The sequence below is a fragment of the Silene latifolia genome, chromosome 2 (assembly GCF_048544455.1).
Source record: "Silene latifolia isolate original U9 population chromosome 2, ASM4854445v1, whole genome shotgun sequence".
NCBI classification, from domain to species: Eukaryota; Viridiplantae; Streptophyta; class Magnoliopsida; order Caryophyllales; family Caryophyllaceae; genus Silene; species Silene latifolia.
This window is the reverse complement of record NC_133527.1, coordinates 186,542,093-186,659,339: the sequence shown is the minus strand read 5'-3', so window position 1 is coordinate 186,659,339 and position 117,247 is coordinate 186,542,093. Positions and strand designations below refer to the sequence as shown.

General features: G+C 41.1%; 7 protein-coding genes, 1 long non-coding RNA gene and 1 other non-coding gene across 12 annotated transcripts; 5 read left to right on the top strand and 4 right to left on the bottom strand.

Annotated features, from left to right (window-relative positions):
- The first annotated feature begins 4,174 nt into the window (after positions 1-4,174).
- Positions 4,175-4,261, top strand: LOC141645462 (small nucleolar RNA SNORD24). The gene has a single exon (XR_012544944.1). It is a non-coding gene; the product is annotated as a small nucleolar RNA SNORD24 (small nucleolar RNA).
- A 3,806-nt stretch (positions 4,262-8,067) lies between these two features.
- LOC141643800 (uncharacterized) lies at positions 8,068-14,556 on the bottom strand. The gene is made up of 15 exons (XM_074453110.1): positions 14,139-14,556; positions 13,333-13,427; positions 13,111-13,224; positions 12,511-12,615; positions 11,883-11,954; positions 11,348-11,460; positions 11,100-11,258; positions 10,904-10,972; positions 10,458-10,542; positions 10,120-10,191; positions 9,937-10,037; positions 9,374-9,491; positions 8,988-9,047; positions 8,770-8,880; positions 8,068-8,534 (listed from the first exon to the last, which is right to left on the bottom strand). The coding sequence occupies exons 1-15, from the start codon at positions 14,233-14,235 to the stop codon at positions 8,430-8,432; spliced, it is 1,476 nt and encodes a 491-aa protein (XP_074309211.1). The 5' UTR covers positions 14,236-14,556; the 3' UTR covers positions 8,068-8,429.
- Positions 14,557-18,135: 3,579 nt separating this feature from the next.
- LOC141643799 (uncharacterized) lies at positions 18,136-27,002 on the bottom strand. Of its 2 annotated transcripts, none has more exons than XM_074453108.1 (15): positions 26,567-27,002; positions 22,606-22,700; positions 22,393-22,506; positions 21,925-22,029; positions 21,533-21,604; positions 20,641-20,753; positions 20,391-20,549; positions 20,194-20,262; positions 19,949-20,033; positions 19,585-19,656; positions 19,402-19,502; positions 19,047-19,164; positions 18,903-18,962; positions 18,662-18,772; positions 18,136-18,518 (listed from the first exon to the last, which is right to left on the bottom strand). In XM_074453108.1, the coding sequence occupies exons 1-15, from the start codon at positions 26,661-26,663 to the stop codon at positions 18,414-18,416; spliced, it is 1,476 nt and encodes a 491-aa protein (XP_074309209.1). In that variant the 5' UTR covers positions 26,664-27,002; the 3' UTR covers positions 18,136-18,413. The 2 variants fall into 2 exon arrangements, with proteins under 2 accessions (XP_074309209.1, XP_074309208.1); XM_074453107.1 differs by lacking the exon at positions 26,567-27,002 and adding an exon at positions 23,806-24,088.
- Positions 27,003-27,723: 721 nt separating this feature from the next.
- On the top strand, positions 27,724-29,334 carry LOC141643797 (protein COFACTOR ASSEMBLY OF COMPLEX C SUBUNIT B CCB1, chloroplastic). The gene is made up of 4 exons (XM_074453105.1): positions 27,724-28,192; positions 28,285-28,409; positions 28,702-28,854; positions 28,953-29,334. Exons 1-4 carry the CDS (start codon positions 27,866-27,868, stop codon positions 29,140-29,142), a joined length of 795 nt encoding a protein of 264 aa, XP_074309206.1. The 5' UTR covers positions 27,724-27,865; the 3' UTR covers positions 29,143-29,334.
- A 317-nt stretch (positions 29,335-29,651) lies between these two features.
- LOC141643798 (cytochrome b-c1 complex subunit Rieske-4, mitochondrial-like) lies at positions 29,652-33,021 on the bottom strand. The gene is made up of 2 exons (XM_074453106.1): positions 32,615-33,021; positions 29,652-30,559 (listed from the first exon to the last, which is right to left on the bottom strand). The coding sequence occupies exons 1-2, from the start codon at positions 32,763-32,765 to the stop codon at positions 29,916-29,918; spliced, it is 795 nt and encodes a 264-aa protein (XP_074309207.1). The 5' UTR covers positions 32,766-33,021; the 3' UTR covers positions 29,652-29,915.
- A 993-nt stretch (positions 33,022-34,014) lies between these two features.
- On the top strand, positions 34,015-35,375 carry LOC141641796 (protein FAR1-RELATED SEQUENCE 4-like). Its single transcript, XM_074450444.1, has 2 exons — positions 34,015-34,088; positions 34,553-35,375. Exons 1-2 carry the CDS (start codon positions 34,015-34,017, stop codon positions 35,373-35,375), a joined length of 897 nt encoding a protein of 298 aa, XP_074306545.1.
- Positions 35,376-35,539: 164 nt separating this feature from the next.
- Positions 35,540-37,195, top strand: LOC141641795 (uncharacterized). The gene has a single exon (XM_074450443.1). The coding sequence runs from the start codon at positions 35,540-35,542 to the stop codon at positions 37,193-37,195; it is 1,656 nt and encodes a 551-aa protein (XP_074306544.1).
- A 4,921-nt stretch (positions 37,196-42,116) lies between these two features.
- On the top strand, positions 42,117-56,394 carry LOC141643796 (uncharacterized). Of its 3 annotated transcripts, none has more exons than XR_012543777.1 (9): positions 42,117-42,432; positions 42,516-42,562; positions 43,812-44,999; positions 45,455-45,543; positions 48,607-48,709; positions 48,788-48,892; positions 49,700-49,881; positions 50,178-50,345; positions 50,822-51,172. XR_012543777.1 is itself a non-coding variant. In XM_074453104.1 (9 exons), exons 1-9 carry the CDS (start codon positions 42,243-42,245, stop codon positions 56,184-56,186), a joined length of 2,172 nt encoding a protein of 723 aa, XP_074309205.1. In that variant the 5' UTR covers positions 42,117-42,242; the 3' UTR covers positions 56,187-56,394. The 3 variants fall into 3 exon arrangements, 2 of the variants coding, with proteins under 2 accessions (XP_074309205.1, XP_074309204.1); XM_074453104.1 differs by lacking the exons at positions 49,700-49,881; positions 50,178-50,345; positions 50,822-51,172 and adding exons at positions 53,541-53,658; positions 53,954-54,121; positions 56,023-56,394; XM_074453103.1 differs by having other exon boundaries at positions 49,764-49,881.
- A 763-nt stretch (positions 56,395-57,157) lies between these two features.
- Positions 57,158-58,577, bottom strand: LOC141631731 (uncharacterized). The gene is made up of 2 exons (XR_012537701.1): positions 58,412-58,577; positions 57,158-57,433 (listed from the first exon to the last, which is right to left on the bottom strand). It is a non-coding gene; the product is annotated as an uncharacterized LOC141631731 (long non-coding RNA).
- Between the last annotated feature and the right edge of the window lie 58,670 nt (positions 58,578-117,247).

Sequence of the window (117,247 nt, the reverse complement as noted above, 5' to 3'; positions counted from 1 at the left end):
TTGCCCAGTGGTATATTTTCATTATCATTGAGCTACATCTGGATTCTACATCTCCATTAAAGGAAAGCAGAACCAATTCTTACGCCTGTTCTCATTTTCTTGTTTTTTTGAAGATGATGTCTCTGATCCGTTTCCTTCTCTGTTTATTCTGAAAGTTGCTTTCTTTAGTTAGAGAATTGGTGGTAGTGTTGAGTTCTGTAACTCTGTTGAACTGTTGTTACATGAACCCTCTTTTTTATAAGAAAGGGATGCACTTGTCTTTGTGGAATTGTGGATTGTATGCAGTTCTAGAGGTGTTCTATGTCGGTTTCACATCCTGCAATTCTTTATAGGGCCTCATTGAGATTATTAGTGACACTGTTTTGCACAAATAAACTTTTTCTGCAGCGCAGCCTGAAGCCTTGATTTAACGTTTCATCAAACTTTTACTCTTTTTTGCCACAGACAGTCACAAGCCAAGCCAGACACCATGAAGAACACTATTGTAGTAACTCCTATATAGTAACAGCTAGTGTTACTGATGTGTTCCTATTTTTTGTTGTTCTTCTTCTTCTTCTTCTTCAATGTTTGACGCCCATCGTTAGCAAATTGAATGTCACCTTTTAATGACTTGTATTTGTGTGATTTTATGTCATAACCGTTTTATTAGCCGAAAATCAGTTGTATCAGTCAAATACCCGGCCAATTATTGGCCGCGATGGCCAATTTTGTGACGATTTCTAAAAGGTCCGTCTTTGAACATATCAGCCTAGAAAGCCGGAATGCCTTTGATCTGAGACATTACAGTATTGGAAATTTTCAGTTTTGGTTGGTTGTGGTTAGCGTCAACCTTAAGTACTTTCTATTAGTCATCGTGTAATTTAGGTGTTGAACCAATGAATTCTGGATTATATATCATGCCTTGTCTCTGTAATCGACATACTGATTTCTGAGACGTGTTTGCTTTGTAGGATTCTGATTTCTGTCTTGTAAAGTGAAGGGAAAAAAGCTGGTCCATGAATTTATGTATGGTGTAAAATTACATACAAATTTTATTCACTGCTAGTTTATTTCATTCTCTATATGTAGAAGCAGCTTACACCCAAGATGAAATAAGTACATAGGAATGCTAAAGTTACATGGTGATTGCTTGATAATTATTAAGCTATGGTACATTCAATGACTATGACGAATACAGTGGTGTGGGAGTGCTTGTGAGGGTGCCTATATTTAGGACTAGGAGGAGGGAGGTTTAGGTTTAAGGCATAAGGGGAGGTTTGGGCGTAGGACTCGGTGGAGGGGTGGGTTTAGGTTTAGGACCTGGTGGAGGGGTAGGTTTAGGACTTGGTGGAGGGGTAGGGGTAGGTTTAGGACTTGGGGGAGGGGTAGGTTTAGGACTCGGGGGAGGGGTAGGTTTAGGTTTAGGACTCGGCGGAGGGGTAGGTTTTGGGGAAGGGGAAGGGGTACGTTTAGGTTTAGGACTTGGGGGAGGCGGAGGTTTAGGTTTAGGACTTGGGGGAGGGGTAGGTTTAGGTTTAGGTTTAGGACTCGGGGGAGGTGGAGGATTAGGTTTAGGACTTGGGGGTGGGGTAGGTTTAGGACTCGGGGAAGGGCTAGGTTTAGGACTAGGGCATTTGCAAGTCTGAGTGAATGTCTGCTTTAGGACAAGGGGGTTTAGGCTTAGGACTTGGGGGTTTAGGCTTAGGCTTAGGCTTAGGACTAGGGGGTTTAGGCTTAGGACTTGGGGGTTTAGGCTTAGGCTTAGGCTTAGGACTAGGGGGTTTAGGCTTAGGACTGGGGGGTTTAGGCTTAGGCTTAGGCTTAGGACTAGGCGGTTTGGGCTTAGGACTAGGTGGTTTCGGTTTGGGAGTAGGGCTAGGCGGTTTAGGACTGGGATCAGGAGAGGGCTTAGGATCAGGATCATCAGGAGGACTTGGTGGCATGTCTAACTCAATGCATTTGCCGAGACATCCAACGGGAGGTTTAGGTTTAGGACAAGGGGGACCTTTAGGACTTGGCGGACCTTTAGGACTAGGTGGAGGTGGAGGCTTAGGCATTGTCGTCATCAAGCCTCGGTGAATGCACTTGCCAAGACTTCCAACGGGAGGTTTAGGTTTAGGACAAGGGGGACCTTTAGGACTAGGGGGGCCTTTAGGACTTGGCGGACCTTTAGGACTAGGTGGAGGTGGAGGTGGAGGCTTAGGCATTGTTGTCATCAAGCCTGGGTGAATGCACTTGCCAAGACATCCAAGGACTGTAGTGCCACAGCCGTTGACACATTGTAGCGCTACACCAGCAGTATCATTGACGCATGCTTGTGCACAAGCAACTACTTTGGTTCCACAATCTATAAAACATCGCTGCATCGACTCGTCAAGGCTACTCTCAGCTGCAGCCCCCATGACGATCACCATAGCAGTCACTGCTAGTGCAGTGACGGCTAGTTTTGGTAACTTCATATTTTCCGACTTTATTTATTTATTTTGTAGTTTATATTTTTCTGGTTCCAGTTGCTGGTTCCAGTTGCAAGTTACTGGGCTATGCGGTGTGTATAAATAGTGTCCTAGCAGATGGGAGGATGTTGCCTGATGGACTCTTGCTCATTAAGGTTGTGTGACTTCTGGGATAGCTATTTGTTTCAGTTATCCTCACTATCATGATGTTGGCTTCTTAGTTTGTTTTGTTTTTGTGTCGTCTTACTTTTTGGAAAAGTTATGGATCCATTTTACTTAAATGTACAGGTCAATTCTGCAAAACCGTCATTATCATTCGGCTCGTATGCCTTCTCAAAGGTAGATCGTAGAAAGACCGCACATCATCTCAGTTCTCGGATTATATAAGGATAAATTATATTACGGGGTATAATTTATTTCGTTCGACTTATATGTAAAAAGGTAAATGTAGTTTGCTGGTTTGTATGGCAAAATTGTGAAGCTTCCTGCAAGGAGGAAATTAACTCTGTTGGACTGTAACCTTGCTGCACGTGTCCTGTATTTTCGGATTGCCAAAACTGTGTTGTTAATGTGATTGCTTGCTTTTGAACTTTTAGGTTTTTGTTTTTTACATCTCCCGTGGAAGGTGATTTCTGAAATATGGTTCTATTTTTACTATTTTCATTGACTAACCCAGACACTTAGTCAAGTGTCTACTCTTTTCTATAGTTGACACTGTTACTTGTCTGGGAAATCAAATATGGAGAAATAAGTTGGTTGATGGGGTTTCCCATTTACTTCCATTGTTTCTCTTGTAAGTGTTCATCGTTGCCCAGTGGTATGTTTTCATTGTCATTGAGCTACATCTGGATTCTACATCTCCGTTAAAGGAAAGCAGAACCAATTCTTACGCCTGTTCTCACATTCTTGTTTTTTCTGAAATTGATGTCTCTGATCCGTATCCTTTCTTTTCTGTTTATTCTGAAAGCTGTTTGCTTTAGTTAGAGAATTGGTGGTAGACTTGATTTCTGTTGCACTCTTGGTACATGACCCTCTTTTTTTATAATAAAGGGATGCACTTGTCTTTGTGGATTGTACTGTATGCAGTTATAGAGGCGTTCTACGACATTGGTTTTACATCCAGCAATTCTTTCTAGGGACTCATTGAGATTATTAGTGACACTGCTTTGCACAAACAACTTTTTCTTCGACACAGTCTGAACTCTGACGCCTTGATTTAACGTTTGTCCCGTCTTTTCTGCCACAGACAGTAAGAACTAAGAACTCAGACACCATGGAGAACACTGATGTAATAATTCCTAGTATAGTAACTGATAGTTTTACTGATGTGTTCCTATTTTTTGATCTTACTCTTCAATGTTTGACGTGCATCGTTAGCAAATTGAATGGCACTTTCAAACGACTTGTATTTGTGTGATTGACCTCATGGTCATACCAGTTATATTAGCCGAAAGCTGATTGTATAAGTCAAACACCGGCCAGTTATTGACCGTGATGGCACAATTTGTTGTATATAAAGTGCTATTATCTCAAATGATACTAAGATTTATCCCATGATTCATTCCCTTATTTTTCCATTAGTTTTTGTTTGGCTCTTTGTATCAAGCAGCTTACTCTATGTTCTGTCAATTTTTTTTTGCGACTGTTAATCATCCTAGAACTACATAACTACATATTGTTAGCTTGATAGCCTTTATGTTTGCTCAGCGTCCTTTTTTTGTCCGTTTGTTTTATAATGTGATGGCCAGTGATGCAGATAAAATATTTGTTACTCTTGATGGAATATAATTTCATTTGATGATTACATAACCACCAAGATCTCTGAGGCCAAATGTTTTGCTACCTGCGTCAAATTCAAGTTATTTTAAAGTGTTTTAAAGTTGAATATAATGTTATGTGAAGCTTCCTGCAAGGAGGAAATTAACTCTGTTGGTCTGTAACCTCGCTGCACATGTCTTGAATTTTCGGATTGCCAAAACGGTGTTGTTAATGTGACTGCTTGCTTTTTAACTTTTAGGTTTTTGTTTTTTTACATCTCTCGTGGGCCGTGGAAGGCGATTTCTGAAATATGGTTCTATTTCTACTACTAGTCATTCATTAACCCAGACATATAGTCAGGTGTCTGCTCTTTTCTATGGTTGACACCGTTACTTGCCTGGGAAATCAACTATGGAGAAATAAGTTGGTTGATGGGGTTTCCCATTTACTTCCATTGTTTCTCTTGTAAGTGTTCATCGTTGCCCAGTGGTATATTTTCATTATCATTGAGCTACATCTGGATTCTACATCTCCGTTAAAGGAAAGCAGAACCAATATTACGCCTGTTCTCATTTTCTTATTTTTTTGAAGTTGATGTCTCTGATCCGTTGCCTTCTCTGTTTATTCTGAAAGTTGCTTGCTTTAGTTAGAGAATTGGTCGTAGAGTTCTGTTGAACTGTTGGTACATGAACCCTCTTTTTTATAAGAAAAGGGATGCACTTATCTTTGTGGGTTGTATGCAGTTCTAGAGGCGTTCTATGTCGTTGGTTTCACATCCAGCAATTCTTTACAGGGCCTCATTGAGATTATTAGTGACACTGTTTTGCACAAACAACTTTTTCTGCAGCACAGCCTGAAGCCTTGTTTTAACGTTTCATCAGTCTTTTACTCTTTTTTGCCACAGAGAGTCAGAAGCCAGACACCATGAAGAACACTATTGTAGCAACTCCTATATACTAACTGCTAGTGTTACTGATGTCTTCCTATTTTTTGTTCTTATTCTTCTTCTTCTTCTTCTTCTTCAATGTTTGACGCCCATCGTTAGCAAATTGAATGTCACCTTTTAGCGACTTGTATTTGTGTGATTTTATGTCGTAACCTTTATATTAGCCGAAAACCAGTTGTATCAGTCAAATACCGGCCAATTATTGGCCGTGATGGCCAATTTTGTGACGATTTCTAAAAGGTCCGTCTTTGAACATATTAATGTAGAAAGCTGGAAAGCCTTTGATCTTATGAGCTAATGCTTGGTATTACCATAGTTGTATTTTTTTAGCCATACATGTTGGTGTGTTCATAATACCATTTCCCCAAGTACAATTGTTATATAGTCTGGAACGAATTTTCCCATACGTTACCCTATCTATTTCTTTAATACTTCTTATGCTTCACAAGTTGATTTCTTAATCATGCCGACGATTATGTATGTAGCAATAACATTGGTTGGGGTATTTGCTTATTATTGTCTCAACCAACGTTGTACTGTCGATTTTCTTTAACTCGTGAAACATTACAGTATTGGAAATTTTCAGTTTTGGTTGGTTGTGGTTAGCGTCCACCTTAAGTACTTTCTATTAGTCATCGAGTAATTTAGGTGTTGAACCAATGAATTCTGGATTATATATCATCTCTGTAATCGACATACTGATTTCTGAGACGTGTTTGCTTTGTAGGATTCTGATTTCTATAATGTAAAGTTAAGAGAAAAAAGCTGGACCATGAATTTATGTATGCTGTAAATTACATACAAATTTTATTCATTGCTAGTTTATTTTGTTCTCTATATGTAGAAGCAGCTTACACCCAAGATGAAAGAAGTACATGGGAATGCTAAAGTTACATGGTGATAGCTTGATAATTATTAAGGTATGGTACATTCAATGACTATGATGAATACAGTGGTGTGGGAGTGCTTGTGAGGGTGGCTATATTTAGGACTTTGAGGAGGGAGGTTTAGGTTTAAGACATAAGGGGAGGTTTGGGTGTAGGACTCGGGGGAGGACAAACTGAAGGACTCGGGGGAGGGGTGGGTTTAGGTGTAGGACTTGGGGGAGGGGTAGGTTTAGGTGTAGGACTTGGGGGAGGGGTAGGTTTAGGTGTAGGACTTGGGGGAGGGATAGGTTTAGGTGTAGGACTTGGGGGAGGCGTAGGTTTAGGTTTAGGACTCGGGGGAGGGGTAGGTTTAGGTTTAGGACTCGGGGGTGGGGTAGGTTTAGGTTTAGGACGAGTAGGCATTTGCAAGTCTGAGTGAATGTCTGCTTTAGGACCTGGGGGCTTAGGACAAGGGGTAGGACAAGGTGGTTTAGGCTTAGGACAAGGCTTAGGACAAGGGGTAGGACAAGGGGTAGGACAAGGGGGAGGTGGAGGTGGAGGTGGAGGTGGAGGTGGTGGTGGAGGCTTAGGCTTAGGGATTGTTGTCATCAAGCCTGGGTGAATGCACTTGCCAAGACATCCAAGGACTGTAGTGCCGCAGCCGTTGACACATTGTAGCGCTACACCAGCAGTATCATTGACGCATGTTTGTGCACAAGCAACTACTTTGGTTCCACAGTCTATAAAACATCGCTGCTTCGACTCATCCAGGCTACTCTCAGCTGCAGCCCCCATGAAGATCATCATAGCAGTCACTGCTAGTGCAGTGACGGCTAGTTTTGGTAACTTCATATTTTCCGACTTTCTTATTTTTATTTATTTTGTAGTTTATATTTTTCTGGTTTCTGTTGCAAGGTACTGGGGCATGGAGTGTGTTTAAATAGTGTCCTAGCAGATGGGAGGATGTTGCCTGATGGACTCTTGCTCATTAAGGTTGTGTGACTTGTGGGATAGCTATTTCTTTCAGTTATCCTCACTATCATGATGTTGGCTTCTTAGTTTGTTTTGTTTTCGTGTCGTCTTACTTTTTGGAAAAGTTGTGGATTTATATTACTTAAATGTACAGGTCAATTCTGCAAAACCGTCATTATCATTCGGATCGTATGCCTGCTCAAAGGTAGATCGTAGAAGGACTGCGCAGCATCTCGGTTCTCAGATTATTACAAGGGTAAAATTATATTACCGAGTATAATTTATTTTGTTCGATTTATATGTAAAAAGGTAAATGTAGTTTGCTGGTTTGTTTGGCAAAAATGTAATCTTAAGTTACAGATTCAAACATCCTTCGTCATATGCGAAACTCATACGTTTCTGCTGAAAGCTTCATTCCGACAAGTTAGATGCCAGAGTAGTGAATTTTGAATCCGATCCGACCAAAAAACGTGCCTTTTCCCAATCTGTGATCAATTTGGATCAGTGTCAACATCTCTCTAGTTTATATTATGGAACTGTTGTGTTTGAATCTGGTAATTTGTTAGATATATTGTCATGTCATGTGAGCAAGAACTTAAGTATTAACTCTGTTGTTACGTGCAGTTGCAGCAATACTATTCTGGCAACGTGATGCAACTGTTCGGACACCTGTTACCCGATGAAAAACTTCCATCTGTTAAAAACTTACCCTGTGGATGAATCGAGTGGATCGCATTATACACGTGTTGCCAAATTAGGTTAAGTGACGATTGTTATTACGTACAAATATTAATGTAAAATTTAACCAAGTGGTGTTAGTCCGGCTACAGTGGTAGTCGGGTTAAACCTTGAAGCTTGCAGAAATGCAGGAGTTGAGAGGTCCCAGGTTCGACTCCCAGCTGGGGCGATGATCACTTGGCCACTGCAGCTCCCGAAGGGGGTGGCTTACATGGTCCATGTGGTAGTGCGGGAATGCATGGGCCCGGGGAGATTCAACCCCTCGTCATCAAAAAAAAAAAAATGTAAAATTTCTCGTATAAACTTTTATTTTGATCATTTTCATGTTATATTATATGAAACCGTTGTACTTGTATTTGTGAGAAAAAAATTTGTCAAGATAATTTGATTACTAAGGTTACAATAATTCTTCTATAAAACGGTTTTACACAAGTTACTAACTATATCATAATTGGCCAACAACGGCATCAAGATACTTTATTAATGATTTTATACAATGTTTTATCGTAAACCTGTTTTATAAGAGACAATTCCGACAATAGTAACAGGATAGTGGAGTATTTACATTGATGAAGACTTAAAAATTTCATGATTCAAATGATTGCAGTACAGTTTACATTAACTATTCTATATGTTAGAAACTCCGCTATCGGGTATTAGTGGCTGTCAGCGCGGAAATTTTCCGGAAGGATGTTCAGATAGACCATAGGGTAATCTTCAATGAAAACCTTGATTAGCATTACGCACAACTTCCTCCGTGGTGGTGCCAATTATATGATTAGCCTTCATGAGATCCACACATTTGTATCTTTGTTCTTCATCCTATGTTCAACAATTAAGTAAATTACAAACCTTCAGACGAATTTTCACCTTCTTAAATTACACTAAATTTCTCGATTCTTTTATAAAGTTTTACGTAAAAGAGGCCACAAGTGCAGCTTTTTTTTCACGTTAATGGGTTGTGAACACGGTACCCAAATCATGACCACCACCACTGAAAAAGCGACTTGCTAAACCATTTTACAACATTAGGTAACAATTGGAGAAGTAAATTTACCTTAGAAACAAGCCGTAACTTCTCTAGTTTGGTCACGGCATCATCTACGTCAAAATTACAGTTCTCCTTGAACTCCTCAAGGATTAACTCCTCACATTTTCTGTCAAGATCCTGTTTCAAAATCCAATATTTGCAGATCAAGCCAGAGTAAGTAAACTTTTGACGCCTTGGTCTTCTTAACTGAGTTAGTGCAACGACGTAAACAAAGACGGTGTTACCTGGCTTGTGAAGTCACCATATTTCATCAGCACAAAGAAAGAAATGATGACTTCTTTCACCTGCAAGAAACAACCACTTCCCCTGTCTATCAATTCTGTTCAATTGTATTGAGTTGCGAGCAATGTACTCGGAATTCACTGCTGTTGTTTAATGTCACTGTGTCAGTTAATACAGTTATCGACGTGAGGCTCATAGTGAGTCATTTGGAATAGCCTCTCCACATGAATACAGTTTCGTAATTGTGATTTGCGATCCCTTACCCTACTACTACTATGGGTGGGATACTGGGATCCTTATCGAGGCATTGAACTAATGGTGGTAATGTAACAAAAGAAAATATTGACCTCACCAGAATCGACGTAAAACCAAGAGAAAGACAACTTACTTCCTGCTGAATCACATCATCACACAAGTGTAGCAGGGTGCCTCTTCCACTGTCTAGTTGTTTTTCATACATTGTCTTTGTGATTACATTCTGATAATCTTTCAGATTCTTGTCAAACCTGAGTCCGTGAATAAGAACTGTCAGGTGACCTTCCAATATAGACGAATAATATAAAAACTGTTTATTACGAGTATCACATTTTACATGACCAGGGCCTTAAATCTAGGTTGTGACCACAACCAATTCATCCAAGCTTTTTTACAGCCGTATTTTGACGTTGTATCAATCGCACATGCCACATAGTGGCAAATCTTGGAGCAAAAATTAACGGGGTCAAGGTTTGGAACCTTGATTGCAAATTAAAATGGCTAACCAGCCAAAATAATAGCCCCATTTAACAAAGTTATGATCCCCTAATCGATTTTAGCACAACGATTGAGATCAGGCCGCGACAAATTATTCCGCGATCAATACAGTAACCGATTTCCAATATCATGGATTTGACATTCAAGACATTGTATATTGAGTTGTACGGATAAGTTCCAGAGGAAGAAGTACTTAACGTGAAATATGTTTTGGCACAATAGGCAACTACGGCGAAACCAATAGTTGCTAAAACTTTAATATTAGCTTTGGCGTTGGCAAGCTGAGTTATGACAGTCAACTGTAACAAAAGCAGAATGTATTCATATGAGCAGGATTAAAGACACGACAACGGTAATTTATAGGACTAAAATGAGGCTTACCAGTCCAATGGCAGCTGAAGCTAGAAACTTAACCCAGTCTAGTGAAGTCAGTCCAGGATTTTTCTTTTCAGGCTACAAGAGAAAGGATAATCCTCATCAGTCGGCTGACGAGAAAGACAATCTTCCTATTTAGCATGCAAGAGAATGTTGTTTGATTACATCAAGCAAGAGATACACCAACACGACCTTAGTCTCTAAACTGATTCCATACTCATATCCTTCCAGTGTTTTGTCAGCTACGTGTGTGGTCCGAGAAGGGACGATTAAACTTAACATAGACGAAATGAGCAAGAAATGGCCAACAATAATGGAAATTAGAGAGGAAGAGATAAACGCACAAGAATTATCTCCATATCAGCCATGGGAATGTTCTTGAAGTGTTTCACGTAAATTGCCCTGCTGTCTCCCTCACTCGGCCGTAACCTGCAGAGGCTCTATTTGTAAGAAGTTGAAAGAAACCGGTTTTGAAAAATTTGCGGTATGAGCAAACACTGTCAAAACAATATGCATTCTATCTAGCAGTATATACTCTTGAATATTATTATTAACATGTTTAGCATTCCCCATTAGCGATGCACTGAATCAATCAAGATCTTTTGGCCTTTATCAAATCACAAGAACAACAACAAAAAACATTACCCAATGCTTCAAACGATTCGGTCTATGAAGAGGTCAGATGAACAAATGATTTCAATATTAGGAACGTTTATGACTCATAATTATCAATCTAGGGCTAAAAAAAGGTTAATAACGACAAGAACATCGAGAAAAAAAAAGGAATTACCGGTATAAAATGATGATCCTTTCAAAGGTAGGCTCTTGAATTGTTGTTTTGCTGAACAACTGGCCAAAACTGAGTAAAAACAGAGATTCAAAAACTCAAATCACAAGTTCAAACAAGCTCATCTGCTAAGAAAGAAAACGAACAAAACAATGTCTCTGAGTCTGAACAGGATTAAGATAAAGAGCTCTATTTTAACCTCAGCTTCATATTTTGTATTCGAATCCTTTCGATGTACAAGTCCTGCTCATCCCCATCATCATTTCCCTCCTCTTCATCAATGAAGGCTGATGCTGCAGGCTGCTCCCCGTTTATCACATACTTTGATCTTCTCCTTCTTGCAAATAATCTTCTAAGGCTGCATCAAAACATACAGGAAACACAATTTTGGATTAATACACAATAACGTAAGTCATAAAGTAAACTTACGGCAGTAACTTAACTTACCCGGTCAATCTCAAGAAGCCTTGCCAAATACGTGAAATAATAGCATCAATTTTCCAGGTGATAAAGTACTCTGTCATTTGATCCATTCCAAAACCCCGACGAAAGATTATGTACTGCAATAGTGCAATTAACAGAATGCGCAAATGAAATTCAACAGAAATAAAGGAAGAGTGCTGTACAAAGCACGATTCCAACATCAAGTCTCGAACCAAGATTTAACACCAAGGTTGGGTGTACACAACCTCGCCGCTGTGCTGAAACAAAATGGATGGTTTCTATGACAAATGATGATATTTGCATCCAGAAGTGATGATAGAATAATTGGTGATAAACAATGACAATCCGCTGGCATGTGAATAATTAACTAACTACTCCATACTTATTACCTAATTTGCATTTCAGGGATGGAAGGGATATAAATGATGATAGAATAATTGTAGATGGTGATTATGACGATGAAAGTATATTAAAGCTTATGAAGCAAGTATTTGAAGCAATGGACCCTGGCTCACAACAAAGTGGCTCATAAGTTTACCTGATCAGCAAAGTCCGGAAGGTCATCGCGAGGATTCTTAGCGAAATATCGTCTAAGAAGCAGTGAGTCAAGCTGCAATGAAGTAAAAGGAACGAAGATGACATTAGAAAGCGTGAAGGGTACAAAACAGCGAATTAAGAATTTCTTCAGTCATGCAGAGTAATCCGAAGAAAGAAATGCAATCTTTCAGGTTTTTTCAATCCTACTGTTAAGTGTTAAATAACATCATACGGGAAAGTGGCATGGAGTCAATCGGGCTTAGTTGCACACAAACATTGAAGTCAATTTGCACATATTGAAAAGTTTGGGTCAAATTGCAAATAGTTGCCACTTTCGCCCTGGCGGGCGATTGGGATTTTCAGCTATACATAAAACTGACGTAAACAAGTAAAAGCCTCACTAAAATGGCTTAGTAAAGTGGTTGCGCTTCTTGCCCTTGTGAAGTAGCGTCCCTTCAATGGAGCTCGCGACACAATTTTCATTTCATCTGGGGTCATTTGGAAACAACCTCTTTGTGTTGCTACACAAGGGTAAGGTAGTGTACATCTAACCCCCTTACCCCACATTTTGCAGGGTCCATTGAGGCAGTAGGGTAATGATGTTGTTGTAAACATGTAACATGACAAACCTTAGCTTCATCAACTATGATAGGAAGATTTACACAATATGTCCCAGATATTGCTATGTCCATCTCCTGATCAGACACTAACTTGAAATTGCTCTTCTCCATCATCTATAAAGACAAAAAGGGGAAAATGGTGCTATCAGGAAACGAACATGATTCTTAGGTATCTTAGATTCTTAGCACAACAATCAAGCACGACATGGTATACACGATGGTACGACTAAGGTATCCATGATGGTAACACTATAAGTCTATAAGAGCTTCTAATCAACTCCGAAGTTCTAGCATTGCTGCATCATCAACAAAAATCATAGTACAAAACACTTACTGATCAACGGAAAAAAAAAAACCTCTCAGTTTTTTAAATGGATCCCTTTTCTCTCAACTTTTTCTTTGAAGGATCAAAGAAGAAACTCCTATAAAGGGACTACTTCTATTTAAGGAGTCGACAACAATAATGATTAGTGAGCAACGGAACTCTTAAAGAACTAACTGAGCTAAAAAAGCAACAATAGCAGATTTCCTAAACTATTGTGTTGGCCAATAAGCATGATTGCACAAGTAAAAGCACTTCCTCCAAGACATAGGGCCATAGACGGATACCTGAAAAAGATAACCAAGGAACTTCAGCTCAAGTTCATCGATTTCTTCCTCAGTCAGGCCCCGTTCTTCCAGCTTACGAGCCCCCCTTGCAGGTTCAAAAAGGCTGTACAAATGCTAATACAAAAAAAAAAAGGCACATATAACCACATTTCTGTCAAACAAAGAGCTAAACAGTCTGATGTAAATTTTGTACAAAAACGCGATATTAATTCATGACATTACCATCATCTCTTCGAATTTTACAAGATACCAAGCTCGAATAGTGTACTCGACTCTCTTACAGAATGTATAAAACTCCTGCTTGTCTGAACTATTATCTGCAATACAATGACATTCCAAAATCATGCACATACCAATCAAAATGATCAAATCATGAACTAATCAACTCACTAACTGTAATTCTCTTCCAGGTGCTTTAACAAATACACAAACTACCAAAATTAAATCTAATTTGACATTGTTAAGGGATAGGGACCCTCCAAAGACGAGAGTCGATCCATGTCCATAAGCCCCAACAGGGTACTGGCTAATGACGTTCTATCCTAAAACCAATTGTCAATAGGATCAGACAAACGAGTCAACAACCCACACATTCATCTAATAGACATACCCATTTACAATTAATGAAATCTATATTCATTACCTCCTCTATTTCATTTATCTTGGAATGTTTTAAGGAAACGCGGTAAAATAACAATTTTACCCCGTTTATTGTGAACAATGTAATTGTGATTGACGTAGTACTCCCTCCTATTCTCTGTGTTCTTCCCTTTAAACGGAAATAGGGTATTGAAAAGTCAACAAATTTAACACTAAAAGAGGAAACTGAGTAGAACACAATGAAAATTCCCTTTTAAGGAAAGCGGGGGAAATTCAGTTAATAATAGTTTACACTTGCTTTATAAACTATTCACTGTGAGTCTGTGACAGAGGGGTAGTCGATAAATGGAACAGTAACACGGGAATTATACAAAAATGGTGTATTAAAAAATGGGATGACAGTATTTATAAGAATTCAAATATTATACCAATGAGCTTTGCTAAGCCATGAATTAGCTTAAGCTTGAAAATGGGAATGACCGATTCGCGTTCCAATCGAATAATATCTTTCTTCTCGTTGCCCATTTCTTCAAAAACACTCAATTCAACAAAAGTCAAACCCAAAATGCAGCAAAAGTCAGCAATAATGTGAATAATCTGCTTCAAAAGACGAGAAATCAAAAAGGGAGGAGCAAATGGATTGATAAAACAGGAATAAGAAAGGAAGAAAATGTGAGTGAGTGAATGAATGAACGAACTGTGATAAGAGAATTAAATGGAAGGCAAAGAGAGAGGGATAATGGCAAGTAGTGTTCAATAAAAGACAACTTCATTAAAGGGTAGTGTCCTAATACTACCCTGGCTAGAGAACAACAGATTATGACGGCACTAAATATCAAGAAGAATAGAGGCATTGGGAAATATCTTGGAATCTCGGCAGAGTTTCAGGAGTTAAAGCAAGGCATTTTTAACGCGCTTATAGAGCATGTTACAAAACGAATCTCTTTGTGAAATGGGATTTTTCTATCACTAGCGGGACGACTTACTCTAATTTCATCGGTTCTATCCAATCTCTCAAATTACTTTCTATCGGTTTTCAAAATTCCGGTAAGTGTGGCAAAAAAAGATAAACTCTCTTTTGGCACAATTTTGGTGGACGGGATGTTGATTAGGGAAAAACGTTCACTACTGTAGTAAAAATTTCTTGAGCTTACCAAAGAGTGCGGGAGGATTAGGAATTCGAAACGTTGAATGTCTAAACCAGGCTCTGCTGGCCAAACATGGGTGGAGATTAGTATCTGGGGAGGCATCACTGTTTTGTAGGATTTTCCGAGCAAAATTGTTTGGCAGGAACGCCTTTAGGCATGGGATGAGTCCAATCAAGGGCTCCGGGTCCTCGTGAGGTGTACGCAGCATCCTTCATGGGTTTGAACGTTTGGATCTCAAGATGGGTAGGGGGAAGATGTCCGGAGCCAAAGGATTGTTGGTTGGACCTTGGCAATGTTCAGATGGCAAATTTGCAAGTATTACCGATTGGATTACCGGATCTGGGTAGAGTCCGATAGGATCCAGATCCATATCCGCCACACCAACGTTGGATCCATATCCGACCCATATCCGGCGGATTCAAATTTTCCAGATCCATATCCAGATCCATTTTCAAATAAGTGGATCCATATCCAACCCATATCCACGGGGTCCGAAAACTTAGGATCCATATCCTACTCATTGGGGTCCGAATCCGCCGATCTGGATAAGGTTCAGGATCCGTTTCCATCTCTAACTTACAACTTATGTACTGTGTTTGTGTAGTGTTAGTAGGAATGACAATGGACCGGATCTGGGTAGGGTCCGATAAGATCCAGATCCATATCCGTCATACCAACGTTGGATCCATATCCGACCCATATTCGGCGGATCCAAATTTTCCAGATCTATTTTCAAATAAGTGGATCCATATCCAACCCATATCCGCGGGGTCCGAAAAATTAGGATCCATATCCTACCCATCAAGGTCCGGATCCGCGGATCTGGATAGGGTCCATGATCTGTTGCCATCTATAGGTGGAACAAAAAAGAGTTGAAACCGCAGAACACCTGTTCAGGGACTGCGGGGTATCAAGCATGATTTGGGCAGGATCGGACTTAGGAATCAGGGTTGAAAATACAGGGTCAATAAGTATTACCGATTGGATTATTGATTGGATTCGCTATTTGTCCAGTAGGGCGAAAGGGGAGTGAAGATTGGAGAGTGATAAATTTTGTGGCAATACTGTGGGGTTTGTGGAACATGAGAAACAATTTCATTTTTCAAGGCATGGTTCCGAACTCACGGATGATCTCTAGCTACCTATATAAATCTGTTAGCGAAAATGTACGAGTTCTATATAATCATTTGGGAGGAAAAAAATCTGTAGAAGACCATGGGGAAAGGGTATGAGAACTGTATGAAACTAAAAAATCGGAAATACGAGACGGGTACCCTGTTAAAATGATAGGTAATCAAGGACAATGCGAAGTGATGCGTGTTAAAGTGGATGCTAGTTGGGTACGGAATTATGAGGCGGCTTTCGGATGGGTAGCATACGATAATACGAGTAAAGAGCTTGTGCGAAGACAGGTGCGAACCAGAGCCGAATCGGCGCTGCAAGCAGAAGCGCTGGGCGTCCGAGATATACTACTATGGGCTTCTAATGGGGGTATCCTCCATCTTGATATCTCGTCTGACTGCTTGCAACTTATCAATCAAATTGCGGGAGTTGAAAAGGAAGTTCATCTGATCGCAGGTTTACTGGAAGACTTGCGTAGGTGCTTAACTGTTTTTCATTGTTTGTGTTTTAATTTTATTCCGAGACACCTTAATGGCATAGCACATGGCATGGCCTGACAGGTCAGGAGACTGTAGATCCTTTATTTACAGCGGTAAAAAAAAAAAAAAAAAAAAAACTAAAGAGTTTTATATCCGTCTTAATCTTAAAAGCGGTTAATAAATATGACCATGTGAGAAAAATAAGACAAAAATAGGATTAAATCATGTTCTTTTGGACCGAAATTGTCTGATCTGAACTAAACTGAAATAATAACAGTAATAATGTTGAACTAAACTAAATTGAACTCAAGTGAACTTAGTGCACTTGAAATGAAATGAATTGAACTGAACTTATAAGAACTAAAATTAAGTCCAAAATAAACAATAATAATGTTGAAGTATGTATGTTACTTAAAGAATACATCTCTTTCCGCTCGGTCAAATTGACAAATTGGTAAGAAAATTAGAAGGTTATGAACAAGCTAGTAAAAAATTTTCTTAGAAAATATTGGTAAAGAAAAATGAATAGTTGGACAAATACACCAAAAAAATTGACCATTTAAGGCCTTGTTTGGTTCATGCGAGTATTGAATTCCTGTGTTAATTTGCAACTCACTGGAATCCAACTCCCGTATGAAATTCACATGAATTGACAAAAACATGTTGGAGTTTGTTTTTCCCATGTTTGGTTGAAATGTGTCAATTCACCTGATTTTAATCTCTAATTACCAATATATCCCTTCGTAATATTAGTAACACATAATCTCTCTTTTTAAAAGGGCAAATCAGTAAATTTAATTAACAAATGATGTAGGAGTTTACAATGACCAAGGAAGGGGTGAGTAATTAAACTCCTCCATTATGTTGGAATTGGAAACTCCAAGGGAGTTCTAAACTCCACCATTTTACAAGAAAATGGGCAACCAAACAAGCTTTACAAAAAACAATTCATGGGATTATCCAAAAGCGTGGGTTTTCTGTTTTAATTTTGCCCAAGACATTTTTTCATTAGTTTTTGCAATAATTTAGTCTATAGGTGTAAGAATCATGGAGACTAGCATATTAAATGTGTATGACCGTCTATGTGTCGGATTTGAGTTGGATCAATAGAAATCAGTTAAAATATGGCCGGTAAATACGAGCAACAAAATAAATATCGGGTTTATAAAACGGAATGGAGTCAAATGAACATGTTTGGCCTCAATTCTCAAAAATGAGTTTTTGTTTTTCAAGTTTAATTTTTCAAAAAGTGTTTTTCAAAAGCAGAAACAACAAATAGTTGCAACTATTTCTATGGGCAAAAATATGGATTTTTAGCTTTTGAGAAATTTTGTTTAACTTTTAGAAAACTATGTGTTTGGCCAAAAAATGTTTTTGAGTCCAAAAACACTTTTACAAACTAGGCCAAACACAGCAAAAAAAATTCAGAAAACAGTTGCTAATATTTTTAATCTCTTCATCCCAATACTTGTGCAGTTGTACTCTACTGAATACTGATAAAGGGCATCTTGAATATAAGCAGGTTTCTCAACTGATGATTTGTAGTGCTAAGTACCAGGCCGGCCTGGATATCGGATCAGCGTGGTTTTGGACCGACGACACAGAGCTAATTATCGTTGTTCTGCTAATATCCTGTTACTATATGTAAACCTTGAAAATTTGAAAGACATGCTGTGTTTTTCTGAACAGCAGAACAACTGCAACATTGATTTAGATTTCGTTACACTATTCTTATTTACATTCAACTATTCTATAATCACACCGAGTTGATACAATCATAATGCTATACGAGCATGTCATATAAGGCTAGCTGATGTCCTCAAGATCCACTGGTGACTATTAAACTCTTAGTCGTCTGTGGAAATTTTCCGAGAAGGTGTTCCAATAATCACTTGCTTGAAGATGAAACAACTTCCTCAAACCAAATGCCCTCTGAATAAAAGAAGCATGATCTTCACTGAGAACCTTGATTTGCTTTAGTCACAACTTCCTCCGTGGTGGTGCCGATTATATCATTAGCCTTCGTCACATCCACACATTTGTATCTTTGATTTTCATCCTATGTTCAACAATAAAGTAAGTTATAAACCCGCAGACTAATTTTCACTTTCTCAAAAGTTACAGTAAATTTCTCGATTCTTTCATAAAATTTCATGTAAAACTTTTTACATCATTAGGGAATAGTTGGAGAAGTAAATTTACCTTAGAAACAAGGCCTAGCTTCTCTAGTTTAGCAACGGCATCGTCTACATCAAAATTACAGTTCTCCTTGAACTCCTCAAGGATTAACTCCTCACATTTTCTGTCAAGATCCTGTTTCAAAATCCAATATTTGCAGATCAAGCCAGAATAAGTAAATTTTGACGCCTTGGTCTTCTTAACCGAGTTAGTGCAATGACGTAAACATACTAGGTACGCAGAGCAACAAAGATGGCGGTGTTACCTGGCTGGTGAAGCTACCATATATCATCAGCACAAAGAAAGAAATAATTACTTCTTTCACCTGCAAAAAACAACCCCTTCCAATGTCGATCAATTCTGTTCATTTGTATTGAGATGCGAGCAGTTGATACAGTTACCGACTTACTTCCTGCTGAATCACATCATCACACAAGTGTAGCAGTGTGCCTCTTCCACTGTCGAGTTGTTTATCATACATTGACCTTGTGATTAAGTTCTGATAATCTTTCAAATTTTTGTCAAACCTGAGTAATTACGAAATGTCAGATGACAGTCCACGTAAAAGACCTAGAAACTCTCGGAGTCACCTTCCAAGGTAAAAGAATAACGTAAAAACTTCGTCTGTTATCACATTTACATGACAGAACCATTAAATCTAGGTTCTGACACCACAACCAGTTTATACAAGTTTTTGAAATTTTTCATAGCTCTAAAATGAGGGTTCTGATACCACAATCATTACAGAGGAAGAAGTACTTAACGTGAAATATGTCTTGGCACAATATCCAACAACGCCAGAACCGATAGTTGCTAAAACTTTTATATTAGCTTTGGCCTTGGCAAGCTGAGTTATGATAGTCAACTGTAACAAAAGCAGAATGTATTCATATGAGCAGGATTAAAGACACGACGGCGGTAATTTATAGAACTAAAATGAGGCTTACCAGTCCAATGGCAGCTGAAGCTAGAAACTTAACCCAGTCTAGTGGAGTCAGTCCAGGATTTTTCTTTTCAGGCTACACGAAAAAGGTTAATCCATCAGTCGGCTAACGAGAAAAACAATCTTCCTGTTCAGCAAAAGCATGCAAGAGAATGTTGTTTGATTACATCAAGCAACACCACCTTAGTCTCTAAAATGATTTGAGCCACGAAAGGATTGGATGCGGATTTCATACCCATATGCCATATCCTTCAGTGTTTTTCAGTTACGTGTGTGGCCCCAGAAGTGACGACTAAAATTATACCATAGACGAAATGAACGAGGAATGACCACAAAGAAAGAAACTAGAGAGTAATATATAAACGCACAAGAACTATCTCCATATCAGCCATTGGAATGTTCTTGAAGTGTTTCACATAAATTGCCCTGCCGTCTCCCTCACTCGCCTGTAACCTGCAGAGGTTCTATTTGTAAGAAGTTAAAAGAAACCGGTTTTGAAAATTTTGCTGAAGTATGTGCAAAAACTGTCAAAACAATATGCATACTATCTAGTAGGATATGACTCGTAATTATCAACGTGAGGCTAAAAAGGGAAATAACGACAAGGAATTACCGGTACACAATGATGATCCTCTCGAAGGTTGGCTCTTGAATTGTTGTTTTGCTGATCAACTGGCCTAAACTGAATAAAAACAGTATTTCAGAAACTCAAATCACAAGTTATAATAAGTTAATCTGCAATGAAAGAAAACGGAGAAAACAATGTCTATGAGCCTGAAAAGGATTCAGATCAAGAGCTCCATTTTTAACCTTAGCTTCATGTTTTGTATTCGAATCCTTTCAATGAACAAGTCCTGCTCATCCCCATCATCATCTTCCTCCTCTTCATAAGCGAAGGCTGATCCTGTAGGCTGCTCCCCGTCTATCACATACTTTGCTCTTCTCTTTCTTGCAAAGAATCTTCGTAGGCTGCATCACAAACATCCAGGCAAAGCAATTTTGAAGGAATACACAATAATATAAGTCATAAAGTAAACTTACGACAGTTAACTTAACTTACCCGGTTAATCTCAACAAGCCTTGCCAAATACGTGAAATAATAGCATCAATTTTCCAGGTGATAAAGTATTCTGTCATTTGATCCAGTCCAAAACCCCGACGAAAGATTATGTACTGCAATTATCAGAATGCACAAATGAAATTTACTGGAAATAAAGGAAGGGTGTTGTATACTGCACAATTCCACCATCAAGTCTCGAACCAAGATTTAACACCACTGTTGGATGTATGCAGCCTCACCTATGTGCTGAAAGTCTGAAACAAAATGGGTAGTTGTTTCCAGAATCCCGATGACACATGATGATATTTGCGACAAGAATTGCAAATATATTCTGTTGAATGTTTAGTCAAGTCCAATCATATTTACCTTTATGACTTAATGCCTTGCTAAGATCTTCCCTACAAGTAGCACAGGACGCAGCAGTGCAGGAATGCATTAGGTGGCGGATGTTCAGGTATCTATGACACGTTTAATGCTATTGCGATGGTCTCTTTCACCCTTAAAACTTTTGGGCTCATTTTTTTCCGTGAAGTAACAAGACTGATTTAACCCCTTGGAATGACTTGTGTTCAAGACACATTTGAAACGACTAACTCCAGCGTTTGTCATTCAGAAGCTAAACAGTGAGATTCGAGAGAAAAACCGTTTACAGCACAAATAAGATGAATTCCAGAAGGTTAAAGCTGTGATAACGAATCAGCTGGCATGTAATCAGTTAACTAACTACTTACAGAGTATTACCTAATTTGCATTTTCAGGGTTAAAAAGGGATATAAATGATGATAGAACAATTGTCGATGATGATTATGACGATGAAAGTATATCAAAGCTTATGAAGCAAGTATTTGGAGCCTTGGACACTAGATCGCAACAAAGGGGATCATAAGTTTACCTGATCAGCAAAATACGGAAGATGATCGCGAGGATTCTTAGCAAAATATCGTCTTAGAAGCACTGAGTCAAGCTGCAACGAGTAAAAGGAAAGAACACGGCAATTAGAAAGCGTGAAGGGTACAAAACAGCGGATGAAGTATTTCTTCAGTCATGCAGAGGAATCCCAAGAATGAAATGCAGTCTTTACTTAAATAGTAACTAATCACAACAGGACTCTGTTGATTATTTCGACATTCAGGGTTTTTGCACATTTTGAAATGCTTGGGGTTAACATGCAAATACTTGCAAACGTTTGGGGTGTATTTGCCACTTTCGCACTGGCAAGAATTGGGATTTTCAGCTATTCGCACATATGAAACTGACGCAAATGTAAGTTTTAACATCACAAACCTTAGCTTCATCAACTTTGATAGGAAGATTTACACAATACGTGCCAGAAAGCGCTACTTCAATCTCCTGATTCGACACTATCTTGAAATTGCTCTTCTCCATCATCTACGAGTACAAAAATGGAAAAGTCGTACTGTCAGGAAACAAACACGATTCTTAGTATCTTGGATTCTTGGCACAACAATCAAGCACGACATGGTATCCACTATGGTATAACTACGGTATTCTTAATGGTATGACTATAAGAGCTCCTTGCAACATAGGATCAAAGAAGAAACTCCTATAAAGAAACTACTTTTATTTAAGGAGTCGATAACAATGGCGACCCAAGGAACTCTAATGAGAACTAACTGAACTAGAAAGCAACAAAGCGGATTCCCTAAACTATTGTGTTTGGCTGTTCGCCAATAAGCGTAACTGCACAAGTAAAAGCACTTCCTCCCAGAGATATAGGGCCATATACTGTACCTGAAAAAGATACCCAACGAACTTCTGCTCAAGTTCATTGATTTCTTCCTCTGACAGATCCCGTTCTTCCAGCTTACGAGCCCCCATAACAGGTTCGAAAAGGTTGTACAAATGCTGTACCAAAATAAGGCACATATAAACACATTTCTGTCAAACAAGGAGCTAAACAGTCTGATAAGTGTTGTAAAAAGAACGCGATATTCATGCCATTACCATCATCTCTTCGAATTGTACAAGATACCAAGCTCGAATAGTGTACTCGACTCTCTTGCAGAATGTATAAAATTCCTGCTTGTCTGAACTATTATCTGCAATACAGTGACATTACAAAATCATGCACATACCAATCAAAATGATTAAATCATGAACTAATTAAGTTACTAATTGTAATTTCTTCAAGGTGTTTCAACAAATACACAAACTAACAAAATTCGAACTAATTTGACTTTGTTAACGGACCCTCCAAGAAAGAGAGTTGACTCATGTCCATAAGCCCCGATGGGGAACTAACGTACTATCCTAAAACTAATTGTCAATAGGAGTCGACAACCTCACCTCCTCTATTTCATTTATCTTGGAATGTTTTAAGGAAACATGGTAAAATAACAATTTTACGCGTTTATTGTGAACAATGTAATTGTGATGGACAACGTACTCCCTCCTATTCTTAGCGTTCTTCCCATATTATTTGGGCACAACTCTTCGGAAAAAAAAAAAAAGAAGAGGGTGTTGAAAAGTCAACTCTTCTGAAAATGAGAAGAACACGATGAAAATTCCCTTTTAAGGAAAGCGGGAAGAACACTATGAAGGGGAGAGAGTAATAGCTAAGGGGCGATATTGAATGTTCACTATTTTTCTTTACTAGTCGATCAGGGTTACCTAATTCGCTCGTCCCCCCTCCGAATTGTGAATTAATTCGAACGAATTAATTCGCAATTCATTTTCATCTTAATTCGTCCCAATTCGCGAATTATTCATTTGGTATTTATAAGCGAATTATATGATTATGTCTTTAAAAACCAAAAAAATCGGAAAAATTGAAGTATGACAAATACCCTTATTTTGAAGTTTGAACTTTGAAGCCAAGACAACGATTTGATTTGATTATCAGATTTAGCTTTAATTTGATTTTGATTTACATTTGGAAGATGATTTTTTTAGCTTTGTTGATATAAAAGGATAATCCTTTTGCGAATTGGATTCGACGAATTACCGAATTTTAAAATAATGTAATTCGCCAGCGAATTGAATTCGCTAAATTGAGCGAATCGCGAATTAGAATTAAGAAAGCGAATCGAACGAATTGCGAATCCGGTAACCCTGTAGTCGATAAATGGAGCAGTATCACGGAAATTATACCAAAATGGTGTATTCAAAAATGGGATGACAATATTTCTAAAAATTCAAATATACCAATGAGCTTTGCTAATCCATGAATTAATGTAAACTTCTCTATGGAAATGACTGATTCGCGATGCAATCGAATTATCTCGTTCTTCTTGTTACCCATTTCCTCAGTACACTCAATATCCTCTCCATTTGTTTCACTTTCTAAGAAATGAACGTCCATTACCTTTTCAATGGTCCGGACTAAGTCTGGACCCGATTGAGTGGTTATAAATTTACTTAAGAATAAAAAAGGTTAATAAGCGGAAATGAACAAAAAAGGAAACGAAGAGGATCCTTTCCCCCACGAAATGCAACAAAAGTCACAATAATGTAAGATGGAACTAATCTGCTTCAAAAGGAGGAAAAAACAAAAAGGGAAGAGCAAACAAATTGATAAAACAAGAACAAGAAAGAAAGAAAATGTGATTGACAAAATGAACCGTGGAATTCAAATAGAACTAGGAGGAGGAATAATGGATGCAGACTACGGAGTGGTATACAATAAAATATTAAAATGGGTATTGACTTGCTGTAAACAAAGTAAATACGAGTGATTTTTTATTTGTCTAATGTCAGCTTATAATTTTTTTTTTTTTTTTTTTTTTTTTTTTATAATTTATAAAAGACTTGAGTTATAAATGACTCAGTTATAATAAATGACTCAGTTATAATTCGTACCTACTAAGACCGTTTAATTTACGGAAAATTCACGTGGTACCCTCAAACTTCGCCATTTTGTACATGGTACCCAACTTTTTAAGTTTGTGCACATGTTATCCTTGAGATTTGATTTTGAAGCACAACGTACCCTTTTTATCGTTTTTAAAATTTTCAATTGAGCATAAATCATAGACCAGACATCGGAATTGACTAATTTTTTTTTTCAAATTAATTATCTCTCCGCGATCTATAGATTGATCAAACGAAAATGGTCATTCGAAAATTTAAGATCGAAAATATGGTTGATTTGAGATTTTCGTTTAAAAAAAACCCTATAAAATGTCAGTCGTCAATTTTTTTTTCTCAAATCGTAGATTATGAGGAGATAATCATTTCAGGAAAAAAAATTGTCCGATTCTGAATTCCGGTCTAGGAGTTATGCGCAATTGAGTTTTTTTATAGCGACAAAAATGGCATGTTGTACATGAAAACCAAACATGGAGGGTATCATGTACATAAACTTAAAAAGTTGGGTACCACGTGCAAAATGGCAAAATTCGAGGGTACCACGTGAATTTTCCGTTTAATTTATAGTGTTTTAAATAACTGATTAAAACAGAAGTGAAAATGAAAGAAAGTTATGATTAAGTTTAGACTTAGATTGTCTAAGCCACCTTTAAGTTTATAATAACCTTCGTCCCGAATTCCGATTAATAGTTATCTAGTATTGTTTTGGTACAAGGACCAACAAAACAAAGGGTGATTTTGGACCAAAAAAAATACACAACTCACTTGAATAGTTGCATATAAGAGATAACATATACAAACAACTACGGAGTATCAAAATGAAAATAGATAAGTATTGACAATATACTTACAAGTGAAAATAGTTAAATAGATAACTTTACACCCGGATGAAGGGAGTAACTGATTTTCTTACAAAACACTCCCCGAGTCCCGGTCATTTGTTTGCCTATTTTATTTTGGGTGTCTCAATCATTTGTTTGCCTTTCTATTTTTAGAGTGTTTTTAATGGATAATTGAATCCTCCACACTCAAATAAGCCACTTGTTGTCTAATAATTAACCTCCTCCTCTTTTCTTGGTCTTTGTGTTAAACCAAAGACGAACAAATGATTCCGATGGAGGAAGTAAGTGTTAATAGTAGGTAGTAAGGGTGGACATTTGTTCGATAGGAGACCTAGACAAAAGTGCGGGTTGACACGACCCACACTAGCCTGGCTCGGGCTCACTCATTCCCAGCCTACAGGGGCCGGTCTGTGAGGCTCATCACCCTATTTGCCGAACTAGGCTGCCACCACATCTCTAGTCCGGTCCGACTCAACCTGCCCACCATCAACCCGTGGTGTGGGCTCAAGTCTTCTCCACCCCAGCCCTACCCAACCCAGTCAACCCGGTCCACTGTCCAGGTCTAGTGAGAGGGGATAGTGGTGCTCGAAATTTAGATGAGGTTGGGTCATTTTTTTTCGAGTAAGTGTTATGTATAACCGTTGTAAATTACTCCCTCCTATTCTAGATAAACCTCCCTATTCATGGGGGGCACTAGAATTAAGGAGAGGGAATAATATAAGGTAAAGTATTGTAGTGGTGATTAAAATAAGTATTGTTGTGGGGTAAGTTGATTAAAATAAGTATTGTTGTGGGGGTGGGGTGGGTATTGTTGTGGGGTAAGGTGATTAAAATAAGTATAAAACTTTACTAAATAAGGAAATAGGGAAGGTATTGTGAATAGATGAAAAAAGAAATAGGGAAGTTTATGTAGAATAGGAGGGAGTACAATAGATGAGTGAAGGTGGTTTAAATGGTTTTACAATTACAATCGTTAACCCACAACTAGATCAATTTGCAAAGGTTTGTTTTAGCTTAACTAAAGGTTTCGTGTTTGAGCCTTGGGAAAGTGAGAATATAGCAGGTTAAAACTCATGAGGGAGAGCTTTATGGTCCTACCCGACTAGAATCCGGACTAAACCGGATGGTTACAACAGTTATAAATGAAACATTTGCTGATGTTCACTATTAATCGTTACTAGTGGATAAATGGAGAGTATCGCGAAAATTATACAAAATTGGGATGAAAATATTTATGTTGTAAGAATTAAACATACCAATGAGGTTTGCTAATCCATGAATCAACTTAGGCTTGATAATGGGAATGACAGATTCGCGATCCAATTGAATGATTTCTTTCTTCTTCTTACCCATTTCTTCAAATCACCCAATTCAACAATCTTCACACCCAAAATGCAACAAAAATCATAGCCCTGAAACACAATAATTTGACTCAAATTGGGAAAAACAAAAAACAAGAAAGAAAGAAAAGGTGAAAGAATGAACGAACCATGATAAAAGATGGAAAATGGAAGGCAAAGAGAGAGAGTAGGAGGGATAATGGACGGTATTCAATAAAAACCATTGTTGTTTAGAACTGAGCAAACTGTGAATTTTTTTGGGGGAGGGCTTTTTGCACTTGAGGCTATTTATAGGTTTTGGAGGTCTTTTGGTCAAAGAGAGTCCTAATTGTTTCGCAAATTCTTATTTGTGACGGTTGTTGTGTGTTTTCTATTTTGTGTTTTCAATTATACATTGTGTTTTGATTACGTTATTTCTTTTTTTGGTGTAGACCATCCGGTTTAATCCGGATTCGAGTCGGGTAGGACCACTAAGATGGTAAAGCTCGAACACGAGACCTCTGGTTAAGCTAGAACAACTCATTGCCAGTTGATCTAAGTGCTCATGGGTAATACATCATCTCTCTGAAATGGGTGGTTATAAACTTATAATTTTATATCTAGATATTTCATCATACCATTGTTGGTTTATAATACTCGAATTGTTTCTTTTTTTGTTCTAAAAAGAACTTTATATGGCCGGTTTTTTATGCTGACATGATTTGAAAATCATAAGTAACATCTTGTATGTCTTTAACAATTAAGCTAGTTGACATTTGTCAGTTTTATTTTATCTATGATAACCGAGTTTATTTTATTAAAAGGGGGGTTATGAAGATTTTTTATTTATGAATTTTTTTTTTCCTTAAGAAATAGGTGGTGATTAGGATTTAAGAGTATGGGTGAGCATTTATTGCGCGAGGGGATAACGGTGATCAGAACGGTGGATGAAATTCAATTAGTTATTTTACCCGAGAGAGCGAAATTGATTTGAATAAAGTTAAATTGAACCGAGTCAAAACTGAACTTAAGTTTGAAAAAAAGGCACCAAAATGTTCTAGTATAATTTACTCGAGGATGATACACCTCGTTCCGCTCCAATAACATCCCTTGGTAAAAGTTGTCTACTTGTCTTATCCCTTACCTCCCACAATCCCCCACACAAACAACTCCACATTACACCATAACTATTCACTCACTCACCTTCACCTCTTTCCTTCACTTCAATCTCCAACAATGGCAGCCAACCTTCTCTCCCCTCCAAATCCACTCTCTTCATTTTCTTCCATTTCCATCTTAAACCCCAGAAAACTCCATCTCCATCAACTTCATACTACAATTAAACCCAAAAACATACCAATTTCAGCTTCACTCCAACAAATTGATATAACAACACAATTAGCATCTAATTTATCAGATAATCTTCACCAAAATGCTAATTCATTACTGTTAATGACTGAAAGTGTTGGATATTCACCTGCTAGTTATTATACTTCTTTGGGTCTCTTTGTTATCTCTGTTCCTGGCCTTTGGTCTCTCATTAAACGCTCCGTTAAATCTAAGGTATCCGTTTTCGTTGTTATTCTCTGTGAAGAGTATTTTAATCAAAGTTTAAACAGACGGTCTTATACGAGAATTTTGTAAATGAAATGCAGGTGGTGAAAAAAACATTTGTGGAAGGAGAAGAGAAGATGAAGACACCAAATCAAGTAGCAGGGGAAATTCTATCCTTTTTTACTCGAAACAATTTTGTGGTGTCTGATAGAGGAGAGACTATCACGTATGTTGCCTTCTTTTTGTGGACTATGTTTTCTCACATATTATGTTGATAATGTCTTATTATTAAAGACTCGAAGAGGTCTTAGCCTAGCGGTCAAAACTGACCTAACCTGACAATAGGTCACAAATTCGTATCCCATGAGCTAATAAAGAGAGTATGAGAATCTCCTGCAAACACAAATGAGACGGTTTTATATGTAAGATTAACCCATTATTAGTGAGGAACCCGGGGTATGAAATATATGTATAAATTAGGAGACGGTATTGAGTTGAGACCTCGTGGGAATGTGCAGATTTGAAGGAATCATGATACCAAGCAGAGGGCAAGCAGCATTACTGACATTCTGTACTTGTATAAGCTTAGCAAGTGTGGGTCTAGTGCTTACCATCACTTTCCCAGATGTCGGCAACAATTGGTTTTGGATCACTGCTCTCAGTCCTCTCGCGTAAGTCTCGTCTCACCCTTTCATGGCTACACTCACTTGACCTATGTCTGCCACTAACATTTTCCGCTTCCATTTCCTCGCCTACTCTTGGGACACAGTGGAGCGTATTACTGGAAGCGCGCCTCAAGAAAGGAACAGATCAAGGTGAAAATGATTGTCGGAGAAGATGGGAAACTGTCTGAGATCGTAGTTCAGGGAGACGATGTGCAAGTAGAGCAATTAAGGAAAGAACTCCAGCTTAATGAGAAGGGCATGGTTTATGTTAAAGGACTCTTTGAAAGATCATAAAGTACTACAGATAGAGAGACCTTTACCTCTTGCAAATTTTGTACTACTCTTCAGGAATTATCGCTGTAAAAAGAGACTTACAATACTGCATTTCGGAAACTTTTCATGTGGCTGTAGAGTTTCTGTAGTTCTGTAAGTAGTAAGTACATCAACAATGTCAGCACACAATTTTGGCGTGTGGAAACGCAAAAATACTAGAATCATTCCATAACTGTATATTGCTCGCAAATGAACAGCAAATGTCAGCTAGATTTGCGGTAAAATACCAGGGGTCTTAAAACAACCTTGTCGAAAATCTGTCATCGTCAAAACCATCGTCTCCTTTTACACCTTGGAAAGAAGAGATCCGTGGAACCAGAGAAAAAAGTCATACAACATTATGTGGTTCAGAGGAGCCGACCCCTTACGAATTTTGACAGGGAAGTTTACTAGAAAATAGAAATAACTAATAAGGTGTCAAATGACCCTTGTTCACAATTAAAAAAAAAAGCAATACAACTTGGTGCAGATAAAAAAATGCATGCTGCAATAAAATTACCGGCAAATTATTCTGAGTCAAGATAGCAGTATAGCACTGCGAGTTAAAAAGTTACAAACTCAAAATTACCCAAGCATTTTCTTTGGCATGCTAAAAGGTAAAAACAAAATATATTTGAAGATGTTGCAGAAAATGTGACTGAACCCTTTCAAGAACCAAGAAGAACAAAAAATAAGAGAAAAAAAAATTCTAGATATCGCCATTGTCATTTTGAGTATAATCCCCAAATCACTCATTAACCAATGAGCAACTTGTTGTCCTCTAAAAATTTGTATGTAGGTACCTCAAGGTTGAGAGGAGCCGGCCCCTTACGAATTCTACCGGATATATCATAATGAGAACCATGACAAGGACAAAACCATCCCTGAAAGTCCCCAGCATTTGGGAGAGGAATGCAACCTAAGTGAGTGCAGACACCAATCACAATTAGCCACTCAGGGTCCTGAACCCTATCGGCATCTGGCTGTGGGTCCCGGAGGGAAGAAATGTCAACGCTGTTTGCCAGCTTAATGTCATCTTCAGTTCTGCGCCGTATGAACACAGGCTTTCCACGCCACTTGACTGTCACGGTACTGCCAGGCTCGATGCTAGACAAATCAACCTCAAGTGATGCAAGTGCGAGGACATCTTTGCTGGCAGACATGCTCAGCACAAACTTGAGGACAAGCAACCGGACAAGGGAAGCATAAACAAATCTCCCACCAGTGAGAACAAAGTAAGCAAAGGCTCTCTTGCTGGGATCACCAGGAGGGTATCGCTCATGGTTGTATTCATCATAAGTTATTTTTGCGGAGGGGTTCTTGATGGCCGCTATAGTAGCTGGGACATCTGAAGTCCAGCCGTGTTCATCTTTAGGGATAAGATGCTCAGTAGCAAAGCCTGCAATGGAGGTCCAGTCCAAGAGATTTAAGCACCGAGTATTAGTTTCCCTATCATTTATACTTCCAATTATTCACATGTGTGTTGCTCATCGTAAGATGAAAACATTGAATAAATTACACTACACAAACATTTCTAAAAATACATCAGAATGCCCTAAAGAAGACAATAATTTATTAGAACCATGAGATGAAGGCTTCAATTCGCTAGGTAAATCCCCCTGTTTTTAGCTACAGAAGCACACCTATCCAATGAACTATGATTGGCAGAACAGTATCAAAACCAAAGCTTTCTGATAACAAATCTTTTTATTTTCTATATGTAGTATATCAGTACGGTGGTACTAAAGGTACTAAAGGTACAGCAATCAGGAACGGCAACCTGCTTTAAATCTGGTAAAAACTTCCAGTCAAGGCTCACATCGTGTTTGAATACGAAAATAGTAAGGAAAGGGAGGAAAGAGGGAACGACCGAAGGAGAGAGGGGAAATGATGTAGGCTTGTTTTAATACAATTTCCCTCAAAATTTTCCTGTGTTGGAGGCATTTTGATGTGCCTAGGGGAGAGAACATGGATATATCTTGATAACTAACTTCTACAAACCACAAAAGATCGCAGCTGTGCATACCACTTAAAATTGCCATACAGAGACATAGGTGTTGTTTGGCCTAGTTTATGTGAAATAGCTTTTACTTTCTAGAATGAGTTTTTTCATAAACTACTTTTTGAAAAAGTTGTGGTTGTTTGGCTTAACTTTTGTAAAAGTAGTTTATTAACAAATTGATGTGTTTGGCCTGCTACTGCTTTTTAGTTTCCATAATCCTAAGAGTTTTTGGGAGGAGTAGAAGCAGAAGCATCAATTTGGTGCTTCTGTTTCTAGTAGCTTTTTATTAACTTCTGACTTTTCAAAAGTAGTTTTTTATCTCCCTAAATTATAGTGTTTGGCTCAGCTTCTACTTTTACAATTAGAAAAGCACTTAGAAAGCTTGGCCAAACACCCCCATAATCCGTGGTCTCAAAAGCCAACAAAAAACGCATCTTTGACAATAAATTAAAAGTATGGGGGCATGTAAATCAATCAAGACAAACCACAACATCATAGCTTCCGAGTCCAGTCATCAACTAATGGCCAATAAAACAAGTGTGCACATTATAGACTCAACAATGCAAGCAAATTTTGCAGTGACATTATAATAAGCAAATTCATAGCTTTTACAATGACATCATGAACATCATGTTAATTAAGTTCATTCATCCATAGCCTTTGCAATGACATTATAAGCGATTGAAATGAACCGCACATGAACAATCATCTCAACTACAAACGTCGCAAGATTGAATATTTATATTATTCTATCTTATGACATCCCCATCCTAAATATCAAGTTCAAACAAAAAGAAAATGTATTTCCAAAACTCATGTTACTCTTAAAACTCTAAAAGGGCTCAAGCGTATAGTGAGGTTAGGGGTTGGATTATGATAAAAGTGTCGAGAATTTCTTCATGGCATGTTCGGGAAACTAAAATTGCTATTAATTCTAAAAATTAAGACATTTCAAGTGTTTGGAAAACCTCATAATTTGGAATTAAAATCAAACACAATCCATTTTATACCTCAGAGTAGTGATTTCAATTTCAATGGACCATTAGTATCTCCTATTTTAGATTTGCGACCCGCCCACCTAATTCCAATTCCCTGAGTTTCCCAACAACATTGAGGAATTGAAATTCGAAATTGAATTTCACATTATCTCCAAACAGGTTTATGAAATTGGATTTAAAATTGAACCAGAACACTTTAATTTCTACGATTGAATCATGCAAAATGAAATCAATTCCCCATTTCCAATCACTACCTCAAACGATTCCTAATTCACAATGAAAAAGCGCGCAGATTCAGCAAAATCAAGACGGAAACTTTCTAAAGATCTCATAACAAACAATATCAGCGCAATCAACAAACCAAGTCATCAACTTTAAACAAAACAAACCAAATCAAAACCAACAAAATTAACAAACCAATTAATAAACTTAATCGAACAAAATGAACCCTAACCTCGGCGAGAGAGATAAAAAGGGGTAAATTTGGGCTCATCATCGCTGCGGTCGGAAAAGGGAGGCTTTGAAACGACGGTGGATGTAGTGGCGGCGGAAAGCCGTGATGGTGAGGAGAGAGAAGAGAGCCGCCGTGCTGCCACCCTCAGCATTGTAGATGATTTGATAGGTACGGCGATATTACGGTGGTTGTTCTCTTGTTACGGTGGTTGTGGCGGCGGAGATGAGAGACGTATTAGATTGTTTTAAGTCTGGCTTTAATAAGGTGGGAAATGCGTTAATGGGGGAGTTTGGGTTGATTTGAGAGTTTTGTGAGGGTCTCCATGTAATTATAGATCCGTCAAACTAATCCGACTCCGTAAGAGAGTTGAGGCTAGAATCGATAAGGTTGATCCGAATCCTAAATATGACGTAATATTGAAATAGCCCAAGCTTTTCTATGTTGTCTAAAAAAGCCCAAGCTTTTCTAGACAATCAAACTCAAAACTCTCTCTCCTATATTTCCATCATCTTAGGGAGCGTTTGATTGGAGTTTGGGGGTCTATGAGAAAGGAAATGGGAAAAGAAAATAAAGTTATTGATGTTCTTTGTTGATTTTTGTTTGACACAAACAAAATGAATGAAATTCTATTCCTTGTCCCTCAATCTATCTAATTTCTTACCCCTCACCTCCTCAAGGTATGAGATTTCATTACCCTTGTTACCCTTCAACCACTTTATTCACCTATCACCACACCAGCCACCACCAAAGCACCACCATGACGCCATCGCCAGTCAGCCACCCCACCTAAACCACCACTTGCACACCAAAATAAACCACAACCCACTCCCTAAGTACCTCCAGACCGCCGGCAGCCCACTGTCCACCCCACTGCCCCAGCCCGCAGGAACACCACAAGATCCTAGTGTTTTTGGGGGTAGAGCGACTACGGCAAGTGGACGACAGTGTTAGGTGGGGCGACACGATGAGGTCTCAACAGTGGGTGGAGAGACGGTGGTTGCAGTCATTTTTTAGTAGATAAGTAGTTGTTTGTGGTGGTGTGTGTTAGTGGTAGAAGTGAGAGCAGGTGGACCATTGTTTTTGGGGGCTGATTTATATCGACGACGTTTTAGTAAATATCGACGACGTTTTTCATAAAAAAGACGATGAATGCCCTTTTGACTTTATCTCTCTAAAAAAAATTCTCTCAAATTCAACTAAATAAAAAACAAAAAACAACAACAACAACAACAACAATTAACAATATGTCGGATCTCGATTCAACGGTATGTAAACAACTTAATCATTTGCTTAATTTTTCAATTTTTTTTTGCGCATCGTTCATTCTATTCGATAGTTGAATTAATTGACGTATTAACTTAATAGTAGCGAATGTTAGAATTTGTTGCGTAATCTGAAAAATGTCCCCGAAAGATGAACCATGGCCAAAGTTGGAAACCAACGTTGGACCACGGTCCAAACGTTGGAAACCAACGTTTGCCACGGACCAAACATTGATTTCCAACGTTTGGCCATGGTCCAACATTGGATTTCAACGTTTGGCCATGGTCCAACGTTGGATTTCAATGTTTGGCGTGGGTCAAACGTTGGAATTCAATGTTTGGCCGTGGTCAAACGTTGGATTTCGTTGTTTGGGCGTGGTCAAATGTTGATTTTCATTGTTTGGCCGCGGATTAAAGTTGGTTTTCGTTGTTCGTCCGCGGTTGATCGATGGAAAGTAATGTTTTGCCGCGGTCGTTTATTGAGTCTCGTTGGAATTCAATGTTTTAGGCATGAATTACTCGTTTTTACATGTTTTTCTTTCGTTTTACGCAACTTATGTTGTTTATTAATCCTTTTTATTGTCTTACTATAGTCCTTATTGCTTGTAACAAGAATCGTGGGAGGATTTTGGCGAGAATCCAATTGATTACAACCCGTTGTTCGAGACTACTATAGATTTCAAACGCGTGACGATGCTTTCAATTGGGCTCGAAAAATCGCATTCGAGAATGGGTTTGCTTTGGTTAAAGCAAATAACGGAGCTAAAAATAGGAAAAAGAACGGGTTGTTGGCAAGTTATTTTCGGTGTAAAAGACATGGTAAACCAAAAGAAACGGACGATCTTGAAAAGCCAAGGAGGTCGCAGAAGTGTTCATGCAAGTTTCGTATTCGTGCCGTTCAAAATTTCGTGTCTAAAAATGATAAAGAGGCGGTGGTGTGGAACATTCTAACCTCCGAGGGTGGTGGACTACACAACCACAACGTAGCCGTTTATAAGGACGGGGATCGGCACTTTGCGGGATTGGACGCGGAAGAGAAGGCATATGTTAGGCAACAAACATTGGCCGGGGTTCAACCGAGGGATATTAAAAATGGTCTTCATTTGAGATCCCCCGATAAACCTCAACCGTCAAGCACTCAACTGTATAATGAAACAAGGAAAATTAAGAAAGAAGAAATGGGTGAAAGAAACACCGCTCGAAATGTTGGCTCTAGCGGTGGCGTGAAATACGTCCACTTCTACGAGATTGATTCCGAGGAGTCAAAAGCGTTGACTCACATTTTCATGGCTCATCCTGAAGCGATTAAGTTGTCCCGGGCTTATCCTTATGTGGTCCTCATGGATTCGACTTATAAAACCAACATTTACCAGAATCCACTCATTGAGATGGTTGGTGTGACACCCACGGGATCGTCCTTCTTAATTGCATGTGCGATGATTCCTTCCGAGTCCGACGTGAATTACAAGTGGTCATTGAGAAAGTTAGTGCGATTTTAGATGCCACCGGAGTTGCGTCCCTGTTTGTATTTGTCACCGACCGGGAATTGGGTTTAATCGGCGCTCTTGAGCAAGTATTTCCCAGGCCGAGCATTTCTTTGTGTAGATGGCATGTGAACAAAGCCGTCAATGCAAGAGCCTTGACAACATTCAAAACTGAAAGTATGAGGAAATTTGTCATCTCAAATGATGAAGATGGTTGGTTTAGGGTGATCAATTCAACCACCGAGGAATCGTTTCAGCGTGCGTGGCAGTGTTTCCAACGTAAGTGGCCACAAATGGAGGATTATGTACGGACAACTTGGGGTCAACACGCAGGGAAGTTCGTTTTATGCTATACAAACGAGGTCTTACATTTTGGTAACACGGCAACTTCCCGTGTTGAGTCAGCACATTCTCTATTGAAGGCTTGGTTGAAGTCAAAGCATCTCACACTTGACTCCATGTGGTCCCGTATCCACGGCATGCTTGAAAGTCAACACTCGAAGATTAAGAAAGAACTCGAAGATGAAATGAGCAAACCTAGGAGAACATCTCGTACTTTCTCCTTATTGCAAGGAAACGTGTCTACTAAGGCCATAGAGTTAATGGAGAAAGAACTTACTAGAGGCCTTGGTTTGGGTATCGGATTGAATGATCGATGCCGACACGTGATGCGAACGACTCATGGATTACCTTGTGCATGCAATTTGGTATCTTTGCACGGAAAAGGTAGGAGGGTCCATCTCGAGGATATTCATGTGTTTTGGAAGACATTGGTGTATGATATTCCTCAACAAATGTCGAAAAATGACGGTGATTTATGGGATGAATTAGCGAATGATATGAGGCACAGTGACCCGGTTAAACTAAGGGCGGCCGTAGACTTGTTGCGTGATTTCCAGCACCCGGAGGACCAAGAGATTTTGCCACCCCCTATTAATGAGCACCCGAAAGGTCGTCCAAGAGGTTCAACCACTAGAAACAGGTCGGGTTTTGAGCATGCAGAAAGGAAGTTCGGGACACCAAGTACTCACTGTTCAACAAATGCAGAGGTTCAACAAAGAATTGGTGATTTCGAATCAGGAACTCCCGGTGCTCCTTTGGGAAGGAACTTTACCATTGGCTTTATATCAACATGGGTCAAACGGTGGGGTATACCTGAGGTTTTGTGGGGCCACTTCGATGGTTGGGTGGATGTTGGAGATGACGGTCATTGTGGATTCCGGGTAATATCGCACGCCCAGCGAGGCCGAGAGACAGATTATATAGTTATGCGGGAATGGTGTTCGAGGGAGATGAGGACCGACTCTATCTACGCAGAGTTATATGGAGGTTTTCTATCACCACTCAGCGGTATGTCAGGGTTAGATTTAGCACTTCGACGAGTTGAGTTTTTTCAGCAGATTTGGTGTGGGCAGGACCATTGGATGTGTAGCGACGATTTGCTAGTTTTTGCAACGATGTTCAACTGGACGATATGTGTGATTGGTCATACACTGCGAGACGGGAAGAATGTTTGGGAAGGAAGTTGCAAAACTATCATGCCATTGAAGACCCGAGTTGAAGGCCGAGTACCGTGTGGTATTTTGTGGTTTGTCCTACATCATAGCCATTGGATGCGGTTGCATTCTAGCAGCCCCCTTGAGAGTCTCCCTATGCCGCCACTTGATCCCGCTTGGTTGACCTTCCGAGATCCCAGTGTCGTTCACCTAGAGACTTTGTACCAACATAACATTGAGATTTGGCAAGCGTTCATGTTAGAAACTCCGAGAACACGTCGTAGAAGTCAGGTCTCTGATAGTGCGACAGTTATCTCAGTTAGTAGTTGTTCGCATTGAAAAAACTATTAAGTTCACTTGTGTAATGTAATATATTAATGAAACTCGAAATTTCCTCTTTCAAACATATCACTTGCTCTTTCATGGCTTTTCCACTTGATGAGTATTCAAAAATAACCGTTATAATTCAAATGTTACCGTTATAATTCAAAATCACCGTTATAATTCAAATGTTACCGTTATAATTCAAAATCACCGTTATAATTCAAATGTTACCGTTATAATTCAAAATCACCGTTATAATTCAAATGTTACCGTTATAATTCAAAATCACCGTTATAATTCAAATGTTATCGTTATAATTCAAATGTTACCGTTATAATTCAAAATCACCGTTATAATTTATGTTTTAAGTGGTTTATGTTTTAATCATATTTTAAGTGCTTTATGTAATGTCGTTGTATTTCAATTAATGAATGTTTTAATTAAATTATGTTTAAAGTCATTTAATTAAATATCGATGCATTTACTTAAATACCGTCTCCAAACAATAATAAAAATAAAACATAAAAATTATCCATACAAAGATACTAAAAAAACCATACAAACATCATCCAAACATACATAATCCAACGAAATAGAAAAACATAAGAATATAAAAAGAAACTAGTCATCATACACGTCTGCATAGTAAGGACGCATCCCCGCAAACAAATCCTCTAGAGTCTCTCTCTCGGTCTCCTCATCATCTTGCTGGAAGACATTCTTCAACTTACGACTAACAGCTAGGGCGACTTCCGGCTCCTCATGAAACTCGACAGACCGAAAATGGACGCGGTGTGAGGGGGGATAAAGGTAGGGGTGTGAATGCTCTGCATACCAAGACATGTATCCCTTAGTACACTAGAAAGGCAAATATGCTTTCTTTGACAGGTTTCGGAGGTGTATGATGGATATCTCGGACATCCATGTCCTATCGGGCTCTTGCCCGAAGTCCAACCTGTAAGGCGCGTTCGCGGGCCGATACTCATTCACCGCAATAGGCATCGAGACCGGACATCCCGACGGTACCCAAATCGACGCGCATGCACCGATCCGGCTGGTACGGCTCTACTATATCAAGATGTCTGATAAAACCCGAGTAAAGCGATACTCTGCAAGCTCCCTGAGGACGGTTCCCGTAAGGCAACCATCGGACATGCTCTGCCCTAAGATCGTCCAAAGTATGACGATACAACTGAAAAGTACGAGACTCGCCCTTACTCCGAGGCAAGTTGGCCCAAGCCTCAACAAGAGGACGGTCCTCAAAAAGAATCCAAAGACCGGGTCGGAACCTGGGAAAGTACTCGTATATCCACGCCGGAGTAACGGTAGACACCCACTAACACCAAAGATTATCTCGGCGCGATGCTATCCCTAGTTGTCGGTACAAGTAAGCCAAACAAGCCGCACCCCAAGCATATGAACCAACCTGCTCAAGACTATCAAACAAGGGCAACAACTGAGCGGACACCCTATCACCACTCTTATCCATGAAAAGAGTCTGACCCAGTAACATCAAGAGGTAAGCCCGTAACGAGTCATGCTCGTTCCCTAGGTAAACAACCTGCCTCAACTCCGATGTTAGTATACCGCCATTCTTGTAGAGCGGTGGTACAACATCGGACTCAGGAAATCCATAAAACCTCGCAATCTTGCCCCGCAAACCACTGTCATCATCCTCGCCCGAACCGCCACAAGAACCCGATCACCACTAACAGTATCCCAAGAATATCTTTGGACATCATGGAGCATGATACTAATCTCTCCAAAAGGCATATGGAAAGTGTTAGTATCCGGGTGCCACCTCTCGATAAAAGCACTAAGGAGGTTATCATCTAGACCGGTGGTAAAACACTCCTTCAAAACCCCAAGCCCGCTCGCCTGTACCCTAGCTGCAACACCCTCAGTGAGAACCATGTTCCTAATCTCCCTCGCAGCTTTCGGCCTCTCGTAGAGCTTGATCCACGACCTCATATTCTCCAGGTTAGGGTCCGACCAACTACTGAACGCAACGTGACCACCAAAACTCCGTAGGGTGCTAATGTTCCTAGGACCACCAGGAACGGGCTCTCTCAAGATCCAAGAACTATCCTTCCTCGGCCTCCTCGACCTATCGGTGCTAGAGGACTCTCTAACACTCGAATAACGTCCACTCCTATCCCGACCCAACTTCGGACTCAACACTCTCGGCGGTGCGGGGTTCGGTTGGACCACATACTCTCCAAAGATCCTCATCCTCCTCCCGGAACCGTCATCCGACGGCTCATCATCTCTATCATCATCGGTAACTACCAAAGAACCTCCCGAGACCTCGCCTCCTCCGACTCGCTAACGACGTGACCGGGAGTAGGCATCATAACCATACCGGCGTCTCTCGAAGTGGGGGTGGCTGCTTGTGGGCACAGCAACTCGCAAACGACGCTGAGCCCGTAACATAACGCCCAGCGGTACGGTCGTGTATGTTAGGCGGAGGCGGAGCGTTCATGATTGCCTTTCCTCTCTCATTTCGATCTGCCATCTGCATTAGGAAATTGGAAGTTGTTAGAAAACACGTTAATCGACTAAATATCATATAAAGTAACAAAAATCGGCAAATAATAGCATAAAACACGGTTTTTTTAAAAAAAAATTAATTTACCGCGGACTAACAAAACAAACCCCTTCTTTGACCGCGGTTGAACAAAAAAATCCCTTAGTTGACGGTGGCTAAACATTTTTTTTTTTTTTTTACCGCGGGCAAACATTTTTTTTTTTTTTAACCGCGGCCAAACAACGAAAATGGATGTTTGACCACGGCCAAACAATTTTTTCCAACGTTTGACCACGGTCAAACGTGAGAATTAAACGTTTGACCGCGGCCAAACCTCCAAATCCCACGTTCAGCCCACAGTGAACGTTGCTTTCCAACGTTCAACCCACGGCCAACAACCATTTCCAACGTTTGGCCGTGGTTTCGCCCTTAAAACCGTTCAAATTCACTCACAATCCGATTAACAACAACAAATTTCGACTCAAAAATCAATCCCAATCAACTATATTTCGCAAACAACATATAACAATACCAAAATTTACATAATAACAACTAATTAACATGAATTTTAATAGAAAAACTAACAAATTCTAAACTAATTCAATTAATTTTAATAAAAAGCTAACACATTGCCTAATTTACTAACTAATTCAATTCTAAAACAAAATCCAATCAATTTAATCGATTAACAATAACAATAAAGGAAAGAAAACTATTTAATTTCATAGTTTAATTCAATTACTTTCAATTTTCTAAACTAATTTAACCAAAAAAAAAAAAAAACGCCACTTACCTTTTTGTATGTAGCAAACCGGCGGCGCGGGGTGTGGTGTCGGCGGGCGTAGGGCCGTGGTGGTAGCAAAGTAGGTGGGTGGTTGGTGGTTGCATGGGGGGTGTGGTAGTGGTGTTGGTGGAAGGTTGATTTTTAGTTGTTTTGAGTTAGAGAGAATAAAGAGAGAATTGGTGAAAGGTTAGTGAGATAGTAGGGGCATTGTCGTCTTTTTTTTAAAAAACGTCGTCGACGTTTACTAAAACGTCGTCGATATTAACGAATCCGGTTGTTTTTTTTTCTTAATGTAACCAAACAACTACTTAGGCTCTGTTTGGCATGGCATTTCAGGTACCTGATTTGATCAAAGTAGCTTATTTGACCAAAATTTCAGGTACCTTATTTTTTTGTGAGCGTTTGGCAAGTAGCTTATTTAACCAAATAAGCTACCTGAAATGAAATGCTACTTAGAGTAGCATTTGAGATTTCAGGTACTTGATTTGGTTTGATTTTCCGTTTTTACCCTTTAAATCTTTACTATTAAATAATTATCATATCTTTTTACGTCATTTCATCAAAATCAGTTACCTTTTCAGTTAATTTGCCAATTTTTTTTTTTTATATAATCAGCTACTTATCAGTTCCTGATTTTCAGCTACCTCATCAGTTACCTTTTCAGGTTCCAGTTAGCTTTTCAGTTTTCAGCTACCTTTTCAGGTTTCAGCTACCTTTTCAGTTAGTTTTACCAAACAGAGTTAAGTTTTAGGTAATCTCTTACCTTTTCCCCTCTTACCCTTTCTGATTTCATTTCCCTTTCTCTAACCAAACCCCCCTTATTATTTTGAAGGAAAAAAAATCGTCAAAACCATTTTTTTCGATGTTTCATTTGTGAATTTCAACTTTTTTTTAATAGACAAAAAATGACTATTTTACACTTGGACTAAAGAGAAGTGCGTGACAACAATAACATTGACTTTATCCTAGACACATATCGAGTATAACATCTATATTTTCACTCATGTTTAATATCTAGTTATGAAATAAACAAGTTTTTATTGGGATGTACTCCGTACGACTTAATTTGAGATCTGTTAATTAATTACTGTATAAAATATGAGTGGGAAAGTAGCTCTCATATATAGTTGTATAAATTTATTGTGAGTCTATAAATAATAAATTACGAATAAAAAGTTCAAATTCTAAATGGAATTTTAAAAACGAGATTTAAACTCATTCTAGATTTCTAGGTATGAGGATAAAGATAGGCTAAAATAGAACACACTAGAATACCGGTCAATATAAATTCGATTAGTTGGTCTATTTTATGAGGGAGTGAAAAAACAGCTATCTTAAATAAGTGAAATAATAACTACTTCTTTTGCTGGTTCTCCGAGATTTTGTGTATTTTATCACATAAATTATCTATTTTAAACTTCAATCGATATATATCCATTTTAAATAAAAATTTGCGAAACTTAATACCGAGGGAACTTGATTGCTGTGAAGTAGATCCAAGATCCGTTTCTTCGCTAAAGAGAGATCCGCGTTCCAAAGATGTGGCAAATGCGTAAAAAAGCGACATGGACCAACTGACGGACAGCACAACATTACAATTACGTGCTACCATATAAAATCCATTTAGATTCTAATATTCCCGGAAAATAAATGCCCCTTTTAAACAAATTAAATTAAATTAAATCATCTTCACTTGGCTACGACGAACCCTAGAAATCAATTTTCCCCCAAATTCACCGCTTCAAAATTTCATGTCCATCTTGCCTTCCAACAATCAAGGTTCAACATCATCATCTTCGTCGTCTTCTTCTTTTCAAAACCCTAATTTCAATCATGGCAACTTACACCACCATGAACAACCACAGCAACTCTCAAACCACCTCGATTTATTGCGGATTTCCGAACCTCAATCCTCATCTTCAATGCCTGATGTTGTTTCAGGTTATTTATTTTATTGTTGTTAATTGTGTTAATTTGGGGGAAATTGGACTATATTGATTTTGTTGATTGTTTTAATTTGGTAGATTCAGTTGCTGAAACAAAGGCAGAATCTAGTGGATCTTCCGGAAAGGTATTGTATTAGTGTTACTGCATTTTACTTTATTTTGAATTGTTCGTCGATTAATTGGTTTGAATTTAGTCATGTTTGTGAGAATAGTTGTAAATGTTGTAAAATGCGTTCCGGTGTGAGTTGATGTTGTATTTTGGTGAATGTTGATTACTTGATTGGTAGTGTAATGGCTCGATGACTGCACTCTATTGGATTTCGGTTTAGTTTTAAGTTAAGGTCAGCCTTGTGTTTCCGGAATTGCTCAACTCATAGCAAATCGCGCGCCGAATCAGTTTAATGAACGTATTCAACCAAGATGCTTGCTTAAAATGTATACTCTGTATAGGACAGGCTGTTAGAGTGTATCATGATCTCAAAATCTTTAGAAAGTTGTTCAAGATTGTTTGTATATTTAACACTTTTTTTTTGGGAATCAGCTTACTAAGAACACTACTGAGCACCATTAGAAGGCACTCATCTTGCAAAGAGCTCTTTAGGCACTTGGGAAATGATGATGCTGTTTATAAACATACTTCCTACAACTCTACTAAGAGTACTAACCTTTTATTAGAAGCCTGAATGGTAAGCCCAATGTATGTGTTATGGTGTTGGAGTTGAGATGGTGGTGTATCTATTCCTCCCCTGTGATTCCGCCTATGATTTCTGACTAAGGTTGATTAATATTCGTGAAGAGTAGTGGGCATGTTATTCCGTGGTTAAATTGATTTGTATTAAGTATCGAGGCGTGGGTAGTCATAAGGATTCTATGATTTTTTTTTATCATCTTTGACTCGATTAAGACTTATGTATGCATACAAAGACCTCATTCCATGTTATGCACCTCATTTAGTAATAGATATAAATGTATAATAACTATGTTCTTTGCATACAACAATCTTACACAAAACCCAGTGTCCTAGCTTCGTTGTATAATGGAATTGAGTGTCTTTGTGATGTTAGCGTATGCGGACTCCTTGTGTTTTTTTTGCTCTTTTTTAGTGCTAATATTTTTCTTTTCTATTAAAGAGAAATTCTGAATGTAGCTCCACGGTTAACCCACATAGGGCTTGCGAAGTTATTGGTGATAGTAAGGAACTAAGTATGCATTTTGTACTTTCTACTATGCATTCAACCTATCTAATGTCAACATGTTGGTGGCAGAATAAGTTCCTTACTATATGTAGAGCAATTTAGCAGCCTTATGAATTTCTCTATGTTAGATTTTTAAGCATATTCAAATTTGTTTTTGTAATTTTGGCATTGTTGGTAGGTAACTGGATATAGGAGTTCAAATGGTCGTAAAAAGTCATCAAATCAGAATGACAGAGTTCAATCTAACTCAGTCGCTGAAGGAGGAGTCGGATCTCCTGAATCTGGTGGGGAAGTTTCTAATTCTCCACCAAATGGTAGAACAAGTGGTTCAGCGAGGAAAAGATCTCAAGTACTGAGTGGAAATCACTTGCTCAATTTTCAGTATAATCCAATTTCTCGCTCTCAGCCAAGGGCTCCTCCACCTCGGAGGCCTCAGAAGATTAAGCCTTATAATAAAGATCTTTTTCTTCAGGCAAACTACAAATTTGTTGTTTTAAATTCTGGTAACTATACTGTTGAATCAATGGATCCAGATAAGATGCTGCTGTGGGAGGATATAATATGTGTGAGGTACTCCACTCCACACCCTGTTCAGTGCCCAATTTGCTTGGATGAACCTCTGTGCCCACAGATCACCTCTTGTGGGCACATATTTTGTTTCCCATGTATCTTGCAATATTTACTTATGGGTGAGGATAACCATAAAGCTGAATGCTGGAGAAAATGCCCACTGTGCTTTATGATGATATCCTCAAAAGACTTGTACACTATTGAAATTGAAAATGTTGGGGAACACAATGTTGGTGATACGTTAGACTTCATGCTTTTGACTCGGAAAAAAGACTCTTTTTCATTACATGAGCAATTTAAGGGAGAAAGTGCCAAGACACCTGATTCCTTTTCAAAGTTCATACTCACATTGGATGTGGATCTCTCAGTCAGGGAAGCCATATCAGCTTTGGATACTTGGCTAGTACGTGCAGATTCTGGGCATGTTGAAGATTTGGAAAAGCTTCCATATGTTTGTGCGGCAATGGAGCATTTGGAGCAGAGAAAAAAATATTGGACCACACGGAATGCTACTGTCATCTCATCCTGTAAAATTGTTGATTGCAAGGCTGTTAGTGACGAGCATCCTAATAATGAAGATTTAATATTGTGTCCCGTTGATGACTCTCTTAAGATGATTGACAACTTAACGGCACATGTGCGTAAAGATGGTAGCTTAGTTCAGTCTTCTGATACGACCGAATCACAGAAATGTCTGGAAAACATGTCCTCTTCGTATGATCAAAGCAAAGGCTTGCAAATGCAGGCGGACACCTCTAGAGAACCCAAGGATAGGGATGTTTACAATTTCTATCAGGTAATTCATCTGTTTTCTGGATGAATGAATATTTACTACTCAGTTTCTCTGTAAATGAACTACAACCTTTAATTATGAAGTACTACCTTTACATGGAGGTGAAGGGGTGTCAGTGGGTTGATGGGTAGTGCTTGAAGATGTTAAGTTATTACTGGCATGAATTTTGTAAGGTGTTTACTCGCATGGATTTTGATGTCTATTTTTTGCGTGGGCATCGAGTTAGTATGAGTCGAGACCTCACGTCAAGGGTCGGAAGTCGTATGCATGATAATTTTTTTCGAAGGCTTTACAAATTTTGTTTTAGTTTTTGAATGGAGACCTCACTTTTTTGTTGGTTGCCATTATACTCCCGTCAGCCATCATAGGATGTGCCTTTATAATCATATGAATATCGCTTTCTTTCTCATGCACATATGATTTTTATGATATAAACATGTCTCTTCCGTTCGTTTCAGGCAGTTGATGGTCAACCTATTATCCTTCATCCACTCAATATGAAGTGTCTTTTGTACCATTTTGGTAGCTATGAACAACTTCCTTCAAGGTTTGATCCTTTGTCTAATTTTGTTTTGGAGTTAATGATTTGTTTGCTATGAAATGTTTGGTAATGGTGTTTATCTTTGGCTATAAATTCGGTGGTGCTTTAGTGTGGCATAGTTTGATCTGGAAGACATCTTTTGCTATTGACTCTATGTAGTAGTCCCTCACATCCGCTTTTGGGTGCTCTTGGAAACGATACTTTGACCTTATTTTTCTTTCCTTTTTTTTTACAAAAAACAAAATTTTATCAAAGATTTTTTCATGACAAATCTATATAAATAAGTTTCGTCTTTTGAAGTATCATACTTTTTAACGATATTCATGGTCATAGTTTCTAAAGTTTGACTACCCTGAATGTTACCTTTGGTGTGGATAGGAGGAAATATAGTTTAATATGTAAAGAAATTAAGCCATTGCGGTCACCACTGTGTACTTCTCCAGGCTCATCTAAGAATGGTATCTGAGGATTGAGGTTACGAATTCAGACAAGAAAATAATTTTTTTTGATTCTGCAGCATATGTACAACCCTATTTTGGCCTTTTGGGTAGCATTGGATAGGGCACATAACCTAGTAGCCAATAGCGCACTTTTGCTTTCTGTTTGAATTGAGATGTATATAAAGTGTCCCTGATTTGGAATGGAGGGATCCATCTTACTTCATTTAGGCCTTGTTTGGATAGAAAGATTTGGAAGGAAAGGGAGGGGAAGGATTTGGAGGGAGGCAATATCCATTGCTTGGATAGCAAAATGGGGATGGGGGGATTCAAAGGGGACGGAAAATGGATCCCTCCATTTCCCTCCAAGGCAAAATGTTTTCCCTCCAACAAAGGAAAGATTTGGAGGGAAAACTCTCACCCCCCATTCCCCATTCCCCGTCCCCGTCCCCTTCCCCTCCCTCTCTTTTTCTTCCCTCTTTTTCCCCCTTCCCTCCCTTTCCCTCCATTTTTGGTATCCAAACAAGGTGTTAAGCTGCTATCGTTTTCTCAGTTGTTGGTCATTGGTTTGTATTTTACAAGTTCCAAATCCATACTAGATAGTTGATAGCAGAATTAACGCACCAAAGCAATACTGCAAACCTTCCACATACTCCAGGTTTATGAATTAACCCTTTAACCTGCTCTTAATGATTTTACCCTCATGAACTAATTCATAATAAAGCAAATTTCATAGTATTGTTGCACAAAATTTATTTGCAAAAACAGTGCGCCTCGTATCAAAGAGGTGCGCGCCTTTCTCCTTAAACAAGTATTGGCTTTATGAATGTATTATTTTCTTTGGTTTGTTGAGACTATAGCATATTATGATATTAATATATATGAAGTACGGTTTTTTCTCTTGTTGAAAAGGAAAACTATGAGCTTCTTCAGTGCAACTTTATGCTAGATTAGGGGAGTCCATGTAAAAGTTTAATTTCGGAAGTAAAAACAAAGTTTGATTGGAAAAAATAGCCTCACTTGTTATTCTCACCAGTTTCTTCTTTCCACTTTTAGCGGTTTTTATTTTCATTTATGTATAGGCACTATTGAGTCTTATCTAGGATTCTAAGACCCGACTTCTTTGAACTATGGTTTGAAGCTCCGCATTGTCTTCATTCGAAGGGAATAATATGTTTTAGCCATTTAAAATGCATCATTGTCGGAAACTTTTGGGTGCAATATTCTACTCATATAATATTTATTAGAGCAAGTGCAAATACGATTGTTATTGTATTAAGGTTCTCCGCAAATAAGATATTAAAAGTAGTATAGGTAAGGGTTGCACACTTGCAGATGCGGTAACTGTTGCAAAACTACGGACTAACTGACATAAGCTGTAAGAGATCCAGTTGCCTCTTCGTAACTAAAAATCGTGTTTCGTAAATGTTATCGAGTAATATTTTTTGCTTTGTGCAATTCTGATTTTTGAGTAGATCTTTCATGTTATCGTGACAGCGTTTTTTACAAATACACGCACCATCCCCTATTTACTAAATGAATAGGCGAAACTTCAAATTTTCCCGCCTAAATATGTTTCCTAAAATAAAATTTAGTTATTTTTAGCATATTCTATAAGTATGGTAGGTTATAATACACATAATCTTTCAGATTTATAAACCTATTTGTGATAGTCATGTCATTTAGTATTTTATATTCCACACAAAATTATCTTCAATCATTTTATAATATAAAAAGGATTTTTTTTTTGTTTAAAGAATCATACGAAAAAAATCATTGATTTTCTACGATAAAAAGTTGCGACTAAAAATATTATCAGTAAAATTTTACAAAATAACACCATTAATCTCTTACTAATAGAAAAAACTTTCATTGAAATACTCATATCATGATTAATACGATTTTGACTGTAATTTTTCAAATCAAAATATAACAATGAGAAACATTTAAAAAACAAAAAATGATTAGTTAGTTTAAATTTCATAAATATAATACACTAAAAAAAAGTAAAACTATATATATACCGTGCATACATTGCACGAGAGCTAAACTAGTTTGCAAATAAAGGTAAATGGGAATGTATCAGCAATATTGTCAAGTATCCGTCATTGCAGTTGAGATATCGGTGTTATTTTGACAAGGCGTTATACACGAAAAATGAAACAATGTGACAGCATCCCAAAAATCCTACATAATTGTCATATATAGATGTAATGTAATTTACAAATTTGATACCATGGATGTTACAATCTGTCTGGTTTCATTAAAGATCGCGAATAATCGGGAACTTGCGGATGTAATGTATTATGAATATATTGCAGCCAATTTTTCGTAGTTTGATAATTGTTTACTGAAATGTTATTTTTTCATTGCTTGCAATCTTAATTTTGGGTAGATTTTTCATGTTCATAGTTTTGTTTCTTCTATTATAGCCTCCGCTTTCATGATTACACGCACCATTTGCAAGCAAGTCATTCAATGAAATATTGGTCTTTTTTTACGGATCATCATATTTGACACCTTTTTTTTACGGAGTATATTGTTTCATGTTTGATGTGCCCACTTAATTTTAACATGTTTTTCCAAGCCTTAATATTCATACTTACCTATAGTTAGGTTGCATGAATCTCAGGGTAACCGGAAAAATTTTACAGTTGGAGTCAGTGACTCAGTCTGAAGCCATGCGAAGGCGTTATCGTTATTTGAGCCATTTTCCTTTGACAACAACATTTCAGGTAAAATAGATTCTTAGGTTTGGTAATCTAAATGGTCAGTGTATGTCATGATCTAAATTTGAAACTCATGTATAACAGCTATGTGAAATTGACATACGGGAGACATTACCCCTCGAAGCTCTGTCACCTTTCATGGATGAAATAAAAAAACGTGAAAAGCAGAGGAAGTGGATTGAGAAGAAGGTATTATCATCTTTATCATGTTCTTTTTGAGTTTTAAGTGTATGCTTTCTGATTGATCATGCTGGGAAAGATGCTGCTTTATAAAAGAAATTTATAAATGGGTTGCCGGCAAAATCACAGTTAGTTGGCTTGTGATTTACATAATGGTGTGGCCTATGACTCAAGTGAAGCTCATGATTTGATGCGTTTTCTTTATGAATGGACATTAAATTATTAATGTTGAAAGGATTTAAACAATTATATCATGTATAATTTTTTTGTATTTTACGGAAGTTGCCCTAAAAAGTGTTTGAGCAAATGAAAAATTATGAATTCTATTCAAAAAATGACCTGTAGGTCACCTGGTCGTAATTTTGCAAAATCTCACGCCACCTTGGTGCAGTTTTCATTGCACTTTTTTTTTTTTTTTTTTTTTTTTTTTTTTTTTGACAGTTGTTTTCATTGCACTTAAATCTACCAAGTCACTTAAAAATCTGTTGCTGCGGGTTATTGTTCCCTGAGCTGGATAAATCACATGCGCACCGTTTACGCTTGGGACTGTATGGGCGCTCATGCAGGCACAGATTTACTCAATTTAATTTTGTGTATTACTTAATGTGAACTTCTGTGTAGATATAGAGTGGTTTGATTGTATATATTCGTCCGAGAGTTTGGTTTTGTTTAACTGTGTATGTACTTTGATTAGTAAATTGGTTTAGTCTCCGAAATTCAACTGCCTTGTATTCTCTGCTCTTCCTTTGTTTGGTTTGCTGTAGTTCTCTTCCTCTGGAGCATATGTAGTTTTATTTTGTACTCCGTATTTGGCAGTCTTCCCATGGGTATTTTTGTAATATTGGAATTCTCTGGATGAGTGACCTGTCTACCTGAGCAGGAGCGTGAGGATAGAAGTAAGGCTGAAGCTGTTGCTGCATATTCTCTACCCATCCCGTATAATACCATACAATCTTCCTATGAAGGTTCTTCAACTTTCTCCATGGATGACTTTGAAGGTAATTTTATTGGCCAAAAATTTCCTAAATTTCTTGTATTTGTGAGGTAGATCTGCTATTGATTTATGTTCACCAAATTGACTGGCCAATCAAGATAGCTACCTTATTTCTGTCAGTTGATATTTTTCATCATTGTCATGCGATATTTTTTTTTAACAGCCATGGACCCTTTCATAAAGAGTAATTAAAATAGAAGTATCTTTGAGAATGCCTTGTCCTCTTTTGCTCCTTTTAACTCATAATGATATTCAAAGAATGGCAAGTGACCGGCGGCATTGATTATTTCTTGTCTTTAGCTCTTGGAAGTAGTACCGCCACTGTGGCATCGAGTCCTCCTGTCAATGGTGGAAGGCAGTTATTTGCAAATGTAGCACGACTGGGTTTTGCTGCTGGTGGTGATTCCCCTTCCTTAAACAGGCAGGAAACTTCATTTCAGTCTACTGTGGAAAGTTCAAGCAGTGCTGGTAAATTATCTACTTGAGCAACTTTAGGTCTTTAATAATTTGCATTTCCTGTCATTTTTTGTTTGGATGGAGGGATTTGGAGAGAAAGAGAAGGGTGGGAAAGGAGCGGTACAATTTATGTGGTTTGGTTAACTAGTTGGGCTTGAGAAAATGGAAGAGGAAGTATTTGGATATCCCATCTATACAAGGCCTCAATAATGAAATACACGGTACATATTGCTGTTTAAAACAGGCATATCCGTTGAAAACTTGAAATGGTTCAAATATGATAGATGAGACAAATAGAATTCTAGGAACTAGTAAAAAGTTTGCCTCATCTATCCAAATGTGGTGCTAGTAAACCCGTTTTAATCCTAAGATAGATTGTATCGTATTTTTTAAGTGATACCAACTGATTTTCTTATTGTTAGCATGCTTCTCTGGGCGTCTCTTAAAAATGGACGTACTAGTGCTCTGATAGAGACATCACTGTGCAGGTTCAAGCCAGCGTCAAGGTCAAGGTCAAGGTCTGCGGTCATTTGCAAATGTCATATCTCGAGATGTGCCTAAAGAAACCCCAGATAGTCGGACGTTGAATGAGTCAGGAAAGAAAGGGAAGAAGCAAAGTCGAGTGCTTTTATCTACTGCTGGTGGTCGTCGTTACTAGTGGCTTGGTTTATCTAATGCTCTTTCTATGCTCCTATGGGATAAATGGTTGATGCTGTTACTGTAGCAGTGTGTTGTAATTTGCAAAATATGGAATATTGGAATGTATTGATAATTCGATATTATTTTACGGTACCGCTTTTAATAAATGAGATTTCTAAGAACATGTACAAGCAACAAAATTTCTTGTTTGTCAGTTGTCAATAGTGGCTAACCGGGAAAGTTGATGTAGCTGTTAATTACTTCTCGTCAAACACCTGTGGATAACCGGAATTTCAATCTGCGGTACTCAAGCAAAGTTGCAGGGTTCAACTTAAATTTTTTCTAACATGAATTAAAGAGTATACATAGTAGTGTTATATTCCCATTTAAGACACGTGTTTCACAATATTGTATCAAACAGATTCACTTATACATCATTACACCAGTTTCAGTAGGAAGTTGGTTACTGAAAAAAATATCTGTATAAAGTGAATAACAACACAATAATACTACAACAACAACAACAACATCAGAGCCTTAATCCCAAAATGATTTGGGGTCGGCTGACATGAATCATCCTTTCGAACCGTCAATGGGTGAACGCACGCCTCAAAATGCGAATAAAAAGGGAAGATGAAAAAAAAAAAAAAAAAAAAAAAAAAAAAAAAAAAAAAAAAAAAAAACAACGAAAATGTAATGGAAAGTCAAGGTAAACTTAGGAGTTTTAAAATCGAATTCCGTCTTTCTTTTATAAAAACTTAAAATTTAAATCGAGAGAAAAGATTAAAACGATTTTTAAAAACCGAAAATAGAGTTAAGGATCCTGAATGAACAGGGTAAAATCTATAAGAAAGGTAAGATCTATAAGAAAGTGGTTTGTAAAAAAGTGTAATAAAGGAGAGAAGAATAAAATATGTCAAAAAACATCAAATACTAAAAATCCACGCGTATCCCGTCCCTCCATTGTGCCCTCTCCGTCACCATACTCTCCTCAAGCCCCAAAACTCTCATATCGTCTTTCTTCTATCACTCGAACCATGTCTGCTCGGTCTTCCTCCTCCTCTAGGGACCTTTTCTGCTTCTCCAAGTCTCCAACCTCCTAACCTGTGCGCCCATGTGTCTCCTTCTCACATGGCCAAACCATCTTAGTCGGTTTTCCATCATCTTGTCCTCTATTGGCGCCACTTTTACCTTTTCCCTAATCACCTCATTCCTTAACCGATCTTTCCTCGTATGTCCGCACATCCACCTCAACATGCGCATCTCCGCCACACTCATCTTTTGAATGTGACAATGCTTCACGCCCAACACTCGAGTCGTAAAGTAGGGCAGGCCTAATTGCCGTGCGATAAAATTTTCCCTTTAATCTTTGGGGCATGTCTTTATCGCATAAAACCCCAAGACTCTTCCATTTCAACCATCCCGCTTTAATTCTGTGAGCCACATCTCCGTCTAACTCCCCGTCTTTTTGAATAATAGATCCTAGATATCCAAGAAATCCGAACCTCAACAACATTCCCATCGAAAATAATACTCCCCGCCTCTGTCGATCTCAATCCCGCCACCTTAGTGAACCGACACCTCAAATACTCGGTCTTACTCCTGCTCGCCCAACCCACGAGTCTCTAAAGTCTGCCTCCACAATTCCAACTTTCTCTCCACCCCCTCTTTTGTCTCATCAATCAACACAATATCATCAGCAAACATCATACACCAAGGGATGTCGTCCTGAATGTCCCTTGTCAACTCATCCATAACTATAGCAAAGATAAAAGGACTAAGTGCGGAACCTTGATGCACCCCGATGGTAATAGGAAATTCTTCCGTTCGCCCAACATTAGTGCGAACACTTGCACTAGCCCCCTCATACATGTCCTTTATGAGGTCAATATATTTTCGCGACACACCCTTTCTCGCCAAAGCCCACCAAAGTACTTCCCTTGGTACCCTATCATATACCTTTTCCAAGTCAATAAAAACCATATGTAAGTCCTTCTTGTCCCGATGGTATTTTACGGAAGTTGCCCTAAAAAGTGTTTGAGCGAATGAAAAAATTATAATTATATTCAAAAAATGACCTGTAGGTCACCTGGTCATAATTTTGCAAAATCTCACGCCACCTTGGTGCAGTTTTCATTGCACTTAAATCTACCAAGTCACTTAAATATCTGTTGCTGCGGGTTATCGTTCCCTGAGCTGGATAAATCACATGCGCACCGTTTACGCTTGGGACTGTATGGGCGCTCGTGCAGGCACAGATTTACTCAATTTAATTTTGTGTATTACTTAATGTGAACTTCTGTGTAGATATAGAGAGTGGTTTGTTTGTATATATTCGTCTGAGAGTTTGGTTTTGTTTAACTGTGTATGTACTTTGATTAGTAAATTGGTTTAGTCTCCGAAATTCAACTGCCTCGTATTCGCTGCTCTTCTTTTCTTTGGTTTGCTGTAGTTCTCTTCCTCTGGAGCATATGTAGTTTGTTTATGTACTCCGTATTTGGCAGTCTTCCCATGGGTATTTTTGTAATATTGGAATTCTCTGGATGAGTGATCTGTCTACCTGAGCAGGAGCGTGAGGATAGAAGTAAGGCTGAAGCTGTTGCTGCATATTCTCTACCCATCACGTATAATACCATACAATCTTCCTATGAAGGTTCTTCAACTTTCTCCATGGATGACTTTGAAGGTAATTTTATTGGCCAAAAATTTCCTAAATTTCTTGTATTTGTGAGGTAGATCTGCTATTGATTTATGTTCACCAAATTGACTGGCCAATCAAGATAGCTACCTTATTTCTGTCAGTTGATGTTTTTCATCATTGTCTTGCGATATTTTTTTTTTTAACAGCCATGGACCCTTTCATAAAGAGTAATTAAAATAGAAGTACCTTTGAGAATGCCTTGTCCTCTTTTGCTTCTTTTAATTCATAATGATATTCAAAGAATGGCAAGTGACCGGCATTGATTATTTCTTGTCTTCAGCTCTTGGAAGTAGTACCGCCACTGTGGCATTGAGTCCTCCGGTCAATGGTGGAAGGCAGTTGTTTGCAAATGTAGCACGACTGGGTTTTGCTGCTGGTGGTGATTCCCCTTCCTTAAATAGGCAGGAAGCTTCATTTCAGTCTACTATGGAAAGTTCAAGCAGTGCTGGTAAACTATCTACTTGAGCAACTTTAGGTCTTTCATAATTTGCATTTCCTGTCATTTTTCGTTTGGATGGAGGGATTTGGAGAGAAAGAGAGGGGTTGGAAAGGAGCGGTACAATTTATGTGGTTTGGTTAACTAGTTGGGCTTGAGAAAATGGAAGAGGATGTATTTGGATATCCCATCTATACAAGGCCTCAATAATGAAATATCTTCTCGCGTCGTAGACACGGTACATATTGCTGTCTAAAACAGGCATATCCGTTGAAAACTTTAAATGGTTCAAATATGATAGATGAGACGAATAGAATTCTAGGAACTAGCAACTGGTAAAAAGTTTGCCTCATCTATCCAAATGTGGTGCTAGTAAACCCGTTTTAATCCTAAGATAGATTGTATTGTATTCCCTCCATTATTTTATATATGTCGTTTTAGACAAGTGAAAAATTTACCTTTTATATGTCGTTTTGCATTTTCCTATGCACTATTAATTATGGTTATTTAATATCATCCTTTCTAAACCTCCTTTCATTGGTTGATTTATACTATTTTACAATTTTTAAAGCTTAAATTAAAGGGCTATTTAATATGAATAATCCATACTATTGCTCATCTTCTCAAAATAACCCGAACTATATTTTAACCGAGAATAAACCCAACAACTGATACTCTCTTCCCAAAATACACCAGCATAATTTTGACCTACTACTTTAGGTTAAGATGATCTACTAGGTAAAAAACAACTTTCTCCTCCCCCCAAAACCACAACCACCACCCTACTCCCTCATTACAACCATCTATTATCACCGCCCTGACATAACCACCACCACTACCACTCAAATATGCCTCCACCACCATCGAACCACCACCCTCAGGCCTATTCCGCGTCGTCATCATCGAGTGACCACGCTCTGCCTAACCCTTCTCTCCAATTTGGCGGAAAATTAGAGTTTGAGAGTTGCACACCAGACACCACACCTGGATAGATTGCAACATATGAACAGTTAAATACCATGGATAGATTGCATCTTGGAAGTTTTACATTAGATCGATTGGTCTCATTTGTTAGAGAAGAGCTATGACTAATTATATAGCAAATGAAATGGGTCATATTTTTAGAGAAATCTGATTCATGTAAGATTCGCGATCCTTCTGTCATTGTCATTGAGTACACTCTACACGTAAACTTGACATGCTACTATGCAGCATTTGTTAGCATATCATTTCTTTTCTTGGTACCGAAGATACGTGTCGAACAACCATTTTGTCTGCATTGGCTTAATTCTCGATTTTTTGTTGTTAAGAAAGATGGAGAGTTTTTGGATTGGTATGTGAGTCTTCACCATCTCTGCCTTCTTTGTTCATCAGCAACCATGGAAGACCAGTTATACGCGTGAATGGCTTGGATGGTGGTGGGATGGGTAGCTGATAGTGGTGGCGGTGGGTCGATTGATTGTGGTCGATAGCAGCTGTGGTGGTGGTAAATCTGGTGAGGGAGGAGGGTTTGAGTTAATGGTATTGGGAGGGGAAATAATTAAAAACGGAAGGGGAGGGGTTAGTTAACTGAAAAAACAAAACAAAAGGAAGCCTGTTAACCTGTTAAACAGATAGCCGGTTGCTTAGTTTGTTATGAGAAGAGGGGGGCGATAGTTCGGTTTATTGTGAGTTAAAATAAAGTTTAGATTATTATAAGAAGACGGTCAATAGTTTGGATTATTTTTATTAAATAACCCTAAATTAAATGCTTACTTAAGGTTATAATTGCTTATTAAAAAGTGTGAAATAAAGAAAAATTGAGGGAGTATGTTTTAAGTGATACCAACTGATTTTCTTATTGTTAGCATGCTTCTCTGGGCGTCTCTTAAAAATGGACGTACTAGTGCTCTGATAGAGACATCACTGTGCAGGTTCAAGCCAACGTCAAGGTCAAGGTCTACGCTCATTTGCAAATGTCATATCTCGAGATGTGCCTAAAGAAACTCCAGATAGTCGGACGTTGAATGAGTCAGGAAAGAAAGGGAAGAAGCAAACTCGAGTGCTTTTATCTACTGCTGGTGGTCGTCGTTACTAGTGGCTTGGTTTGTCTATTGCTCTTTCTATGCTCCTATGGGATAAATGGTTGATGTTACTACTGTAGCAGTGTGTTGTAATTTGCAAAATATGGAATGTATTTATATTAATATTTTACGGTACCGCTTTAAATAAATGAGATTTCTAAGACCATGTACAAGCAACAAAATTTCTTGTTTCTTAGTTGTCAATAGTGGTTAACCCGGAAATGTAATCTAGCTGTTAATTACTACTCGTCAAACACCTGTGGATAACCGGAACCTCAATCTGCGGTACTCGAGCAAAGTTGCAGTGTTCAACTTTAAATATTTTCGAACATGAATTAAAGAGTATACATAGTAGTCGTTTTTTGAAAAAAAAGACATGATTCTTGAATTTTCAAGAGTTATGCAAAACAACACATTTAATTTAAAAACATGATTTATGGTAAAGTTGGTACTCGAATACTTGAAGATTTGAAGTAGTACATTTACCTGAACGTGATAAAAAAGAAACCGATCCTATGTGAATTCATTTATACGGAGTAGTAAGTAGTTTACAATGAGCAAGGATCCTCTCCATTTTCTCAAAAGAAATGAAAAATTCATTATCTTTCAATGATCCGGACCCTAATTCTGAATATCGGGTGGTTGATAGAGGCTAATTCGATCCAAATATCGGCTTTTCTCCTTTATTTCAATTTGGGTGTTCTTTTTTTTTTGAAGCAATAATTTGTGTTCTTGAATCAATTGAATGTAAATATCATTGTATATTTTTGCTCTTGTGGGTGTAAAATAAGCATATAAAATGATTGATCGATTATTTAATTAAAAATGTATTTCAAACAAAAATTTGATGCTTATAAGTAAAAAGTTGTAATGTCCTAATCACATATTTTTTTAGTAGTGTTTGCATGAGGAGCCAAAAAAATGTCACAATCGGCCCCTTAAATTTTTTCTGAAGACCCGACGTAGACGACATACACAAAATATCAAACCAGAACTGGCCTCTAGATTTTATTCAAGATCTTGATGATGATAACGTACATAAAACTGGAAAAAAAAAACCACATTATTTACAGACATGATCAACATAATTGAAGATCAACCCATAACGATAAAGTAACAAGACACGTAACTGCACGTAGCATCAAGATCTTTATCTACACAACGATATGATTTTCCTTAATCTAAAGGCCATAGAGTACGAGTGAAAGCACTTGGATGCATGCTACACAGGGACAGAAGCATCAACCCCATCCATCGGCTCCTGAAAACAGACCACCCGATATACTGATGTTAGCTTGAATTTAATAATTGTATTTCCCGTCTCAGTCATTTCCTTTTCTTTATACATGCACAAAGACCAAGGTATAAAGAGTGGGAAATTCGTTTTAATATTAATAAAAGATAAAGTTGTGTTGGAGTATGGTGTTGCTCTAAACTAAAATTGTCTCATATATGAAGAATAGTGGAGAAGTCTTATCTTTATATATGGATTTGCTTTATCTATCTAGTGTTAACTAGTTTCTGGATGAGAGCCGCCATTTGGCTCGCCTCGTGGCACATGCGCGTTGGGGTTGGGCTACGTTTTTGCTCCGAATATTTACACCTACTTTACGATTTTATTAATTAATATTGATTACTGGTTTTATGACCAATAATCTAATTTTTTTGGCATCTCTACGTGACCGTTGGTGAAGCCCTTTCTTCACTATAGAAGTCGTTAAGACACACAAAAATTACAAAACATCTTCTGTATATCTTCTACCTTCTATATTAAGAGAATAGTTCCACTTCCGTTTTTTGTGTGCAAAATTGTTCGGAAGGAGACGTTAACCCTGGAATCGGTGATTACGAAACCCAAGTCGCCACATGTGGGTGTCTAACTGATTTAGGACAGGCAATGTGTAAGTTTACACGACGTCTCGATTAAGGTTATATCGGTCAGATAAGCCAGGTGACTGACTACGGTCAGATAAGCCAGGTGACTACGAAACCTAAGTAGCCCATTTGTGGGTGTCTAACTGATTTAGACACTGATTTAGGACAGGCAATGTTTACCCGGCGTCTCGATTAAAGTTATATCAATAAGTTCAAATTTCCTACAAGTAAAGAGTAAAATATATCCAAAATAAAAATATAAATTATTGATTAAAACACCAAAAAAAAGAAAAATGTAAATTATTAACCGGGACAATGAAGTAATAATTGAGGGAGTGATCTGGAATATAGAATGCTACCATACCTGACTAGGTCTTTGGGGGTCAGGAGGATAAATTCTTATCCATCTTGGCTTGTAAAGTGTTGAAATAGCAGCCATTTTTCTTAACGATATATTGAACGGATTACTTTATTTCTTTATTTATTATCAAATCAAAGGCTATAATAAGACTTTACTTTTGTGACATTTACTAATTGTTCTCCATTTATAGAGGTGTTTTAGCAGCCATTGTTCTCTTGCATTAAGACGTACGTGGCTAATTCCAAAAGAGAGCATGTGTCATGTGTGATGTGTCAAACGATAATCACCTGGAAACTGCTAAAACATACCTGCATGCAATCATGCATGTCATACAATTGTCCACAAAGGCCCTGTTCTTTTGGACTTCAAGTCACTTAATTTAAGTTCACTTCAGATCCTATAAGTTGATTCGATTCGATTCGAATCCTATAAGTTGATTCGATCCAATAAGTTGATTCGATTCGAATCCTATAAGTTGATTCGATTCGAGATCTTATAAGTTGATTCGAATCCTATAAGTTGATTCGATTCGATTCGAATCCTATAAGTTCGATTCGAATCCTATACCTCACTTAATTTAAGTTAACTTGATCCTATAAGTTAAGTTAAGTTCGATTCGATTCGAATCCTATAAGTTGATTCGATCTTATAAGTTGATTCGATTCGATTCGAATCCTATAAGTTGATTCGATTCGAGATCGAGATAAGTTTCATCAAAAGAATAGGCCAAAGTCTTATGAAAGACGGACGTTACGAACACTATCCGGCACAAGATAAAGACGAATAGTGCCTTTCTCATAATATCATAACTGGGAAGGCAAATGGAGTGTCACATACTGCATATTGTGAAGGGAACACTAACCGTCTCCAGCTTATAACGGATAGTGGTCGTTTTCAATAAGACAAGCTGATAATTTCTGACTAAGCAAAGAGCAAATATTATATACTCCGTAATTATTTATATTGTCTATGATTATAGATATGATCTGATTAATGACTTATTTTTTCATTTTTTTTTATTTGATGGGGCATATTCTGCACCCGCCATTGTTATTAAACTCCCGATCCGGATCGTAGGATCTTACGATTCTACGATCCAAAAAGTGGTGAGCGATCCCGATCCTAGGTAGGATCTTAATTTTGTAGGATCTTACAATTCAACTTGTGTCAAATTTTTTTTAAACTAGAATCTTAACCCGTTTCTACGATCCTACGATTATACGATTCAATCCTACATTATTAATATTCGATTTTTTCAGTTACTAAAATTTTATATATGACTTTTAAGATAGAAATCTACAATAAACGAGAATAATTAGTAGGCACATGCTAAGATAATAGTATTTTCAGATTTAAACACGAGATTTTAACATATATTAATAAGACAATTATGTATTTTAATTAATTTGTAGGATCTTACGATTCTACGATTCGATCCTACCGATTCGATCCTAGGAAGCTCATCGATCCAAAGTAGGATCTCGATCCTAACAACATTGGCACCCGCTGACCGAGTCAACATTTTGAGCAAGGTCAAAGCCAAAAGACAGCAAGTCAACATATTGACAACCCTAACGACGACTGTCGGCTGCCATTGGGTCTCGGCTAGGCAACTAGCCAGCCGAGAAGCATATCCGCGTACTCATATCCAGTCCCCTCGGCATGGAGTCAACCAGGCCAGCCGGCCTGCCATGGGTCCCTCGGCCGAGGGTAGAACAGTCTTTCCACCTGCTAGCCACTTGGCCACTTGGCCACTACGTGACAAAAGGTGAAAGTCTATAAATACTCCTCAATTCTCATTGAGAAAAGGATCCGAAAACTATCCTAAAACTCACTAATAATCTGGTATAAACTCCTTTATCTCTCTACAATATACTTTGCCAAGTAACATACAACTTATCTCTTTAAGTTTACTGACTTGAGCATCGGAGTGAGTACGTTCGGCCCCAAGCCGAGCCCTCAGTTTGTTCATCTTAAACAGGAAAGAGTGAAAAGGAAGAGTCAAGCAACGACATCATTCCACAAGCTTACGTGGTCACAAAACACTGCTCCGAAATCATACACGGAACAATTGGCGCCGTCTGTGGGAAAAGATACTAAAAGCTAGTCACCTACCTTACAAAAAAAAAAAACAACCAAAAACCATCCAAAAAGCTAAGAAGATGTCAAAACAGCCAGAACTTGTGAGTGTAGAAACTGAATTCTACCAGGATGACGCGTTCCCTAATTCTGAGATCGGGCAGTCCCCCACCGGCCGAGTCATTGAGCCGGTGAAGTACGGGATGCCAAGAGAGCCAGAAATACCGATGCCGACCGGACAAGTCACTGTCATGGGACATGTGGTCGATGCGGCCAAGTTGAAGCTATTCCTGGACCTGATGGGTGGTACGCCGGTTACCCCTATCACGGCGACAGGGGCGGCAGCGCCCCCACTGGTGTCCAGGGCCCATAAAGTGACTCCGAACAACTTGACCGGAGTAATACAAGGAGCTGGGCATACAAGGACGCCGGCGGTGCCCGTGCTGCCAGTGGCAGACCAAAGTCCTTCCCCCACTCGCGGGAGGATAGCGTCGCCGCGGCACCAACGAGGCCACCCCCGAAGAAATGAAGAAAGAAGTCCAACTCTCCAAAGTCGGACAACAAGAAGCCCTTCCCGCCACGGGGAGAGAAGCCGGACTAAGGTTGCGAGGAGCCGATCGCCGCGTGTCATTCGACACGTGGTCAGACAGCCCCTCAGTGCCTATGTCATGGACGTCCCGGTGCCAACTAAACTGAAGCTGCCAGCCATATCATACAAAGGGGATAGCGACCCGACCGACCATGCCGAGGCTTTCGAGTCGTACATGTCGGTATGGGAGCAACCCAACGAGGTGTGGTGCCGAGTCTTCCCAACGACCCTCCACGGCATGGCTCAGAGTTGGTACAAGGGGCTACCTAATGGCTCGGTATACTGTTATGCCGACCTAAGGGACAATTTCTTAGCCCAGTACGCTTGCAACAAGCGAAGGGCCGTGGAGACGTCAGATCTCCTGACTATCCGACAGGGGGAGGACGAGTCCCTCCGGAGCTACGTCAAGAGATTCGACGCTAAGGTTCAGCAAATCCGTGAGCTGAACACAGAACTGGCGGCCTTCGCGCTGATGAAAGGCCTACCGAAAGGCGATTTCAAAAACGAGCTCATCATGTGCGAGGACCTTAACTTAGACTCCGCCAGAAAGATGGGCGACCGAGCCATAAAGGTGGAGGACTATCACAAGACCTGGGTAGGCCACAGTGAAGCTGGGCACCCAGAAAGGAGGAGCCGCCGGGACAACGTAGATGAAGGACGCCGTGACGTTAATAGGTCACGGCCCGAAAGATTCAATAGGAAACAGAACTCGGCGGGCGCCGGGGGGAGTTCAGGACCATACACCCCGAAGCGGTACATCGGTCTCACCCCCCTGGTCAAATCACCGGCCGAGGTTTTTGCCCTAAGCAAGAATGAAGGGCAGAAATGGGCAAGGCCCCCCAAGGCGAGGGGGGACGGTGACCTTAGCCAGTTTTGCGACTACCACGGCCAACCCGGCCATAAGACCGACAACTGTCGGCACCTGAGGAACGCCATCGAGGAGCTGATCCGAAAGGGGGCCCTCAGAAAGTATGTAGCTGGGGGCACAGAAACAAGCTCCGACGGGGCGAATAGAAAATCAGTATTCCAGAGAATGGGAGTGATCCAGGTTGTCATCGGAGGAAACGAGAACGGTGGGTCAGCTAATGGGCACAAACGACACCTAAATGAGCTTTACCAAGCCATCAACTTTGTGCCCACCACAGCGATCCCCGCTTCCACCGTCCCCGATATAACCATAGGAAGGAAGGACTACGAAGGAGTCGTTGCCCCGCACAGCGACCCGCTGGTAGTCCACCTAGACATAGCCAACCACTTGGTCAAGAGGTGCCTAATTGACACAGGTGCCTAGACGAACATCATGTTCAGGGAATGCTTTCTCAATCTCGGTCTGAAGATTGAAGACCTGAGCCCCTGCACTAACCCGCTGTACAGCTTCTCTGGGGCCGGCCTGGTACCCCTGGGGTCAATCAGACTCCCGGTGATGTTCGGCCAAGCCGATGCGGCTAAGAATGTTTTATCTGAGTTCGTGGTGATCGACGGTTCGTCCGCCTACAATGTTCTTATAGGCCGGGTCACTTTGAGCGAGGCCGATGCTGTGATGTCCATCCGGGCCCCGACGTTGATGTACGTCTCGGACCGGGGGGTTAGCACAAAAGCTCGTCTCAAAGGACGAGAGAGACGAAATCGTCAACATCCAAATATCTGCCAGAGGGTGCAACATGCAATCCCTCAAAGTGGCGAAGAAGTCAGAGAAAGGGAAGAGCCCATCCTTACAGCAGGAGGGCGACCCGATGAATACCAACGTCGGCATGGTCGAAGGAGCCCAGACCGAAGAAGTGGAAATTGACCCAGAGCGCACCGTAACTATCGGTGCCGACACTGAGCCAAAATTCGAGCCGATCTCCTGACCTGCTGAGGAAGAACAAAGATGTCTTCGCATACTCAGCAGCCGAGATGCCAGGCGTGAGCCGGGAGGTGATCGTTCACAAGCTGAACGTACTCTCCACCGCTCGCCCTGTCAAGCAAAAGATGAGGAACTCCTCAGCCGAGAAGGATGAGGCCATCAAGGCCGAAGTAGACAAACTATTAGAGGCGGGCTTTATCATGCCTTGTACTTACCCTGAGTGGCTAGCAAATGTTGTAATGGTGAGGAAGTCATCAGGGGCGTTGAGGATGTGTGTTGATTTTACAAATCTTAATAAAGCGTGCCCTAAAGATTGTTATCCCTTGCCTCGAATAGATAGTTTAATTGACGCAACGGCAGGCTACACTATGCTGAGCCTGCTAGACGCCTTCTCAGGGTACCATCAGGTATTCATGGCCGAAGAAGACATGCCTAAGTGCGCATTCATCACCATACACGGCACATACATGTATAAAATGATGCCGTTCGGTTTGAAAAACGCTGACGCAACTTACACTAGGCTGGTGGACAAAGTGTTTCAAGATAAAAAAGGGCGAAACATCGAGGCTTACGTCGACGATGCTATTGTAAAAAGCAAGTCTGACAGCGAGCACTTGGCCGATTTGAGCGAAACATTTTGTTCACTAAGGAAATATAGAATGAAGCTCAACCCAAAGAAATGCAACTTCGGTGTCCGGGCCGGCAAGTTCCTCGGCGTACTTGTCAGTGCCAGGGGAATTGATGCCAATCCGAGAGAAAGTCCAAGCAATCTTTGGACCTACCGGAGCCGAGGAATCGAAAAGAGGTTATGACGGCCCGGGGAGAATTGCGGCTCTTGCCCGCTTCATCTCTCGGTCGGCCGACAAGAGCACACCGTTCTTTACAATCTTTGAAAGGAATAAAAACTTCAGCTGGGGGAGCAACAGAGCACGGCTTTCAGCAACTCAAAGCTCACCTTCGACACGACATGCCGACCCCGTCCCAGGCCGATCTTTGGGGAGACGCTATATCTATACTTAGCGGTTACCTCGGCCACGGTCAGTGCCGTGATTGTCAGGGAAGAAAACAAGCAGCAATACCCAATTTATTTTATCAGCCATACACTGCTGGCCGCCGAAAGAAACTACCCACTGATTGAAAAAGCGGCCTTTGTCGTCGTCGTTGCCGCATGGAAGCTAAAACCCTACTTCGACGCACATCCCGTGACGGTCTTAACCGACCAGCCATTGGAGAAAGCATTGGAAAAATTCGAAAAATCCGGCAGACTTATCAAATGGGCAGTGGAGCTATCCGGCCGGCATTCGACAAACCGAGGCCTTCGATAAAGGGGCAAGCGCTTGCAGACTTCCCCGGCGAGTGCACATATCAAGAAGAATCACATCCCAGTGTGTGGGAAGTGTATACCGACGGGTCCTCCACGGCGAACGGCTCGGAGCCGCATCCTTATCATCAGCCCAAACGGGGACGAGTTTGAGTACGCCTTGAAGTTTACCTTCTCGGCCTCAAATAACGAATCCGAATACGAGGCGGTGATAACTGGAGTCGAGTTAGCTAGAGCTGCCGGGGCGGAGCATGTCGTGTTGAAGACAGATTCACTCTTAGTGGCTAATCAAATCAGAGGAGAGTATGAGACTCGAGACGATGGGATGATAAGGTATCTGTAGAGGGTAAAAGCCGACACCTCAAAATTAAAATATTTCCAGATACAGTGCATTCCCAGGTTTGAGAACAACCGAGCCGACGCTCTCTCAAAACTTGCTAGTTCAAGCATCAAGAATATCAGTCGAACCGTGCTGGTGGATATCAGGAATGCTAAAAGCATCACTGAGACCGTCGGCATGGTGGGCGACATCGAAGCCGAGACGACGTGGATGACTCTGATAATGAAATACAAACTGACAAATGAGTTGCCGGAGGACCGCAGTCTCTCGCAGAAGATAAGAAGGATCGCCACAAGGTACTCAGTGTTTGAAGGAGAATTATACAGAAGGTCCGTGATAAGGCCACTCTTGAAATGTGTCGGCCCAGCCAACGCGGAGCTAATACTGACAGAGATTCACGAAGGCATCTGTGGACATCACATGGGGGCGAGAACGTTAGCCCACAAAGCTCTCCGAGCCAGCTACTTCTGGCCTACCATGCTTGAGGATTCCAGAGCGAAGACCAAGAAGTGCAAGAACTGTCAAATGCATGCTCCGGTAATACATGCTCCTTCCCGAGACCTGCAACCGGTGCTTAGTCCCCTTCCTTTTGCACAGTGAGGAATGGATTTACTAGGGCCATTTCCGACGGCCTCCGGAGGAAGAAAGTACCTAATTGTCGCCGTTGACTACTTCACCAAATGGGTCGAGGCTGTCGCGGTACCTGCCAAGACCACGGCGGCCGTAAGAAAAGTGATTTGGGAGAACGTCATAACTCGTTTTGGGCTACCCCAAGTCATGGTATTTGACCACGGCCGAGAGTTTTGGAGCGACATGGTGATGAATTGGTTGGAAGAACTCGGTATCAAATTCGCATACTCCTCTGTCTGCCACCCTCAAAGCAATGGGCAGGCGGAGTCAGCTAATAAAACAATCCGGAACGGGTTGAAGAAGAAGGTCGAAGATCTAAAAGGAAGATGGGCTGATGAACTACCCGGCGTCCTGTGGTCCCTTCGAACCACAGAAAAAGAGGCAACAGGGTACAGTCCATTCCACCTAGTCTATGGGTATGAGGCCGTCCTGCCAATTGAAGCATCGGTGCCGACATTCAGAACGCGAACCTTTGACCCAGTCGAAAATGAGGAAGGCCTGAGAGCCTCCCTAGAACTGGTCGAAGAAAGTCGAGACACGGCACGGCTCAACTTGGCAGTGTATCAAAACCGAGTGAGAAGAGCATACAACCGTAGGGTCCACAAAAGGGACTTAAGAGTAGGAGATCTAGTCCTTAGGAAGTCGGCCGCAACCAACAAAGGAAACATCCATGGAAAGATGACGGCCAACTGGGAGGGACCCTACAAAGTGGTTGAAGAAATGAGGCCGGGTACATACTGTAGATACCTCATTTCTGCACCCCTCGCAAACCACCCGGTGATGATTGGGCCGCATGTTTGATTCGCGGAACGATTTGTGACAGTTCGTAAGATTATCGTCAAGTGATTGCTCAAATATTAATGTCGACCTCTTAGTTGTCATCTACGCGTCGATACGGTCGTTTTGGCAGTAATTAGAGTACATTCGGAGTCCGGGTCAAAAACCGTCTCCATTTTCTGATAACTGTTAAATCCCGAGTCGGAATGTTCTGGAATGTTCCGGATATTTCTATTCCATATTTTACAAAGTTTTATCTTTTGGCAAATAATATCCCGTAATATTCATATTAAATATTAAGGAAAATCGGATTATTTCCGTCCTACCATAACTAAAACACGGAAATCTTTCTTCAAAGGGAGGAAAACCTCCGGGAATAGACGCAAAAGTGTCTTTGCGCCTCTTCCAAGAGACGCAGTGGCTGCTGCGCCTCTTCCCAGGCCCTTCTCTGCATGTTCCACGTATCTTTTTCATATCTTTCCGAGATTCACTTCCAAAGAGTCTCCAAAACCCTATTCCTTCACGTGATTAGTATAAATAGGAGCCTTCGCTCCTCATATTTCTCACGCGAGTGTCCGCCCTTCTCTTCTCCCTTTGCATTCTAGACTTTGTTCTTACTAATTGGCGCCTACGTGCTTGAACATTCGACCACGTAAGCTCGGATCCTTCCGGGTACCAGCCTCTCCGTTTGCATGACCGACCAATTTGACCAACTACACAATAATCAATCTAATTAATCAATTTGTTTCAATCGTTTTCCTCTTACGAGGGCACTTTCTTTGCATTCGCGTCGAGCATCACTAATCGATATCTTAGTCCTTCTCGTTTCGTCAACATGTAAGTCTGAGGGTGTATAATCCTTGTTTATTTATTGTACTTTTATTTATTGTAATCAATTGTAAGATTTACGTCGAAAACACCTCTTAAAACCGATTTCTAAAACCATCTTTAAAAACCTTTTTTACGGATTTCCAGTAGACAGACGAAGAGAAAGGACGCAGCAACTGCTGCGCCTCTTCGAAGGAGCGCAGTTCCTGCTGCGCCTCTTCGTGAGGCTGCCGCAGTTCCTGCTTCCTTTCTTCTTCCTCGTCCTCTGTAATTCCGTCTTTTGTTTTTGTTTCATTCGTTTGTTAATTCGTCATAATATTCATATGTATATTAATTAATCATTCATTCACATGTTTAATTCATAATTCATCCGACTTAAATCCCAAGTAATTCATATTTGCGGGTTTTCGTCATTCAATTCAAACCCGGGTTTTAGAGATTCAATTCGTTCATATTGAGTTTCTGGAATTCGTCATTGATATATTTTCATCTGTTTATTCACATGTTCATCATTAATTTGTTGTTAATTCATCATGTTTAGTCTAGTTAATTATTTCAATAGAGGACTCATTAATATTTTCATCGTAATTTCATGTAAATAATCCGTTTCCGATTCATCCTATCCATGTTTACTGTTTTTATGACCCATTCATATGTTAAATAACATGTTAATCACTTTCATCCGAGTACATAATTTAATCCATCCTTAAAATCACCAATTAACATTAACGGCTTGCAATTATGGCTTCACAGCCAGAACTGAGCCAAGGAACAGACGCAGCGTCTGCTGCGCCTATTCCAAAAGACGAGCTGCGCCTGTTCCTGGTTGAGTTCTGTCCCTGAACTCCGTTTCTGCTTTGACTTAGTTTAATTAGCTTACGTAATTAACTAACTAATATCCGTATTATCACGCTAATTCCTGTTCGTTGATTTATTTTTATTCTTTTATTCTCTTTTCTCAAATCATCCGTTTTAAAGGTATTTTCGACATAAATCGCCTAATCCGTTGTAATTATTGTAATTTTCATTATTGTAATTTATAATTATTGTATTTATTGTTTGTATGCTTTCACATGTAATTGAGCATTAAATCCGACTTCGACCAAATTGTATGCCTAATTAATTGTTCACCGACTTAGTCTAATTCTCACATGCTAGGATTAAAACTTGGATGTTGCATTGCATGTATATAACCGACGATATATCAAGTACGAATAACTTCCCTAATCATTAGTAGAGGCCGCTATCGAGGCGGGCGGGATTAGGTGTTCGATCAAAAGAGCTTCCTAATACGTACCCTCACCCCTTACTCCAGATCTCCGTGAGCACCCGTGTTCATTGGCATCCACGAGAGTCATTCTAGGCATAGAATGCTAAGGGTAACGATTGCTTAGTGTTCATGTCACTACTTTGTGTCTTGACATGACCCTAGGTATTCGAACGGTTCCAATTTCCCATAAAAATTGGTGGCGACTCCATACAAAATGCAAACGCTTGTTTTCGCTCCTCACCAAGCGCCCCCGTGGGCGGCCCGCTGTCCACAGTTTGGCGACTCCGCTGGGGATAATACACTTACGTGTAGCTAGGGTGAAACTCGAACAAGGTTAAGGAATAGTTTGTACAAGACAATTGTCGGTTTTCATAACTCGGTCTTCCTAGACCATTTAATTCGGCCTTCCTAGGCCCAACCCAACCCTTTCGACCAATCGTCCCGTCTAAACGGTCCTAATTCTTATTTGGGCCTAAGGATGAATAGCGATTGACGTCATCCGTACCATGATGCTTACTCTTGTTTGTATCAAGGGCCTTCACTACTTGAGGAAATGGACTAGGAATCGGCCTTACTCTTGTTTGGCACGAGCCTCTCCACAGACTTCGGGTTTGATGGTTCGGTATGGCAACCCACCCTTTAAACCAAAACCCTTCTAAATGCACTCAGCATCCCGTTATAATGCTTGTATAAATGTGTAAACCATACGTGATCACCACTTCTAAACAAAACCATGACGAATTTTCAAAAAATCAAAATCCTTTTTTCAAAACAAGAATTTCGAAATAGGCCTTTAATTAGTGCAAAATCCGGTCAAAACTCTGTCCGTTTGTCGTGTCAAAATTCGGGCCACAAGCCCATTTCAAAACCTCACTTCGAGTCCACTCCTACAACTACACTACAGTTGACTAGGACACACATTTTCAAAGACCTTGTCTTTCTTCAAAACTCACTCAACACAAGTGGCACACACCCACTTCAAGAGTCAAAACTTTTAGCAAGTGTGATAGAATGGTCGATCGTGCTTTGATTCGTCGCCGATCTCTTATCCAGTTTCCACGATGCCCGGATCAAGTGATGAAACAAATCTCCGTCAAATTCAAGATGGTAATGATCGAATCCTAGCCGCGCTAGCCCAAATCCAAGTTGCCCAAGACCAAACATACGATCGCCTTGAAACTATCGAAGGACGAATCTATTCCTTAGAAGGGAGACTTCCCCCTCACGAAGAGGAAGTACTAGGCAATTCCGATGATGAATCTAGAGACATAAATCCTCTCATGGGGATGACTATAGCTGAGAAAAGACTCCAACATCTGGAGGAGCAATTGATGTACCTTAAGGGGAATGACATTTACATGGAGAACAATCGCAAGTATGAAGCCGTCAATTCCAAATTGCCAACTAACTTTAGCATGACGGATATCCCTAAGTTCAAGGGACACGAGAACCCTTTGAACCACATCCGTGCCTTCAAAGATTACATGTCTATCAAAGGCATCAAACCCGAGATGTTCTTAAGGATCTTTCCTTCATCTCTTGACACCATCCCGAAGCAATGGTTCTACACTTTAGATCACAAGAAGGTCGCTACTTGGGAGGACGCCGCAATCGAGTTCTCGAAACAATATGCGGATAATGACGAGATCCAAGTCAACATGCGTACTCTAGAGGTTCTTACCCAAAATGACAAAGAAGGATTCACCGACTTCCTTAGTAGGTGGAGGAAGACTAGTACTCAACTAGTTGAACGCCCGGATGAGGCTACTCTTGTGGAAAAATTTGTGGATAATCTCAAGCCCATATATGCCAATCATTTGAGATACCAAAACATCAAAAGCTTCAAGGATTTAACCGTATTAGGGACACGAATTGAAGATGACATCCGTAAAGGGCTCTTGTCCAAAACAGTAGGTCGAGGATATCAAGGGTCCACAAGTCGTTCATACGGCTCTACTAGCAAGACCGATGAGGTTAACCTTCTCGAGCCTTCCAAGAAAACTAGCCCACCAAGGAAGTTCACGAACCTTGGGGATACTTACTCCAACGCTCTAAAAAGGCTAATGAAGCAAGGTAAACTCCAACCCATTGGACCTACTCCTGAACCCGAAAAGAAGTCCAAATTCTGGGATGAAAGTTCATACTGTGAATACCATAGAGGCAAGGGGCACGACACAGAAAAATGCTACAAGTTGAAACACGTGCTTCAAGATATGATCGAAGATGGTCGACTCCCAATACCACCAGAAGGTAAACCCAACAACACTCAGAATCCTCTTGGAGTTCTAGTGATTACAAGTGATGAATCTACCTTAGATTGCTCACACCTCATTTCTCCCACCGGAAATGAAATTCTCGCGATCAAGAAAGAGGGGTTCTACTCTACCATCTCCCCTACCATTTCCGACTTCATCACATGGGCAAGGAGTGTAGATAGACAAGTTTGGGAACTAGAGAGCATGGTAACAACCTTACGCAATCCCAACGCGATACCCGAAGAGCATGCGCCACTAACCTTCTCTCAAAATGCCACTATGCAAGAAGTAGTCACCATGGTTGATAAACTAGTCGATCAAATCATACGACTAGAAAGTGACATCATGAGAATGAGGGAACTAGCTGAAATCAATGGGGTTTGGGCCGATAATGATGAAGACGAGTATCTCATTGAAAATTCCGTAGTCAAGGAAATAGTCCAAAATGGCAAAGACCAAGATGTGGATCACCTAACTCGTTCGGGTCGCCCATATCAAAATACTACTCAAAACGGCCCAACCAACGTCATCACACCAAATGACAACGAAGATGACCCCACTGATCATTTGCTCAAGCAATTACAGAAGACCAAGGCTGATCTTTCAGTCTGGCAATTAATAACAAGCTCATTCCCACATCGCCAAGCTTTACTGCAAGCTTTGGCCAAGCTAAGTATATCACATAACTCCACTCCTGAAGATGTAGTCAACTTGGTCTTCCAAGAATCACCGAAGCTAAGTAATCCTATTACTTTCTCAGACGAAGACTTGCCACCTTTTGGCGCTAGTCACAACCTCGCTCTATACATCACTGTCATTTGTCTAAAGAAGAATGTGCCAATGACCTTGGTAGATGATGGCTCCGCGGTCAACGTCATACCCCTCAAAACGGCATACAAGCTAGGCATGAAAGAGTCGGATTGGACTCCAACCAATCAAGGTGTACGTGCATATGACGGTACACGACAAAAAGTGGTTGGACTTGCTAGCCTAACCATAGCCACGGGACCAATCGAACGAAAAGTTAACTTCCAAATAGTGGACATCGAAGCTTCATTCAATATACTTCTGGGAAGGCCTTGGATTCACGCTTCCAAAGCGGTAACATCCACCCTTCATCAAAAGATCAAGATCCCACTAAATGGTAAAGTAGTGACGATCACTTCGTCACCCATCAAGGCAATAATCGAGAAACAATTAAACAATCAAGTCCTTGCGGATCCCGTATACGAACTTGGGGGCTTCCAAAGTGTGAATGTCATAGAAAGTGAGTTGGCACCCCTATACTATAATCCCTACTCCAACTTAGTGGTCAACCACATACTCAAGTCCCAGGGATACTTCCCTGGAATGCCTTTGAATCCTATTCGGAAGAATACCTTCGCACCACACAAGAAAGGCAACTCAACAAGGATACCACTTGGGCTAGGGTACAAACCTACAAAAGAGGAAGTCCTCGAAATGCTGGCCCAAGTCCAAAACCGCAAGCACGTGGGAGTCCAAATGAGGCCCTATCTCCCTACCTTAAATGGATACTTCATTCAAGAAGGAAGTTCGGAGCTCTTTCATGGATTTCCCGAACCTTGGCATTACCTTGAGAGGAAGCTAGCCGGAATCGAGATCTTTCACGATTGCTACTTCATTCCTCCAGAAACGGTTCCTAACGTCAAAACCCGTCAAGCATCCTGCTTAGACAAACAAGCTGTTAGCCTATTGTTTGGAGAAGACAGATTCATTAGGGCCGCGCAGGATGAGATCATTACCATGATACTTCAAGACGATCGCTTCGACCCCACCGCGTTGATCACAGAAACCGACACAAAGCAGCAGAAAGGATGGAGAAAATCAATCAAATGGACCAACAATCAAGGAAGACTCTTCAAGCTCACCACTGGAGAAGGAGAGATGTTCAAAGGAGAACCAGAAGACGATGAGTTCGAGTCGGAGTCGGAGTCAGAGTCGGAGTCTAGAGAAGTCATTAGAGAGTCTACTCCTGTTGTCATCCCCACTCCCTTCGTTTCTCCTAGCTTAGCCTCGAGTAGTCACAGTAGTTTGGGAAATGCCCCAACCACTGTCCCTTTGCCGCCACTGACCATGGATCAGTTGGCTTCTTTGTTTCAACTTTACTCAAATTTTAATATGAATAAATCAGGTTCTGCTTACTCTCTGTGTTCTTTCGAGTGCAATTCTGTTTATGATGATACTGAGGATGACCAAGACCCAGACTTGACCGAAATACCTCCCTACGTAGCCAAAGAAATACTGCAGGAAGGGGAAGGGGGACCAGTAATAGAGGATACCGAACCCATCAACGTAGGAACCGAACTAGAACCCCAAGAAGTTAGGATAAGGACTACCTTGAGCTCTACCGAAAGGGCCGATTTCATAGACCTCCTAAATGAATTCAAAGACGTTTTCGCTTGGTCCTACAAAGACATGCCAGGGATCGACAGGGATATTGCCGAACATAGGATCCCGATTAAGCCAGGTTTCAAACCTGTGAAACAGAAGCTTCGACGAATGAGAACAGAATGGGCTCTAAAGATTAAGGAAGAAGTTGACAAGCAATTCAAAGCCGGGTTCATCAAAGTTTCCGAGTATTCTGACTGGGTAGCTAACATGGTACCCGTACCCAAAAAGGATGGGAGAATCCGTGTTTGTGTTGACTTTAGGGACTTGAACAAAGCAAGTCCAAAAGATGACTTTCCTCTACCTCACATCGACATATTAGTGGACAATACTGCAGACCACGCATTACTATCATTCATGGATGGATATGCGGGTTATAACCAAATCAAGATGGCCATGGAAGATATGCATAAGACCGCATTCGTCACCCAATGGGGAACCTACTGCTATACAGTAATGCCGTTTGGATTGATCAACGCCGGAGCTACATACCAACGCACCGCAACTACGCTCTTACATGACATGATGCACAAAGAAGTTGAGGTATACGTAGATGACATGATCGTCAAATCCAAAGAAAGAGAGGGACATATTGCGAACCTTCGCAAATTCTTCGCAAGGCTACGGAAGTACAACATGAGGCTCAATCCTCAGAAATGCACATTTGGGGTGACATCCGGCAAACTCCTGGGATACGTGGTTAGTCAAAGAGGAATAGAAATAGATCCTTCTAAAATCAAAGCTCTGATCGAAATGCCACAACCCCAAACAAAAAAAAGAAGTCGAGGGATTCCCGGGAAAGGTACAATACATAAGTCGATTCATATCGAAACTTACGATGATTTGTGAGCCTATCTTCAAGAAACTCAAGAAAACAGACCACACCATGTGGGATGATGATTGTCAAAAGGCGTTTGATCGAATCAAGGAGATATTGGCTAAACCACCAGTGCTCATGCCGCCACAACGAGATCAACCTCTTGGTTTATATCTCACAATAACTGAAACCGCCATGGGTGCTATGCTGACTCAAACCGTAGGAAGTGAAGAAAGAGCTATTTACTATCTAAGTAAGAAGTTCTTAGAATATGAGTGCAAATACTCACAGCTCGAAAAGACACGCCTCGCTCTTGTGTGGGCAACAAAGAAGCTACGTCACTACATGCTTAGCTACTCCATCAAGATATACTCCAAAATGGATCCAGTCAAATACCTCTTCGAGAAACCCGTCCTCAACGGACGTCTGGCAAGATGGACTCTGATGCTCTCAGAATTCGACCTCAAATATGTGCCACTGAAAGTCATAAAAGGTCGCGCCGTCGCCGAATTCTTCGCAGAAAATCCCATCAACGACGCACAAACCATAGATACTTGGTCATTTCCCGACGAGGATATACTTCAAACAGATGTAGACTCCTGGGATCTATACTTTGACGGAGCATCAAACTTAAGAGGATTCGGAATACGAGTGTTGCTCATTTCTCCTGAAGGTGAGCATACACCGATTGCTGTCAAACTCGACTTCGAGGTGACAAACAACGCTGCAGAGTATGAAGCTTGTCTCATTGGACTACAAGCGGCAGTAAGCTTAGGCATCAAAAACCTCCGAGTGCATGGGGATTCATCACTGATCATCAACCAAGTTACAGGATCTTGGAAAATCCGAAGTGAAAGCCTCGCACCCTATCAAGTTAGGATAGACCAAGTGGCTCAATTCTTTGACCACGTAACCTACCTACACCTACCTCGGGAGGAAAATCAATTTGCAGACGCTCTTGCGAAACTTGCATCTTTGATAAATATGCCAGATCATATGATGGACATGCCTTTGTGCATCGAACGACGGTCAGAACCGGCTTATGTCCACCAAATCACCGATGAAGAGGAAATCGCACAGGAGCCCTGGTTCCAAGCAATCCTGAATTTTAAGCTCAATGGTACCTATCCACCAGATATGGACAAGAGGGGACAACGTGCTATACGCCTATTAGATTCCCAATACATTCTGATGCAAGGAGAATTATACAAAAGAACACCTCTTGGTGTAGTCCTACGTTGCCTTGATCATTCACAGGCACGAAAGGTGATGGAAGAAGTCCATGATGGAGAATGCGGTCCCCACATGAGTGGGCCTATGATGGCAAAGAAAATCACACGTTTGGGATATTACTGGACCACAATGGAATCTGATTGCATCAAATACGTGAGACATTGCCACAATTGTCAAATCTTCGGGAATGTACAACATGTCCCTCCTTCATTGCTCTATACGATGACATCTCCTTGGCCATTTTCTGCATGGAGAATTGACATAATCGGAAAGATAACCCCAGCCGGAACAGGAGGTCACTGTTTCATTCTAGTAGCAATTGACTACTTCACCAAATGGGTAAAAGCGGCTTCCTACACTGGTCTTACGGCTAAAAATGTGGCAAAGTTCATACAAAACAACATCATCTGTCGATATGGTTGCCCACATGAGATCATTAGTGATAATGGGTCACACTTCCAAGCTGAAACCGAGCAATTACTAGCCAAGTACAAAATTAAGCATCACCACTCTTCGCCCTATAGACCACAGACTAACGGTGCGGTAGAGGCAGCAAACAAGAATGTTGTCACAATTCTCAAGAAAATGACTGATAACTACAGAGATTGGCCAAGCAAAATACCCTTTGCCTTATGGGGGGTATCGTACATCAGTTAGGACGCCCACTGGGGCTACTCCTTTCTATTTAACCTACGGCATGGAAGCCGTACAACCAGTCGAACTAGAAATACCATCCTTGCGTATTCTACTGGAAAGCCAAATCCCGGAGGCCGATTGGAAAAGGGATAGATATGAAGAACTCATCCTCCTGGATGAACGTCGGCTGCGCGCCTTGCATAATGTCCAAACATATCAAGCACGTATCAAACGAGCTTTCAACAAAAGGGTTAAGCCAAGAAACATCAAGGAAGGAGACTTAGTGCTCAAATCGGTTAGAGCTCTTTTACCTGTCGACCCAAGGGGAAAATTCAAACCTAATTGGGCCGGACCATATCTAGTCAAATCCATACTCCCAGGGGGTGCGGTTAGAATCACAGACCTAGATGGGAATGAGTTTTCAAACCCCACAAACCTTGACCAATTGAAGCGATACTATGCCTAGAATAGAGCCACACACGCGCCTCGCGTAAACCCATGTGTCGCTCTTGTGGCACCAAATAAACGGCCCCTGGCCAAGCTGAAATAAGCTAAGTGTTACTATGCTCTTGCATTTTGACAAATTTGTCGTCCTCATATCATCAAATAAACTAAATTTGCACCTTGAGAACAAGCAAAGCTCATGCTTATTTTCTATGTTCATTACAAGCTCTTGCTTCGAACAATTATTCTTTTACATTTTCTCGAACTACGCGCAAGGGTTTGATTTCGCTTTCTTTAAGTGAATACGTAGGCAACCCTTCACAGGATTCAACCCATTATATCTAAAATGTAAATAGAAGGACATTTGCATTGCATTTGAAATTCGACAAGAATAATAAAAGAAAATCACAACGGTTTCATAACCATTTAACCTTTTTTATTCCATTTGTTTCCTGATAATAATAGTACGTTACATAATAAAAATAGAATACGCTAGGATTCTAAAAATCCCTCCTTTTTATTACAACGAAAATAATAATAATAATCAAATAGTAAATAAGGACTTGGGCTATTCTTCCATCTTCCCTTTGCCCTTGTCATTCTTGACATACTTCTTGTCACAACCTCGAGCTGGGCGCTCTTGCACCACTTCAGACCTAATCACCAACGGTCTTTCTCGAGGCCTGACTCTTCCATTCTTGCCAACCACCATCTCTGCAACAGGAGTAGTCTTTGATTTCTTTGAAGGACGAATGACCTGAAGCCCGGCTTCTTCTTCTCCCTCTGTCAGATGCTTCTCTTTATCTTTCTCTCCCTCGCGCACCTTGTAGTCAACAGGTTCGCGTTTCCTCAGCCTCTCGCGCTCTTCCGGAGTCGCAGCCTTTCTCCACCTCAGATAGGAATCCGACACCCATAAAGCATTGGCGGAGAAGTTCAAGAACCACATGTTTCTTTGGGCCCATTTGATAGCTCACTCTCTTCGGCTCTCGGTAGTAAGCACCAAGGCAGTCTGCGGGACGGTGTCAAGCCTCGGGATCGTCTGCTTCAGCCCAACTTGCCTCATCAATCTTTCCGGAAAGATGCATACCATGAACTCCAATCCCGGAATGCGCACGGACCTAGTAGGATCCAAAGAAGACACTCCAGTAACAGACTTGAGATGCCACCACGGTACGACCCACCTAATCAACGGGCCATCATCACTCTTCAGCTTGTTCTTCCAATAATCGCAGACCCGAGTGAAGTCCACCATGTACAACCGCGTCCTCATCGCAATCATACGGGAATGATAGGAAAGTGCATGAACTGGGGGCTCGATCAATCGGAGCTGTTCCATAAGCCAAACCTACCAAAAGCAGGTATTAGACACCAGACGAAAAAAAAAAAAAAAAAAAAAAAAAAAAAAAAAGAGAACAAAAAAAAGAAAAAAAGAGAAAAGAAAAGATGTCTTTTACCTGCAGAATGACGGGACTCCCCCAAAACGGCAGATCGCGGTTGGATTTCCTATTATCCAAACCCAAGATAATCTCTCCTAAGCATAAGCAAGCTGGGCTCCTGCGCAACTCCATTTGCTCAATAAGGCATAAAAGACGGGGATCACCTCTCAAGTCTTCATCGACATGCCCTTGGAGGACGTAAACATGCAACAAACAAAAGCCAAATGCCCTTCTCCTAGCAACATGAGAGACAGTAGGGTCGGCCCTGTTGATGAATCGATCAATAAAGTCCAACATTCTCACGCCTTTCGGGGTAACTAGACGATCCACCTCAAGTCTGGTCAGTCCAAGCAAGTCTCTGAATTTGCTCTTATACCCTTGTGAAGTGGAAGGAATGGCAGGTAAATGTTCGGGATCCCATCCACCAATAACAGCTATTTCTTCAGGGAACGGGCAAATATCACCTCCTGGGAACGCGAAAACATGGTAATTCGGGTCCCAATAGTCAAGGCAAGCATCCAAGAATGGTTTTACAATTTTAATGAGTTTCAAACTCAACAAAGACCCAAGGTTATAAGCACCCATGTCATGCTTCTCCATATTCGAAAATTCATTGGTCCATTCCTTCAAGCGGATCTCCAAAGTATTCATGATGATAATTTTCTCTTGAAAATTTGTCTTGGGAGTTTTATGTGAATAGACGGAGAAAAGACGGAAGATTTATGTGAATTAAAACTCCCATCGACGCTTCTATTTATGCTAATTGCTGTTTCCAAAAATCCGCCAGAACAGACCTGCTTGGGAACAGGCGCAACACCTGCTGCGCCTCTTCAAAGGGACGCAGCTCATGCTGCGCCTCTTCCCCAATCTCACTTCTATGATTTCCGCGTTGGATCTTTCCTAATTCTATAAACGCGTGATTTCCTATTCCTGCGGAGTTTTATTTTGGTAAATACGAGGAGATTACCATACTTCGAGTTTCCTAAATTCGAGGGCACGCATTTCGAGGCGACGTCGACACCTTCGCCATTTCGTCACACTTAATTCCTTTTCTTTTTAGAAAATAAATTTCATTTTCATTTTTAGGAAATAAATTTCATTTTCTTTCTGGGAAATAATTTCCTTTTGTTTTCATTTTCAACATTTCATTTTTACATTTCTAACTTATAGATTTCTCTTTTTTCTTTTTTTAGGGGGTAACCCTCCCTACCGTCCGGTCATTTCCGGCAAAATTTTTGCATTTTTCTTTTGAGTCTTTTTTGCGCTAATTAAGGCCATATGTATAAAATGTATGTTTTGCGTGATTTCCATGTAAATTTCGGCAGCATGACGGCGTAAACCGTTATCTACCAAACCTGTTCAAAAACTAACCTGCAGATACAAGCAACACAACCCAACAGCAAAGGCACTCAGGCTGGCGTATATACACCAAATGAAGCAAATGTACAAGCAAACTGGGGGCTTGCGCCCCAAACAAGTCCAAAAATGTTCAAATCAGATGTCCAAAATGTACAAGTCTACAAAACTACTGCTGGGCACCCTCCAACTCAGCAACCCTTGCCGTAAGAGCGGCAATCTCGGCATCCCGAAACTCGAGCTCCCTCAACAAGCGAGCTGTCTCCTCCCGAGACTGGGTCAACTCTCGCTCCAGCTCGCGGCCACCCTGTAAACAGCAATAAATTGGCTCATGTCAATCAGCTCAAGCAAAAAACTGGAAAATCAAAAATCAAAAGAAATCAAATGAGGTTCATACCTGACGACCTCGACCACCGACGAGTGCCTCGATGGCGGTAGCTCGTAGTCGGTTGGTCACCCTCCATAGCGCCACAAACCGGGACGGCGCAACCTGCATTTCAAAAGAAATTCTCAGCAAATTGAACAAACTCAATCAAGCGTGTTCCTACACGAAAGTCATATAAGCTAGAGGCTCACCCTCCGAATCAGATGCTGCCAGTCGTCTAGGCCAGCATCCGTCACAGCTACGTCAAAGTCACGCAGCTCGGAGATCGTCGTCCTCCCGGTCGCGTCAGTGTACTCAAGAGTCTCGGGGTACACTGGGGGCTCGATGCCCGCCGCCTCGACCTCCTGCAAGGACAAATAACTCTCATTAATCGATGATCTTTCATCGTAATTCTCAAAATCAAATCAAGGAAATATAAAAGATACTCACCACTACTGGCCAGTACGCCAACCTCCCGTAAAGGAACGCCGAGTAATCCTCGCCGGGGAGAAGAATATCGTCGCCACTGGCACCAGCCAGGTCCGCATCCCTCTCAGCCTCAGTAGGTTCCCTAAACATCATCCTGGGAGGATCAACGGGAACCGTCAACGCATCCCGAGAGCACTGACGAGCCAAACGCTCGCCCAGATACCACACAGGACCCATCGACGTCCACAACAGCAGCCGACTCGGGCTCCTAGGTCGAAGGACCTCAGCGACAAAAGGAGGCGCTCCAGCGTACTCCGCCCAAGGTCTGGGCACCCACTGCGACAAGACAAGGCAAAGATCATTCCTATGATCAATTGAAAGACAATATAAGAAGCAAGTGTATATAGATGAGATACTCACGCTGCTCAGCTGAAGGGCGTTCACGTCCCGCCGATAGACATTGTGAGAAGAACGCTTGCTCTTCGTCCGGCACATCACCCAATCCCTCACCACGGGATATGCCTTCTCCAGCGGCTCCGTCCTCTTCGGCGCGAGACTCGGGAAGTAGGAGTACACCCATGCCTGTAAAGCAGAATAATCAATAACGATCCTTCGTAATTCGATAAAGAAAGGAATTTACTATTGGTCTAAAGGAAGGTTCATACCTCCAACAGTAGTCCAGGTCCGACAACACCTGGAGAAGTCCCCTTCTCCATCAACTCCGGACGAACCATGGCCCTCATGAAGCGGATGAGGACCGCAAAACCAAGAAGTGACCCGGTCCCCAACGTCCTAGGGAACTCGGTCGAAAGAAAGGGAAGAAGCTTCGTCGACAAATTTCTCGCCCTTGTCTCCGAGGTAAATCGAAGACAGAAACCACCAAAGCCACAGGCGAGCCCTCTGCTCAGCTGTGCAGGGAGGAGGAGCCGTCTCCCTCCCATCGATCGTCACCAGCGCCGGGGTCTTCCCCGCAAAGTAGTCTCGAACGTAAGTACTGGGTACCAAACCCGGCACTGCAACAGCCTTCGGCGACAAGTTCCAGCCGATCAATCTCCTCGCCTCGGCCGAGTCCGCCCTCATGGCAGTCTCCGGCCACACCATCTCCTCGGTCCCACACGGCAGACCAGAAATCATGCCGTAATCCTCCAGAGTAACTCCCACCTCACCGAAAGGCAGGTGAAACGTGGAAGTCGTATCCCAGAATCGGTCCAGGAAAGCACGAACCAGGCTAAGGTTAGCTCGCAACTTCCTCTTCACGATATCCCTCCAGACCTGAACCAGAGGACCGAACGCTCCACGCTCGATCATGGCCCTCTCCTCCGCCGACAGCCGCTCGTAGTGCTCCATCGCTGTCGTGTAACCCGAGAACGACCTGATGTTCCCGGCCTCCTATAATGATTTGAAACAAAGCTATCTTTAGTTTTGAATGAAATGTGAAAGAAATTTGGACGAAAAGAATGAAAGAGGATGGATAATGAGTAGTGAATTCCTATTTACCAAGCTCTTCACCGTCCTATAGGACAAGTGACCCTCTGCAGCCCACACGAGATGCCTACTCTCCCAGGTCTCGGCCCACGCAGGAGCTCCCCTCGGTTGACGACCTCTTCGCCCAACGTTGGCTCGTCTCGGGATCTCCTCCTCCTCGACGGCCACCTCCTCATGAAACTCAGCAGCCATCACCGCAGCGGTGAAGGCTTGCTCTAAAGCCTCCTCGACAGTAGTGGCGTCTATCTCCATGGGAGTCCTCCCAGAAGTAGAAGCATCATCACCTGCAACATTAAAGTAAATTCAGGCCGCGTCACATGACGACAAGCCTTTGTTAAGGAGTTTTCGAGCCTTCAAAGCCCTGGAAACACCCCTTTCCGGCCATCTTTGGCCATATTCCCGCCAACCCGATCACTCATGTGATAAATTGGGTCAAAACAAGTCCAAGCCGAAGCCTAGTTCCGGATTCAAGTCGAAAATTCGGCAGCATTTCGCTATAACGGCGATTATGCCCTAGGAAGGTGTCCTGAAAAAGTTGTTACAAACCAAAATTCCGAGATGGTAGGAAGTTTACCCATCATTCAAGGATTCCAAATATCAAATATCATCGCAAATGGGCAATCCTAAGGCTATTTTCGAAGCAATTTACGGTTCAGCTGTAAAACCGTCTCAAATTTCGCTCAAGAGCTCAAAACTCGACGAAAATTCGAAGCAAACACATGGTTATGTTCCTCACATTGCCTACTATCCGTTTCTAACATCAATTTAGCATGACAAATCCATTTGGGGGAAAAGCCCCAAATTTTCGATCAAAAGGGTCGAAAACCCTAAATCTCGCGGCTCAAAATTCAACAAATGAAGGTGATTAATGCAAGATTGGAACACATACCTCGGTTAGTCATGTTTAATGCAAGATTTTGGATCAAACCTCGACGGAAATGGTGAAGATTTGAGAGAGAAATTGCAAGAATTATGTTTCGAAATAATGAAATACAATCCGTCTGATTTCGCGTTTTTACGCAGAAAAGCCAATTTGGGGAAAAGACGCAGCAGGTGCTGCGCCTCTTCCAAGAGACGCAGCTCTTGCTGCGCCTCTTCCTTGTGTTCCCTCCATACGAATTTTCAAAAATTCGTTATGAGTTCGTTATTTGTGGGCCCATCTTTGGTGCGCCTCTTCCTCAACGCTATTACATTCTTTTGGTCCGTTTCGATGATTTTCTTCGTTCCGGCCCGCATTTTATCCAACGCAGTAGTATTTCACAGTATTGGTCAAATCCTTTTATCCAGCGCAGTAGTATTTTGCAGTACTGCTCACTCAAGATTTCCCCCACGACGATCAAGATGTTCCTAGTCGTCAATATATTCCCCAGTAAGAGTTCGCTTGAGACCGACGCAAGCAGATTCAACCTCTAGTTTCGTTAGAGTTCGCTTGAGACCGACGCAAGCAGATTCAACCTCAAGTTTCGCCAGAGTTCGCTTAAGACCGACGCAAGCAGATTCAACCTCAAGTTTCGCCAGAGTTCGCTTGAGACCGACGCAAGCGGATTCCCCAGCAGTTTCTACCGACGTCCTGCTGCTCTCAATATTTCTTGTTTCCCCGCGAAGTTCGATTTGATCTCAGGTATGGTCTCTTCTTATGGCTGGCGAGCTTCCTTACATAGTCTAATGGACTTTAAACGACCCTCCCCGATAGTCGACAGACTCTAAAATGTTCCCGACGACAGGTCCTTGGTTCAGACCCCTTGAGCCGCCTCGCGTCGCCATAGTCGTCAGGTTGTAATCTTCGATTGACCTGATGGCTATACTTTGACTTTCGCCTTGTCCAAGCCTCAGTCAAAGTGGGGGCTCTATAGATACCTCATTTCTGCACCCCTCGCAAACCACCCGGTGATGATTGGGCCGCATGTTTGATTCGCGGAACGATTTGTGACAGTTCGTAAGATTATCGTCAAGTTATTGCTCAAATATTAATGTCGACCTCTTATTTGTCATCTACGCGTCGATACGGTCGTTTTGGCAGTAATTAGAGTACATTCGGAGTCCGGGTCAAAAACCGTCTCCATTTTCTCGATAATCAATCATTAAATCCCGAGTCGGAATGTTCTGGAATGTTCCGGATATTTCTATTCCATATTTTACAAAGTTTTATCTTTTGGCAAATAATATCCCGTAATATTCATATTAAATATTAAGGAAAATCGGATTATTTCCGTCCTACCATAACTAAAACACGGAAATCTTTCTTCAAATAGGGAGAAACCTCCGGGAATAGACGCAAGCAGTCTTTGCGCCTCTTCCAAGAGACGCAGTGGGCTGCTGCGCCTCTTCCCAGCCCTTCTCTCGCATGTTCCACGTATCTTTTTCATATCTTTCCGAGATTCACTTCCAAAGAGTCTCCGAAACCCTATTCCTTCACGTGATTAGTATAAATAGGAGCCTTCGCTCCTCATATTTCTCACGCGAGTGTCCGCCCTTCTCTTCTCCCTTTGCATTCTAGACTTTGTTCTTACTAATTGGCGCCTACGTGCTTGAACATTCGACCACGTAAGCTCGGATCCTTCCGGGTACCAGCCTCTCCGTTTGCATGACCGACCAATTTGACCAACTACACAATAATCAATCTAATTAATCAATTTGTTTCAATCGTTTTCCTCTTACGAGGGCACTTTCTTTGCATTCGCATCGAGCATCACTAATCGATATCTTAGTCCTTCTCGTTTCGTCAACATGTAAGTCTGAGGGTGTATAATCCTTGTTTATTTATTGTACTTTTATTTATTGTAATCAATTGTAAGATTTACGTCGAAAACACCTCTTAAAACCGATTTCTAAAACCATCTTTAAAAACCTTTTTTACGGATTTCCAGTAGACAGACGAAGAGAAAGGACGCAGCAACTGCTGCGCCTCTTCGAAGGAGCGCAGTTCCTGCTGCGCCTCTTCGTGAGGCTGCCGCAGTTCCTGCTTCCTTTCTTCTTCCTCGTCCTCTGTAATTCCGTCTTTTGTTTTTGTTTCATTCGTTTGTTAATTCGTCATAATATTCATATGTATATTAATTAATCATTCATTCACATGTTTAATTCATAATTCATCCGACTTAAATCCCAAGTAATTCATATTTGCGGGTTTTCGTCATTCAATTCAAACCCGGGTTTTAGAGATTCAATTCGTTCATATTGAGTTTCTGGAATTCGTCATTGATATATTTTCATCTGTTTATTCACATGTTCATCATTAATTTGTTGTTAATTCATCATGTTTAGTCTAGTTAATTATTTCAATAGAGGACTCATTAATATTTTCATCGTAATTTCATGTAAATAATCCGTTTCCGATTCATCCTATCCATGTTTACTGTTTTTATGACCCATTCATATGTTAAATAACATGTTAATCACTTTCATCCGAGTACATAATTTAATCCATCCTTAAAATCACCAATTAACATTAACGGCTTGCAATTATGGCTTCACAGCCAGAACTGAGCCAAGGAACAGACGCAGCGTCTGCTGCGCCTATTCCAAAAGACGAGCTGCGCCTGTTCCTGGCTGAGTTCTGTCCCTGAACTCCGTTTCTGCTTTGACTTAGTTTAATTAGCTTACGTAATTAACTAACTAATATCCGTATTATCACGCTAATTCCTGTTCGTTGATTTATTTTTATTCTTTTATTCTCTTTTCTCAAATCATCCGTTTTAAAGGTATTTTCGACATAAATCGCCTAATCCGTTGTAATTATTGTAATTTTCATTATTGTAATTTATAATTATTGTATTTATTGTTTGTATGCTTTCACATGTAATTGAGCATTAAATCCGACTTCGACCAAATTGTATGCCTAATTAATTGTTCACCGACTTAGTCTAATTCTCACATGCTAGGATTAAAACTTGGATGTTGCATTGCATGCATATAACCGACGATATATCAAGTACGAATAACTTCCCTAATCATTAGTAGAGGCCGCTATCGAGGCGGGCGGGATTAGGTGTTCGATCAAAAGAGCTTCCTAATACGTACCCTCACCCCTTACTCCAGATCTCCGTGAGCACCCGTGTTCATTGGCATCCACGAGAGTCATTCTAGGCATAGAATGCTAAGGGTAACGATTGCTTAGTGTTCATGTCACTACTTTGTGTCTTGACATGACACTAGGTATTCGAACGGTTCCAATTTCCCATAAAAATTGGTGGCGACTCCATACAAAATGCAAACGCTTGTTTTCGCTCCTCACCAAGCGCCCCCGTGGGCGGCCAGCTGTCCACACATACCGGCTGACAGACATGGAGGGTGTTCCTCTAATGAGCCATTGGAACACAGACAACCTAAGGAAATACTTCGTATAGCGGCGGAGGTGTCCGAAACCGTTGTGGGCACCCCAATGCATGATTTTACCTTATGAAGAATGATCCAAGTTTTCCATCAAAATACTTGTCCCCTCCATAGTCATGCCAACGCAGACGCCACGGCCAAACCCGGGCAGTCACTACAAGTGCAGTTGATACTCGCGAAAGCGACCAACATGCTTAGGAACGTATAAGTACAGTTGAGACGCAAATCTAGCCGCCTCGGCCAACCGAAGGACTGGTAGAGGAAGCGATCAATATGTCTACAGATACGAACGCTGTCGCGCCGTAACCTCGATTGCCTCGGCCAAAGCCGGGAGTGACGGGGACACAACGACCGATACGCTAATAGGAACGTATAAGTACAGTTGAGACGCAATTCTAGTCGCCCCGGCCAATCCGGGAGTGGCAGAGGAAGTGATCAATATGTCTACAGATACGAACGCTGTCGAGCCGTAACCTTGTTTTACCTCGGCCAAAGCCGGGGGCGACGGGGACACAACGACCGATACGCTAACATGTTCACAACGGCGGTTGGGAAGCGCAAATCTGACCGCCTTGGGTGGTGGAGGAAGCGACCGACATGCCAACATGTTGACAAACGTTTAAGTACAGTTGAGACGCGCCTTCTAACTGCCTCGGCCAAGCCGAAAGTAAAAACGAAAAATAGCGCTCAATATGTTGAAACGTAAGAAGACAACTGGATGGAGGCAAAATAAACAAACTTTATTGAAAAATGTTTACAGGTGAGGCAAAACAAAGTCGACGGCCGTCCCCATAGGGATAGCCTAAACACAACCTACCAAAGTTTAACAAAAAAACAAAAGGTACAACAAAAGATTACAACATAAGACTTGAAGCGCCAAAAGGATGGCAGGGAGGAAAGGCTCAAAAGTTGGCCCCCGAACAGCTGAAGCTGTCCGAAATGCCAGGTGAATCAGGTGACGACCGCCCGTCTCCCTATGCCTGTTTCTGCTCGCCATCGGCAGCAGTAGCAGCATCACCATCAGTGGGCGGCCCAGAAGCTTCACCTGCCTTTGCCCTCTCAGCCTCCTCCCTGGCCTCCTTCACCTTAGCATCCCGGGCCGCCTTCTCCGCAGCTTCCCGAGCAACCTTCGCCGCCTTCGCCTCTTCATCAGCCTTGGCCTCCGCATCAGCCGCCTTCTCATCAAGAAGCCGGTCAAAATCTTGCCACGGGAAGGAGCCTTCAGGAAAGAGCTCTTTAATTACATCCCTGGTAGCATCTTCAGCCTGGTCCCGGTACTGGGCACACATGCCAGGGATGATGACGGTTTTAAGCGTCTCAATATCCTTCTCCCTCTGAGCAAGGATAGCCTTGGTGTTCCTATGCTCCTTCGCCTCAGCCGAATGCAGAGTCTTCCACCTCTCCTTCTGCTCAACCACGACCTTATAGCCGCCCTCGAATTTGTCCTTCTCCTCCAGCAGCTTAGCAGCGTCAGCCTCCGCAGCCTCAACCTTGGCTCTCTCGGCTAGGACCGCCTTTTCAGCGTCCTCCCTAAGCTTTCGCTCAGCGAGGAGGTCCTTCATGGCGGCCTCCCTCGACCTCTCGGCCTCCTTCTTAGCAGCGGCAAGTTCGAGCCTAAGCCGTTCAAGCGCAGGGGCAGCTCGAGCCATGACCTTTTCTTGCTCTATAATGTGAGCGCCGGCTAGTTCGGTCCACTTCGCCAGCCTCTTGGACAACCTTGCGCCTTACGCCACAAGCTGAGCAGGGGAAACCTTCTGGGATGAAGAGTCGACGGTGACATTTTGATCGCCCGTCTGCACAGGCCGCTTCTCCAATTGCTGTTCGATGGGACCGAAGCAATGGCGACGGTTGATCTACAAAAAATTCGGACAAAGCATCCATGTCAACATTCATTGACATGTCAGAGAGCCTGTCATCAGGAATGCCCAAAGAACCTGCTAAATCCGAGCCATGGGTTAGATCCGTACCGGTCCTGGCCTTCTTAGACAGAGGGCCGACTGGCCCCTTTTCTTTCCCGGGCTCGGTAACAGCGGCAGCGGCAGGCGTTGCCTCTTTTCTCTTATTTGAAGGAGGAGCCTCCACAACGGTGACCTCCTCTTCAACATCGACGACCACCGTCTCCTTTTGGACTGCGGGGATTGAAGTTTGAGCTGGAGTTGACGCCGTTGCCGCCGTAGACGTTGTCTTTGGTCTCCGGCGCGGTACGTTACCAGCAATCTGCGCTTGAGCCGCCGCCACATCCAGTGCCTTCAACTGCTGCTCCATAAGTTCGTGAGGGGCCGGTCTGCGATCACGTGGCGCGGCCTTAGGATGCAGCTCAACGACTCTCCCGTTCTCGTCAAGTCCCAACCTCTTGAGGACGGAGACAGGGAGTTTCAGGCCAAATCGGTCTGCAAAAGAAACGAAGCAGGAGTTAAGCAAAATAAATAAACCAAGGTTCAAATACAGAAACATAAAAAGCAAAGATGGGCCTCATACCGACCCCACTCACCCTGTCTGAGGGCCGGTACGAGGCCGAATGGCAAAGCGGCTCATCCTGAAGAACGATCTGCGTCGGGAGCATCCATCCCTTCGGCGTGCCATCCTTCTCAGCCTCAAACAGCCTCATTGCCCGCGTTTCGTCCTCATTAAGATAGACCTTCAAGGCGTCCATCTTAAGCTTATTCCGGGAGACATATCTATCATGCTCCCCCTTACTCTCGCACCGCAAATTGACGCGGCTCTGGAAGGACCGGGGCAGTGGATAATCCTCCGGAACCTCGACGTATACCCACCGCCCCTTCCAGTCCTTGCAAGATGACAACTTGGAAACGGTAACGTAACCCGGCTCCGTCTGCACGCTGTACCACCCCGTGCCACCTAGGGTGGTCTGCCGAAGATGATGAAGCCGGCGGAACAGGTTAACCGTTGGGGCCTCCCCCTTAAAAAGACAAAGCCACACGAAGCCGATAATCGTCCTGATGGCCAACGGATGCAGTTGTGCCACGACAACGTTCATGGCTTTAATTATGGCAGCAACGTGTACATTAAGAGGAAACCGGAGCCCATACTCCAGGTGTCTGATGTACACGCCGATACAACCCTCGGGAGGGCAACATACCGCCTGACCATCCTCAGGGATAACAATTTTATACCCCCCGCCGAAGGAGTAATGATCTTCAAAAAGGTCAGGACCGGAACAACTAGCGAACTTATTCGTCCAAGCACGATCGGGATTGATCGAACATGCGTCGCCGTGATCCAAGAGGTGCGGCCTCTTCGAATCAGATTGAGTCGCCTCATCATCATCATCATCATCATCAAAACCCTCCAAAAATTTTGGATCAATCTCAGGAGAAGGCGACTTAGGCCCCCCAAACCCTATCGGGGTGACAACCAGTGGCTCCTCTTCATAAGGATGCGACGGTTCGCCCCCCGGCGCAGAGGTACTGGGTTGAGCATCAGCAGAAGACATGGTGACAACAATTACTTACCAAATAAAAGAGTTGGAAAAAATTTGTTTGTTTACTTTGGAAGAAAATGTTACGCCGAGTAACGCTTTGAAGACTAGAGAGAAATTTCTTCTAAAAAACTAAGAGAGAGGAAATTTTTTGAGAAAATGAAGTTTGATGGCCAAAAAACGGGGCACACTGCTCTATTTATAGAGCAAAGCCCATGAAGCGGACCAATCAGAGCAAAGCCCATGAAACGTCCACCAATCAATGCCAAGCCACGTGTCAAGCATGCAGCCACGGAATGTCAATCGACATAACAGTTACCAATCTTCTTTAACACGCCCCTTGGTATTTACTTGCCAACGGCCTGCTGATCAACCAAGCTTGGCGGCACCGGCCGGGGGCAATCAAAAGCACACGGCACTCTCAACCTTGGTCTCGGCCAGCGCCTTTTTCTTTTCCACATTGGATGTCCATTACACAACCATGTGGAGGGGGGATATGGTACGGCCTGAACAGAACCAAGCCGAAGAAGAAGAAGCCGATGGAGAAGTTCAACATGCGCAGAATATACGCTCAACACTCATCGAAGGTCCATACCACGGCATAGACTACGTTGGGGGCAAATTGATCGGGCATATTCTGCACCCGTTGACCGAGTCAACATTTTGAGCAAGGTCAAAGCCAAAAGACAGCAAGTCAACATATTGACCCTAACAAGACGACACTTTGTCGGCTGCCACATTGGTCTCGGCTAGGCAACTAGCCAGCCGAGAAGCATATCCGCGTACTCATATCCAGTCCCCTCGGCATGGAGTCAACCAGGCCAGCCGGCCTGCCATGGGTCCCTCGGCCGAGGGTAGAACAGTCTTTCCACCTGCTAGCCACTTGGCGACTACGTGACAAAAGGTGAAAGTCTATAAATACTCCTCAATTCTCATTGAGAAAAGGATCCGAAAACTATCCTAAAACTCACTAATAATCTGGTATAAACTCCTTTATCTCTCTACAATATACTTTGCCAAGTAACATACAACTTATCTCTTTAAGTTTACTGACTTGAGCGTCGGAGTGAGTATGTTCGGCCCCAAGCCGAGCCCTCAGTTTGTTCATCTTAAACAGGAAAGAGTGAAAAGGAAGAGCCAAGCAACGACATCATTCCACAAGCTTACGTGGTCATAAAACACTGCTCCGAAATCATACACGGAACATTATTAGTGTCATTGATGAGACAAAAACACAATTCTAGAAATTGGTATAAAGTTTGACTCTATCTGGTCTTAGTTAATCCGTTTTAATACTACACAAATTCTTATTTCAGACCGCCATATCCGTCTGAAATGGTCAGACGGTTACCATTTCCTCTCACAAAAAACTCATTTAGGGTGTGAGTGGGAAAGCACATGCGGGTGTCCCACCACCCATGTGCTTCTCACTTGTGAGATGTCTTATTGCGGTCTGAAATAAAGCGGTCTGAAACAAGACGGACTGTTAATCCTAAAATAGATTTAGTAGAGAATACTCCGTAGTAGATAGATTAATATATATATACTAGTATTGGTGCCCGGTTTCGCCCGGGCTACATCTACCTACCATTAATTTTTTTTCATTAAATAGAATTACTTAAAGTTTTATAACCCATAATTTATCATTAATATATTTTTCTATGATTTTGAGACAATTCACTACTCCTGCTATTAATATTTTACTCTTATTAATGAAACAATAGTAATAACATTTCACTACTTGCTCGTAATCATTGTTACTTTCACTACTCCAGCCGTAATTATTATTATTTTCACTACTGCCGCATTAATATTGATAATTTCACCACTCCCGCCGTAATTATTGTTACTTTCACTATTACCACATTAATATTGATTATTTCACTACTCCCGTTGTTTCTACCACTTTCACTAATCTCGCTGATAATATTGTTACTTTTAATATTCAAATGAGTGATTACTATCATATAACTATATCCAATGTTACTACAATTCTTTTCTTTACTGACGAAATTTCTTTTACTACTTAGGCATGCAATTTTAAGAGAATTATGCATTAAATCAAATCGAAAGAATTATGCAATATTATATATTATGGAATCTAACTTGAATTATTTATAACCTACTTATTATATTTTTTTATGTTAAATAATTAACATCTATGCATCTAATAAACTATAAAGTTTAATAAAATTGCATAGATTTTAAATTTAATACATAATTTTATGATGATAATAATTAATACCATAAGTGTGCATGTTTATACAAATTAATTATTTTATTTTAAGGAAATTGACCATCTTCTAGTCTTCTATAAATATTTAGGAAAATTACCAAGCATCTTCTTTCTTTTAGTCTCCTTGAAATTGATCATCTTAATTAATTATTTTATTTTAAAAAAATTGACCTTAATTAATTATTTTATTTTAAGGAAATTGACCATGTTTTAGTCTCTTACAAATGTTTAGGAAAATTATCAAGCTTCTATATAATTTAATTTTAACTCAAACTATATAATATTTGCATTGTGATCCCTTAATCAGGTCCATCACACGGTGCCATTGATTTAAAACTATATAGTATAATTAATTTGTATAACTTTTTTAATTACATTGAAGTCCCTTGGTTTCTGGATTTAATATATAGTATTGATGTATATATATTATTTTTTTTTGTAAGAAAATTATCTTCATTTTATTTATCATTTTATCCATTTAGATAGATTAATATATTAGGAAAGATATTATTATGACTCTGCAAATGTCGAGAAAAAAGAACATACATCGGATGATAGTGGCTATCGTGCGTCATGACTGAATTATATAGTGCACTGGTACCAAAAATGATAGTGGCAAAGGGCGGTGGATGAGGGTGATGGGGGAGTGACAGTGGACAGTGGTGGTGGAGGTGGGTGTCTTGAGAGATTAGGTATTTTAGGGTAATGAGAGTATATGTGGACTGACTGACGAGGGAAGGTATTTTAGGGCGATGCTGCTGCCTTTTCAAGACAAAATGCCTCATATGTCATTTGTGAGGCGTTTTTTTTAGATAAACCCGCTTAAAATTTGTTGTGTTTTGAAAAAAAAAAATAAAAAATCGAGTTTGTATTTGCTGTGGTTGAGATAAAACACCTTAAATAGGGCGCCGCAATTTAATGGTTTTGTACCTCTGGCTACAATTTCTTCTATGGTTTGGACCTCCGAACATTCATCACTTGTCAAGTCCCTGTAGAAGGCTTTTTTCTAATATGATACGATAATGAACTTGCTTGTATAAAAATATTCAATGTTACCCTATTGTCTTTTATTATGGGAAATGTAGTTATTTACTCCCTCCGTCCCGGTTAATTGTTGTCTTTTGGTTTTGGCACAAAGACCAAGGAAAGAGGAAGGGGCCAATTCCTAGGTTACAAGTGGAACAAATTAAGTATGAATGACCAAATTGTTCATCAAGTTCCTTCTTAAAATAGAAAGGACAACAAATGATTGAGACACCCTAATATGGAAAAGGATAACAAATGACCGGGACAGAGGGAGTATTTATTTATTATTTTTGACAAGTGATAGTTTTTTAGTCATATTTTTGACAAGTGATAGTTTTTGAGTCACAAATGAATATATTACGGGAAAATGGGAACTTGTGACGAAATAATGCCGTCACAAATAAAAATTTGGGTAAAATTGTATACCTCGTCCTGGAGAATTATTTTATCTTGATCAAAAAGATAGAACCAAGTACTGGAGAAATGTCAGAGAAATCGACAAAGTAAATAAATAAAACAACAAATGGCCTTTAGATTTTTATTCAAGATTTTGATGATGATATCGTACATAAAACAGAAAGAACACAACACAAGACATTTGCAAAGGTTAAGACCCATGCATGAAGACGATAAAGTAAATAAACATGTAAACTGGTACGTTCGTTGCATCAAGATCTTCTCCACCACGATTAATCTAAAGTCCGAAAGTACAATACGAGTGACTACACAGGGACAGAAGCATCATTTCGGGCCGCGGGTTAAGATTTACGAGTATTTGACCCTCAAAAACTGGGTCGGGACGGGTTTAAGGGCCAGTTCACGTTTTGACAATCTACTACTCGACCATGATTATTACTACTTACTATTTCAATTGGTCAAGTCAAGAAGCTCTCGATTATGTGGCTAAATTGGTGAGTGATTTGGTAATAAACTGTATAACGACTTATCCGATAGGGTTGTTAATAAAGAACGTTTAATTACTTTCATATTAAATGGAGTATATAATTGATGGTTTACTAATCTTTGTTGGTCATACCTATTATTGACACTTATTTAAGTTGATTTGTTATGTTTTAATGTCATCCTATATTTGTTATGTTATATACACCAATATATAAGATGTAGTTTCAATATAACCATTTTTTAAATACGTCTTATATATAGGTATGAATTTACTAATTGCAAATGAATTATGATACTCATTGAAATATTAAATACTAGTATAAATCCCGCGCAAATGCGCGGTTTTTTAGATAAGAATATTACAGAATTTAATAATTATACTATTGATATTTAACTCCATTTGAAATTTAATTATAAAATTTACTATTAGTAATTTTGTATTAAGAGCTAGAAAAGAGATTGTCCAACACTTTTACTCCGTATAAGATTGTCGATTTTACTAAAATTATTTTATTAACTCTGTTTTAAGAAAACATTGTTTTTAATTATATCACTATATCCACTAAAGGTGTTATATAAAGAATTAAAAAAAAGTAACCAAAATTAAAGTTTTCATATATAATATGGAGCAAAGATGGATATTAAGTTAAAGTGTAAAAAAATATATCATAAGTTTTTCTTTTTAGAAGTAATAACAATTTATGAATACTCTCAATCCGTAGTACGTTTGTATCAAAAGATAGAATAATAGAATTAATTAGAAAATGTTTCATAAAAAAAAGTTCTTGGTCATAATATTTAGTTTTAAAAATAATAATAGTAAAATATTTATATCACGTTGTACATATAATTAGTGCAATTTCATGTATGTAACAAAATAAGAATATCCCGTTAATATGTCTATGCAAAAGTTAAAAGAATATTATCCTCTTTTTTAAATGGTATAGAATTATTTATTGTATAAAATTAATTAATATGGTCCAGTTGTAGATATGCTATTATGAAACCCATTTATAGCTTAAGTCGAAATTAATCAGGATGGTCCAGTTGTAAATATGATGTTATGAAGCCCATTTATAGCCTAATTCATTTACACGGGAAAACTTTAGAGATCTCTTATTCTTTTAGTTTAAGGGGGATGACTTTGCTTAAAGAGTAAATATTACTCCCTCCTAGTCACTATAATGTTCCCTCTTTCCCGAAACGGATTATTCAACTAATGTTCCCCTTTCTATTTTTAGTAACTTTTACTCTTATTTTATTCATTCCTCTCTCATATCACCAAACCCCACAACTCTTTTACTCTAATTTTATTACTTTCCTTTATATTTTGACCCCACAATTCTTTAGTTAACTACTAATAATTCATCTCTCTCTCCTATCACGAACCCCACACAACTCTTTTACTCATATTTTAATACTTTTCCTTAAGTATTGTGCCTATATCAAATGGGAACAATATAGTGACTGTGAGGGAGTATTATTTATATATTTTATTGATAACAATGGTTAAAAAACAAACCCGTGCAATTTGCACGGGTTTAAAATTAGTATCATATAATTTGATGTCTATTATTAGTAAAAAAAGACTGATGTCAAATCATATTTTTTTTTTGTGGTAGTGTTTAATTTGCATGGGGTGGTATCATAATATGGAGTCCATTTTTGAAATAATGGTCAAAAATAAAATATTTGTCGTTTTGGGTCGGTTTTGAAAATATTTGTCAAAATGATGTCCACGTAGGCTCGGGATTTCTAGACCTGAAACACGCCACTACTAATGGCGTGTTTTGTGAAGGAAACACGCCATTAGTAGTGGCGTGTCTTTACAACAATTTTTTTCCCCAACTGATTGAACTTTAGAAAAAAAAAAAAAAAAAAATTACATAAGACACTTTAGAAAAAAAAAAAAAAAAATTTACATAAGACACGCAATTAGGGGTGGCGTGTTTCCCCTCCGAAACCCGTCATTCCTAATGGCGTGTTTGTTTTAGTCCATTTTTTAATGAAGTTTCTTTCCGTACTCATTATAAACACGTCATTGATAGTGGCGTGTTTTAGGTCCAGAAATCCCGAGCCTACGTGGACACCATTTTGACAAATATTTTCAAAACCGACCCAAAATGACAAATATTTTATTTTTGGCCATTATTTCAAAAATGGATTCCATAATATGGCGGACTCGCCCATGTGATTTTTATTTTTTTATTGTTTTTTTATGCTGACCAAAGATAGAACAAGGAAAATGGGTTAAAGTAGACAACATACACAGAAATATAAAACCCACAACTGGCCTTTAGATTTTATTCAAGATCTTGATCATGATAACGACCTAACGTACATAAACTGAAAAAACAACACGCGTTATTTACAAACATGAGCAACATAGCTCAAGACCCATAAATTAAAGAACGACGTAAAAGGTACGAGTAGCATCAAGATCTTCTACACCGCGATTACTCTAAAAGGCCGAACACTACTAGTGAAAACGCTTGGATGCATGCTACACAGGGACAGAAGGATCATCCCCATCCACCGGCCCCTGAAAACACGACACGAGATATTCTGTTAGCTTGAATTTATAAATTATATACTTCATCTCAAGTCATTTGTTTAAATCTCGCAATAAAAAAGGGGTCAAATTGTTAATATTACATACTCGATGATAAACATATATATTGAAATTTGAAAGTAATTAATTCCTAAACCAAGTCGGGTTTCCGTCCTGCTTGCTAAACTTTCCTCACATATATTTAACAGAATGCATGCATAGAATTGGCTTCAATGGAAAAGATACTAGCTTAGGGATCCGAGTAGTATAAGATGTAATGCTAATACCATACCTGAGAAGGTGGCACGACAGGGTATATCACTCCGGGCTTCAAATCGTATAGGGTTGAAATAGCAGCCATTTTGTGGTTGTTTTAATTATTGTACTCCTTAATTAAAATTCACTTATTGTTCTTCATTTAGAAAGGGTTTAATTAGGTTTGTCGTTTTCATAAACAAAATTAAAAAAAAAAACATTTTGCATTGAGACGTGTCTAATTCCAAAAGCATGTGTCAAACGATAATCACCTAGTGAATGCTGCTAAAACGTGCATGCATGCCAAGCAATTATGTAACTAATTAGGTTTGGTGTTCGGCTACGCCCGAACTACTTTTATTTACCATTTGAATTTTATTATCTATGAAATATGATTCGCTATATTTGGTTAACACATATATTTACAATTTATATCTTGAAATTATGATGAGAGGTGAAATTAATCAACAACTTATGAGACACGTTCACCTCTACCGCTGTTAATATTATTACTTTCACTACATCCCCTATTAATGTAACGCCCCCGAAAAGCAGACAGGGAGCTCAAAACAGCTCTTTTTATTAATAATAGATAGCAGCGGAAAAACAAGGGCGTCACCGCCGTATTCCCCTTCGGAGAATACAAGGCTTATACAAAAATAAAGATAAATACATTTGTTAAAGCTATAAACTAATAACTCTATTACATATTCATTCTATTAGGTCATTAATCCTATCTGAAATTCCTCACACTTGTCCTTCCCCGACACTTGTACCTGAAAAAGAATGAAAGTAACGGAATCAACCAACCACAGGCTGAGTATGACTTCGGTCACCTCCACCGGCTCTACTTACCTCCATTTTAATATTTCACTTCTTTCTGGCCGCATAAGTATAAAATAGGTCACATGAACACAGTCAAATAATTATTAAATAGACATGCACGACCTGTCATTTTATAATGCAATTGTTCCGGGTGTAATTCCAGAGCAAGTATTGTTACCACCCGTGGCTTGTAGAATGACGTCTTTGCTTGAATCCTCCTTGCGGTCTCCTGAAACGATGAACAAACTGAGGGCTCGGCTTTGGCCGAGCGTACTCACTCCGACGCCCAAGTCAGTCAACTTAGAGAGGTAAGTTGTTGCTTGGCTTAGAGTATGTATTGTAGAGGGATAAGGAAGATATTACCAGATGAATAGTGATTCTTAGGTTAAGATGTGTCTTTTCCTCAATGAAGGTTGAGGAGTATTTATAGACTTTCACCTTTTGTCACGTAGTGGCCAAGTGGCCAAGTGGCCAAGTGGCTAGCAGGTGGAAAGACCGTTCTACCCTCGGCTGATGGACCCATGGCAGGCCGACCGAGGGGTCTTGGATATGAGTACGCGGATGTGTGCCCCGGCTGGCTAGTTGCCAGGCCGGGACCCAAGTGACAGGCCGATGGGATGCATCGGCTAGGCTGTCTAAGTCGTTGACTTTGCTGTGGATATCTTTGACCTTGCTCAATATGTTGACTTGGTCAGCGGTGCAGAATATGCCCCATCAATTTGCCCTCAGCGTAGTCTATGCCGTGGTATGGGCTCCGATGTATGTTGAGCGTATATTCTGCGCAAGTAATTTCTGAAACTTTTTCCGTATCGGCTTCTTCTACCTCGGCTTGGTTCTGCTTAGGCCGTACCATATATCCCCCCTCCACATGGATGTGTAAAGGGCATCCGATGTGGAAAAGAAAGTGACGCTGGCCGAGACCAGGGTTGAGAGTGCCGGTTGTTTTTGATTGCCCCCAGGCCGGTGCTTCCTAGCTTGGTTGATCATGTGGCCGGCGGATAGCAGATACTTAGGAATTTGTCGAGGAAGATGAATAGGCAAAGAGATATGAAGGGGCGTGTTGAAGACGCTTGGTCACTGCTGCATTGATTGACGTTCAACTGTTGCAACGAATGACATTCCGTGGTTGCATGTCTGACACGTGTCTGTTCGATGATTGGCTGACGCTTTATGGGCTGTGCCCTGATTGGTCCTTCTTCATGGGCTTTTCCCTATAAATAGGGCAGTTGTTCCGTGAATTTGGCCACCAATTTCATTTTCTCAAATTTTTCTCCAAAATCTTCGTCTCTCTAAACTTTCAAGGGCTTTCTTTTCTAATCTTCAAAGTCGTTACTCCGGCGAGTGTTTTTTTCTTCAAGGTAAACAAACAAATTTTCTTTTATTTTGTTAAGTAATTGTTGTGAACATGTCTTCTGCCGATGCCGGGACTAGCACTTCTGCGCCGGGGGGTTCCCCGTCGCGTCTTGATGAGGGGATACTAGATGCCATCCCGATAAGATTTGGGGGCCCTAGGTCTCCTTCTCCCGTACTTGATCCACCAATTTTGGAGGAGTGGGAGGATGAGGATGATTATGCTGATGATGTTGATGATGATGAGAGGGCTCCTTCTGATGGTGAGAGGCGGTCTATCCCGGATCATGGCGAGGCCTGTACGACTGGTCTCGACCGTGTCTGGACAAATAAATTCGCCAGCTGTTCCGGTGGGACTCTTTTCGGAGGTCATTTCTCCTTCGGCGAGGGGTACAAAATTGTTATCCCTGAAGAGGGTCAGGCGGTCTGCTGCCCTCCCCCGGGTCATATCGGCGTACATATCAGGCACCTGGAGTATGGGCTCCGGTTTCCTTTGAATGAACACGTCATTGCCATTATCAAAGCTATGAACCTCGCTGTGGCCCAACTGCATCCGTTGGCCATGAGGACGATAGTCAGCTTTGTGTGGATCTGTCTCTTTAGGGGGGAGATCCCAACGGTTAACTTATTCCGCCGCCTTCATCATCTTCGGCCGTCAATCGCCGGTAAAGTGGGATGGTACAGCGTGCAGACGGAGCCAGGCTATGTCTCCGTGTCTAAGCTTACTTCTTGCAAAGACTGGCAACGGCGATGGGTGTACGTCCAAGTGCCGGAGGACTACCCATTGCCTCGGTCTTTCCAGAGCCCTGTTTACTTACGGTGTGAGAACCGGGAAGAATATGAGAAATGTATCTCCCGGGGTAAGGTTAAGATGGACGCTTCGATGGTCCCTCTTACTGCGGATGAGAAGCGGGCGATGCAGCTGTTTGATGCCGAGAAGGGATGGCTGCCCCCGACTCAGATTATTCTGCAGGATGAGCTGCTTGGCCGCGTCGGCCTCATACCGGCCCTCAATCAGGGTGAGTGGGGTCGGTGTGAGGCCCATCTTCGCCTGTTATATTCCTGTTTTAGAGCTCTGTTTTGCTTCCTTTATGTAACTCTTGTTTGATTTCTTGCAGGCCGGTTTGGCCAGGATCTGTCTGAGAGAACCTTGAAGAGGTTAGGGCTTGATAAGGACGGGCAGGTTTTTCAACGGCATCCTACGGCAGACGCGCGTGATCGCAGACTGTCTCCCAACGAGCTGATGGATAAGCAGCTGAAGGCATTGGATCCGGAGGCGGCCCATGCACGGGTTCTCGGAGGCGTGCCGAAGAGAACAAGGAAGGCAGCGTCCAAGTTGTCGGCGACGTCAGTGCCAACTCCCTCTTCGACCCCAGCGGTCCAGAAGGATCATGTGGAGGTCATCGATATCACTGAGGGGGAGGTGACCATTGCCAAGGGCCCTTCTCCGAAGAAGAGAAAAGAGCCACCGTCTGCTTTCACCGTCGCCGGGGAGAAGGCTGCCCCAACCGGCCCTCCGACTAAGAGGGTCCAGACTGGTACGGATCTAACTTGCGGTTCAGATTTAGCTGGTTCGTTGGACATCCCCGATGACCGACTCTCTGATGTGTCGATGCATGTTGATGTGGATGCTCTGTGTAAATTTTTTGTAGATCCGCCGTCGGCAGGTGCCGTTCTCACTCAGCGGCAGTTGGAGAAGCAGCCTGAGAAGGCGGGTGATAAAAATGTCACCGTTGACTCCTCAGTTCAGAAGATTCCTCCCACCGAGCTCGTGGCGGAGGGTGAGAAAATATATAAGAGGCTGGCGAAGTGGACCCGTCTAGCCGGCTCCCACATCATGGAGCAGGAAAAGGCCATGGCCCAAGCTGGGCCGCTGATTGCAAAGCTTAAGCTCGATCTTTCCGCTGCGAAGGGGGAAGCCGGGAAGGCTAGGCTGGATCTCCTTGCTGCCAAGAAGCGTGTGGAGGAAGCTGAGAAGCTGCTAGTGGCCGAGAGGGCCAAAGTTGAGGATGCTGATGCTGCCACCGCCAAGTTGATGGAGGAGCGGGACAGGTATAAGGGCGCTCATGACGCCGTGGTTGCCAAGAGGGAAGAGTGGAATGGTCTGTATGATGCTCAGTCGGAGGCGCACAGGGCTATCCTTGCTCAAAAGGAGAAGGATATTGAGATGCTTCAAACTGAGCTTCTCCCTAAAATGTGCGCCGAATTCCGAGACCAGGCCGAGGAAGCGGCCAGGGAGGCAATCAAGAAGCTCTTCCCCGAAGGATCCTTCCCGTGGGATAAATTCGACCAGCTTCTGGACGAGATGGCCGATGCTGGGGAAACAGCGGCTGCAGAGAAAGCTGAGGCGGCGAAGGCGGCTCAGATAGCTGAGGCCAAGGCGGACTATGATGCGAAGGTGAAGGAGGATGAGAGGCTAAAGGTGCTTGAAAATGTCGAGCCTTCTCCTAAGCCGGCCACCGAAGATGCTGCTGCTACCGATGGAAGGCAGCAACAGGCATAGGGAGACGGGCGGTCGTCACCAGACTCACCCGGCGTCTCGGATAGCTTTAGCTGTTCGGGGGCCAACTATTGAGCCTTTCCTCCCTGCCATCTTTTGGCGCTTCAAGTGATATGTTTGTAATCTTTTTGCTTTTCTTTTGTTCTGTCTGTAAAACTCTTGGTAGGTTGTGTTTAGGCTTATCCCTATGGGGACGGCCGTCGTCTGTATTCTCTTTGTAATTAATTTCAATAACGTTCGTCTTATTGGCCTTTGGCCTAGCCGGGGCTTTGATTACAATCCTTCACTTGTCTTCTTGCGTTATTAATTGAGTGCCTTCGTTTTTACCTTCGGCATGACCGAGGCAGTTTGAATGCATATCTCAACTGTGTTTAACGTCTTTAGCGTATCGATCGGCGTATCCCCGTCGCTCTCGGCTTTGGCCGAGGTAATCGAGGTTGCGACTCGATAGCGTTCGTAACTGTGTAGGCATGTTGATCGCTAGATTTGCGTCTCAACTGCACTGAGTATACGTTTCTTCTAGCATATCGGTCGATGTGTCCCCGTCGCTCTCGGCCTTGGCCGAGGTAATCGGGGTTACGGCTCGATAGCGTTCGTAACTGTGTAGGCATGTTGATCGCTAGATTTGCGTCTCAACTGCACTGAGTATACGTTTCTTCTAGCGTATCGGTCGATGTGTCCCCGTCGCTCTCGGCCTAGGCCGAGGTAATCGGGGTTACGGCTCGATAACGTTCGTAACTGTGTAGGCATATTGATCGCTAGATTTGCGTCTCAACTGCACTGAGTATACGTTTCTTCTTCTTGGGATGACTGCCCGGTGGCAACCGTGGCGCTCACCTCGATATGACCACAGAGGGGATAAACACTTTGATGGAAAACTTGATGTTTCTTCATTAGATACAAACACGCGGTGGGGTGCCGACAATAGTTTTGGACACCTCCGCCGCTATATAAAGTACTTCCTTAAATTGTCAGTGTTCCAGTGGCTCATCAAGGGCACACCCTCAATGTCTGTCAGCCGGTATGTACCCGACCTCATCTCTTCAACCACTTTATAGGGACCTTCCCAGTTGGCCGTCAATTTGCCATGAATATTTCCTTTGTTGGTGGCGGCCGACTTTCTTAGGACTAGATCTCCTACTTTTAAGTCCCTTTTGTGGACTCTTCGGTTGTAGGCTTTTCTCATCCGGTTTTGGTATACTGCCAAATTGAGGCGCGCTGTATCTCGGCTTTCTTCGACCAGGTCTAGGGAAGCTTTCAGGCCTTCCTCATTTTCAACTGGGTTAAAGGTAGCCGTTCTGAATGTTGGCACCGTTGCTTCAATTGGTAGGACTGCTTCGGACCCATAGACTAAGTGGAAGGGGGTGTATCCCGTTGCTTATTTCTCCGTGGTCCGAAGGGACCACAGGACGCCGGGTAGTTCATCGGCCCACCTTCCCTTAAGGTCTTCAACTGTCTTCTTCAAACCGTTGAGGATTGTTTTATTGGCTGCCTCCGCCTGCCCGTTGCTCTGTGGGTGGCAGACGGAGGAGTATGCAAACTTGATGTCAAGCTCTTCTAACTAGTTCATTATCAGGTCACTCCAAAACTCTCGGCCGTGGTCGAATACAATGACTTGTGGTAACCCAAAACGAGTTATAACATTTTCCCAGATTACCTTTCTGACGGCCGCTGTGGTCTTTGCCGGTACTGCTACAGCTTCAACCCATTTGGTGAAGTAATCAACGGCGACGATCAAGAACTTTATTCCTCCGGAGGCCGTTGGAAATGGCCCTAGCATATCCATCCCCCACTGTGCGAAAGGGAGGGGACTAAGCACCGGTTGTAGGTCCCGGGAAGGAGCATGTATCACCGGAGCATGCATCTGACAGTTTGTGCATTTCTTGGTCTTCGTTCTGGAGTCTTCAAGCATGGTGGGCCAGAAGTACCCGGCTCGGAGAGCTTTGTGGGCTAGCGTTCTTGCCCCCATGTGGTGTCCACAGATGCCTTCATGGATCTCTGTCAGTATTAGCTCCGCGTCGGCTGGACCGACACACTTCAAGAGTGGTCTTATTACGGACCTTCTGTATAATTCTCCTTCAAACAACAAGTACCTGGCAGCGATCCTTCTTATCTTTTGAGACAGACTGCGGTTATCCGGCAACTCATTTGTGAGTTTGTATTTCATGATTGGAGTCATCCACGTCGTCTCGGCCTCGATGTTGCCCACCATGCAGAGCGTGTCAGTAATGCTTTTAGCAGTCCTGATATCCACTAGCACGGTTCGGCTGATGTTCTTGATGGTTGAACTGGCAAGTTTTGAGAGAGCGTCGGCTCGGTTGTTCTCGGACCTGGGGATGCACTGAATTTTGAAGAACTTTAATTTCGCTGTGTCTGTTTTCACCCTTTCCAGGTATCTTACCATCCCATCGTCTCGCGCCTCGAACTCTCCTCTGATTTGGTTAGTTACCAAGAGAGAGTCTGTTTTCAACACAATATGCTCTGCCCCGGCAGCTCTTGCTAGCTCGACTCCTGTTATCACCGCCTCGTATTCGGATTCGTTGTTTGAGGCCGGGAAGGTAAATTTCAAGGCGTACTCAAACTCGTCCCCGTTTGGGTTGATGATAAGTATGCCGGCGCCCGAGCTGTTCGTTGTGGAGGACCCGTCGGTGAATACTTCCCATACACCGGGGTGTACTTCTTCTTGATATGTGTATTCGGCCAGGAAGTCTGCAAGTGCCTGTCCCTTTATCGAGGGCCTCGGCTTGTATTGAATGCCGAAGCCGGATAGTTCTACCGCCCATTTGATAAGCCTACCAGATTGTTCGAATTTTTCTAATGCCTTCTCCAATGGTTGGTCGGTTAAGACCGTCACGGGATGCGCGTCGAAGTAGGGTTTCAGTTTCCTTGCGGCTACGACGACAGCAAAGGCTGCTTTCTCAATCAGCGGGTAATTTCTTTCGGCGGGTAATAATGTATGGCTGATAAAGTAGATTGGGTGTTTGCTTGTTGTCTTCTTCTCGACGATCACGGCATCGACCGTGGGCCGAGGTAATCGCTATGTATAGATATAGCGTCTCCCCAAAGATCGGCCAGGACGGGGTTGGCGGTGTCGAAGAAGGTGAGCTTTCGATTGCACGAAAGCCGTGCTCTGTTCCTCCCCCCAGCTGAAATCTTTATTCCCCTTCAATACTTTGAAGAAAGGGGTGCTCTTGTCGGCGGACCGAGAGATGAAACGGGCTAGAGCCGCCATCCTCCCGGTCAGTATCATGACCTCTTTTCGATTTCTTGGCTCCGGCAGGTCTAGGATGGCTCGGACTTTGTCTGGATTGGCATCAATTCCCCTGGCGCTGACAAGTACGCCGAGGAACTTACCTGCCCGGACACCGAAGTTGCACTTCATTGGGTTGAGCTTCATCTTGTATTTCCTTAGTGAACAAAATGTCTCGTGTAAATCGGCCAAGTGCTCGCTGTCAGACTTGCTTTTTACAATAGCATCGTCGACGTAAGCCTCGATGTTTCGCCCTTTTTGGTTTTGGAACACTTTGTCCACCAGTCTTGTGTACGTTGCACCGGCGTTCTTCAAACCAAACGGCATCATTTTGTACATGTATGTGCCGTTAGCAGTGATGAATGCGCATTTAGGCATGTCTTCCTCGGCCATGAATATTTGGTGATACCCCGAGAAGGCGTCCAACAGGCTCAGTATGGTGTAGCCTGCCGTGGCGTCAATTAAACTGTCTATCCGAGGCAAAGGATAACAATCTTTGGGGCATGCCTTATTGAGATTGGTAAAATCTACACACATTCTCCATGCCCCCGATGATTTCCTCACCATTACAACATTGGCCAACCACTCAGGATAAGTACAGGGCATGATGAAGCCCGCCGCTAGTAATTTATCTACCTCGGCTTTGATGGCCTCATCCTTCTCGGCTGAGGAGTTCCTCATTCTCTGCTTGACAGGGCGAGCGGTGGAGAGTACGTTCAGCTTGTGAACAATCACCTCCCGGCTCACGCCTGGCATCTCGGCCGCTGAGTAGGCGAAAACATCTTTATTCTTCCTCAGCAGGTCCAGGAGGTCGGCTCTGAATTTTGGTTCCAAGTTGACACCGACAGTTACGGTGCGGCCTGGGTCAATCTCTACCTCTTCGGTCTCTGCTCCTTCGACCATGCCGATGGTTCGGTCGTTTCCGGGCCTGGGGGTGTACTGTATCTGGAAGGATTTTAATTTTGAAGCGCCAGCTCTCACCCTCTCTAGATACTTTATCGTCCCATAGTCCCGAGCCTCGTACTCTCCTCTGATTTGGCTGGTCACTAAGAGTGAATCTGTTTTCACCATGACATGCTCCGCCCCGGCGGCTTTAGCTAGCTCAACTCCGGTTATCACCGCCTCGTACTTGGATTCATTGTTTGAGGCCAATGAGGTAAGCTTCAAGGCGTGCTCAAACACGTCTCCGTTTGGGCTGATAATAACGATGCCGGCCTTCGAGCTATTCGTCGTGGAAGGGCTGTTAGTGTAAACCTCCCATACGCCGGGATCTTTCTCGTTTTTCGAGACGAGCTTATGTGCCTCCCCCCGGTCCGAGACATATATCAATGTCAGAGCCCGAATGGACATCACAGCGTCGGCTTCGCTCAAAGTGGCCCGGCCAATGAGGACGTTGTAGGCAGACGAGCCGTCAATAACCACGAATTCAGACATAACATTCTTGGCCGCACTTCCCTCGCCGAACATTACTGGCAGTTTGATTGATCCCAGGGGTACCAGTAGGCCCCCCGGTAAAAACGTACAACGGTTTGGTGCAGGGGCTCAAGTCTTCAACCTTCAGACCGAGGCTGAGGAAGCATTCTCTGTACATAATGTTTGTGTAGGCGCCCGTGTCAATCAGGCATCTTTTCACTAAGTGGTTGGCTACGTCTAGGTGGACCACGAGTGGGTCGCTGTGAGGAGCGATGACTCCCTCGTAGTCTTTCTTCCCAATGGTCATATCGGGGATGTTGGAAGCGGGGGTTGCTGTGTTGGGCACAAAGTTGATGGCCTGATATAGTTCATTCAGGTGCCGTTTGTGCCCATGAGCGGACCCACCGTTCTCGTTGTCCCCGACGACGACATTGACTACTCTTACCCGTTCAAAAACGGATCTCTCTTTTGACCCGTCGGCATCTGTTTTTTGGCCTTTGGCAACGTATTTGTCGAGACTCCCTGTTCGGATTAGATCTTCAATGGCGTTTTTCAAATGCCGGCAGTCGTTTGTTAAGTGGCCGGTGTGGCCGTGGTACTCACAGTACTGGCTCGTGTCACCGTCACTCCTCGCCCTAGGGGGCCTTTCCCACTTTTGACCTTCGTTTTTGCTCAGGGCGAAGACCTCGGCGGCAGATACGACCAGGGGGGTGTGATCATTGTACTGCTTTCGATAGTACGGTGTCGAACTCCCCCCGGCGCCCGCCGAGTTCTGTTTCCTGGCGGACTTGTCAGGCCGTGACCTATTGTTATCACGGTGTCTTTCATCGGACCGTGACCCATTTTTGTCACGGCGTCCTTCATCCGGGTTGTCCTCCCGACGGCTCTCCGTTTCTGAGGGTTCGGCCTCGCTAGGGCCTACCCAGGTTTTGTGATAGTCCTCCACCTTAATGGCTTGATCAGCCAACTTTCTTGCGGCATCTAAGGTCAGGCCGCCGCACTTGATGAGCTCGTTTTTTGAGGCTCCCCTTGGGAGGCCTTTCATCAGTGCGAAGGCTGCCAATTCGGGATTAATCTCCCGAATCTGTTGAACCTTGGCGTCGAACCTCTTCACATAGCTTCGCAGAGACTCGCCGCCCTCCTGTCTGATAGCTAGGAGATCCGACGTCTCTACGGCTTTCCTCTTATTGCAAGAGTACTGGGCCAAGAAGGCGTCTCTTAGATCGGCGTAATAGTATACCGAGCCATCGGGTAGCCCCTTGTACCAACTTTGAGCCATCCCATGCAAGGTCGTTGGGAAGACTCGGCACCAGACCTCGTCGGGTTGCTCCCACACCGACATGTACGACTCGAAGGTTTCGGCGTGGTCGGTGGGGTCGCTATCCCCTTTGTATGTGAGCGCTGGCAACTTCAGCTTGGTTGGCACGGCGGTTTCAAGGACATAGGTACTGAGGGGCTGTCTGACCACATGTCGAACGACACGCGGCGATCGGCTCCTCGCATTCCTAGTCCGGCTTCTCTCCTCGTAGCGAGAAGGACTCCTCCTCCGACTCTGGTGAGTCGGGCTTCTTCTCCAACTCTGGCGAGTTGGGCTTCTTTCGCTCCTTCGGGGTGTGCCTCGTTTGTGCCGCGGCGACGCGGTCCTCTCATGAGAGCGAGAAGGACTTAGGTCCACCGCGACCACTTTGGGCTCCTCCGGCGTCTTGGCAGGGTCAGCTTTTCCTAATGCTCCGTTCAAGTTTCTTGGAGTCACATTTTGGGCCCTGGTCTCCTGGACGGTTTCCGCCGCTCTTGTCGGCGTGACAGTGTGAGCCGGCGTACTCCCAATTAGGTCCAGGAGCATCTTCAGTTTTGCTGCATCAACCACATGTCCCATGATGGTGACCTGGTCGGCAGGCAGCGGTGTGTCTAGTATTATTGGCATCCCGTACTCCGGTTCAATTACCCCGCCGGTGGAGAGCTGCGCAACTCCAGAATTTTGGAAGGTATCGTCTTGGTGTAGCTCGGTTTCGTCATTTACGAATACCTCTTGTTGTTTTGACATCTTCTTAGCTTTTTGGGTGGGTTTTTTGTGTGTATATTTTTGTTTGGGAATGAATGTGACTAGCTTCTAGTGTCTTTTCCCACAGACGGCGCCAATTGTTCCGGGTGTAATTCCAGAGCAAGTATTGTTACCACCCGTGGCTTGTAAAATGACGTCTTTGCTTGAATCCTCCTTGCGGTCTCCTGAAACGATGAAAAAACTGAGGGCTCGGCTTTGGCCGAGCGTACTCACTCCGACGCCCAAGTCAGTCAACTTAGAGAGGTAAGTTGTTGCTTGGCTTAGTGTATGTATTGTAGAGGGATAAGGAAGATATTACCAGATGAATAGTGATTCTTAGGTTAAGATGTGTCTTTTCCTCAATGAAGGTTGAGGAGTATTTATAGACTTTCACCTTTTGTCACGTAGTGGCCAAGTGGCCAAGTGGCTAGCAGGTGGAAAGACCGTTCTACCCTCGGCCGATGGACCCATGGCAGGTCGACCGAGGGGTCTTGGATATGAGTACGCGGATGTGTGCCCCGGCTGGTTAGTTGCCAGGCCGGGACCCAAGTGACAGGCCGATGGGATGCATCGGCTAGGCTGTCTAAGTCGTTAACTTTGTCGTGGATATCTTTTACCTTGCTCAATATGTTGACTTGGTCAGCGGTGCAGAATATGCCCCATCAGCAATAACTCACTTTACAACTATACCGGTCTACCATTACTGAATAGAGAGACATTACGGAGTAGAAACTCCCCTAGGCTAAGCCCTCCTCCATGTACACAGGATCCCAGGTCTAAGACCCGTGTAAACCCCCTGACACTTTCACCAGTAATAATCAGAACCGTAGTTCACATGAGGCTGTGCCCCCTTCCATGTACACAGGATAAATTTATAATGTCATCTCTCCCCCGTAATCGTATCCCGAATGCTACAATTGGCCAATAGTACCACTACTACAATTTAAGGCAAAGAGAACGCCCCTTCAAGAACGGTTGATAGCGGAACCGGTCTCTTTGTTATTTTTAGTTTGGCGGGCATATAGAATTCCAATAGAGAACGGTTGTTTGCTCAAACCGTTCTCATACATTAACAAAGAGAACGGTTATATTTGACCAACCGTCTTAAAATATAAAAGAGACCGGTTATAGATCCAAAACCGTTCTCCTTGATAAAACAAAGAGCACGGTCCTTATCGTTGGCCGTTCTATATCAAATCCCTAAAGACCCTTTACACTTCATCCCACCAACTCATATGGTCGTACAATCATCATGTCCTCCCTTTCCTCTCACTCCCTTTCCACCGCCACCACCCTCGTCGCATCGTCGGTGGCCATTCATACAACTCGTCCACCGCGACAACTCACCATGACGATTGACGAAATCGTCCTTATTATCTTCGCCATTCGCCAAGCCGCACGCCGACTACCGTTGTCGCCTCGTGTTGTATGTGCCTCCATTCAATCGATTCCTCCTTGTACTCATTTTTTTCACTGGTTTCAATTAATTAGTTTGGGTTTCATGAGTAATTTGATTTGTGTTTAATTAGTTGCATTAAAATGTTGTATGTTTTTTTTTTGGTTATTTGATGATAATATAACATAATTGTTGTGGTGATTGAAGCATTCGGCTTAAATTTTCCAGATGGGAAAGCCACGCTCGATTCATCAGTTGATGCAAGGTTTTTTTTTAGTTTCATCGCAGTATCTGTCCTCTGCTGCTTTCACTTCTTGAACGCACAACTATTCGGCTGATTAATGGGTATCTCCTTGAATCCGTTCTTAACTATATGCTTGTCTTGTTAAATTTTCAGAAATTTGTTTAACTTTCTGTTGATCTAGTAGTGGTGTTCGCACTTTTAGAGAATGTGAATAAAGTCTACCCTACATCTCATTTTGAATCTGTTCTTAACTATTACATAACTCTTTATTATTAGGTTGATATGTGGATAAAGTCTACTCTACATCTCATTTTTGTTTCTCGAAAATTCAATTGCTTAGCTTTCCCTTCATTTTACTACTCTTCTAGGTAAAGCTTTATCTTCATTGTAGTTTCTCAATCGGCTTCTGGACATCGTCAGATTTCTCAAGTAATTAACATTAGAAGTCTGGTTTAGAGGGACTTCAAATGGACTTTTTGAGAAGTAATTTAACCAAAATAGTAAAGCTTCCGACCAACTTATTTCCTGGCACTCTGGCAGTCTTCTTTTTTTCACCTAATTCGAGCAGCTAAATGTTCACGAGATTGACTACTAATTTTGCATCTCCTAGAAAATGTGATAATTGTAACACTGACAGTTAAATTTTTTGGGTTCTTATGATCGTTCGCACGCTGTACTAACGCTCGAATGAACAAGTTTTCATCAATGCCTTTCATAACAGGCTGCCATTTGTAAACAGCATCAGTCATATCATGTGTCAGAAACCTCTTAACATTTCCTGTGTTATTTAGTAAGGATCCCCTCATGTTTAAAGCAACCGATTTCTGAAACTATTTTTCGAGTTTGTTTGTGTTGTGTTTTAGTGGTGATTTACTTGTCCTTTGTGCATCTCTTCTTTTGTTCCTGTCTCGTAGTCACCAATGCTCATGATATTCACATTACTTTGTGCCAGCAAGCTCTATTGTGGATCAAGTCAGTTGTTGATGAATGCGCCATCACTACTGAGCAACTGAAAGATTATGTCTGGAAGACACTAGACAATGGCTAGGTGAGTTTATTATTTTTAGGCATAGTTGTGGTACTTCAATGTTTTGAAAGTTCACCTTAATTTAGCATCGGCTTTTTAGGCACATGTATATTTACCACCATTTGCTGGGCCATGAAGTCGAGATGTAGATGGTTCGAAATACTTTGCCTCGTAGATTTGGTGCTTCTGGCCTTCCAGAACTTAATGCCTCACAGGTATTGCCTTTTGCCTTCTTCACATATTTTTTAATGGTTTCTTTTTTTGAGTTTTGGGTATTTGGTAGAGATGTTGTTGAGCATTTCGGTTAGGAGTCATGTCTGTTGGACAATCCAAAAGGTTTAAATCTTTATTCTGTATTGCCTTTTTTTGGGTAAGTAGTAGAGGATCCACTAAATGTGAGATGTTTTTAATTTTATTTTTTATTTTTATTATTACAAATGTCTCACGACTTTTTAAAACCATAGGTTTTTGCAGTTAAGAGCGTCCTCCAGAAGCCCTTAAGTTTGATTCAGGGCCCTCCTGGAACGGGGAAAACCGTAACTTCAGCTTCTATTGTTTATCACATGGCCAAGCAAGGCCAAGGGCAGGTAACTGCCACACATGATGCTGCTACTTCATGGTTATCCTGTATTGTCTCTACTCTCTTGCAGTCTCACTTCTTTGAACATGCTTGTTAGGTTTTGGTTTGAGCGCCGAGTAATGTGGATGTAGACCAACTTGCTGAAAAGATAAGTGCTACTGGCTTAAAGGTAATCAAATATGTTCCTACTTCACATGGCAAAATGGAACTTCCCATCTATATAATGCATGACAGATTTGTTTATTTTATAACCTGTAATTTTTTATTAGGTGGTGGGACCCTTCCCCGGACCCTCGCCTAGCGGGGACGCCATCGTGCACCGGGCTGCCCTTTTTTCAGACTTTGTGCCAACTGCCAAGTCAAGGGAGGCTGTTAGTTCTCCTGTTGAGCATCTCACACTTCATTATCAGGTCTTCTTACTTTCATAATGTGATGTTATCTTTACATGGTATTAGAGTTTTAATTTTTATCCAGTTCCCATTTCATTCTTTATAGGTTCGGCACCTTGATACTTCAGAAAAGAGGGAATTGTACAAACTACAACAACTGAAGGATGAACAAGGTAATATTTCGTCATTTTGGTTATCTTCATTCAAGGTTTTTTTTTTGTTGATTTATAAGCAGATGATTCACATGTTTGTGGGCTATGATCTGTCGGCTCCTTCTTTGTGCTGTCTTTAATTGAAATGTGCCTTTTCAGTCAACGTTGCCCTCCCATTATATGTGGCCTATGTTTATTTTTATCTGGTTACTATCAATTCTATTGATATTTTTTTGTGGTAGAGAAGTGGATATTTGGTTTTAGAATGGGATGGGTGAGCTTTGCTTTATTTAGCAACTATCATTTTTTATCAGTAAATAGCGGTGGAGTCGTGAATGAATTGGACGGCTTGATATATATTTTTCATTAGCATGGGGGTATGGCACTACTATGGCAAGGGATCTATCAAATTTTAGGGATACGTGGTCGTTTAGAATCTAGGTGGCGGGGGTGTGCTGTGTGATGCACATTCCTGCGGTTTCTGGTCATTGAAGTAAAAATGATGCTTAGTGCCTTTTCAGTCAACTAGCCTATTTTTGCTTGTGATAGAAGTAAAAATGATGCTTTTCATCATGTAAATTTTTATTCTTTGTTCATTGATCCTCCTGGCTGTATTGTGAACTTAGCATGCGTCATAATTTGAGCTAAATCCAGCGTCTTAATTTTTCAGGAGAATTGTCCAGCAGTGATGAGAAAAAGTACAAAGCTTTGAAGCGAGCAACAGAAAGGGAGATAGCTCAGAGTGCATACATCATTACATCATTTGATGTACATGTGTTGGAGCTGGAGATCCCCGTCTTTCTAATTTAGGTTCCGGCAGGTATGAAGTTATTCGTCGTGAGTTTTTTTTTTCTTTTTTTTTTTCTGAAAATATCTGGCCCACTTGTTACTTAATTGTTGTTGATTTTAGGTACTAATTGATGAGTCCACTCAATCAACCGAACCTGAGTGTGTCATTCCACTTGTACTTGGTGCCAAGCAGGTGAGTTCTAGTCCATGTAGCCCTGTAAAAATTTTATATTGCTCTTTTGGACTCCCTTTAGCCTGGTGGATTCACTAACTATGTAAGGTAGAAATAGGCCATTGATACCACATGATCATTCGAGTGCCGGTCCTTACGTTAAGGTATTTGCTTACATTTTCAGAGTACTTCCCTCAGAAAGAAGGTGGGTGAATCTAATGCTCAATGGCACTAATCTCATAAAGAAGGTGGAGTGATCACAATAACACCAACTTGTCTCCTTACTTTTTCAGAGAGTACTGAGGTATTTGCTTACCATTTTAGAGTACTATCCTCACAAGTTAACTTTGATAGCTTATTAAATGCCCTGTATCAATATATTACTATTGTTTTCTTCCTACATCATCGAGGACAGCGAAGGCTCCTAATTGGGTACTGATGAGACGATTTTCAGAGATTTATTCACGAGAGTCCTGCTATAGAAACTGAATGCAAGCTTCATTTTTCTGCAATTTTTTGAAGTTCGATTTATTTGCACTATGATGCGACTATGTGATGAGGATTGAAGGATTTTTATTTATGTTTTGCATATGGTAGCGTATCTTCGATATTTGTAGGCTCTTAACAACATGATACGATTTTGTATTTTGTTTTAATAGAATTTGTCCTAATGGTTCAAATTAAATCGGAAGGTTTTTCTTGTGTAAAAATTGCCGGAGTTTCTGAATTGTAACAGGTTTAATTCTTATGAGCTATACGATTCAATCGTGTAGGGTTACGATAAAAATAGAAATATTTTAAAAAAAAATAACAGGATCAAAGAGAACGGTTAGTATCATCACAACTGTTCTCTTTGAAAAGGTAGAACTAAGGCGCCAAAAAATCTAAAACTCTAACAAAGAGAACGGCCTTATCAAAGAGACTGGTTGTTATATGCAACCGTTCTCTTTGATATATCAAAGAGAACGGTTCTAAAAGGCAACCGTTCTTATTGTTGTTACAAAGAGACCGGGTTGACTTATTTCAACCGTTCTCTTATATCAAAGAGAACGCTTGGCCACAGGACGGTCCAAACTACGTATAAGAACGGTTACCAACCGTTCTCTTTGATCATTTTTGTAGTAGTGTACATTATAACAAAAGTATTAACAATATTAACATGACAGTCATATGTTCATACGAAGACAGATAATATAACATGTGAGCAGTATACCAATAATATAACAATATACGGTTGATATCACTATACAAAAATTAGTACATTATTACTTATTTTTACGACGAAGGGTCCTGAAATCATACCTTATTTATCGAGTTGGACCTAGTAAGGAAATAGTAATGATTTCCTCAATTTGTACGTGTTTAACAAAATGAATGGTGAGGGTCTATATATACTACTTATAAGTCGGTGTAGTGCATGGTAAGTGTGTTGTGTTTTTGTTTTGCTTCTTATCAAACTTAATAGCTAAGTTACTTAAAGATAAGTCATTCTAAGGGATTGGATCAACTAGACCTTATCACAAGCATGGAATGAATTAATTAATGCATATCTATCATAATTCTCAACCAATAAGGATCATGGTAAAAACAAATATGGTTAAAATAAATGTCTAGGTAAAAGGGAGTTAGTAGTATGTCATATAAATTATAAGATATATGAAAGGAGAAATATATATATATATTATTTAATACTAGTTTTTTTTTTCGGGATATTACATTCTACCCTCCTTAAAATAAGTTTCGTCCCGAAACTTGAAAAATATAAGAATGTAGAAGTTAAAACTTCACTTACTCAAAAATTAAGAAAGTTATTATAAAAGTTATATCTAATATCACATTTATGAAATGATTAAATAAACGTACGCCTTATATAATGGAAGACAAGAATTCATGTCGCGAGCAAGAAATCGAGTAATCCAATTCAAAGACAAACTCAAATCACGCGTTAGTAGCGTTGGACCGGTTATTAGACGTCTCTAATAACAAGTCCTAGCATCCCAACCACAGCACAAAACCAGGGAAAAATTGAAAATTTCCTTTTCAAATTCTCAGTAAAGGTAAAATTTTGTAAATACAACAAAATTTGAAAATACACATGGAGTAACTTGATGAACTAGTTTGAATTTTTATAAAACGAGAAAAAAAATAAGTATCAAAACATTAAAACTATGAAAATAATATTGTAACGCCCCCGGAAAGCAGACATGCAGCTCAAAATAGCTCTTTTTATTAATAATAAACAGCAGCGGAATTACAAGGGCGTCACCGCCGTATTCCCCCTTCGGAGAATACAAGGCTTATACAAAAATAAAGATAAATACATACATCTTGTTAAAGCTAAAAACTAATAACTCGATTACATATTCATCCTATTAGGTCATTGGTCTTATCTGAAATTCCTCACACTTGACCTTCCCCAATACCTGTACCTGAAAAAGAATGAAAGTAACGGATCAGCCAACCACAGGCTGAGTATGACTCCGGTCACCTCCACCGACCCTACTTACCTCCATTTTAATATTTCACTTATTTCTGGTCGCACAAGGACTAAAAATAGGTCACATAAACACAGTCGAATAATTATTAAATAGACATGCACAACCTGTCATTTTAAAATGCAATAACTCACTTTACAATTATACCGGTCTACCATTACTGAATAGAGAGACATTACGGAGTAGAAAACTCCCCTAGGCTAAGCCCTCCTCCATGTACACATGATCCCAGGTCTAAGACCCGTGTAAACCCCCTGGCACTTTCACCAGTAATAATCAGAACCGTAGTTCACATGAGGCAGTGCCCCCTTCCATGTACACAGGGTAAATTTATAATGTCATCTCTCCCCCGTAATCGTATCCCGAATGCTACAATTGGCCAATAGTACATTATAACAGAAGTATTAATATGACCGTCATATGTTCATAAAAAGACAGTTAATCTAGCATGTGAGTAATATAATGATAATATAACATGATACGGTTTATAATACTATAGAATAATCACTATATTATTACTTATTTCTACGACGAAGGATCCCGAAATCATACCTTATATTGTATATATGAATTAGTAGCTAGACGTAGAAGATAATGTGTACTACATGACTCCTTTTCTTTTTTTTTATCAAATGTTGAATGTCAGGCCTTTTTATAGCCAACAAGGTCGGTTATTAACATGCTAGTGTTCAAATTGTATTTTACCACATATTTCTTAACAACTAAGAAACCTATATTTAATTACCCATTTGCATGCATGGATAGATAGTAACAACCATACTTATCTAAAATTATTCAAATATCCTAAGCATAATACCATTATAATATTATGATATTATCACTAGTAGAAAAAACCCCTATTACGACGCAATTATCGTGGCGGTTCTAATAGAAACGACGCGAAAAGCCCAATAAATTGGTGGGAAGGAAATATTTTTGTATATAGGAGGTTTATAGTGGCGGTTTAAGTAAGAACCGCCGTGATAACATAAGCTTTTTATGGCGGTTCTAGATAGGAAACGCCACCATAGTTCAATAGTGGCGGTTCTATTAACAACCGACGTTAAAAATGACGCTAAAAGTTAATACAAAGTTATAAATTTTTAGACTAAAAAACCGCCATGATATGTTTTTATGTCGGTTTCTAACTAAAACCGACGTTAATAGAAAAATTATAAAATTATAAAATCAAAAATAAAACCGCCAAAAAGTCCAAAAACCTTCAGCATACAAACACGTATTTCATTGAACCGCCAAAACCCTTCACCATATACTGTAGAGCTGCTGCTTCGTCTTCTTCATTTCAACCACCAAAACCTCGCATCCCCTCACAATTTAACTCCGGCAATCGAAAACCTGCTTCCTGACGCCGCCCTCTGACGTAGTATTGATTAAGTTCGTCAGAACTTGTTCTTTGGGCCGATTACATCGACTATTCTTTGACTCAATTCTATCATCAATTCCAATTTCAATTCCAGTAACCATAGTTTTCGAACTCCTCTCTATACTGGTTGTTTCCGGCTACAACGCACAAGCAACGATACAAAGCCACCGCCCTTTATCCGCAACATCATCGAAGGTACCGTTTGACCATATTTAATTGCAATTACTGTTTCTTCATTTAAATCTTTATCACTATCATCAAATTAATCGTTATTGTATTGTTGTGTTATTGAATTATGAATTATTGAATTATACAAAGTAGCATCTATATTAGTATAAATTGAGTACTTGTTTTAGGTTGGTAAAATATTGTGTTTAAAGTCAAGTATTTGCTGCCCCTTGTTCGTTTTGGTATGAGTCGTTTTTGGGGGTATTTTGTGTCGAGTTATAGTGTGTTGATTGAGGTTGTTAAAGGGTTCGAAGGGTATGAATCTAGGATGGATTTCATTACGTTTTAGAGTTGAAATAGAGGCCGGTAAGTAGCAGTGAATCCTCTGTTCTAGTCGGTTTCATTAATACAGAATACAGTACAGGTTTAGCGAAACGATATTTTCCGTCTCACATCCTCCTGCAATCCTGTTGTCAAGCATTATATAGTTATCAGGGATCCCCTAACTTTGAATGTACAAACATCTTATAAAAATGAATCAGAATCCAAAATTATGAGGCTGCCATAACTCAGATACCCAAAAATCTTCACCGCACATAGTAAAACCAATCTCGATGGTTTACTGCGTCTTGTCTTAGCTTGAAATTTGGAAGAGACAAATCTTCACATACTCAGAGGTTAATCCTTCTTGCAAGTTTCATCATCAATAGTGGTCTTGTTATTGTCACTGATTGTTGATTTTTGACCGCAGTGTCACTAAGGCATCTCTAATGTTTCACCTGTGGTTGGATTATCAATAATAGTAAATAGCATACTACGAAAATCTATTTAGTCACGGGTTTTAACCCGTAAGAAATAGTAGAAACAACCATTTGGAAAATAATGCAGCTAGAAATCTTTCTCGATGCGAGGACCTTTGTAGATTACATTTGCAACATTTCAGATAGTTACGGTCAGTCCAATCATTAGTATGTAAGTTAGCAATCAAGATTTGTCTCATCTATGGAAGTAGGATGTTATTAGCAATCAAGATTTGTCTCATCTATGCAAGTAGGATGTTATTCGACCCGTTTTATTCTTAGAATGGATAAATCCGTCTTAAGGAAGACCAATTGATTCTCAACTATGGAGTATGTTATATGTATTATTACTATAACATATAACTTTGTCCAATATACAGAGATATGGAAAATAAATAAACAATAGTCCATTGCTCCATAGTCCAATACATCTCACCTAGTTTACTCTCCTCCATCCCATTCTCTCATTCTTAATCTCATTCCCTATCCCTCTCCATTTTGTATCCTGACGAAGGGTTTAATCATTGTCCATTATACATAAATGCGATTAAATCATATTTCGCCAGAATGTAGTTTCAATA

Coding starts and splice junctions, on each gene's coding strand:
- LOC141643796 (XM_074453103.1), top strand. CDS start 42,243: ATGTCCATCTTGCCTTCCAACAATCAAGGTTCAACATCATCATCTTCG. Junction 42,563..43,811: donor CTAGTGGATCTTCCGGAAAG/GTATTGTATTAG, acceptor CATTGTTGGTAG/GTAACTGGATATAGGAGTTC. Junction 45,000..45,454: donor ATGTTTACAATTTCTATCAG/GTAATTCATCTG, acceptor CGTTCGTTTCAG/GCAGTTGATGGTCAACCTAT.
- LOC141643800 (XM_074453110.1), bottom strand. CDS start 14,235: ATGGGCAACGAGAAGAAAGATATTATTCGATTGGAACGCGAATCGGTC. Junction 11,955..12,510: donor TCATAGTTGATGAAGCTAAG/GTTTGTCATGTT, acceptor ACTTCATTGCAG/CTTGACTCACTGCTTCTTAG. Junction 10,973..11,099: donor ATACAAAATATGAAGCTGAG/GTTAAAATAGAG, acceptor GTTTTTACTCAG/TTTTGGCCAGTTGTTCAGCA.
- LOC141641796 (XM_074450444.1), top strand. CDS start 34,015: ATGTCCCCGAAAGATGAACCATGGCCAAAGTTGGAAACCAACGTTGGA. Junction 34,089..34,552: donor TCCAAACGTTGGAAACCAAC/GTTTGCCACGGA, acceptor AGACTACTATAG/ATTTCAAACGCGTGACGATG.
- LOC141643797 (XM_074453105.1), top strand. CDS start 27,866: ATGGCAGCCAACCTTCTCTCCCCTCCAAATCCACTCTCTTCATTTTCT. Junction 28,193..28,284: donor AACGCTCCGTTAAATCTAAG/GTATCCGTTTTC, acceptor AATGAAATGCAG/GTGGTGAAAAAAACATTTGT. Junction 28,855..28,952: donor ACTGCTCTCAGTCCTCTCGC/GTAAGTCTCGTC, acceptor CTTGGGACACAG/TGGAGCGTATTACTGGAAGC.
- LOC141643799 (XM_074453107.1), bottom strand. CDS start 23,962: ATGGACGTTCATTTCTTAGAAAGTGAAACAAATGGAGAGGATATTGAG. Junction 20,754..21,532: donor TTCCGTATTTTGCTGATCAG/GTAAACTTATGA, acceptor TGATAATTGCAG/TACATAATCTTTCGTCGGGG. Junction 18,519..18,661: donor AGCTAGGCCTTGTTTCTAAG/GTAAATTTACTT, acceptor TGTTGAACATAG/GATGAAAATCAAAGATACAA.
- LOC141641795 (XM_074450443.1), top strand. CDS start 35,540: ATGAGGAAATTTGTCATCTCAAATGATGAAGATGGTTGGTTTAGGGTG.
- LOC141643798 (XM_074453106.1), bottom strand. CDS start 32,765: ATGCTGAGGGTGGCAGCACGGCGGCTCTCTTCTCTCTCCTCACCATCA. Junction 30,560..32,614: donor TTTTTATCTCTCTCGCCGAG/GTTAGGGTTCAT, acceptor CCTCCATTGCAG/GCTTTGCTACTGAGCATCTT.